The 103,730-nt window shown below is 41.8% G+C and overlaps 7 protein-coding genes across 26 annotated transcripts in view; 4 read left to right on the plus strand and 3 right to left on the minus strand.

Annotated features, from left to right (window-relative positions):
* Positions 1-11,461, minus strand: part of LOC128806656 (glycerol-3-phosphate acyltransferase 3) — a 22,107-nt gene extending 10,646 nt beyond the window's left edge. Inside the window, exons 1-2 of one of the 4 annotated variants that reach the window (XR_008436898.1) lie at positions 11,242-11,461; positions 2,082-2,154 (exon numbers count right to left, since the gene is read on the minus strand). Coding sequence is in view for 3 of the 4 variants with exons in the window: in XM_053976384.1 (XP_053832359.1) it covers positions 2,082-2,154; positions 11,242-11,382 (214 nt within the window). In the remaining variant the exon portion in view is untranslated. The remainder of the gene's footprint in view (positions 1-2,081; positions 2,155-11,241) is intronic. The other 3 variants (XM_053976384.1, XM_053976385.1, XM_053976386.1) reach the window with 3 other exon arrangements.
* A 9,895-nt stretch (positions 11,462-21,356) lies between these two features.
* On the minus strand, positions 21,357-42,672 carry LOC128806404 (glycerol-3-phosphate acyltransferase 3-like). Of its 7 annotated transcripts, none has more exons than XM_053975937.1 (13): positions 42,587-42,672; positions 41,043-41,217; positions 27,909-27,981; positions 26,125-26,395; positions 25,663-25,737; positions 25,270-25,359; positions 24,848-24,941; positions 24,445-24,560; positions 23,877-23,932; positions 23,447-23,532; positions 22,652-22,780; positions 22,176-22,255; positions 21,357-21,736 (listed from the first exon to the last, which is right to left on the minus strand). In XM_053975937.1, exons 3-13 carry the CDS (start codon positions 27,934-27,936, stop codon positions 21,622-21,624), a joined length of 1,140 nt encoding a protein of 379 aa, XP_053831912.1. In that variant the 5' UTR covers positions 27,937-27,981; positions 41,043-41,217; positions 42,587-42,672; the 3' UTR covers positions 21,357-21,621. The 7 variants fall into 7 exon arrangements, with proteins under 7 accessions (XP_053831912.1, XP_053831913.1, XP_053831911.1 ...); XM_053975938.1 differs by lacking the exon at positions 42,587-42,672 and adding an exon at positions 41,459-41,661 and having other exon boundaries at positions 25,663-25,716; XM_053975936.1 differs by lacking the exon at positions 42,587-42,672 and adding an exon at positions 41,459-41,661.
* On the plus strand, positions 41,655-48,213 carry ABRAXAS1 (abraxas 1, BRCA1 A complex subunit). Of its 4 annotated transcripts, XM_053975932.1 has the most exons (9): positions 41,655-41,808; positions 42,930-43,020; positions 43,887-43,923; positions 44,353-44,419; positions 45,063-45,256; positions 45,844-45,963; positions 46,277-46,361; positions 46,851-46,959; positions 47,113-48,213. In XM_053975932.1, exons 1-9 carry the CDS (start codon positions 41,722-41,724, stop codon positions 47,538-47,540), a joined length of 1,218 nt encoding a protein of 405 aa, XP_053831907.1. In that variant the 5' UTR covers positions 41,655-41,721; the 3' UTR covers positions 47,541-48,213. The 4 variants fall into 4 exon arrangements, with proteins under 4 accessions (XP_053831907.1, XP_053831909.1, XP_053831908.1 ...); XM_053975934.1 differs by lacking the exon at positions 42,930-43,020 and having other exon boundaries at positions 41,723-41,808; positions 44,353-44,411; XM_053975933.1 differs by lacking the exon at positions 42,930-43,020 and having other exon boundaries at positions 41,729-41,808.
* MRPS18C (mitochondrial ribosomal protein S18C) lies at positions 48,193-50,640 on the minus strand. The gene is made up of 6 exons (XM_053975944.1): positions 50,568-50,640; positions 50,379-50,452; positions 49,268-49,351; positions 48,766-48,823; positions 48,393-48,452; positions 48,193-48,312 (listed from the first exon to the last, which is right to left on the minus strand). The coding sequence occupies exons 1-6, from the start codon at positions 50,617-50,619 to the stop codon at positions 48,236-48,238; spliced, it is 405 nt and encodes a 134-aa protein (XP_053831919.1). The 5' UTR covers positions 50,620-50,640; the 3' UTR covers positions 48,193-48,235.
* Positions 50,418-65,047, plus strand: HELQ (helicase, POLQ like). 8 transcript variants are annotated; one of them, XR_008436803.1, is made up of 19 exons: positions 50,863-51,025; positions 51,385-52,120; positions 52,473-52,651; positions 52,860-53,060; positions 54,202-54,274; positions 54,773-54,870; positions 55,431-55,529; positions 56,216-56,361; positions 57,029-57,268; positions 57,946-58,087; positions 58,374-58,478; positions 58,968-59,187; positions 59,916-60,073; positions 60,441-60,539; positions 60,822-60,995; positions 61,505-61,618; positions 63,290-63,424; positions 63,846-63,951; positions 64,836-64,913. XR_008436803.1 is itself a non-coding variant. In XM_053975925.1 (18 exons), exons 1-18 carry the CDS (start codon positions 50,418-50,420, stop codon positions 64,920-64,922), a joined length of 3,063 nt encoding a protein of 1,020 aa, XP_053831900.1. In that variant the 3' UTR covers positions 64,923-65,047. The 8 variants fall into 8 exon arrangements, 6 of the variants coding, with proteins under 6 accessions (XP_053831900.1, XP_053831904.1, XP_053831902.1 ...); XR_008436802.1 differs by having other exon boundaries at positions 63,846-63,986; positions 64,836-64,912; XM_053975925.1 differs by lacking the exons at positions 50,863-51,025; positions 63,846-63,951 and adding an exon at positions 50,418-50,474 and having other exon boundaries at positions 64,836-65,047.
* Positions 65,048-71,766: 6,719 nt separating this feature from the next.
* On the plus strand, positions 71,767-84,087 carry HPSE (heparanase). Its single transcript, XM_053975943.1, has 12 exons — positions 71,767-71,969; positions 73,428-73,573; positions 74,584-74,709; positions 75,069-75,242; positions 75,695-75,866; positions 76,369-76,416; positions 77,808-77,901; positions 78,544-78,650; positions 79,157-79,271; positions 80,905-81,023; positions 81,157-81,303; positions 82,091-84,087. Exons 1-12 carry the CDS (start codon positions 71,782-71,784, stop codon positions 82,248-82,250), a joined length of 1,596 nt encoding a protein of 531 aa, XP_053831918.1. The 5' UTR covers positions 71,767-71,781; the 3' UTR covers positions 82,251-84,087.
* Positions 84,088-87,139: 3,052 nt separating this feature from the next.
* COQ2 (coenzyme Q2, polyprenyltransferase) lies at positions 87,140-95,669 on the plus strand. The gene is made up of 7 exons (XM_053976634.1): positions 87,140-87,398; positions 87,488-87,654; positions 90,071-90,192; positions 90,424-90,509; positions 91,374-91,507; positions 91,964-92,152; positions 95,140-95,669. The coding sequence occupies exons 1-7, from the start codon at positions 87,155-87,157 to the stop codon at positions 95,251-95,253; spliced, it is 1,056 nt and encodes a 351-aa protein (XP_053832609.1). The 5' UTR covers positions 87,140-87,154; the 3' UTR covers positions 95,254-95,669.
* Positions 95,670-103,730: the final 8,061 nt, after the last annotated feature.

Consider the following 103,730-nt stretch of genomic DNA (forward strand, 5'->3'; position numbering starts at 1 on the left):
ATCAGATGTGACAGGGTGACAGCTCCTACTGCGCAGCTAAAGCAGCACAGTAGGGTCTCTTGCCCTCTCACTGGCCCATGACTGCCCTCTCACCATGATCCACGGTGATGGGGCACCATCAGCCTTACAGGAAGAAAAAGGATATCTTCCTGCATCATTGACACCCTGGGAAGCAGACAACACGTCACTGACAATTAGCTGAAAGGACCGCTGACCTTGCCTTTCCCCCCAAAAAAACCCACAACTTTTAGGACACTGGTGAGTGTTCTCAGCCACTTGAAAGTCAGCAACTAAGCAAGACAAGTTTTAACCTGTTTTCCGAGGCGCTGTGCAGTACCTCCAGTTTATTATCACAGATGCTGACAGCTGCATCTGCTGCCATGGAAGCCAGTTCCATGCCTGGCCTGCAGACAGTGAGATCCCAGTTTCTGCAGTATTGATAAGGCTATCCCTTTGGAGCTGAAACACACATACCCAGCTCAGCAATTCAGTCCCCATTACTGGATCATGTTCACATGAGCTAATCCACAGGCTCAGGTAACAGATGACTTGTCTGCTAACTGGCAGGCTGGGCCTGTTTCTAGTTGTGCAGCCTAAGGAGGGAACACACAGAAAATGCTCACACTGCTGCCAAATGCTGTCAAAACAGAGCAATTGAATAACAAAACTGAAGCATTCAGGAACTGGGAGGAAACCAAGTTCTGACTGCAATGCTTTGTTCAGTCTTCTTCTGTTTCCTGGGCAAACTCAGACTTCTCTCATGGCTCCAAAGACATAAAGACAACTCTGACCTACTACAGTCTACCACAACTCACAGACAGTATGGGTTAAGATATAGTTAAAGAAATAATTTCAAAACTAGGCTAAAGGAAGAAAGATGAAGCAACTTTTCAGCTGTCTTTCTACAGACAGTGAGTGTAAGAAGTTTGGCAAACCCTGATACTAACTCCAGAGAGTAAAAGGTCAATAGCCACAGACTGAAAAAAAAAAAACAAGCCCACCACACACTTTCAACTTGCAGCCCTACCACAGGAAAAGCACTCAGCTTGGGAGAGAGAGGTGTTGTCCAACAAACACTTAAATCTCTTCAGGGAGTATTTAAGCGCACTCTAATGCTGTTAGGACTGAGATAGCTGGCCAGCAACCCTGCAATCATCAGTGTAAAGACAAATTTCGAGATGAAAATTAACCTCATATTTAAACACAAAAATTTCCATAAACTAAGAACAGTCTCCATCTTAAGCTCTACTTTGTTTTGTTAAATTTCATGTTGTTTCATACTCTTCATTTTCTCATCCCCTGATTTTTCAATGACTCAGTATAAGCCAGCAAATGCCGCATTTTATACTGCAGGAACTGTTTAGTAGCCAGTAGCATTGCATAACAATTAGATATATAAGTGTGCTGGTTTTCAGTGGGGTAGAGTGAATTTTATTCAGAGTAGCTGGTATGGGGCTGGATTATAGATTTGTGCTGAACACACAGTTGATAATATAGAGATGTTTTTGTTATTACTGAGCAGGATTTACAGAGCCAGGGGCTTTCCTGTTTTTCATACAACCAGGCTGGTGAGGAAGCTGGGGGTGCTTGGGAGTGTGGGAGGAGACACAGCTTGGACAGGTGACCCAAAGTGACCTTCCAGACCATATGGCATCTTGCTCAGGATATAAAGTGGGAGGAAGAAGGGGGAAAGCAGGACATTTGGAGTGATGGTGTTTGTCTTCCCAAGTCACTGTTACCCATGATGGGGCCCTGCCCTCGGGCCTGCCCATGGGAAAGCAGGGAATTCATTCCTTGTTTTGCTTTGCTTGTGTGTGTGACTTTTGCTTTCCCTGTTAAACTGTCTTTATCTCAACCCATGGGTTTTCAGGCTTTTACCCTTGCAATTCTCTCCCCATTCCCACTGGGGCAATGAGTGAGCAGCTGCCTGAGGATAAACCATAACTTTCAGTGGGCATCTAACACCCCACCTCTTTGCAGGTTCTCTCATGCACACATCTAACTGCTTCATTTGAGAAGGCCTCAGTACTCCAACATCACAATATTAGTCTCATCAATGTGACTTTACCCCAAGTTCTCACCATTGGCAGTAGGAGTCCGTGGCATCTGTGGCTGTGGCTTTTTGGCTCCTTTTTGTAACCGGATAGTGGCCCACTGTTGAACAGGAAGAAAACATTAATTTCACAAATGCAGCATTCACTTAAGGAAAAAAGTCACCAAAAAAACCCAACAGTTAGTCAAAGACACATTGTGATTTTCAAAGAATATCTTCATCAGGTAATCATCATTCATCCTCCTCAGATGTGTCCACAAACCCAAACCCATACACAGCTCTTATGAAGAAACTCAGAGTAATTAATAATTTAAAAAACCAAACCAAAACAACACCGAGTGCTAGTCAGTACTTCTCAACTCTGCTTTCTATCTTCAGAGAGCCAACTCAGTGCTCCACACCTGTTTCAGTTCCAGTTCAGGTACACAGCCACCAAGAGCCTGAAAGGCCTCTGTCAGCCTTGCTACTGCCACAGCAGCCACCGAGTCCAGGCCCCATGGAAAGCCCCAGGAGCTGAGCTAGACACAGGACACACACAGCACGTGTTCACATAGCTGACAGACATATTACAACCCAGACTGTCTCCCTTCAGAGTAGTTTCATCATATTGAAGAAAAAAAACCAACAACAACAACAAAAAAGTCCTAACTGGGTTAAGTGAAACTGAAGCCTGCATACAGCTGATTTCACTAAAAACCAAATCCAGCATTTGCAGTCATGAGACATTTCAATTAAATTCAGACTCAATCCAAAAAGGATAGCGCCCAAGAATTTTCCAAGCTGAACAAACCTGCCATTTCCCTTGACTCTGCAATTGCTTGTTTCTTGGCATCTTCACAGAATCGTAGAATGGTTTGAGTTGGAAGAGATCTTAGAGATCACCTAGTTCCAACCCCCTTCCATGGACAGGTACACCTACCAGATCAGGTTGCTCAGGGCCCCATCCAGCCAGGTCTTGAACATCTCCAGGGATGGAGAGTCTACAGCTTCTCCAGGCAATGTGTTACAGTTGCTTTCTCTTCTCCAGGCTGAACAACCCCAACTCTCTCAGCTCTCATTTTGAAACTCTGAGCAGCAGGAAAACAGGCCAATTCACCAGCTTTAGGGTGAGCTACAGAGAGCCCCTTCCTTCTCAGTTCTGCTGCTGCTAAGGCAATAGCTCTTCCAGGGATTAATTTTAACTGTAGGAATAACTCAGTTCTTTCTGTAGTACTCAAGTACTTTCAGTAACTTTCTGGCTACATTCTTAGCAGTACTGTGACCATAAAAGTTCTGGGAAATACCAAACCAAAATAATGTTCAAGGAATAACCTATTCAGAGCACTGTCATTTTACGTTTTGTCTATGGAATGGATTTGGGGGTACAGAAGGACCAGCAAATACATTCACGCGATCATTTCTGACCAGACTTGAACTACTGCATTCAACAAATGAATATCTCCACAAACAGCTAAGTCACTTATCACACAGAAGAACAAGAGCATATTTGGCTAATGGTCTCAGCCATACACACCAACAGAAAAAAAAAAAAAAAAATTCAACTTTCAAATCCTATCCAAGGGATAATCAAAACCTGGAAGAACATTTTGTTCGGTGCTCAGAAAGAGAATGCAACATTCTCTTCAAAAAGCTCTTTCTACAGAAATCCTGCAGTTATAGGTTCATTCTAGACTGTGTCAAAGCCTGAGCCTCAGCACAAATCATGAGGATACAGGTTATTAAGACAGGCCTTTGTAATGTCCAAAAGCTTGCAACACCCCTCTATACTGCAGTATCTTGACGTTTTGCTATGCAAAGGAGGCAGTGCAATCTTCCCAAAGCAGAGAAACTGCAGGGTCATGTAACCCAAGTCAGTTTCTACTGCTCAGATACATTTATAAACCTTATTCAGAAAAGCACATTCCTTCTTCCTGAGTGGTCTGACCTTTGCTCCTCAGGTCCATCTAACTCCAGAAAGGTGCAGCAGCCCACCTGGGGGATGGGGGAACAGTGCAAAGAGAAAGTCTGGAGAGGACAGTTCCCTTTGCACTCTACCTGTGCCTTCCCAGGAGATGGGAGCACTGCCATGAGCCTGACAAGAGCATGGCATCACGTACAAGGGTTGCACAGTGCACTCCAGGGGACAACTGACTTGTGCTCCACAAGTCAGTGGCTGAGGCAGTTTTACATTCCATGCCAGGTCTCTTAGGGGATTTAAGCACACTTAATAAAATAGGCCATGATGAGACCAGCTCTCCCTCTTGGTCAGGAGCATTTGGGCATTCCTAAGGACTCACATCTACCAGATGACATCAAACAACTTTTAAGTTCTCTGTCAGCTTTCTTCTTACCTTAATCCATCATATTTCCAAAAACTATGTATGTTCCGGTAACCAAGGAGTAAGAAATGAGAAATTTTTACTTAACATCTAATTCTTTCACATATTCTCAGGCACCTGAATTAAAGGCACTACCATCAAAGCCAGAATCTCAACTTTGATCAAGTGAAAAGCTTGTTTATATCCAGGCTGGGAAACGAAAGAGACACCACCCGCAGTAATGTGAGTTATTCCCCTTCCTTCCTGCTAGTCAGGAATATGTGCCATCCATTGCTGCTTCAGCTGGTTCCTATGCTGAAGGACAACAAGGTTATGCTATAAAGAGCTATCACAATCCCACAGAGCTGATCCATCCCACAGAGGGGAAAACAACGTGTCTGTGTATTAGAGATCATAGCATTAAACAATTACAAGCCATAGCCTCCCTTCTACTGAGGAAATGAGCAAAAAGCAGACTGGCAAGTCTTCTGGATTTCTCAATAACACTAGCAAAAATCTATGTGGCTTCTTTCAGCTGATGCTGAGCTGGCAGTCCCAAGGACCTTGGTGCAGACCTGTGTTTTTAGTAGGGATTCTTGAAGCAGCTTTGGGGAATAAGTATAAAACACCAGGCTCCTGAACAGATTAAAAATAGTTCTACAGTGGGGCTACCCACTGGACTGAAAATGTAAAGTTAGAAAACAGAATGATCCCAGAACTACAAGCATCACCACAAGCCTTATTTTGAAACTTTGCTGACAAGAAAGTAGCTTGGATGCTTTAATTATGCAATGCAAAATCTGAAGATACCACACGTCACTAGGCAAGGAAAACATCAACTTTCCCCTCAAAGTTCTCCCTCCTTATCCTCCTAGAAAAGTCCTCTAATTTATCAACAACTTAAAAAAAAAAAAAAAATCTAAAGTGCCCAAAAGATTAAATTCACTTACACATCACTAAGCAACTGCCACACAGAGGACCTATGAAGTACTTGAGAAAGATAGTTGTCTATTTAGCAACTGTCTTATCTGGAGTTAGGAAGGGCTTTTCGTATCTCTTTTAAATGTGTGATTTTTGCCTCTGAGGTCTGACTATTTCCAAAGCCAAGCCTGATAGGTCATTTAATGAAAGCACATCTAGACAGTCTTTGCTGGGATCAAAAGACAAATCATTAGGAACACCTCGGAGTATTGCCCTGTTCCCCTAAGAAATGGGGCTCAGCCTTTCACCTCATTTACCACCTTAACACCACCTCTGACTGAACAATGTTCGATGATTTTTTGGAAGGGAGAGATGACTGAAATCTGCAATCACATGAAGACAGACCACTGGTGTTCCTCTTTTAAAAGCACTGCTGGATCAGAGCCAAAAGTTTATGCGCCAGTTTAGGTGAGCACTCCTCCTTGGAATCTCTCCAAACCTGAGTAACAGCAGAAAGATTGCAGAGCACATCCCACACAATGCCACCTTGTTTAACACAGCAAAATCTGCATGACAGTTACTGGGTTGTTTTGTGTGAGGCAAGAACACCAACACCACCAAGAGGAGCAATCACTTCCGAGTCAGGGCAAAACGTCCTCTCTCATCTCCTATTCACTTCTTATTCGCATGGGATACCCCTGGCACCGCCTCCAAGGAGTTTCCCAAATTCTTCCACACACAGGAGTTGCATAGCAAGTCCTTCCTGGTGGACAGGTATCCAATGAGCAATTAAGAGTCTAGCTTTACAGGATAACATGAATGGCATCAGCAAAAGGAATGTCAAGCAGCTTCTTTAACAGCAGCTTCACAAACTCTTACTTCAAGGCAAGCTCTGAATACAACTGCTGTTATTTTTTTAACAGCATTTGATTATTAACAGTGTTCACATGCTGTAAAATTGAGAGCAGTTTCAGACAAGAGCTGTTGATCTGGAATATGGTACATTAATTACTGATGCAATTACAGCAGAGGGCAGCCCCCAGCTCTCTCAAACTTACTGATGTACAAGGACTCCTGATTTTTAAATCTGTGGTAAACATACATAAAAGACTTCAAAGGACTGGGGTCTACATTAACACAGGCTGGAGATTTACGTCAAGATTCTGCACAAAATTTGCTAAAATACTATTCCAAAAGTCAGTGTAAGCCCTGTAAACAAGGGTGCATCATTCACACCAGGCATGTCTCCAAGACATGCTTCTCACTACCATCTGAGCTGGCAGCTTTCAGAGCTCTCTCAGATTCTCCTCTGCCCACCAGTCCTTGAAGGATACCAATTACACAGAGGCCTTCACTGACTCTGTGCAATGACATTAGTCAGCAAAGCTTGCTGCCGAGGCCAGTGAGTTACACAAGCAGTCAAAGCCCACAATGATTCATCTATTTATCAGCTTACATCCTCTCCTTCTCCATTCCCCACCCTCATGCCCAGCACCACACACAGTCCTGACAGTGACTCGGGAAGAAGCTGCAGCCTGGCATACCTAGGACAAGAGCATCAGTCCATCCCACTGGCCCTGCACAGCCACAATCTCCAGTTTGATCAGAGGCACTGAGAGGTCATTTTTTCCTCATATCTAGGTCCATTCCTATTGCCAAGGTCATTTGCAACACAAGGAAATTAGGCTTAACCTCCAGCTACAGAATAATATACACTGTTGCCCAGCAAAAATACCTTCCCTACAGGCAGCATAATAAGGTATCAGAAATTGCTTCTGTTACAAGGGGCTGCTGTTAAACCCCCGATGGATCAGTTACAGGACATGAACAACACCTCCTACAAGTGCACCATCTGCTGTGCATTACAGCCAGCAAAACCAGCCACACAAGAAGCACTCTCTCTGCTCACTGCAAGCCCCCACAAAAAGCCTCCAGAGACTAGGAAGGGGAGTGCACTAGAAGTGCTTGCACTCATCAACAAACCATTAGTCCAGAAATAGACAATAATGTGATGTTGGTTAATAGCCAGGTTATTTGTTTCCTGACTCAAACGTGACCTAAACACCTCACTTCCCTCAGGCTTTCTTGTTTCTTAATATTTCACAAGTATTATGCACTACACAGTTTAAAAAACACATGAAAATTTCCCATTAGAAAGGACGAGCAGGGCAGTCTGTACAAAGTGCTGCTGACAACTCTGTCTCAGGCAGCAAGGCACACCCCAAAAAAAAACCCCAGCAGACTGGAAAAAAAATCCCTGAAGTATTTAACAAGGTGAGCTGCAATCCATAGAGCAGAGATCATCACTTGGCGGGTGCATTGCTACTGCCAAATATATAGACACACAGTCCAAACCAGTCCTCCAGATTTTCTACAATCTGACGGAAATAGAGAAACTGATCCTATGTGACAGTGACTGCTCTATGGGCCTCAGTGAAAGACAAAGGACTTGCTGAAAGGCTGGATTCTCCAGTGCTTGGCAAGACAGCTCCAATGGCATGTTTGCAGGGGCCTCAAGAGCCCCAAATCATAGTAAGAGTTCACAAGAGGCAATGGATTAAGACAGAGCAAAAATGAGACTAAGGGGCAAAGATGCACTAAATTTAAAATTGGAAGCTATCTGTTGATGTCGAGAAAGAAACAGGGAGCAATGCAGCATGCTGTGATGACTGCAAGAGACAGTCCCCAGCATTCCAGCAGTAGGGAATATTTCTGTGGCAAGAGACTTGACAAGCATCAGGACAGCAGGTGCCTAGTCCAGACTAGCTCCTCATAGGGGCAAACAGCTGCTAGAGATGTTTCTGCAGCAGTACTCCCACATTTTAAAAAAACATACTAACATGGTGCCAGAAATCTTTCTATTAACATTGGAAGGAAAGCCACTGGCAAAAATGAGCAATCTCTTAAAAGTTTGCTGAGTTTGGTAAGGTAATTCAGAAGCAAGTTCATGCACTTTCAGGAATACCCACAGGATGGGGGAAGCAGGCTTTCAAATATCAAGTGCTGCCTGTGGTACTTCTTTAGGACAATTTTCTACACATTTTCCCTTATCACATGGAAAAAAATACAATCACACAGGAAAAAAAAAATATCCATTTAAAGCTGGTAATCTCTAGTGCAGTACTTAAGGGTCAAATGCAACCCAACAGCAGCACATCCTCATCTGTACATGCTGCGTTTTCTTAGCAGCATGTGCTTGCTGAGGCAGCTGAGCAGAGAGAAAAACCTATTGTGCACCGACATCCCTTGTCAGAAATGCCAGATGGTGAAAGTACAAAAACACTTTGTTCCTAAAAGGAGCTTCCCTCTCCCTTTTCTCAGATCATGCTTGCAGTACCAAGAACAAGCTTCTGCCCTCCTGAAACAAGAAAAAGTTGTTGTTTTTTTTATAATTGGCAAGAAAAAATTCAAACACAAGCCCCCCATCATCTTAATTTGCTCCATCCCACAGCCTAAACAACAAGTGAACACCACAGACTCATTCTTGGATGTCTTGTTTTGCCTGACATGACCTGAAGAGGTATCACAGCAAACTGTAGAACTATCCCTGAACTACGGACAGACTTGGACCCTCAAAATAGATGGACTCGAATAAAGCAGACGTTGTAACCTGACAACACAGGCCATGTAGGAAACAAACCACGGTCACTGTGTCCTTCCACTACACCAAGACACGGGATATAAACAGGCAAAGGCAGGGTATCACCCGGGATGCACAAACAGCCACCACTTTGCAGACAGTTCCTGTAATCTGGCCCATTAAAGAGGCAATAAAAGCAGCAACATCCTGACTGAACATGCTACAGGTGCAAGAGCCCACCCTCCCTCCTGGAAAGGAGGGGAAAAGGCCTGGGGAGATCCAGGGCTGGGAGCGGAAGGGGAAGCTTAAGGAAGCTATTAAGTTAACACTGCTGAAAAAGGCCTCAGCCATCAGAGTCTTCAGCATCCTGTAACCTCACAGAGCCAAAAAGCTCTTCTCAGGAGAAAACGTGCACACTCAATTCAACATCCCAGAGAGTCTCAGTAGTCCAGCTAGCAGCACATTTCACTGTTAACACAATAGTTATTAATAACTATCCCTTATAAAAAGAAATACACCCTCCCAAATTATTTAAATAACCTACTTCTTGAAAGTTTGATATGCAAGGATACAGTACTTTTCCCAATATTACTCTGATTAATGTCCACAGTTTAGATATTACACATCAGGTGCTCTTGCAGGTGCTGCTTGCACCGAGCTGCAGACAATCATCCTCTGCTGGGCTTCTAACCAAGACAGACCTGTGAGGAAATGAAGAGGAGACATCCCACAACAAACCACTTCCTTTCAGGGATTATCCCCATGCAAGTATTCTGAGGACAAAGAATTCACAGGCAAAGCAAGGCCAAGTTGAGATAAGCAGAATACCTGGGTGGATTGAGCTTCTTCACATTCCCATAGCAAGTCAAATTTAGCTGACTCTTCTCAGAATACTTCCCAATTTTTCATTGCCTTTTCTTTATATATACATTATTTTATATCATATCTATGTCAAATATAATTATATGTTAATTTAATTTTTAATATATTGAGCAGCATGCAACTCCAGAGAGTATTTAATGCAAAAATAATGATAACTCACAAAGTGAACTTTATTTCCTCCCTTAAGGCAATAGGAGAGCTCCCACAATTAACCATCATCAATATGCCGCCAGATATTTCTCCACAATTTTGCGCAAAACATTTTGATTCACCTCTTTTTGCAACATTTAATGACACTAAAAAATAATGATTAATCATCTAGGAATAAAGAATGTAAATTGTGGTTATTCACAGGTGAAGGCAAGTCATCCAAACAAGACTATCTCACTAGGCCATCTGGATTGCTCCCTCAGGCCAGAGTGATCTTTACCTCCTCAGCTCCTGCTATTCAAATCCTTTTTTCCACTAACAACTGCATCTTCTCTCCTCAACAGTTATCCTGATACCATTCACAGTCCCAGAAATTACTTAGAGAAGATTCATTCTCACCCAAAAGCCTAAAAACATTTTTCCTTAAGATGCATTTAACAAATGCTGATTTAATAGGTGGGATTTTCTTAGCCAGGCACTGAAGTACAAGGCTTGCCTGAAAACCTCGAAGAACAAGATGAAATTAAACAAAATCTACTTTCCATAGTCACATAGTGATGTATATTGCATGGCCACTGACTGCTGTGAGTCATTTCACTTTTCCTCCTTACAGCTGTTTCCTTGGTTTGGGTGCCCCTCCTCCCTGGAAAAAGCGTAGTAAAGAATTAAATCTGATCATGTCCAGCAACAATTTAAAAACGCTATTGCTCACCACTACCATGAGCTTCAGAGGGAGAGTTTTCACACACATATTAAATATGCCCCATGCAGAAAGCAGTTCCTCTGCGAGAAACTGGGTATCCCTGAGAATTTAGAGGCAGATGGCAACTGAGGTGCAGTACACGCTCAGCTTGGATGGGAGTCGCCGTCTCTGAGCATCAGCACTCCTGACAGCAGACCTTTACACCCTCCGAGGGCATGACCCGGTATCATTTTCCCCAAGTGGAGCACAGCTGCCACCGAGAAGCGACAGCCTCGCCCAGGCCATGGTACAGCCTTAGGTAACAAGATTTATTCCGCTCTCCTGCGGGTTCAGGGGCAGCATTCCAGAGCCCACACAACCACAAAATTAACACAGATCTCCAGTTTTATTCGAGGGCTTTAAGCCCGAAGCTACAGCCTTGCAGCGCTTATGCCAGGCAGGACGTGACCCACCCGCTCTCCTCTACAGGAGGACGCGATGGGACCGGAGCGCACAGACGCTCCTCCGGGATATCCACCCCCGCACACGCCCCGGCCGGAGCGAGCCGTGCCCGGCCCGCCGCCCCCCCTCGGCCCGGGGGAAGCGGGCGAGGCGCAGCCCCGCGGGGAGCGCAGCGCCGGGAACACCCCCCTTCCCCTCCAGAGCGCCCGCCTACCTCCAGCGTCTTCACCAGCACCCACATATAGGCTTCAGAGATGCCCAGCGAGATGCCCAGCGCCGAGGGCAGCATGATGAGCCCCAGCACCACCGCCACCCACACGGCGCCCACCTGCCCCACGGCCCACACGACCTCCATGGCGCGCAGGGCCGCACAACGCCAGCGCCGGCAGCGGGGACCAAACAGCGCCGCCTCCCGCCGGCCCTAAAGGCCCGCGGCCGCAGCGGCCCGTCCCCGGCCCGCCCCGCTCCGCCCCGCCCCGCCCCGCGGCCGCGGGGGACGCTGTGCCCGGCGGCCGCTCGAGAACGGCTGGGCCGGTGCAGGTTTGGAAGCTGATGTGCCTCGGGAGAGGACGCCCGCGGGGCGGGAAGCAGCTAAACCCGGGTTTAGCGGACGGCACGGAAGGCTCCTGGTGTAGGAAAAACGGCTCCAACGGGTGAGGGCGGGAGCGCGGCGGCACTGCCGCGGCCAGCCGAGTGCCTCGAGGCAGCAGCGTGGGCTGGAAAGCCGTAGGAAGCCCGAAACGAGCAGCTCAGGGAGCAAAAGTGAAAAGGAAAACTGGGGAAAGCTCCTGGGTCTGTGAATATCAAAGTGGACAAAGATAGCTAAAGAAAGGAAAAGGGGCAAGGTCTGCACTGGTCCACCTGTGTTTTTCTCCTGATTTGAGCAGGGAAGAGGGGTTCACTGAGGGTCCAGCTCCCACCCCGGCATTAGGCCCTCTCCGAGACATGGGAAACTTTATGGCAACTGGCTGGAGGAAGGTCTGCCTGCCCCACCCTGTGCACAGCCAGTCCTACAGCACTTGACACAATCCATACCGAGAAAGCAGTGTTAGCAGAAAAAGGCTGAAGAGGGATGACAGCCTTGACAAAGCATCCCAGGGAAAGGGAACAACATCATCTTCCGAGAAAAAGCCAGTCAGCATATTTTCTATGGGCATCCTTCATTACTGTTTCTTAGAAATGGGATGTTTGGTGTGCCTCTCCACATTTGAGCAATCAGAAATATATCTGAGAGCCAAGTGCTTAGGATTCAATGAAAAACCTGAATTGGAGTCCAAGGCCTAAAGAACTATTTCCAGGAGAGTCATGTGGACAAAGGCATTGCTTTCTGGCTCCTATTTTTAGCTCTGGTGTCCCTCCTCCTACTCTTGGCCTCATCTTGTTAAATAATTTCTCTGAGGCAGAAGCAGAATGATCCCTGATGAAGCCTCTAGACACAACAACACAATTGTCCAGCTAGATCTGATATTGCCAAACAGCACTTCAGTGTCTTTATTCTTCTAAGTGTTTAGTTATGATCATGCCCATAAGGCCCAGTTAGGATCAAGGCCATAACCTGTTAGTGCCATACACAGGGTAATAAAGAGTTCTTACTGTCTGCACTACAAGTGGTTTTGAAATATTACAAAGATGTGTGGACCCAAGTCAATTAAAAGTGCCCAAAGCCCAGAACAGAAACAAATCAAAAGAATATTACTTTCCAGACTGGCTGATATTTATAACACAGATATGGCTAAGATATTTTAATTTTGTATTTTGTCTGTTGCTTCCCAAGCAGAAAGTGATACAGGTTTTTTAGTACTTGCTTGTGAATTTTCATCTAGGGTGTAAATGGCAGAGGCCTTGGTTATTTTGTTTTCATCTGGCGTTAAGGAACAAAATGCTTCATCCAAAGGACAGATGTAGCCCAAGCAGCAACAGTAGATGCTGTCTAGGTCCTGAGGAAAACAGTACAGTGTTCACAGTAATGGGTCATACAGTTTTGTATCTCCCTGACATTTCAGTACCTTCATTTAAACAGCAACTAATGGCATTTAATATTGCCATCTGGAGCAGGAATTGCAATACAGATAATCCTGTACAAGGCAAAGTGTTGCCTTGTGGGTTTGTTGAGAAAACAAATTTTGAAAACTGAAAATAATTTGACTTAGTCCAAGTGCTTGTTAACCTCTGCTTTAGTGAAATGGCACACTGTATGTCAAATTTGATGGCATGTGGCAAATTCCTGAGTTTCAGGAGGCTGGAATCCATCAGTGTACCTGGAGAAACAAAAGAAGATTCTGGAGACCTCTCATTGTAATATTCATCACATGGAATTAAGGCATTGCTTTTTTTTGCTGCAATAGCCTGGCTATTAGACCTGCTGGCACTGTCCTCAGAGTAGGAAGGGAACAGTCTCTACCAACATTTGTGTTTTAAGAGCAGGGGAAGGTGGTTGGGTTGACCCCTGCTCTCACTATGCTACAGTGGGGAAAACACTGTGAAAATGTGTCATGACAGGAGGCAGTTTAGGCACAGGCAGCTATCCTGTGTGAGCTAAACAGACCAGGACAGAGGCAAGATTCGCACGTAAACATATACTTTTATTTATTGCATCCAGGCTTCCCCTCCATGCTTGCATGAATAATTCACAAAGCTATTAATGTTAAACGGGAAGAAAAAAAAAATCAATTCTGTTACTGAGCTGCCTGAAAAACCACCTTCTCCGCCTGGGACAGCAGGAAGGAAACATGCCTGCTCATCCAACAGCCTCCTGGTGACAGAGCTGCTACCAAAGACCTGTCATAACTGTGCTGAAGTTCGGCCTTTGCACAGATCTTGCACTCCCATTGAAGAATAGCTGGCTGTTAACTGCAAAAACTGTTGACTTATTTAAAAAAACCAACAAACCTACTTGTTCTCTTTACCGAGTGACCTTTGTCTTTTAAAGATAAAGCTGTTATAAACTGCTGATCACCTATCTACTGACAATTTAGTTTCAAATTGATTACATCATTAGATTTTATTTGTTTGCGCTGTAATCTGTGAGGATATAAAATTTCTCTGCCTCGCTTTTACCAGTGAGTCTGTTTTCCTAAGAGAGGAGGATATTTTTTTTTGTTCAAGCACTAAGACCATACTTTCAGTTACGGTAAGACAATATGATATACATTCAAGATACAGAAAAAGTGCCAGTTTTAAAATTTTTCAATGCTTTAATTTTTTCAAAGCCTATTTAATGTAGAAAGGCTACAGTTAGTCATGTTTCTAGCAGAGTATTTTTCAAAAAGAAAAATCCCATGAGAATATACCAGTGTTGCTATATGTGGAAGAAAACATTTTCATATATCCTTATTTTTCAATTTATTTCACAAAGTACAGTGCATACCAAAAAAGTTGTGGTTGAAGTGATATGCTTCAAGTTTACCTAAATCACGTCCTCCAAATGGATGCAAAAATTTTTGGGTTTTTTTTCTTTAACTTTGTGAGAAGTTTCTGAGATTCTTAATTTTTGTCCTATTAATACTAGAAATAATGTATTTTTATGTCTGTGGCAAGAATATGTTTATTGTCCAAATAAACATGACTCTGTGATGTAACCCCATTCTTTTAATGGGGGTTGGATTGAATCAAAGACAGAGGAAAAGGATCAGTCTTACCACAATGTTTTTCTAAATTTTTTTGTTTGTTTGTTTGGCCACATTTATTTTATCCCCCCTAATTATCAGCACCTCTCAAGTTTTGGTGGTATGGAACATGGCTGCAGACTTGGTTTCCAGGATGGGGAAAATCTTGTTAACCAACCCATGAAGAGAGCCTGTACCTCATGAGACAGTCCCAGTCTCCCTTTGCTAAGTTATTGCATGTGTTACTGGCTTCTGGTAGGTCAGATCTAATAAAAAGTAGCATTTCATTTGTCTCCTGTCCCTGGAGCTGGGCAGCTTCAGAATATCAAACAGTTTCATCTCATGTAAATATCAGTGTTTTATTGCAAGTAAATAGGGTCAGGGTGGTTATCCCAGCGCTCATTTTTATCTTGTGCTGTTGAGGAATGGCAGGTAGCCAGCAAACCATTCGGGGGAATTCTGCACTTGTCATCTGTCTTCTGGCTGCAGGCAGGGCATGATTTTTCTCTACCACTGTATTTGCTATAACTCACTGTAAAAATTGATACGTTTTATACAAGGAGTCAGATGTTTTCAGCTTCACTTTGAATCCTAAGTGGAATTTTACTGTCTGCTGTCATGGACATCCAATTCTTATTACGCTGAAAATAAATAGATGTAGTTTGGCTTCCACACAGCCTTTGAGCCTGGCAATGTGCACTGACGGAGCTGCAGCCTTGTGTGTTGTCTCCAGCAGCAGCAAGGGCTTATAAGCACTGTGCGCTTCATGAACACAGCATCCAGGCGTGCCCCACTTCAAACAATTTTATTTCCAGAGTTTAGAAATTTAGGTTTCTAGGAATTAATCAATCCAGCTCAATTAAAACCAACCGACCCAGGAGACGTGCTAGAATTTGTGACACCAATACAAGGAGCAGACCACAAGGATGGCACATCCTTTGGCTGTTGACCATGATCCGGCAGCCTGAATTTCTGCTGCACTGCGCGAGAGGAAACAGTGAAGGAAAAAACATGGAAGTATTATTCCAGAACTCCATGATCTCCTTAATGACCGAAACTTCCAAGGCAATAAAATTAACCACTTAAAAAGAAACTTTTTTCCATTCACAGCAGGATTTTAAGGAAGGATAAAACATGTTGATAGCCACTAAATCAATTTATCTTTACATCTTGGTTTGTTTGTTTTCTTGTTTTTGGTTATTTTTTTCTTGAGTGATATTAAAGCTTGCACTTCCTAAAGGAGCATTAATAAAGTTGTAGTCCTCATGGCAGCTCAGACACACACACAGGGGTGCCACTTCCTGGTGCTGCTGCACAGTATAATCCTTGAGCTCAATGCACCCACCGGATCCTCATGTCACATGGACACTGCAACATGCAAAGAATAACTTAAAAGCCCAAATGTCTTAAGACAGCATCTGGATAAAATTCAGCCTCAGCTCAAATCTAACAAGAATGTAATTTTTATATCAATCTCTCTCCTTCTAATCCCTTGTAGGTGGATTTCAGAAAATTATATTAATAAAACACTGGACAGAGTGGTTATTTGAAATGTAACAAACTTCAATTATTATTTCATTGAATGCATGTACATACATCTTATTAAAAGTCATAAATTATATGAGAAAAGGAGGCTGTCCATAGCCACATATGATGAGCATTTTAGGAAAAAAAAAAACGTATAATTGTTAAATGCAGTATTTAATGTATGAACTAATGAATGCTTACAAAAAAGGCTGTTTAACAGATGTCTGTATAAACTTAAAAGACAGTTATTAATAAACTTCCCTTATAAAAAGAAATGTGCCTTTTCAAATTATTTAATAACCTACTTTTTAAAAGTTTGATATGCAAGTACTTTTCCCAATATTATTCTGATTAATAGCCACCGTTTAGATATTACACATCTTTCACCACACGTATCTTTTATACTGTCAAATAGAAATACTAGGGGACATCAACTGATATAAATAATCCACAACTGCACACAAATCATGACTACTGATTAGTAAAGCAATTATCATATTAAAAGAGTTCAACAGGGCTCAACATACTGTAAAATTAGAAATCAGTCAATACTGCAGCCATTATATAGAATACATTGATTGGATGTACTAAACGTGAGCCTTGATGACAATTGATCACAATGAACTCTGCTCACAGAGGAGTCTGGTACACTAATTGAGGAGCCATCCTTAAATAGAATAATAAATAGAGGAGGAGGGGAGAGGAGAAACAGCTATAGAGCTAAGGTGCTGCCTGTCTGTGCAGCGAAACAATAAAATACCAAAGAACCAGGAAGGCCTCTCTATGCTGCATGTCCACTAACTTCCAAGCCTCCTTTTCAAACACCAAATGAACCTGTCAGCTCCTCACAGGTCATCTCCACAATCTGTGCCACAACTGGGAAACCTGCTCCAAAGAGTCTGAACAACACCTCAGAAGAAACATTTCCAAACGCAAATCCCACAAAGAGGCCAGAAACCCCAGAAGTCTCATCTGTCACACATGTGACCAATCTCCATTGGTCTGCTTGAAATCAGGACTCAGACTGCATGTGTAACCAAAATTTGTTCCTTAGAGTGAGGAGCTGCCCAGGCTGCTTTTCTTGGTTTTGTTCATGGCAAGCTGCACATGGAAGAGTTTGAGTGAAACACTGTGGTATTAAATTTGGCACTAACAGTTTGTAGTTCTCACTACAGCTCAAGGAAATGCATGCTGGTAGAAAACAAGTTCCAAACATCTTCATTATCCTGAAAACTTATTCTGAAAGTATCCCCAGCCCCAGATGAAGATCAAACAGCATCAAGGTACTGAAGAAACTCATCCCAGCAAATGCAAATGATTTTGGTTTGTGACAGGGAAGAGATGGCCTGGAGAAACCCCACATAGCAAAGGCTGCTGAAACTTCAAGCAAGCACAAGTTTTGCAGGTAGTAAACCACAATCAGTGTTAGAAAATGCAGTGTTCGGAGTATGCAACGTCATTTCTACATTTTCATGGTTTCCTAGAAATGGGAGGGGAGGCTTTGCAATGTTGCAGCCGCCCTCTGGCCACAGAGAATGACAAGCACAGCTTTCCCAGGCATTGTCCTGGGGAAGGCTATGAGAAGATCAGAGAAAAGAATGATAAACAACTCTTATCTTCACTTGCTGCACCTGTTGTTGTGAACATGTGGAATGTGTTATGGAGATTTGTTTACTAAAGGGTGATTTCTTAATTGGCCAATTGTGATGGTGTTCGGAATCAAGGACCAATGAGGCACAACTGTATCGGACTGTCGGGAAGGGCGATGGGTTTATTAATAAGTATAATATAGTATAATAAAGCGATTGATCAGCCTTCTGGAATCATGAACTCAATGCTAATTATATCCCCGTGGGGACCCACGCTACGACAGTGCGAGGCAGTTTGCTGCCAATGACTGGACGCCACCAGATGGCCCCCGTTGCATATCTCTTCTAACGCTCAGCCATGCACCTTGAACAGCCAGCCAGGAAAACTCTGAGATGAGCATTTCAACGTTCCCAAATGTAAGAGAGCAGTAGAAAAAGACATTTGAAGCCAAAGGAATAAAGGACTTGAGCTACACCAGTCAGTTTTGTTACAGGGAAAGATCATTATAAAAATGAGCACACTGCCCAATTTTTGTTATGGACTTAAAGGAGAACTTTTTAAAATATATCTGGTTTTCCATTCATACAGCTGTTAAAACAGTGATATCTTCAAGAATTAGAAGCAGCAGCTATTTTCATTCTCTGCCCCACCCACATAGCAGGAGGGAGTTATTTTATTCACTCATTCCAACCTACATTTATTTTCAACTTGTGGCTCATTTCCTTAGGCAGCTCAAGTTTGGGATGAATGCACCCTAGACCCCTGTGGTATGTTTCAGTTTCCTGATGCATTAGTGCCACAGCAACAGTTGGCATTCCTCATGTGTTTCATATATAGGTACCAGCTAGCAGCACCAAATTAAAAAGCAAGGCTACCTAGAATGTAGGTCTTCCCTGCACTTATTAGCTGTATCATATTTAATTTGGAGACTAGGTCATCCAGTCAAAGATGAAAGAACAAGGCTCCTTGATTAAGGGGAAATAATGGTAAACAATAGAGGAAATTTGTGCTCTGGAGGAAGACAGCATTCACAGGCTTGTCCAAGATGATGACATGACACATCTTGTCTATATTGTTTGCACAGCTATCAGATAATAAATACATTAAAAAATATAACAAGCAAAAACATTACTTACACTGACAGGGTTTGTTTTTTTTTTTTTTCCTTGATTGGTTTTGATTTGGGCATTAATTGCCTGGTCCATCCAAATACTCCACTTGCTTCCATTTTAGCCTATCATTTGTCACAATGAGCACGAGCCCATGCTGCATTTAATCCTGCAAAGGTACATGGTAAAAAAGAGGAACTCTAATAGTTTAGAAACCTGGTTCCTGCAAGGCCAGTGAAAGATAAGTAAAGAGGAGCAACACGAGTACAAGATCCTTGATTGTGAAAAATAAGCTGTTTGTCAGCTTCCCACTCATGTTGTTGTCATAAGAACATGTTCTCTTTTACTGTTACCATACCCTTCTGGTGGAGGAAGAAAACACACTTATCTGTGGAGACCTTTTGGATAATAATCAATTCCTCTATAACCTTGGCAGTCTAAGGGCAATATACAATTTCAGGTAAAAGCAATTGCCAAGGCCTCTGCTGATATATTCTGTATTTCATTTGCATTTCAAGAGAAAAGAAAGGAGGAGGTGGAAGGTAAGTAGAGAAAATAACACCGAAAATCAGAAACACTTCTTTAAAGCAGGGCAAGACAAAGTAGTCTCTATTTCAAGTCAGATTGGCATTTTTACTAACTGCTAACAAAATAAACTCCACTTGTAATTGACAAGTTCATGGGTTCATCGCTTGCTTTATATTACCCCATTCTATATGTAAGTACCCACTTCACAGAGTTTTCAGCTTGCTTTGCTAAGACAGCTAAAAATGGCTGAGAAAATACTCACAAGCCCACCATCCTCTCACAAATGACATGTAATACTCATACATTCAGAGGTCTGAGCTTTACTTTTACACAACTTGGAGTCATAACCAAAATGAGGATCACACATTCCAAGGCTCCTCTTGATGAGCTGGAGAAGTGTTGCAGGACAGGAAAAAAAGGCACATAAATCTCCTAATTTCTTACAGAAGCAGAAAATTTCTCTTCCGGCAGTTGTTCTTTATCTCCCCACATTTTCCTGTGTCTGGCCCCTCTTTTTCCCTATTCAGTCTCCCATTTCACCTCTGAGAATGAAGAAAGTACACAGTAGTGCAGAAGAATACTCTCAAAACTTCTCTTACTGCAGTTTCTGTTAGCAACTCTCAGAAATCAGCCACAAAGAAAGACAATCTCCCAGTTTTAAACTCTGGCACACCAAAAACATTTGAGAGTTATCAGGATTTTCAATCACATTTCTTCACATTTTTATACCTAGAAAATAAATCAACAGCTTAAACAGCCATGGAAGCACATCTTACTATAGCTGGGAGTAAGTAGACTGGTTCCAAATCAGGAGAGCCTGAGGCAATTTTCTTTACTGCTTGGTGGCTTTCCTTTTAGCCTGGGTGGCTAAAAACTGCGCAAAAGGGCAGATTCTCCTACTGCTTACCCATGACACCAACACTTAGGCTGACTGATCCACCAAAGAAATTCACATACCGGTTGCAATGCCAGGCCTGGCCACAGAAGAGGAGAGCTCAGTTCTGTGCCATGTAGCCCCAGGGCAATTATCACTTCTATTAGCCACTCCACTGGACATTGTTTTTCTAGACTCTCCAGGGCTGGGCAGAGTTGTATCTGTGCATCTGTCCCTCTGTAGGATGTATTTGTGCTCACCAAGACTGAGCCTCTGTCTTTTCTGAGACTTCAGCCAATGGGCTGCTGTCATGTAAACGTTATTAACTGTTCTTACCAAGGTCTGTCTTACGAGCACCTTGGCCAAAACAGCAGCTATTTGTGTGTTTCATTAGAGACATTCAGATTGTTAAAGAAGTCTGATCCTTTGATATGAAAGCTACTTACCAGGAGAGCAAATATTTTATATCAATAAATGCTATAGGAGATGGAAATATTCCCACTGCATATTCCTTAAGTGCACTTGCTCTGTTCCTGGAGGATGGGCTGGTCAGAGGCCAAATCCGCAGCCTTCACATCCAGTGGTAACAGAAGCAAGCAGCTATCCAGAAATAACAGCAGCAGAGGACAGTGGATATCACATCATAGGTTTTCCTTAATTTGTGTAATGCATACAAACAAACTCAAAAAGGGATCAAATAAAACCACAAGATATGATTTAAAAACACAGGATATTTTCTGTGACACTGTGCTTGGCTGTGATTAATTTACCTCAGCTTCACACACCCAGACATAAGGGACATGATGCCCTGGGCACTGTTCTGCTCTTTGTCACAGAAGAAAACTTTCTACAATGCCATTCCTGGTCTTGTGACATGGAGGAGAAAGTCAGCATCTGCTTTTTCCCTCTGACATGCAATTCAGAAAACATATTTTGGTGAAATGCTTCATGTCTTCTGACACCAGGAGATCTATCTCTAGAGCAACATGGTTACTGTGGTTCACAGGAGTATTGCTAGTCTAAGTCACTGAGAGAGTCTAGCAGTACAGAGGTGATTTATTATAAGTAACCATTCAAGTCCTCAAGGTATTGCAAATATTTTAAAGTCATATTTTAATGAACATAATTAATTTTACTGTAGATTCTTCTCAGCATCAGGAGAATTTTATTATCATATTTTATGTTTTCCTATTTATAAAATTATAGTACTTTGCTTTAAATAAGGATATCTCTTCACTGTTTCCCTGTTGTGTCACATGCAAAATATCTTACAGGGACAGAAGAAAAACATGTTGGGTTTAATATAAAGCCAGTCTATTTTATGGTAGAGATAAGTCATGGAGAAATAAAATAAATAGCATTTAATAAACATTTCCATTTCCTACAGATCCATTTTCTATTACTATCTGGCAATATTTTTTCTGTTGCTCTTCCTTGAAAGACTCTTTGACCTTTTTCCTTTTCAGTCCCCCATCCCTGAAAGATACAGAAAAGAAACAGCCTTAAACTCACTTCAGGGTCAAGGCAGGAAAACATTACTATATTTAGACGATGTAGTCAGAGCAGTTTCCACTCTTAATGTTGACATCTGTAAGATAATGCTAAGTGATTTATACTGCCAAGTCTTACAACACCACAATGCCCTTCTTTTAACCCAGCATCTAACAGGCAAGTAATTAATCACCTAATATTGCCTGCTGTCTAGATCCACCTGTCAGCCCTGTTTCTCTCTATCTACTATATTATTCTAATTATTCTAATGTAATTGTTCAAGTAATAAAATAACATTTTCTGAATCAGGGTCAGTAAGGGTGGTGGACTACAGTGCAAACAAAGCAGGTTTTAAAGGATTCCATGCTAATATTTCAGAATACAGAGCACCTTTAAAAACAATTCCAGAGGTGTTGCTTCTTACCAAGGAAGCACAGACATTCCTGCCTGAGCAGCGATGACAGCCTTGACTCTGTCAGCAAAGTGAACAGCATCTTCTTCTTCCTAAAAAAAATATATGAATTAATTGCTTTACAACATAGATATTTTCTCTGTGCCTCATTTAAAAATATAGGTTTTGTCAGACAGCAGGCAGTAGGGTTTATGCCAGACCCATAAGCCAAATGTGAGCAGTTCCAGCTGATCCTGGTTTGCCACCAAAAAGAACTACATGGGAGGCTCTCTGGTTTCTGGGACAACCTCAAACAACACACAGCCTGAAGTCCCAGGTCTGGCCAGAGCAGGGGATGCATCCTACATAGATCCAAGACTGTAGTGGTGCTTCCTGGGCTTTGTCCATTAAGTTATCAATAAGGATTCAGAACACCTTCTGTAATAATGCAGACCTCCTTCCAGACAACATTTTACAAGCACTTTCAAAACATACAAACATGTAAGGACCTCTTTGACCATTGGTGGCAGGTACCACACATTGCAGACAATAGCCCAGCTGGTTAACACATTAAAAGCATAGGTCATCATGGAATGCTTTGTGCTGTTCCAGAAGGCATCTCCAAAGCGGGGGTCATACTGGAAGACAAGAAGAATAAGCTGTAAGCTGCCTTGGTTTAAATCATACAAAATGCTTTTTTTTTCTTTTTTTTTTTTTTTTTGGCCACGAAGTCACAATTCAACTTATTAAATAAGGGGCAAATCTAATTACACCTCCTGAAAGCATCAGTAAATTCAGAGTAAAGTCCCAACATTACAAGTTTCTAACAGTTAATCTTTACAAGCAATGCATGACCTCAAACTGTGACAGCCCTGTTGCAACACAACTATAGTAAAAGATTTATTCAAAACATAAAAACTTGTCATCTACATATATGCTGACTACAAAGGTTTCCTTGACAATGCTCACACCGGTTTTAACAACTTCCATTAAGATCAGACAACATTATAGCGCCAGAAAAAGTAACTAATATTTCCAGATCTAGAGTGACCTGGCTAAAGCTACTCAGAAAGACTTGAAAGTGCCAAGAAAACTGTCCTTATCCTCAGAGTATGTAAGAGCCAGGACAGAAATGACATGTTTCTCATACTGCTTAAAAGCACAAGTTTCTGTCTCTCAGGGCTTATTCAGTACTTTATGCACACCAAACATATCCCTTTTCAAGGCTTACATGAACAGCTTCTCTGATGTGAGAAGCATTTGCAACCAATCCTTCCATGTTTGGAAAACTGCAGTTACAGTACCTTGATTGCTACTGGATGGATGGTTCCTCCTACCTCAAAGCTTCCCTTCTTAAACATCATTACCGATGTGTTGTTAATGCAGGTGCCTGGTCAGAAGTAAAATAGATGAAGGGCTTAATCCACTCTGAGAAAAGTATCAGGAAATTAATCCTAAACTATCTTAAGGATACTTAGTGTTAAAGGAGAAAGTAAGCTTTAGTTCTGGAACATAATCCCAGAGTCATGTATGTCTTCATTCTGTTATATGCTAAAGCAAATAAACTGTCATAAAACTGTTGTAAAATACTAGAGCCTGGCTTTTAATATCTCACAAGAGCTAATTAATTCTACAAACTAAAAAGAAACACCTCACTTTTAAAGACTGGATATAATAAACTGCACTCAATGGCAAGAAGTGAGAAAAGCAAAAAAATCAATACATGCTTCTTACCTTCTGGGAAAATTAAAATGGGTAACTTGGCCTTATCGGCAATGTGTTCTCTAATTCTGTGGAGAGAAAATAAAATTTCAGTGTATACTTCATATTTATTTTGTCCAAGAATCTAAACATTCATTACCTCTCACATAGAACAAGAAAAGCCCTTGTGCAATTGCCTTTTGCGCAGTCAGTTGCCTCAGCTGGAATACGTTCTGGTTTCAGGCCTTTATCTCAGTATCTCTTGCTAATTAAAAAAGTAGATTTTCTACAAAGCTGTATGAAGTTCAATTTTAACCAGAGAATGGTGGTACTTGAAGCATATGAAAATAAATTCCCAGATTCCAGCTATGAATGCAGTCAAACTTTACTTTAGACTGAAATATATTCCAAATTTCTAGTTTTCATGCTTTCTAGGTTCACAACATCAGTTTTACATGTATCTAATGATTCTCCACATTTAGTTAAGTGACAGGTCACCATCTTACTACATTTGCTGCACCACTTAAAACCACAAGTATCACCACTGATGACAAATTACCACACCTGACCAGACAATAAAGCAATCACCTCACTACCTTACTTTTTCCTCACCAGGTGACGGTCTTTTATTTCTGAGCGTTCAAACAAGACATGCTGAGAGGTTTGCATGCAGGATTTTTGAATAAGTCCCATAAGCCCTCCATGTACCTGGCCAACCTGCAAGCCCAAAAGAAACTTGTTACAAAGCAAACACACACACACACACTTAAATGATTAAATTCTAAACACAGATGCAACAATTTCTAAGCTTACTGACAAATTATACCAATCCCCTTGGTCATAAATATGCACATGCCTGCCTACATCTGGTTTTTACAGTTCAGAATGTGAGTTTGAATGCTGTCAAATCTCAACTGTTCTATGAGGAAGTTTATCCTCTTACCCAATACTACATCTATGGGCATCTCAACATTACTGGTATTTACCAACTGTCTCGTTCATACCAAGGAATAGCATCCATCACTGGCCAGGATTAGGACATCCAATGGAGATGTGTGGTTGGCTACACAGATGCCTCCTTCCTGTGGTTTGTTTTCCCTGCAATGACAACCATAAAAGTAATTAGTTAATGTTTATTCTCCAGACTATAAGCCCAATCAGGTGGCAAGCACTGAAAAATATCTAAGTGTCTGAAGACAGTACTACATGATCTACACACACCCTGCCAATACACAGCAGGAAACACAGGAGGGCATGTGAACATCCTGACAGGGTCTGGAGGATCCAAACAGCTTTATGGATCAAGTTGTACCATCACCAAGTATCCAGGCAGTAATGGAATAAGAATTCTGCTCCAAAACTTGAGATGTTAAATACTACAAGAAACAAATTCTAGACTAATAAAGGGCAAGGTGGCAGCACTCACCTGTTGTGGAAATGAACAAGGCCACTCAGACATCGGACACCTAAGGTGGCACATATCATCTGGACCTGGTTGCTCAGCCAGCCTTTAACTCTAAAAGAAATGAAGCCATAGATACATTTCTAGTTCTGTGGAGTCACACATGCAATGTAAAGTCTCTGAGTTACCCCAAATTGCTGCTACTACAAAGATCATACTAAGGCTCATACTGCATGTCTGCTTTCAGATGCCATTGCCATAACTCTCTCTCACAACACTCTATAATTTTACAGGAGAGAAAAAGTCACCCCGTGATAGTCCACATCAATCCTCTGGACTTCAGCAGTGTTCCAACTACTAGTTCAAATCCTTAAAGAAATACGAAAGAAATTGAAAGAGCCCTCAGCAAACACATACCTGCCATTTGGAAACTGTCCTACTACAGTAGTGGCCAACATCAGCAACAGGATGCTGAAAACAGACAAGCAGATGCTACAAAGTAAAATAATCTTAATTAAATGGCAAGAAGCAAAACTGGAGGAGTAAGCAAGAAGGTATTCTTATTTGGCTCTTTGATCCACTTCACAATGCTTCCTTCCAGCATGAATAGCATCTAACTAGCAACAAACTACTAGCTAATCAGCACACAAACCCCTTAATCCAGCTTTGCTGGATTTTAAAGACAAATTAATTACTAATAAAACATATGGAATGTGAGAAATTTACTTTTTTTTTTTAAGGGATATTTGAGTTTAGATGACTTCTTGGAAAGGTCATGCCAGGTTCTCTTTCCTCTGCTAGCCAATAGTATATTATTTCACTACTTCTGTAAAAAGTACCATGAAATACCATGATCCCAGCAAACCCTGTCTGGCTCACCGTAAAGGCAGCAGGAGGCAATACCGAATTAGGATGCCAGTGACCCACACAGCAGCCAGTTTCCAGCTGACATGGTGCAGGTTGGCATTGGTTCTGCTGAGGAGATTCCAGGACAGCAGCTCCTCAGAGGAGAACCGTTGAGTGACTTCGTCTTCCACAACTGCCTCACAGCCCTTCTTGGAGAAGTACATGACATCAGCAAGGCTGAAACATCCTCGGCACTGGCCAACAACCTCCTTTTCCATGGGAGTCTCATCTCTCTGGATGATCCCTGCAAGAGGAAATAAGCCTTCCTTCCACATGGTGAAATGAACAACATGGATTCCAAAGAGAATATCGAGAAATACATATGCTTTTTAGAAACAGCTCTTCTCCTACTCAAGCATGATAACGGTATTGCTATGCCTCATTTATGTACTGACAGTTCATTCCACAAGTTACTTCTCTAATCCTATGCCATATAACGTCCCTAAATTGCTGAGGAAGGAGAAAAGGATTCCAGTCAAGCTGCAAATAAAACCTTGAGCACAACACCTACTTCATTATTGTTTATCAAATAACATAGCCACTCACAGCTAGAAATGTCACATATATACTGCCAAGATAGCAGATCCCTCCTGGTGCCTTGACTCAAATTCAGGCAGAGTTTGTATGATTGTTCTTGCTGCTGTTGATTAGCTTTATTGTTTCCCATCTGTAAAAAACACCTTCCTCTGCATTTTTTTTTTCTTGGAACCTTCTATCTTCCCCCATACCTTCTCAGTTAAGAGTCATTTCCCTACCAAGAAACTTGAAAGTGCCTGGATTTCTCCCCCCAGACATACAAATCATTACACAGACACATTGTGCAGGAAGAATAACAACACGTTCTTGCTCTGATATTTGTAAAACCACACCTCATAGGACAGCCAAGCAGCAAGTCTCAGATATCTGCTGAGATCACTCTGAGACCAGATTTTTATCTGGCTGATTACAGTGACTAAAATTCTCTCGGTTCATACCAGCTAACACTTGGCTTTTTTGTTTGGCCCCCACACTTTTTTTTTTTTTGATGGGGTGTATTGGATGACACTAAGTATGCATTATAAAAATACACTTAATTTATCTTGATCAACCTACCTCCCCCTGATCAGAATCACAAAACTTTCCTCTATCTGCACTTCAGTAAAACCTTCAACTCCCAGGAAATCATCAGACCAGAAAATTATTAGCTGACAAACCAAGCAGCGTACATGACTAATCACAAAAAATGGTACTACAAGTAAAAGGATAACTATAAGAACTTAACCCACTCCTCTTTGGTCAAAGAAGGAAGGAAAAATAGTTGGGAAAAATATTTGGATTTTATCCTCATGTCTAGAAAAGAGTGCAATTTGTATCTGTGATCCATGGGATGCTGTAACTCTTTTATTTGAGAGCCTGGATTTTTTGCATGTTAGGAGTTACAAGAAGTAAAAGAACTATGCAGAGCCATGTCAAGCACAAAGAACACTAGTTCCTCCCCATCCTGTAAAGAGAGAGCTGATGGAGCAAGAAAGCAAAAAACACTTACGAAAACAGGCATGCTTCCCAAATGCTTACCAGCAATGTCTTTGTATACCCACACTAGTCTCTAATTACTTTTATTCACAAAACTCAGAGATCATATTTTTTTATAACATGCTTATGTAGGTTTATAACTTCAATGGATATTTGCTCATCAAACTCATTCTAAGTAAGATTGTTAAATAGCTGCCTTTTTATATGATAAATAGTGCTGTGTCCCCTTCATCCAGAGATCTTACCAGTGGAGATTAAATTTTCAAGTGCCATCGCCTTCTGCTTTTTTACTCCCTCCTCAATCTGCAGGGTGGCCCACTGTTCCCAAAACAAGAAAAGTAGATGTTGATGGTTTTCATTTCATCATTTCCAGATATTCTGCAATTACCTCAGGTGAATTGTCTGAGCCTCTTTTACCCCTGCCAGGTCTAGGATTTTCATTTTTCAAATTCAGCCTGAAGGGTGCCCCGCATGCCTGCTGTTTCATTTGTTACATAGACAACCTTTTGCTATTTCCAGGAAAAATTGCTTGGCTCAAACTTCTTTTCAGGACACAGTTTTTTTATCCTGGGGGTCCAGCAAATTACTGAGCTACCTATGAGACTCTATAAGATCCAATGTGTCCAAAACTCTCTCTTCTACAGTTAGCTTCAGGCAATAGGATTATACAAAATAATATCACTGACATTAGAGACATGCCAGAAAAATAGAACTAAAAAATTTATTTTAAAGAATAAAAGATATTAACTCATTTTGAGGTCATTCAAGTGGCTCTCTGTTGACAGAAAACTGAGCTGGCAACATTTTGTATCAATAGTATTTCAGAAGGTAGCAGCTTTGGTAACGAGTTTGCACGCTTCCCTGTCTTCGTTTTTTTGAGCTAAACCATTTCTTCTCCTTGTATAGAACATCATAAAACTCTCCATTAGCAAAATCAAATATAAAAATATGCCTGATTTTTGAAGTTTTCCTAGTTTTGAATGCTTTCAACATACATACATAGACATATAAATGGTAGCTCTCGTGAGTACTAAAATCTGGCTGTATTTATGTCAAGGTACCTGCCCTAACAAAGGGCATAGTATGCTTGAGTAGGCTCTGCTCATTATTAAAGGCTCAGTGACCCACTCAGTTTATTCCTTCACCTGCTATTAAGGGTTCCCATCTACAATAGATAAGGATAATCCATCTGCTTCATATAAACTCATGCTAAACACTGTTTCCCTCTAGCTGACATGTGCAGCCAAACAAGTCACCACAAAGCTGCTCTCAAATAGTCTTCGCTACATTACAACACGTCTCATGCGCAAACATCAACCAGCTTTTTGCCACCCTAAAGTTTTGCATACTCTTTCTGTAGCTATCAAAGTTAAGTCAGTAACAAAATGGACACTTTGCCTGACATAGCTAGGATATTTTAGTTACCCTTAACTGACTTTTTTTTTAACCAGCCACCATAAAAGAAAAAAAAGTGAAGGCAGAATAGGATTTGATGTGGTATTTTAAACTCCATACAAACCATCTTTAATAACAACACAAAGCAAACAACCCCCCCAAAAAAGAAATTTAAAAACCTGCACCACAGAGCATCATTTTGTCTATACTTCCCAATTAATCTCCTGAAAAGGTCAACAGGTACATCATCTCTCAATCTTTTGCAACACATGGAGAGTCATTCAGAATGATGGAGCCAGGGGATGTCATGAAAACAGCAGCCCACACACTGAGAAATGAAAGAACATACAGAACAGGTACAGGAACATTGCAAAAGAGAGTAAAGGCAGACGTGGCAAATTTAACCTCTTTAGAAAATACTGCTGGTCCTCATCCCTTCCCCAACATCCTTTAGGATAGTTGCATGGCACAAGGAGGAAAAGTATAAAACATAAAATATTTGAGACTGATAAATAAAGCCTTCTGCCTTAGTCTTTGCTTTCCTGTCTCCCACCCTTATCTTGCCTACCATTGTTCTCCTACATAAAAAAGCACCTGTCAGCTGGCCAGGACTGCCAGAAATGAGCTTGCTAATACTGTCCTGAAGAATCTGGAATACCTCCAGGAGGCTGGCTTTTGATTCCCAGATAGAAAAAGGGTGACAGTCACTAACCAAGCTGACTCCAAAATTACACATTAACTAATCTAGATGAGCAAGACAACACAAAACCCCCCAAAATTATAAAGCTTACTAGTAAATTATAAAATCTTGCCTCCTAGCACAGAGAAAGAGTGAGGCAAAAGTGACTGACAAACTAAATAGTCAAAGCTACAAAGGCAGTTTCCAAGGAAGATGAAGAAGAGCTTTCAAAGGCTGAACAGTTACACAGGGCTTGTAACTGGAAAAGAGCTGGCTTAGATGGGTTAAGACAAAGTCTAGTCTTTGTTATCTACAAAGTCTGGACTGGCACAGAGGAGGTGCTTAAGGAACAGCTATTCATTTTCTCTTCTACTACAAGAACTGAGGTTTACCATGGGAAAGCTTTGGGCAGAATGTGTGAACAAGAAAAAAGGCAATACATTTCCACAAACCATCATGGGACATGAAATTCTCCTAACTCATCGCTTGGCATGGGAGGCTGAAGAACAAACAGTGAGGAGGAAATACAGCTGTAGAGTCACCCAGGTCTTAGGCTTTCGGTCCAGCCATTGCATTGACACCTGTCAAAGCCATCTGTCTGGGTCCAGCTCTGGACTAACTAACTCTGCAGCGGCTACTGTATTGTTCTGCCTTTGGTAGCATCCGTATGTATAATTTGTTTTCCAAAATGAAATAAGGCTTTGTGATCGCCTTTGTATTGCACAGTATTGAGACAGAGCTGTCATGCTGGTCTTTGTTGCAAAACAGTAATGAAAGGATGTTTTAAATACCTTACAAAAAAACTCACAGATGTTGCAACTAACACAGAATTTAAGTATTAAATGTAGCAACTTCATTCCTACATCTGCTGACTGAATGAGAACTCAGATGTTGCGTTTTCCCTCACTCCCATTTCTGAAGTGATGAGGGCACAGGAAGTCCAAACACCCAATGGTTGATCTCACCTGGAATACTGAATACTTGACAGCTTAATTCCAACAGTCCAACAGACATCTGTTTGAGCTTCCTGTAATTACATTCTAAACAAAATGAGGGTGCCCAATACTTCTTTATGTTAATTACTGTCTTCACAGGACATGACATGAAATACAATATGGAATGTTAATTTCCTGACGTCTCATTTCTTACAGGATTTTTCCTCCCTTTTCTCTTTCAAGTACACCTCAATACTCCATCTTTCCATGCTAAGTAATAATTCAGTTTTGCCTCTCTTCCCATATTTTACTACCTCTTCTCCCATATTCTCACAAAACGTTTTTCTAATCACTCATTACATGAACTTTTCTCAATCTTTTCCGCATGTGTGACAAAGGCTTTGGGGCAATTCCTCCATGTAAAGTCTTCCACTACAGTGGCAAAGAGAAGGCTGGTATGTTTTCAGCATGAACTAAAATTACCATCTCGGGTCAAGCACTTGTGACCTCCTCACCCAACAGTGGTTCTGCCTGGCACTATTTCCCCTCGCCCATCACAAACATGAACCTAGATCAAATGGTATAAATGTTGCACTCAGTCTGAGAAGATGTGACTGTCCACCCTCAGGCTGTGAAAAGGACTCACAAATCTCCTGGCTGCTCCATGAGGACTGATGAAATGGGTTGAGAAGGGTTTGTTTGGGATAAAAGCACAGGTATCATTTGTTTGGGTTTTGATGGAGAGGCCAGCTAAGGATAACCATGTATTTAAAAGCACAGCAATGCAATTTTTCACCAGCTGAAGTGCTTGCAACATCTGCCATACTCCAGTAAGAGTTCACAGCATACGTATACTTCCATATACTTGTAATGCGAAATACAAAAACTACTCGCAATTTTTAGCTGACTGATTTCTTTTTCTCTAGAAGCAACAATGCTCCAATTTCATACAGAAGTTCAGATCTTGTAGAACTCCAGAACATTTCTTAGCAAATACAGCTGCAGCCATTTAATGTGTTCTTTGACTCTTCACAGGGCTCTGAGAACATGGCATTGATTTCATCCTAGCAAATGCATCTTCTTTTGCAATCACTGGAGTAACATTCCTGGAACAGCTTTGCTACTATCCTCAGATCCAACAAACCCCAGGATGGACAAAGCTCAGAGAAAATACATTATTTACAAATAAAAGTTTGCAAGCATATGTGAAAGAATAACCCTAACAAAACCCAAACCACATTCATCTTTATAACCTCCAGAAATATTTGAAGGATAAATTAAGTGTATCTTTAGATCTCACTTAATTTGTTGGGAGCAAGAAAGGTGTTTCAGAATAAAACTCAAGTTTTCAGACCCATCACTAAGCAATGAGTAATGGTGGCATATGATGAGATAAGTCACTTTGATTTCTTGACTTCACTGAAGTGTTATAGCACTGTGAATGGTGATTGGAATAAATGGAAAAGATGCAATGCATGGAAATAAGTTTTACCTTCTGCTGCTTTTCTGTCAAGGAATCTAGATACTTGTTATTTTAGAAAGAAAATAAATCATACACTTTCTTTGAAAACAAAACTATAAAAAATATTTCTTTTTACTTTGAAGTCCTTGATTTCAGGCTCCACTCTAATATTCTTCTCAAGCTGCCAAACATGGAAGAAAATAAAACATGCTTTTCCTCTGTTCAGCTGTAAGAAACAGATAGAAAGAAACTCCTAAGGTGAGAAGTTTTCTATTAATTTTGCTGGTCTACATAACAGACTAAGTCAAATGCAACACAATGGAGAGACCAGCTATAATGCTAAAGGTTGGATTTTTGCTGAAGCATCACACAGTTGTTTGGCACTTCCTCGAGCAGTGATATTCCTTCAATATAGTCAGTAGTGTGCTAATACGTGACTAAGCATCTTCAGCATTTCCAGCTCGGCTCTCCGGGAAGGCATCCTGTTTCACCATTCCATAGGACAAGAGGAACCACAGACAGTCTCTGTGCATTATGCCATTAGCAATATCACAGGAACACAACACCACAGCTAGAAACCAGCCAACACCTCTAGAGGGTTTCAATGTCAGGTTGCTCATATCTCAAACAAGCCTGCTTTAAAGCTGACTTATCCCAAGATGCAATTTTGGCTGTATTCTGGTGAAAAAGCCCCAGGACTCCAAGAATGGGCCCAGCAATTCCATGCACAAGCTTTAACCCAGAGTTTTCCAGTCCTACCATTTCTTCCAAAGAGCCTAGTGGGCCACATTACAAGCAAAACCTAACACCCCCTCCATCCTTTCTCCCCCCCATTTTCCACCAAAATAGCTCTTAACTACTTTTGTGGCACAAGGAGAATCATTTGACAATACTTCAAAGAAAACCATTGGAATTAATTGTAAGATGAAAACAGAGGAAATTCCTTTTTTTGCCCACAGGACAATTAGGGAACAACTTTGAACAAAAGAACAAAATGAGCCAGCCTAAATAGCAGTGCATGGAGTTGTTCCTGTTATTAGCTGCTGTGACAACAAAAGGCTATAGCTGATCACATAACAATTAACTTATTTACTTTTCAGTATGTTGATCCTCCACATTGCGAGCACGGAATCATCACACTCATAACCTGTTACAAAAATTGTGGAGAGAAAAATACTTCATGTGCTTTACCAAAGAGAAGTGCCTTCCTACATAAAACACACACTGAGTGGGTCAAATGTCTCTTGAAGTTGGGAAATGCACAGGGAAAAAAAACTCAGAAATTATTTTGATGCCCACCAACTGAAGCAGTGAAGCTGTCCAAAGACAGGTTTGGAGAGTAGCTCTTAATTAGGGTATGAATAAGAATTTAATTAGCATACCACTGTCTGATTAAAAAATATTTCACATATAAAGGCTAATATTACATACATCCACAGCAGGCAGTCACTGCCCGCTGACATCAGTATCTGAAAAAAATAACCCCAAAATTTTGCAGTCATCTGCACTATGCTAAATGATGTTCATACAGCTGAAGACAGATACTGCCCAAGAGCTCCTAATCAGTATTAAAACAAATCAACAAAAAACTCCCCCCCGCAAACAACAACAAACAAAAGAGAACATAAGAAGGATAAAAGACAGAATTGGCAAAGTAAGATGGTTATGACATTAATAGTATCACACTGTTACAGACATGTTCTACTGCAAAACAGATTACTCCAAGGGCTTAATAATAAGAGCAACAATAATAGTAACATGTTTTCTGCCACAAGTAGAAAGTATATTCACAGAAAGTAGGTTTATGCCAGAAGCACAAAGTCAATCTACTGGAAAATGGAAATGCTTTACTGCTCAATATGATGAATTCACAGCACCTACTTCTGGCTAATAATGGATATCAAAAGTCAATCTTGAAAAACTAAATGGGATTCTGGCTTATAAAAAGCCCCAGAAACCTTTTATTGATAAAAGCAGGATCAGAATCTTAACCATGATCCGTTTATCTCTAGAAAAATTGCACTTTTAGAAGGTTGCACACAGATTCCTTTAAGTCTGTACAGCAGAACTTTTAACTGCTGGATCCCCCAGATTTAACTGGGTGAAGCAAACACACAGAATCAGTGTTCTTACCTGGAATATTAATTCCATGCAATTAAAACAATCCAAATAAAACCACTGAAACTTATATACATCTAAAATACACGTTTTTATTACTTACCAACTCCCACAAACTAATAGATCTTTTTCTTTATACTTGTCAAGAGTATTCTACTTGCATGAAACATTCTAACAAGCATGAACTAGAAGAAAATACCATGGAATCTCTACTTTAACCCCAAAAAACCTTAAATCAGTAGCAGATTATAAGCCAGCACATAACTAGATATCATTAAAGACACTCCTTGAAAAATGATTGTATAAAATAAAGCTGCAAATAACACATGCAAGTTAATGGAATTTTTTTCTGCTGACTTTTATGGCATTTCTATCAAATGTACAGATTTTTATTTTTTATTAAACATGACCTCTAACAAACACATACCTTTGAACTCACTTCTCAACTTACCTCTAACATTTTAATTACAATTTTCACATAGAAATGAGAAATCCCCAGTGACACTCGAAATATCGAAGGCAACAAAACTAATGCCACAAACAAAACCATCCAGATAGACAAAATCTTGCCTTCTGCAAGGCCATGACCTTCTCTACTTTCTTCCATGTTTGCCCCTCCAAAATGCCAACCAGTTGCCTTTCTGAGAATATATGGTCATCTGTAGTGGAGAATCTAGCAAGCTTCAAGAGACAGAGGCAAAGAAAAATTACACATTCTAAGAGCCAAAGCTGTCTCTAGGAGAAGGCTGTTGCTCACTGAAGACTGACACTACTGATACTCTCAATGATAAAGTAATTTCTACTCTTTGTCCCACCCTAACTCCACCCACTTCCTTGTAATTGATAAGCATTTGCTCACCAGGGGAGAAGAAAGGAAAAAACATGGTAAGTAATAATATATGTTAGATAATTAGATGCTGCCAATAAGGAACCTTGTCAATGTGACAACTCGTTTTCACAAGGTATCCTGCCAATAAATTACAATACAGAAATAGGTGGGTGTATTTTTCAGACTGCCTAAAATCTTCTCTTATTAATACACATGAAGCATTTCTCCAACTGATGTTTGCACAAATCTGTGACTTATTAATTCAGATTTTCTATTTCATAGTGAGATAATTGCCTTGTTTTGGTATTTGAACAAATGAATGAAACAGAAGCTTGAGGTGCAAGTAAGGTTTTTTCTATTTTATTTTTTAATAACACATATGAAATAAAGATGCAAGTTTCAACAGGCAAGGACTGACAAGACAATAAATCTGCTCCCTCCACTCTACCACAAATTCACCAAAAAAGCCTGTATTACAGGGTTACAAAATACATTGTGGTGAAGTAACAAGCCATCTATCTTCACACATATTCAACTACAGAATTGAAATGCAATAGATAATCCTGTTTCTCCTTCTAGCCTATCAATTTTCAATAATTTAATTCAGTATTTTTTAGAAAATACCCAGCTCAACCCCTTATAGCCACCCTTCTGCCTTTTTGCATGCATCACAGATGATACGAAGGTGAATAACTCTAGAACCTCAGAGGAGCCCACCAGCTACTCGTTTACAACCTTCCCACAGAACAAATTAACCAGCCTTGGTAGAAGGAGGATTTAGGGCACAACGTCCAAGACAGTGACATGCTGGTCCACAGCACACTTCCCTTTGCCAATATACTGGTGTGTTTGTCTGCAGCCAGGGCTGTCCTTTTACAATATTCCCATCCTCAAGTACTATTGCTTGGTTTGCATTGTGAAGCAATTAGATTCCTTATAAATGGAAGAAGCTGCAAAGATCCTGTGTAAAATGTGCATCCAACACCGTCCAGGCAGTAAGAGAAGCACAGATGTCAGAGGGGGCTGCACCACCTCTAATTAACACCACACACCCAGGCACCAGCACACAGACTCCTGATGCTCACAAGCCCATGTGAATCCATGGCACGCTTCTTGTGCCACATAGTGAGTTGAGTAGCTTCTGTACCTTCAGATTTGCTGCTGCCTGACATCCCTCAGGTCTTTCAAATTACATTACAATCTTATCCAGCAATATAACTTCTCTTTTGCATCTTTTCATTACTTAGCTTCCTCACCTTTCTCTCCCCTTTCTGGCTGCCTTCTGAGCCTTCTGTATCCTCTACAAAACCTCACTGGTTTGGTTTTTAAGTGTTTCTGCCTTCCCAACGCTCATTCTCTCAGTGACAACCTTATAAGCCTCTCACTCTCACCCTGCTGCTGCCAGGTACACCATTAACCACTATTTCTCACCTACCTTGCCAAAAAACTTCTCTAAGAAAAATGTTCCATTGTAAAACAGCTTTGCTCACCCATTTCTCTTTAGCTACTATTCCTTATTCTCCATTCTGGTCTCTTCCTCAAGCTAACACACATTCCCTAGAGAGGCTTGCACAGCTAACACACATTTCCTAGCAGGGCCTGCAGTGGAGAGCTGGAGGAAAGGGTGTTGATCCACCTGGCAGCACCTGTGAATAGCTGCCATCAGCCTCGGCACAGGGGATCGGTATGTACAGAGTCTAAGTGCTAAAAACCCCGTGGGCGGGAGGGTGGAGGTAATTTCTGGGACCTGATTTGAGGCAGGAAAGGTGGGCAAAATGAAGAATTGCAAGGAACAGGAAGATGTGGAGACTCACTTGGTAGGATGCCTCAGCAGCAAGTGTAGGCACAAACAAGACAGATAATTTCTTAAAAGCACAGAGGGAAAGACAGACTTGCCTAGCCTGGGTGGGAGGAAGAAGTTTCCTCTCCTGGATAAAGGAGAGTTGTTTTTTATCCTGTGAAACCATATAAAGAAAGAACTGAAGAGTTTCTAGTAGCCTCTCTACTGAGGTGGTCAAACCATCCAGCCCAAAGGTACTACAAGATCCATATGGCCAAGGCTCTTCTTACAATTATTCTTTGCTTTATCCACTTTGTACCTCCCGAAATAATGAAAACCATTTCGATGTTATTACTACTGTGTTACCATTGATGTCACATGATTTGGAGGGAAAAAGAAGCAAACACACAAACAAAAAGCCCACACCTCAACCATCCAAACTGGGAATGACACCAAAATCAAGGAGATTCTGTACATCTACCTATTAACAGTATGGAATAAAAATTGTAATTTGATGGAAAATTGTCCCAAAATCCACTAAGGAGTAAACCTGAGTACTGGAACTTGTCCAATTATGACCAATGAGTTTAATCTTGTTAAATTTCTGCCAAAAATGTCTGCTGAAGCTTCTAAAGCATCCTTCTGCTCTTGAGACCATAAGCATAAAAACAACTGAGACATAGTGGTCTAAGCACTGTTTGTCTTAATGTCAAAGCACTTGAGACTGCTATAGAAGTGAATATGGATTTGAATTTTATCTCTGCCCTAAATGAGGGTAATGAACTTCCTCATAATGTGAAGAAGAAAGGAAATTATTTCTTTAGGCAATTCCTAATATAGCTTCCTATTTTTGGTCAGAAATCTGGCATAGCTTTTTACACCCCATCACAAAAACTGATGATCTTATTATTTCAGAAGAGCCATGAAATGTCATTTTTGTCAAATTCCAATGTGAATAGATATGCATCCACCACTAAGCTGAATAACTACAGTTGGTAATGTGACTACATAAATTTCCTCAGCAAAAATTTCTTTCAGAATTAGTTCTACCATCCACTGACTCAATAGAGATTCTGCATGTCATTCTTCTGCCCTTTTTGTCCCTCTTACCAAGAGCCAACCTGCTGCAATCACATCTGTTTAGAAGCTGTGAGAGAGGCTTTATCCAGAAGAGGAAAAGTATTACAAATAATGCAAATAAACATGCAGCAACAAAATATAGCACTCTTTTTTTTTTTTTTTTTTTTTTGTAAGGTCCAGTAAATAACAGGTGATGAATTTATACCAAATAACCACAAGCACGTTTTTATGATGAAGTACCCCATATGTTAGGAAAAGCCACCAGAAAATGTGCAAAACTCTCTGTCCATTTGGAAGAATGGAACCCAACTTAGAAGAAAGCCATGTGGGTGACACAGTAGGAATCCAAGAGCAAAGTTCCCTTTAATTTAATGAATCTCAAATTGACACCCACAAGCATAATAAATTCACTTGAAACAATTCCTAGTCTCCTAGGGAAATGACAAGGAGATGGAATGGTCATCAACTGCCTACTCTAGGTTCTAGATCCCTTGAGGTCATTCTACTAATTTCATATTGCAAAACATTGTCTATTGCCTAACTGTCAAATGTCAGAGGGAACTGGAATTACGACCCATTTATTTTTCCAGTGCAAGAAGAAGCAAACACAGCACTGACCTGTGTCTATTTGCAGTGCCTCACATGGAAGGGTTAAATCAGGTATAAACAGCCCTTTCCTGCACAGCAGTCAACTTTTAAGCAGGTTCAAATACACTGTGAACAGATAACTGCAGTGGGAGGTGATAGCTTTCAAGGAGTGCTACTAAGGGTTTGCCTTCCCTCTGATACATAAGGGGAACACAGCCTGGAAATAACACTTGCCAAGGTCTTCAAAAAGAAGGAATCACACAGTCACAGAAATTTTGGCAACCACTCTTTCCAGTATGCTTCCTTCCTGTCCAACACTAACCATTTCCAGTGACTCTAAAGGGATGTCAGGGGAGAGTTTGCAGCCTGCCTTTCTTGTAATGCCTTTATTATCAGACCACCCAAACATCTCTTGTCCCCAGCTGATACTGCTCCAAAGCAGCACTGGCACATTAGCTTCAGCCAGGTGGTGCTTCAGATGCTGAAGTAACACACTCCCTAAGGATTAACAAAGGGGTATTTCTACCTGAGGCAAATGACAGTGATCATGACTATCAAAGAAGGTCAACCTTCTATCACTTGATCCTTTTTTTTAGGAAATATACAGGGTATAATTTTTACCTGTTTGGAGTAGCAACATTGTCCAAAGCTGCTTGCAGCCAGTGTACAGAAGTACATTCTGACATTGTCATTAGGCATGGGAAGATGTAATTATTGCTAAAATTATTCTTCTGACACCAGTCATAGGGCTCCCTGGTATTTCTCTGTGAGTTTTGCCATGCTACAAAGGCTACAAAGCAGACTGATCTATTTAGAAAAGCCTTGTAAAATGATGACACAGAGTCAGACAGGGCTGATTTACCAGCATCACTTAATGTCCAAGGATACCAGGATCATGTTTTTCAGGACAAGAAAGTGTTCAAACAGGACTGATCAGAACAGTCTACACCCCAGTAATTCTGCTGAGTGTACTCAGAATGAAAACTACTAAGAACATCTCTTTTTTCAACTAAACTCGAACCAGCTACAACAACAACAGAAAGCCTTTTTTAGTTTTGCTTCTCAAAGTTTTAACCCCATATTTATCAAACTCCTTACCTGATTGCTACTCAAGGGTGAAATAATCTCTGGTAGTTTTGTTTTGATATTTATCAAGACTGAGGTTCATGCTATACATGTGGAAAATTCTCCAAAAGGCCAGAATAACCTTGGAGGTCACGTATTACATAGTAAGCAGTGTCAGGTGCAATATTTATGGAAAACACACTGTCTTCATGCACTGAAGTGCAAATATGTGCTCTTCTGCATTCCCACTCTGACTTATGTCTGCTACTCTTTAGGTCTCTATAGATTCTGTCTATACCAGCAAACAGGGTCATGTTTATATCTGACCACAGTAAGATTGTGCTAGTTATGCTTTATCTTTGGCCATCAACAGACGAATTATGAAAACACGGCAGAAGTATCTTTAGCTACTGTATCACTCATTAGGATGACTGTAACACATTTAGCTCTGACTACAGAAGCATTATTGTTGCCACACAAGATAAATTAAACAATCACAGAAAGTTATTTATTGTATCCTGTGGTTTACAACAGGCTTGAGTCTTTGTATCTCAAAGCAGAGAAATCCACTACTGTTCTGATTACATTTGTTTGCCTCAGCAATGTATAAATACCCACAGATGCGTAGGCATTGCATAGCTGTGAATACCTATCTCATATATTATCTGTATAAATCTTGTTTCTGTATCATTGACACTGAATGCAATAAATTAATTTGTCAATGCCTAACACTTATTGAATTGATTAAATGCATACAATTTTCTCCCAGCTCTGGCTTAGGAATGACTGCAAGCACAACACAGGGTCCTTTGGGAGAATTCCTGAACTGAGGGAGCATTTTGTGTCCACTTTCAACATGTTCTCCCCAAACAGCTATAGAAGCTTGTCATATCATCTGTTCTTGTTGTCTCTACCACAGCAACATGGTCCATAATGGAATCATTTGTTGTAATATATCCCTTTGGATGTGTTGCACTTGCCACCCCTTTGTTTAATATCAGTGCATTGCGAGAAATGCATGGTAACTCTTTCCCATCAGCCTTGTCCATCATTCTGTACTATCCAGAGACTTATCATCCCCTTATTCAGAGATCTAGATAATTTATGAGTGTGTTGAGAATTGAAAGTCTTACCTGGTCCCTCTCTCTACTGTAACAATAGTTAAGAATCACAACAGTTTTCCCTTATAAATACTAGCATCATTCACATATATTTCAAATAATACTTAAAAGAATTTTATTTAAATATAAATATGCCAGAACTCCTTCTAAATCTTGCAAAAAAATTAAGGGAAAAGAAACTGCACTGAAAAAATTAATTTTATATGCAACCTAAAAAAATATGTGTGAGACCTAAAAAGCATGGAAATACCTCTTGAAAGACCACAGGTCCATATATCCTATTTCAAGAGTCAGGAAATTAATGTCTAAGGCTAAGATTGTGCTTACCTATAGTCCTGATGAGTGACAAAATCAAACACTTGCTCTCCTGAAGTAAAGCAGTAAAACCCCTGTGGCCTTTAGACCAAATCTCCGATCACATTTCAAAGAATGCCGTCACTTGTAACTCTCTCTTCCTGAAATTGTTTTTTAGGACTTCTGGCTGATACATCAGGAACACCTGCTATAATGGGGAAAAAATGTTAGTACAAGGATTAAAAATAAGTAAAATGTGACAACTCAAAAAATACAAAACATGCACTCTGCAAACAGTCTACATCTGAGGGAGAAGTGGTACAATTTACTGCTGTCAGATCATTATTTAGCATTATCATTTTATTACCTCCTTATCACATTTTATTAGGCCATTAACTCAGAAGATTCTCCCCACATTCTCACAGAGCGAAGTGCATAGACATACTCACAGCCGTATGTCCTGTTTCGAAAGGCACAGCCTTGGTATTAAATCTCCCTTCTTGCTGACTAGGCTTGAAAGCAGACAAAGATCAAACATCAGAGAACGTCTTCTCGTGAGAACATTTTCCACACTCGGCATTTTGCAGCTGGCGAGAGATGCCGGCCCCGCCGCGGGCCCGCGCTCCCTGCGGGCCGGGCCCGGGCGCGGCGCTGCCGTCGGCGGCCGCTGGGGGGCTCCCGCCCGCCCGCGGCCCGTCCCGCCATTGCTGGCATGGAGGGCGAGAGCACCTCGGCCCTGCTCTCGGGCTTCGTGTTCGGCGCCCTCACCTTCCAGCACCTCAGCACCGACTCGGACACGGTGGGTGCCGGGGGAGGGCCGGTCCGGGTCGGTGGGAGAGGAGGGAGGGGCGGGCCGCCCCCGCCACGGCCGCGCTGCCGCCGGGCCTCCCCCGCCCGGCCCTGCCGGGAGAGCGCCCGGGCACGGGGCTGTCCCCACCCCACCGTGCCCGGGAGTCTCTTTGTCTGCGAGCGGCAGAAAAACGTGGGTATTCCGTGTAGGAACGACTGAGTGACGGCTGCAGCGCCGTGTCTGCCCCGGGCAGAGCACAGCGCTGGCCGGGCCGCCCGGCTCCAGCCTCGGCGGCGGCACCGCACGGCCGCGGACTGCTCGGGCTCAGTGAACACGGGAGCCACCGCAAACCCACCAAGACACAGCACTGCCTCGCTGAGGATTTTTTCCTAACTGCGGGCTAGTATTAAAAAATGAGTGAGAATCTCTCTGTTAAAAAAAAAAAAAAAAAAAAAAAAAAAGAAAATGTTCGTTTTGACAGCATTTTTCCTCTGCTGAAGACAGCACTCACACTTTCACACTTGCTATTAGAGAAAATGATGATAGAATATGCTGAGTTGGAAGGGACCCACAAGGATCATGTAGTCCAACTTTTGGCCCCCGCACGGGACACTCCAAGAATCCCACCACGTGCCTGTGAGAGTGCTGTCCAAACGCTTCTTGAACTCTGCCAGCCTTTGGTGCTGTGACCACTTCCCTGAGGAGCCTGTTCCACTGCTCAAACACCTTCTGGGGGAAAGCCTTTTTCTGGTATCCAGCCTAAACCTCCCCCAACTCGGCTTCATACCGTTCCCTCCAGTCCTGTCACTGTCGGCGGAGGGAAGAGATCAGTGTCTGTCGCTCCACTTCTCCTCTTGAGGCAGCTGTAGAATGCAATGAGGTCTCCCCCTTACTCTCCTCTAGGCAGAACAGAGCACGTGGCCTCAGCCACTCCTGCTGTGGCTTCCCCTCTGGACCCTCCACTATGTTTGCAGCCCTCCTTTGGACACTTTCTAATAGCTTTGTATTTTTCTTACATTATGGCACCCAAAACTGCACACAGGACAGGCCACACCAGCACCGAGGAGAGCAAGAGTGTCTGTTCAATGCTACTGTTAATGTGATTATTTTTTTCCTCTTCCCCTCTAAAGGAAGGTTTTCTCCTTGGAGATGTGAAAGGTGAAGCCAAGAACAGCATTACAGACTCACAAATGGATGATGTTGAAGTTGTTTATACAATCGGTTAGTGTGTCCACATTTTTCATAGCCTGCTTGGTTTCCGGCAGTAAATGGCAGCTTTCAGTTTTGAGGGACAGCAGTCTACGCAAATTCAGAACTCCAAGATCCTACACGCTTTGCCGATGTAAAAAAAAAACCAACCCAAACAACCAAGAACACACGGAAGGGTTATTTTGTAACATTTTAACTGCTCAAAAGATTACCATTTTACTGCAGAAAATAAAAGAAATAATAGTTCCTAGTTCCTTGGATGGCTACTCTTTGCCAAATATCTTGTTACACTAAATGTAACTTAGGGTTTAGACCCTTGTATTCGCTACATCACAAACTCTTCTGGACTACAGTTGCCATAGAAAATCTTTGTCTATCAGTGATGTGACCTGTAATGTATTAGCATCTATTACCTCATTTGGAACTTATAAAATTGTGTGTGTGAAGGCAAGCTCTTTACTAATTTTACTAAGCAGATGCCAGATGTATTTTTTGTTATAATCTTGATGTGATTGGAGTGGATGTGCACTGAATAACTCAAGTGAAATCCTTCATACTACATATTTCTCCTTCACCTAGCAGAAAGGAGAGAAATATTAAGTACCCAGCTTGATTTTTCAGTTGACATAGTAGAAAAGTATACAAAAAATACAGTTTATATAAGTGGTTCCCTTTACATTTGACAAAATTAATTAGAACATATTTTAAAATTATTTCCTTTCTTCACCTTATTTAATTTTATGTTAATGCATTCAATTTTAAGAAATTATATAAAATTATTTATTGGTCCTTCTATCAGTTTCATGCTGATCATAGCATGCAGAAGAATATACATCTTGAGCTGATGAACCCAGAGTAATGTTACCTTCTCTTTCCAGACATACAGAAGCATATTCCATGCTACCAGTTGTTCAGGTAAGCATCTTATGGAAACAGATATTGAAAAGTTAAAATTAACCCTAACCTGAACTCTTCAAGTGTTAAACTTACATTGCCTAAGAAAATCACCCAGCTGTAACTATAGTAGCTCTATCAACCTCTTGGAATTACAGATGCAAAATGCCTTATGCTATTCCTATTTTGGTTCTTTATGTCTTTTTTTTTTTTTTTTAATGTTTGTCTATGCATATAGAAATAGAGATAAGGCATACTGCACCTTCTGGTGACCTATGATACCATATAAACTACAGAATAATGTCAACACACTGAAAATAAAGTATTCCACACATTCTAACCCCCTCAGCTTTAATAATATTAATTTTTTAAAGTGAGATGATTCTCAACATACTAGAGTTATTTTTCCAGTCTAATTTCTTCCCCTCTAATTGTCCTAATTTTCTCTAGCTTTTATAATTCTGCAGGAGAACTGAATGAACTTGCCCTGAAGAAAATACTATCAGGCTGTAAGAAGGTATTTTATTCTTAAATCTAAACCATACTGAGGAGCTCAAATTTTGGAGGCTGTTCTGGATATCTCTTGCATCAAGGTTTTTTCTTTTCTCATTTTATACCTTTTATAGTCTGTCATGCTGCTGGTCAAGGCAGCTACATCCTTTTCCTCCATAAAAAACAGTTTAACTTATCTTTGACTAGGATTTGCCTACATATGTGTCAAAACTATTTTGAATTATTAATTTCTTAAGAGAAGACTTCAAGGATTCCAAAGGAATTGCACCAATTTCCACCTTAAGATCATTTAAGGTCAGCTCACAAATGGTTAGGACCACTTCATCAAAAAAAATTAAACTTTTTTCCACAGAGCAAAGTTTTATAAGGAGAAGGTAGAAGCTGAAAAGAAACAACAAAACAGAAAAAAGCTTGCAGTTTCAACTTGAACACAGGCTAAGAAACAGACCAATTCAACACATGGTTTTGAAGGAAAGAAGATGGGAATTAGGCTTAGAAGTTCTAAAGGTTTCAAGTTAACTAACTGCTTGACTATGCACCTACTAGCAAACAATTCAGACATGACTTTGCACTGAATGAAACTTGCTTCAGTGACACACAGAGATACCATGATTCAACACTAACTGTGAATTTCCTTCTGCCTGCAGAGTGTAATAGGATGGTACAAATTCAGACGTAACACAGACCAGACCATGACATTCCGGGAAAGAGTTCTTCATAAAAACCTGCAGTCACACCTATCAAATCAGGGACTTGTATTCCTCCTTTTAACCTCTAGTGTGATGACAGAAAGTTGTTCTACTTACAGATTGGAGCATAGTCTACATCGGCCTCAGGAAGGGTAATGTCTACAGCATGTGCTAGAACTTGAAAGTTTCTCTACTTTGTTGCAATTGAATCAGTAAGACTGTTTATTTTACCTTTGAAACTTAAACTTTAAATAAGATTATTCCTTATGTTGCCACAGCCCAGTTGAAGGTTTACTCTGGAATTCTATTCTTGGATTGCCCTTTTTATCTGTAGCACCAGCATCACCAAGCAGACACTGTCAGTTTATTTACACACATAAGCTACTCCTGACCAAATTGTTTTGTGTACAGGACTTCAACCATACATGGTGTTCATCGAAATATTTAAATTGGTGTTAACTTTATCTTCAGAGATATTCTGCTTGCAGGCTAGGCTTAGCAAGCAAATGTTGCATTAGTGTGCTGTAGTCAGAAAGAGGGGAAATTATGGGCATTGCTCAGCTTCTGGATGCTCTTGGAGTTTGCCCTTAGCCTCATCTGTATGTGATGTAATACATTTAGCAAGGATAAACTACACTGTAATCCTCCCCTCAGATTCTGAATGGCCAAAACCATTTAACTTTCAATGAAACATCTTTGGATATTAATAGATCATGTTTTCATACTTATGCATTTTAAGTCTTTTCCAGAAAGTCCCTTTGGTTGTTACCAACTTGGGCATGGCAGAACAGCAAGGTTACAGAACAGTGTCCGGTTCCTGTGTATCCTCTGGTTTTGTGAGAGCTGTGAGACAACACAGGTACAATGTGTGTTGTATTTACTGACAGCTATAGCTTCCCACTACCCTAACTACACTTATCTTTCTATGAAACCATACAAGTGCTTTTGCAAATGTTACAGCCATACTTTGTTTCACTTGTTGACCTGTTTTCGACAATTACTTACCATTCCAGCATACCAGGCAATTCAGTCTTATATTTTGCCAGGAGCTGTCTGTCTCAACACAGGCATCTGGCATTGAAGCTCAAAATGCTTCTTTACTCACTAAACTACTACTAAGTAAGCACTGGGATCTCTAGCTTGCAATTATGCCGTTCTACTCCTGGTTGCAGGTCAGAATTCTTCCATGAAGATGGGTCCCTACAAGAGGTTCATAAGATAAATGAGATGTATGCCACCTTGCAGGAGGAACTGAAGGTAAGTCAGGCAGGCCTGCCTACCTTCATCAGTTCTACAAAACCAAGGCAGCCAAAGGCTACAACATTTTGCACTGCACGAGAAAACAAAGCCATGTCCAAAACATAAGACAAACTGAAAGGTCAGCAAGTTCTATTTACTGTGCTCCACACTACATTCTCAAAGCTCAGGATTTAAGTTCCAATTTGATTAAAGTACAATGTTTAATCTTCAAGTCCATGAATAAATTCTCACAAGAGGATTATTTTGAAGGAGTACTATCTGTAGTTTGTTAGATCTCCTTTGCCTAGATGGGATCAAATAAAACATCTTGCACCTTGTTCAACACAAGGTTTAAGTTATCTGACAAATCCACCTTCCAAATCATTACTTAAGCTTTTTACTACTGTGTCCAACTTAACCATGAGTACCTTCAAGGATTTTGCAACAATTTTAAAGTCAGCTACTGTGAATACTTTTAGTCTGATCAACATGGTCTTTGTCTTGCAGAAAATATGCATTACAGTAGAAGTCAGTGAACGATCTGTAGAGAAACTCTTAGCAGAGGTGAGGCAATTAAAAGAAGAAATAAAGAGGAAAAAGCAACAAAATTGTTCGGGTAAGTTAACCAAATGTGATGCAAGCCTTGCCCTTCCAAAATTGACTCAAGTGGCAGAAGCAGAAAACACTTCTGAACCTGAGGTAGCCAAAACAGCAGTGGTGCAAGAGGTTCTGCAACTCTGATTTTGTTTTTTTTTTTTTTTTCCCTCAGGAGAAGAAAAAAACCACCCAGCAGAGCCAAAGGAGAATATTCTCCTTTGCCAGGCACTACAAACATTTTTCCCCAATTCCAGACTTCAGACATGCATTGTTTCCTTCAAAGGCCAACAACTATCCAAGAACTGCTGTAACACAGACCATCATATTAACGTCATGGACAAACTGACTCTCATGGTAGAGGAAAGAGACTTCACTGAAGCTGAAGCAAGGCATCTAAACAAGCGTAAGGTCAGGGGGACCACATCAGTTTCAAAGTCATCCAAGAAGTCCAGATCATTGCAGCTTCACCAAGAGCCACTTCAAGACCAAGAGGACAGTGACCAGGAAAGGAAGCTTACACTGAGTAGCACTGAAACAGATGAGGATGTGTTTGAAAAAAACAGAGATGCAAAGGAATACCCACACTCTCCTACTTTCTAATCTGTCAGATGACTTCACACCAAAAGCTACTGCTGGTATATTCCAGTGATATATCAATCTCTGGCACTGCACGGATGTATGTAACAGGGCATTTTTGCAGGTTGTTTTTTTTCTCCCTAGTGCACAAATCCTGTTCAGCATAAAGGTAAATCCAAGATGACATTCCCTCACTTTGCCTTTCAGAGTTCCACCTGTCTTCTCTCTCTCAAGGTTCAAAGCCTATGCCATAGGATGCTATCAGTCAGATAAGCATGCCACATACTGCCTCACAGCGATACAACTTCAAGCTGCTGGTGAAGGAACAGTGCTACCCCTCCTGATCCAGGGAGCATCAAATGAACACATTACAGAATTAGCTGTCTACATGAATTGCCACAGTTTGAATACATTAATTATCCTCAGGAAACCAGTGCTTGTTTACTTCTCCACACCTTACAACCCAGCAAGGGGACAACCAGCCACCTGAGCTTTAGGAAGACCAGTGAGCAGAGGAAGGGGTCCATATAGCTGCCAGTTTCTATTATCGCTTTAATCTTCCTTCAGAAGATAACTTTCAGAGACTTCATGAAGAAAAATAAAAGAATAACTGACATCCACTCCTCAGTCAACCACACATTATGCTAACAAACCACATTTCCAGCAAACAAGTATATAAACATGAAAAACAGCTTTATTGTTTATTTTTGTACAGTATATCACTCTGGATACTTGATGTTACATAGCTTGGGGTCTGTGAGAAATTGTGGATTCTTAAACATAACTGGCATAAATCCTGTTAAAAAAACAGATGGAGGTGTTCTTAGTAGAAAAGTAGCCTTGAGTTAGAAAACTCAAAAGCAAAATCATACTTACCAAATACATGAGCTCTTTTAATGGCTTTTGTAATTTCCTTCTGCTTCTTGTTGCACAAGCCTAAAGAGATGAATTATTTTCAACACTAAGCAAGTCATTAGAGTGTGAAAGGTATGTTACTGACAATTCCCTCTAGCCTGGATTAAGTCTTTCTAGAAAAATGCATGTGTACTTTTACTGTTAAATACAAAATGCATACAGTTAAGGAATATTTTAATTCCTTGATGCAGGCAATTAAGTCAGGGGAATACTATTACAAAATGTATAGAGTTGGGACTGGTTACTTTCAGAAAGACTGCAGATGCACAGTTACTTAGACTCACAAAAATATTATGATTAACCCGTATAAGATTTAATTTAATGCTTCACATACCTGTTATATGTCTGCCATAAATGGAGCCAGTATATGGAGAAACAAACTGGGAAAGAAGCTACTTAAAATTAAGATAAATCAAAGTCAGTTTAAGAACTTTTTTTTTTGGAGGTTTATGTTACTACTTGTACTCTATTTTTCATTTTTTAATCTGTTTTTTCAAAACTCAGTTCTACCTGAAGAAAAAAGTACAGCTTGGAGCTAGACAGTATTTTCTATGCTTTTCTATGCTTCCATGCTTTGTGGCAGCTGAATTGTAACCAAGGACTGTATTTGTTAAACACCAAAGTTGTCACACGTAGTTAGTAGATTAAGCATCTTAGCATAACTACATTATTTGGCCCTTGACTTACACACATTCTTACTCATAAGTTTTAAACCCCTACACATATGAATGGATTTTTAATTGTTTTTTTTTTTAATAATTTTGGATTTACTACACACACATTTAAAAACAGTAAAGCAGTTCCCTTCATCCAAGAACAGCAATTTTAAAACTCACCTGCACATTCTTATAGTCCACATTTACTCCACATAAGACACATCTCTTTGGAGGGTCTTTGTAGGGGTTCTCCATTTGTATGGGCTGAAATCAGAGAATGATTAACACCTGTAAGCTTCACAAGAAAATACAGAACATTTGTTACTTTTAATCCTTTGATCAATATTTGTCTTGAAACCAGAAGAGATATTTAGTGTGCCACTGAAGTTTTTCAATAACTTTATTAACTCACTTCTTGGTACCTTGCAACTTTAAAGACTTATCACAAGTAAACAGCCTTTTATATTTCAGTAACAATGACACTAGCAACTCTATTAAATCATTCAGTAAGATAGCGCTTACACCTTCTACTTGAAGTCAAAATCGGCAGAAGCTGGTAAAAATGTAGTTCTGTCTGACAAGTCACAAGAATCTTTTTAAAAAAATAATTTCAAAGCAAATGGCCTGAGGAAGCTTCCGTGTGCTAACACACATTTTAAAGAGAGAGATTCAGAAATACCTCCTAAGGAGCCTCCTTGGGAGGTATTTCTGAATAGCTTGCTCAAGCACCAGAATACACCAAATTCTTACACGATATGAAAGGTGATTTTTTGCTTTTCAGAGTCACAGAACAGGGCTGGAAGGGACCTGTGGAGATCATCCAGTCCAACCCCCTGCCAAGGCAGGGTCACCTGGAGCAGGTGACAAAGGAACACGTCCAGGTGGGGTTGGAATGTCTCCAAAGAGGGTGAGTCCATGACCTCTGCAGGCAACTTGTTCCAGAGCTCTGCCACCCTCAGTGTAAAGAAGTTTTTCCTTATGCTGAGGTGAAACTTCTTATGCTTTTAGTTTATGGCCACTGGTCCTTGTCCTGTCGCTGGCTCCACGTCTGAGCTACTGAGACATCAGGTTTAACAGGCTCTAGTTAAGATATTGGAGCACAGATCCGTGGGGCCTTAACTTCCAGTGCCTGATGACCTCCCCCCTCCGCGCTGCGCTCCCCACAATGGATTGAGGGTCTGATGAGCCCGAGCTACACAGCGACCAGAGCAAAGCGTCTCCAGCCACCGCTGGTGTCTTGCGGAGGGGGAGCAGCGGGACAGCAGGGCGGGACAGCTCGGGGAAGCCTCACCTGATCCGAGCGCTCAGGCTGCCCCTCAGGCCGTCCTTCATGCTGCAGGCGCCGCGGCCGCACCCACAGCTTCGCTGCAAGGCAGAGCGCGACAAGGTTAGCGACGGTACAGCACGGTGCGGTGCGGCAGTCCGCACACACGAACACCTCGCAGCCACTCGAGACAGAGGGGGAGCGAGAGGGACGCACCGAGAACCAGGCGCGGCCAGCCCCTCCGCACCGCCACGGCCCGCGCCGCCATGACACCAGCGCCGTCACTTCCGCCCGCGCGTCACTGCCGCCGGCCGCCCGCGGGCCAATCGCAGTGCGGTCCTCCCGATTCGGGACAGACGATTGGCAGCAGCCCGGTCACGTGCTTCCCCCGGCGGGTTGTTGCCAGAAGTGCCCGCTCCCGCCATGGCGGCCGCGCCTCCCCGGGGCGGCCCCGCGGTCTCTGCCCGGGTCCCGCCGCCGCCGCCGTGACGGTCCCACGCAGCCCCCGCGCAGCCCCGGCCATGGCAGAGCCCAAGCTCGCCGTGTGCAGGAAGAACCGCTCCAGCTCGGAGCGCAAGCGGAGACGCGCCCTAGTGCAGCCCGTCGCCGCCAGCTCGCCGATGGCTCGCAAGAGACCGAGTTCTGATGGCGAGGGGCCCCCGGCGGAGGCCCCGGTAGGGGATGGCGGGATCCTGGGGCTGGTGGCGAGGCGGGGGAGCTCCGCCTGGGGAGATGGCGTGTGTCGGGAAGGGCCGTGCTCTGTATGCTGCCGTTTGGCTTTAACTTTAAAAAACCCATCTCTGTCGTCTCTGCGCACGTATCCTCCTACTTGTAGGTTCTCTGTTTCTCTTAGTTAAGGCATTCCTTCAGAACCTAAGCTGGGTTTTCCTCGCAGACGACACCACACAAAATGCTTTTGTGTTAAGTTGGGGCAGACTTAGGTGACTTGGCTCTGATGTTTGCGCTCTGCTAGTTGTTCTGCCTTCTGTGGTGTTGCCTCAGGGTGTCAATAACTCCTGTTTTGGTTTTGCAGTTCAGTAACGACAGCGAGGAGGATATGTTTGGTGACTATGACAGCTTTTATGGAAACGATTCATTGATAGCTCAAGTGGCTGATATTGAACACAAATACCTGCAGGATAAAAATATAGATGTGAAAGCAGCTGGAGAGATTGTACTTGGGAACCTTCAGTCAGGAGTTCACCAGAAAGAGCAAGATAACTTCTCTGCTTCACAAAATGTGGTTGTCCTTAAAAGTGATAAAGAGGGTGCCTGCCAAATGTGTGACAGTGACCCAGCTGATGGCAATCAAGAATTAGCAGAGTCTGTTTTAGATGACTTGCCATCGTCGCAACTTCTGTGTTTTGAAAAAATGGATGAACTTCCTTCTGCTTCTAGAACATCTCCAATCTCAGAAGGGAGGAATGAATGTGTGAATTCTTTCTCAGACAAAATCAGAGACCCATTGTCTTATGCTGGTGCTGAACACAGGGACAGACCTACTGACTCTTCCTCACGCTCCAAGTGTGTTCTATTTAAATCTGAGAGTCTCAAAGATCACCTGAAAAGTGCTATGACTGGAAATGCCAGAGCCCAGACTCTGCAGGTCTCCAAGACTAAGCAGCTCAAAGAAGCTGTTTTATCTGAAGAGATTTTTGTGGCTAGGAAAGCTATTGAATCTTCTTCTCTTGATATAGGCCCTTTTTATGGATTACCTAGCAAGGTTAAAGAGTTATTCAGACAACTTCGAGGGATTGAAACACTTTATGGTAGTGTAATCAATGATCTGTTGGAAAAAAAAAAAGAACTGCTAGTGGAGTATTGTCTGTTTCACCCATTATACTGTAAAAATATTTAAGGTAATGCTTAATGTAAACCACATTGGAAAGTAGTTGTCCTGTTTTAGGAAGTGGCTGTTTTGGTGTTTTAGATGGATGGATGGTATCTATTCATCTGGATTACAGAATACTTTGGAAGTTGCCATCACTGAAAGCTTTAAGTGCTTTTTTGAGGAAAAGCTCTCAAAGGCTGACTTCAAGAGTGTTCTGAATGAAGCACAGGCATTTTCGTATCAACTAACATGCCCCTGGGGTTGCTGATAGTTCCATTTTCATTTTGCAGAGTGGCAGCATGATTGCTTAATGTTAGAGTCCCTACAGCAAAGGAAGAACTTGATATACTCATTGCCAACCAGTGGTGGAAAAACTCTTGTAGCTGAAATAATAATTCTCCAAGAATTACTCTGCAGGCAGAAGGATGTTCTGATGATCCTGCCATATGTTGCCATTGTCCAAGAAAAGGTCTGGATCCAGTATTTCTGGTACTGCTTCCTATGATATAAATAATATGTGTAGACACTTTGATTTTGTAGCTGGAATAGATATTCTTAGCTAATATGTTTCACTAATTCAAGCAGCTGATTGTGGTGTGGGTTGGTTTTTCTGTTGAGGCAGCTCTGAAATCTACAGTGAGCATGCATTTGTTCTCTAATTGATTTTTCTTTTATAGGTTAGGGGTTTATCGAGTTTTGGGATAGAATTGGGTTTCCTGGTTGAAGAATATGCAGGAAGTAAAGGAAGATTTCCACCAATCAAAAGGAGAATAAAAAAATCTCTTTATATTGCTACTATAGAAAAAGGACATGCTCTGGTGAACTCCTTAATTGAAACAGAAAGAATCAATGACCTCGGCCTGGTTGTGGTAGATGAGGTAGGCCACAAGATATACTCTGATTTATCAGATGCAAGTTCTTTTAGGGTTCTAATAAGCAATTATTTAGGAAGGAGCAGTTCTTTGCCTGCTTGGTTTTGCTTAGAGTATTCATCACGAAAATTACTTTTATTTTATGTGTTTTGAATTGGCACATAATTCTATAATTTTGAAAGTTTTTTTTTTTTTTTCTTTTTAATGAAGCATTTATTGCCATTTCAGAGTAATAGATTTATATTGAGAGATCTACTGTGGCAGTGGTTGATGGTGAATTCCTGCATAACTACTTGTCATTTAGAAGTCTCTAACGGGTTGCAAAAAAAGCATAAATAATTTTAATTGTATGGAATGTACTTTTTGAAGCCTGCGCCTTAAGTCGTAGATGTGAAGCCATGCAACTTTGTGTCTAGTATTAATGACCTGTGAAACGCTGACTAAAAAAGAAAAATACCAAGTAACCTTTGGCTGTGAGAATTGCCTGTTGCAGTGGTGGGGCTGAGTTGTGCTACCAACACAGTGTGGGGTTGAGTAATGTCTGATGGGGATTTTAATTCCTGGAATTCTTCAGGCTGACTGACCATGCTTTAGCACTGTAGCTTCTAAACAAAGGGCAGCTGAAGCACTAACTTCTGTTTTTTTTCTAGAAGCTGGCTGCTAGAAATTATTTTACTTTAAGTCTTGTTTAAACCAAGGTTTTTTTTAAATTGCCTCAGGCTGGTGAATACAAAGATCTCCACGCTGACTGTTTACTGTCAGGAGTTAACTGTTTGTGTCAGTTGCGGTCTAGTTAAATGAATGGAAGGAAAATCTTGTTGTCTACATTTGCCCATGAGCCTGTTTTTCTGTGATTCTTAAGTGCTTTTTAAGCGAGGTAATACATCTGAACTTAACAATCCAAATTTACACAAGGGATATCTTTAGGAAGTCCAACAAAAACAGTTCTGTAGTATTTCTTTAGGTCTATATATTTTGGAGGCTTTTTTTAGAAATACTCTCAACTCATTAGCATTCTTGCCTTTTCTTTTTCTATTCTTGCCTTTTCTTTTTCTTTTCTTGCCTTTTCTTTTTCTTTTCTTGCCTTTTCTTTTTCTTTTCTTGCCTTTTCTTTTTCTTTTCTTGCATTTTGCTTTTCTGTCCACAGCTGCATATGCTCGGGGCAGGAAGTCGTGGAGCAGTACTGGAAATTACTCTGGCGAAAATTCTTTACACCAGTAGTAAGTCATGGCTACAGTTCATATCATTGACATTTTGTAGTTGTGGCCTCTCTAAGAGAAGTCACACTCTCACTTTCTGGATTTGTGCTGTTTTGGCTGCTTTTGAAAAACATGGCATGACTCCGTGTATTAACAGCATTTACTCATTGAAGTGTTAATTGACCCTCTAATGATGTTAGGGTATTTTTGAAACTCTTTTGATATTTCTCTGTGAAATCCTGAGTATTGTTAAATGTCTTCCATTTCTTTGTAGGAGCCCTTTAGGCATCCAATTAAATGCTTCTTTTTTACATTTAAGTCTCAGTTAGTATTTTGAGACTCAGTATTATTTCTTAGTTAGTTAGTATTTCTTTAGTAGGGGCCTCTCCCTTCAAACCTGCTACTTTGGCATTTCGAAAAGAGTGATGGTGAAGAAGGAGTCTCATGACTTAAATACTGAACAGAAGTGTTAAAAATTGGTAATGTGACAATCAGTTCATCTCAACTTCTGTTTTACAGAAAAGACACAGATCGTCGGCATGAGTGCAACATTAAATAATGTTGGAGACCTGCAGAAGTTCCTGCAAGCAGAGTACTACACTAATAATTTTAGACCGGTCTGTATACAAGATACCAGGAACTACTGAAGAAGATATTTGCCTTTAAATCATAGTAAATCTGTTTAGAATTGTATCACAGCTTTTGTGCCTAATTGCACAGTATAATATAAGGCCTGCTATTGCTCTATAATTGCTAACAATGCAGTAAATAGCACCATGCACTTCTAAATACACAAATGCAATAACCTTTATACTGCTGTGCTAAGGCATTTGTTTCATTTTAACTTAAGCAATTCCTAAATTACAGCTACTGTGATAAATCACTATATTCCATTAGGTGTAACTAGAATCTGTACTGCTGGTTCTTGTATGCTGTGAGGACAGCATGGTTTTAGTTCATGGGATATAATTTTGGCATTCTTCATTATGATTCCATGCTTTATCAAGGCAAATGATTAAAACAATTAAGTTCACTTAAAAATTCTACAGCGTGTGCTTTTGTGCAAGTATGTATATGATATGTGATGCTTAGAGAAAAGCTGTAGCTGTACATCATCAGTAGCTTTAGAGAAAACTGAGTAATTTAAAGTTTCTCTTTGTGGTTTCTATCTTTCTAGGTAGAATTAAAGGAATACATAAAGATACGAGACACCATTTATGCAGTTGACAGCAAAACACAAAATGGCTTTGCTTTTTCACGTCTCCTTAATTTCAAGGTAAAAACAAAGTGCTTATAGTTTCTTAGAACTGTTGTGAAATGCATTATTTTACACTGATTCGCTTACAGACCTTTTACTAGAGAAATTACTTTAACATGATAATTCATTTGTAGTACCCATGAGAAGGAAGTGGTAGGCTTTGGGAATGAAAAAAACAGCCTTAAAATACTGAATGCTTAACTTAATTTGCACTTCTTTTTGACTCCTCAAGGTAGAGGTTTCTTCAGTATTTTGACATGTGAAAAGTAATGTGTTTGAGTATTCCAGATACTCAATATTTTATGTTTGGGGGTAGATTTTCTCAACAGTTGATCACTCTCAGACAAAACTGAAAGATACCTTTTGGGGATTTTGCCAGCTTACTACTGCCTTGTAGGGATTCATTTCAACCTTTACAAAGGAAAGTGTGTCTAATGGTAGACTGACAGTATCTCAAGTGTTGCTAAAAGAAAATGAAGTATTAAGGGAAAAAGCAAAGAATTTGATTTGTATATCCATATATCCCTCAAGTTAGATGTCTTTCAAGTGAGGATTGGGAGAAAAGCTTATACTACAACTTCTTGGAATTATGTCACATTAAATCCAATGGGAGTATTCAAGCAATGCTTAAGAACAAGTGTTGAATATTCAGGTTATGACTTAATTCCTAGGTTTAAATATTTGTCAATCTGTGCTTATTACAGTATTCTAGTAATCTAGAGAAAGCAGATCCTGACCACATCATTGCACTGGTTACTGAAGTTATTCCTAAATATTCCTGCCTAATCTTTTGTCCCACTAAAAAGAATAGTGAAAATGTGGCTTCAATGGTGTCCAAGTACCTCAAAAAGTAAGTTTCTATCTTTTTCTTTTAATTATATGTGAAATAATTGCTTACAACTTAGGGTTTATTGTAATCTAGTTTGCAAGTGTTTTTCCCTGGTGATTAAAGTAAATGCTTTGAACATGGAGTCATATAAAGTTGCTAACTGCATAAGTGATAGCAAATTGCAAAAGGCTTAATAAATAAAAGGTTTCTTTAAAGTTCTTACTTTTATACCAAAACAATTGAAAAAGATGATTGTCAGAGGAAAAACACTAAAGAAAAGAAGGAGAAACATACTAAATTAATCTTTGTGTCCCTTTGGCACTGGTTTCTGGAAGCTTAGAAAACAAATGTTTTTCTCTATACCCTGGTATTTGGTTATGTACTTTGGTAGTCAGTTGACTATCTCTGTTCCCATACCCACTTGGGATAACTGATTTGTAAAATCTAAAGCAGCCAGTATTTTACCTCCTCTATTCCTGTGTTTCCTAACAAGAAAGGTTCTATTGCAACTAAATCAGCCTCCTGCATATTGCTGTTTCAAAGTTAAGGAAATATCTATTTCTCCAACTTAAATGTTAGAGAAATGAATGATGAACAGAAGTAGACAGTAAAGCTTGTCTCTTGGTTTTTATTTTCTTTTTATTTAACGATTGGTCAAAGTCTAAAGAAATGCTTTTCCTTCTCTAAGAGAATTTAGAGCTCACAAGGAGAAAGAAAAACAAGATCTCATCAAGAACCTAAAGAGCATTGGAAATGGAACTGTCTGTCCTGTTTTGAAGCAAACAATCCCTTTCGGTATTGCCTATCACCATAGTGGCCTTACAAATGATGAAAGAAAAAGCATAGAGGAAGCTTATTCTGCAGGTGTCCTGTGTCTGCTTGCTTGCACAGCCACTCTAGCTGCTGGAGTGAACCTACCAGCTAGAAGGTTAGGAGCCAAAGCATTTAATTTTTGCATTGATTTTTGCTTTGTAAAAAAAAAAATTCTTTAATAAGTTGGAAATTTCAGTGGTATTTAAATTGTATTTGTGCTTTTTCCAGCAAATTGGAAATATAATGGATGTTGTGTTCAATTTGGGACACAAGACTGCAGTATTCATGTAGGAAATGTGAATCAGTAGGAAGTACCTCAGAGTATATCATTGAAGAGCACTTATGTAAATGAATTAAGGAAGTTTTAATAAATTGAAAAATGTTTTAATGTTTTTAGTAGTGTTATTCAAAAGAACAGTGGTTTCTTTAGATACACTCCTAAGAATAGTGTTTAAATGGTAAAATAAACCTTTTCTAAGGAGTTGCAGTTGGAATATGTTTTAAAACAAAAATGTGCTATCTTTTCATATGCAAGTTCTGATGATAGGGCTGCTGTACTCTGTGTGACCAAAGATTGTTTGCCAAGAATCTACTTCTGTGTGCACATTTAATACACCTTAAATAGTTTAATGCTTTACAATTGATTTACATATCTATCCAAAGAGGTGCATTCGATTTTTATTAGTTACGAGGTAAGGGGCACATATAAAGAATGAATTTGAATTTGTAACATTTTATTGCTGCTTTAGTAATTTGAATATAAAGCATAACTTATTCAAGACATCTTTGCAGGGTGATTCTCAGAGCTCCTTATGTTGGCAATGACTTCCTGAAGAAGAGCCAATATAAGCAAATGACAGGCAGAGCTGGTCGAGCTGGTATTGACAGTGCTGGAGAAAGTATTCTCATAGTGCAAGAAAAAGACAAACACTTGGTAATTTTTACAAAGCTGTTGGTAACTTAAATTGCTGGCTTAAGATGGAATAAACAGGAGGAGCTAAGCTGCCTAGCTTAATTTTAAAGTTGTAAATATTTGATTTATGTAATAATACCTTTAAACTGCCTTTATGTGGCTTGTTTTCAGATGGGAACTGTAAACTTCTGAAGTTTACCCTTATTTTCTTTATAAGATGAATCATGCATATCAGTTTGATTTTTTGAAAGTATAAAATTAATGCATGAATATTCCTCTGTACTAATATATTCCTTGCCCCTTTTAGGTTCAGGATTTAGTTCACAGTCCTTTGGAGAATTGCTACAGCAATCTTCTGCTGGAGTTGACCAAGGGAATGCAGAGCCTGTTGTTATCTTTGGTTGGACTGAAGGTATCAGTGAACTCTTCTCTGTGAGTGACTTAAGTGCTTGGAAATGCCAAGAAAATGTCACCTGTTGATTCTGTAGAAAAAGACAAACTGCTTAAACACTCAGGCTTGCAAGTTCAGAAAAGCTTTAATCAAATTTTTGTCCTTATCTGATTAGATCTTCTCATTTAACCCAATAAGTAGTCATACAACAGAACAATCACCTTATGTGCAAAAGCAAAATTATATCTATCTTATTATACAATAGAATACTAATATTGCTATTTCTGATACTTGATTCAAAATACAAATAGAAACAGTGGAAACAAGTTAACATGATGCAGTAGCTAGAATAATAGAACAGATGGAGAGCAGAATCTATCATTCTATTTGTTGGGATGTATTTCTGTAGAAACACAAGCTCTTTCTTTATTCAGTAATTTTTTCCTATGTCTTATTAAACGTGTGAAATTATAACTTTAAATATGCTAATCATTTCCCAAACTGGTGCAGATAGCAGTTACCCATGAAGAAGTGGACAATTTTATGTGCTGTACATTGCTGGGTGTTCAGCAGCAGCTGCTGTCTAAAGAGAAGAGCTTCTCAGAGATAATTAAAGATGGGCTGGAAAATCTAATAGAAAAAGGACTCCTAAAAGGAGGAATATCTGAGAAGGACCACAATTCCAAATCTACACTGACAATCACACCCTTGGGTAAAGCTACATATAAGGGTAAGGCTTTTTTTATTCTTATTATTAAACTGCAATGAAAAATAAGTTGTCGAGAAAGAGTTTTACTACACGGTGTAAACTGAAAATGGGAGTGAAGTAGCACGTGACTGAATGTGATGTGAATGAAGTGTGATATTATTGATCCCACTGGGAACCAAACCAGAACTGTACCCTTTAAAAAATCACTTAAATATTTGATTTAGTGGTTGTAATCAAAGTGTCTCAGGACCTTGTTTTACAATTAATTGTTATGAACAGATTATTGTAAACAGAAGGATTTCTTGGAAAGCTTAAGAGGGAAAGGAAGCATATGACATGTAGACCAATTGTAATAAAAAAAAATATATCTGGAGGTTCTGTTTTCCTGTTGTATCATAAAGATTTTGGGGTATGGAATGTAGTTGAAATAGGATGGGTCTGAAGGGTTCCTTCAATCTACAAAATTATTGTAGGATTTCAGTAAAGCCAAGACATTTCACAAGCACTCCAAAACCACACAGAATGAACATACATGGAAATAGGTGATTGCCTTTCCTCAGCTTTGCTTCACTACTCATGTTAGGTTAGAACAGTAATTCAGGTCACAGATATTTCTCTCCAATTCAGATGGCATAACAGGCTTTTGTGGAAGGTAAGGACAATACTGATTCTATGTTAAAATGTACTTAATTTAACTCTGTGTGCCTGTTTATAATTGTGCATATTCTTACCCTGTGTGCCTATTCTAGGCTCAATAGACTTGGCATACTGCAATATTCTGTATAGAGAATTGAAAAAGGGTTTGGAGGGGCTGGTTCTCGAGAGCAATCTTCATCTCCTATATCTGTCAACTCCCTATGATATGACTTCTACCTGTAGCCCAGATTGGATGATATACTTGAGACAGGTGAGAAATTGCTAGCAAACATGCATTGGGATATTCAGTAATCCTCTGTATTAAATTTGCAGTGGGACATGAAGTGGGATAACAATCTGATGGCAAATATGCTATTTTTTTTTTATTTTTAGTTGGAGAGCACTAAAATCTGTTTAATTATATTAAAATGAGGCATTCAGAGATGGACAGTTACAGATAATTCAGACAAGTAGGCAAAGAAGCTTCAGAGCTGCCTGTGACTGGTGACTGTAGTACTACTCTACTGATTCTATAGAGATATTGAATAACATTGTTGCACTGTGAAAAATATACTTGTGTTTTCTATAATATTGAAAGAACTAAATATCTGGAAATTCCTTATAAAATTTTGTTTTAGTTCAACCAGCTAAGTGCAGCAGAGCAAAAAGTAGCAGATATTGTGGGAGTACCTGAAAGCTTTATTACAAAAATGGCTTCTGGTCAAGCCATCAGAAAGGTAGGTTGGCAATTTCTCATACCTAAGATAACAGTTGAGTGATTTCATTTGATTATTTGCAGATTATTTTTCTGCTAGTGTTGTTTATTGCTGTTCTGATTATTAAAGTTCTTTTAATCTCATTGATTGGTTTTCTTAATGTTTCTAATGTCTTTGTGTGTAATATAGAAATGTTTTCAAGTTGTGAAGGGAGTAGAGATGAAAAGATTTGCCTTGTAGTAGTACTAACAGAACATCTGCAGTGTGATACTGGCTCTGAATTCTAGCTTGTCTTATTCCTAGAATGTGGACAATGCTGTGGTGAACAGGTTCTACCTGACATTTGTGCTTTATACACTACTGAAAGAGACCAATATATGGAGTGTTTCAGAGAAATTTAACTTGTCTCGGGGATATGTGCAGAATCTCCTCAATTCTGCTGCCTCCTTTGCATCCTGCCTTCTACATTTCTGTGAGGTACTGTGTTAAAGGAATGTAATAATTTTTTTGTGGCTTGGTTTTGCAAAATCTGGAGTTTTGTAATCTTACTTCAGAACTGAATACAGGTGTGGTATTTCATCTTTTCTGTGCAAAAATGTTTCTTCACCTTTCCCGTTCTATGCTATTTTTTCTGTTGAGCAAAGCCGTGTTCATACAATCACATTTCTGATAGAAAAAGCAAGCTTTATGCACTGAGAATGTGAAAATATACAAATTGTACAGGGCATTGATCACTGCCAGTACTGTTGGCGAAGTAACTGAAATAATGATTGCTTATCCTTCAGAATTGCCCCAGCTTTGGGATGTTCAGCTGAAGAATTCTGAATACACCTCTGCAGCTCTCTGAAAGGATGACTTAGAGAAATATTAGTGCTTCCTCCATCTAAAAGAGAAATAGATACTTATTGCCTTAGTAGAGTTTTGTCAGTCATATTTCCCAAATACAGAACTTTGGAGCTGATTTTTAGCTATCTTTGTCTCTGCAGGAATTGGAAGAATTCTGGGTTTATAAAGCCTTGCTGATGGAGCTTACCAAGCAGTTGACATACTGTGTTAAGACAGAACTCATCCCTCTGATGGAGGTAGCAGGGGTTCTAGAGGTCAGTAAACCTGGCTCAGCGAAACTTTTCCATGTTAACTTGTGTGCTAAATGTTACTGTGCCTTTCAACTGTATCTGGAAAACCAAATAATTTCTTACTGGGAATTCAGCATAATGCAGATATTCCACAACAGTCTGGAGGTTGGGGGAAAAGCGATCTGTTTAGGAAATGGGAGCTTGGAGCCAATGGTTTTCTTCTGGCTTCTGCCACAGCAACTATGATAATACTGTATTTGGACAATAATTTAGCTGTATACTCAGTTGGAAGTTGGAGTTCTGCATTTTGGCCACAATAACCCCCTGCAACGTTATAGGCTGGGGACAGTGTGGCTGGACAGTGCCCAGAAAGGGACCTGGGGGGTACTGGTTGACAGCCATCTGAACATGAGCCAGCAATGTACTGAAGGCCAATGGCATCCTGGCTTGTATCAGGAATAGTTTGGCCAGCAGGAGCAGGGAGGTCATCCTTCCCCTGCACTCAGCACTGGTGAGGCCACACCTTGAGTGCTGTGTCCAGTTCTGGGGCCCTCAGCTTGGGAAGGACGATTGAGATGCTTGAGCATGTCCAGAGGAGGCAGCAAGGCTGGGGAGGGGCTTGGAACACAAACCCTGTGAGGAACAACTGAGGGAGCTGGGGTTGTTTAGCCTGGAGAAAAGGAGACTCAAAAGTGACCTTATTGCTCTCTACAACTTCCTGAAGGGTGGTTGTAGTCAGGTGGGGGTTGGTCTCTTTCACCAGGCAACAATTGACAGAACCAGAGGACACAGTCTCGAGCTGCATCAAAGGAAATATAGATTGAATATTAGGAAGAAGTTTTTTACAGAAAGGGTGATAAAGTTCTGGAATGGCCTGCCTGGGGAGATGGTAGAGTCACCATCCCTGGATGTGTTTAAAGAAAGACTGGATGTGGCACTTGGTGCCATGGTTTAGTTGAGGTGTTAGGGCATGGGTTGGACTCGATGATCTTTAAGGTCTCTTCCAACTTAGTCATTCTGTGAATTCTGTGGAAAACAGAGTCCAGGTTTCTTTTCTGGTAAGGATTTTTCAGTTAATGGGAGTAAGGCGGAATAAGAATTTACATATTTACAAGATCCTTACAGAAATATGCAAAGTCATGTTGGGACTGCATGTATTTTAAATAAGAAACTTAGATAGTCTCTGAATCAAAGACCCCTGTTAAAATAAAAGCTCTTTTGGGACTTCAGTCCAAGGTTCTACTCTTTGCAAAATGATTTAACTTGCCTGTCCAGCATATTGTAGAATCAGTTTGTCAGAAAACCATTGAATTTTGTGGCAGTGAGCTTTTAATCTGAGAAGCTAAACAAGACAAACGCCTCCAAAAAATGTGGGATTGTCATTCCTGTCAGTGACAGTGAATGTAGAAAACATGGCAACAGGAGAAGACAGCAGCATTGGTATCATCTAGGCTCAGAGAAAATAAAGGCAAATGGATTCATAAGAGCTGGATAAGATCGCTAGGGTGGTAAATCTTAGTGCCAAAGCTGTGCTTTTGGGCTATAAAGATTCTCAGTGAGGATTCCTGTTAGAAAAAGAGAATTGGATTGATATGCAGAATGAAATCTTTGAGATTGGTGCAGAGATTGGCACCAGTAATTACCAGTAATTCTTATTTCCTGTTCTGATAATCTAACACAATTTTATACTTTCAGGCACGAGCAAAACAGCTTTACAATGCAGGGTACAAAACTTTAGCACACTTGGCTAATGCAAATCCAGAAACTTTGGTGAGGATGATTGAGCACTTGTCACGACGTCAAGCCAAACAAATAATTTCATCTGCAAAGGTGAGTTAGAAACAAAGCTATAAAAACCTGACTTAGAACTCCAGTATGTCAAAAGTGGATGTTTGAACGACATTAAAAGGGAAGGATTCAGTTTACTAGTAAAGGCATTAGAGGACATTTGTGATCCAAATGCTGGTCTGTACTAAGAACAATCTGTTGTGTACAGCCAAGTGGTGCTGCTTTTCAGAGGGGAAGCAAAGGGCAGAAATGCTTGACAGCTCATCTGATACTTGAAATGCTCAGTTCTGCCAATATCTCAGGACTTGCCTTACAGAAGTTCTAGTGGTAATTGTGACAAAAGAATAGGATTTGTAGGGTTGTAGAAATGGAAACCAACAAGGTACAGGGTTAACTTCACCTATTTAGGTTGCTTTTGTCATGCCCTTTTATTCTTTCCTGTCTTTCCATTTTGAATATGCAGGTTCTGTAACAAACACTGAGTTGTGTCTAAACAAAAAATGCAGGAAGTGCTTTATCAAGGGATGGTATTCTCTCTCTATCTCCATTCATGATCTGCTGTTGCAATGGTATTGGCTTCACATTTGATTCTACTAAGAGAGAAGTAAGGGAATGTCTAGAATCAAAGGGTGGGTGGTTGTTTTAAAAATAAGGCAGTCAATTAGAAAGTTTTGGTTTGCACATTCTCATGAAGTAAGCATACCAACTTTGGGGGTTGTGTACTTTAAAAGGTGATGTTCAGATAATGTTGTAGGCTTCTTGCTGCTTTTTTAGTTTGCTGCTGTGTGAGCCAAAAGAAAGGGATATATGCAGATTGCTTATCTACATCAAGGACAAATCTAGCAGTCTACCCCTACTCTCATGCTCAGATACTAAATTCATGGAGTTTTCTCTAACTGGGAAGTTAGAAGAGTGCTTGCGTGGGGTCCTGTTCTTCTCCATGCCAGCAACAAACAGTTCAGGGCAGTGGATTAAACAACTGCTGATGTCAGGAGTCCTGTATGTCTGGTGTAAAATGCTGTAGTAAGAAATTTCAAATAAAGGAAGAAGTTGTCAGCTTGGCAGGCACAACTTAAAAATGTTTATTCTAACATGGAAAATGAATGTCTAAGATTAAAAATGTTCCTTAACAGTTCCAGACAAAACTGTTCATATTCTGTAAATTTGGTGTATTATGTGATGGCAGAATCCAGAAAACCATCTGTGTGCTGTATGAATTTTTGTGTGACTGCTTTCTATATGGGTGTAAACTTAATCAGCAAAAAAATGCTGGCTCTTTGAGGCAAAGCTGCTGCAGTCCTGGGAGCAGCAGCAGCAGTCGTTTACAGACCCAAGTGCAAGTTTGGAAAGAAACATTGGTGTTTTAATCTAAGAGTTATAGCTAATGCTTGAGTTATAGCTAATGCTTGTATTTGTTTTCTAATTTTTGTTCCTTTGTTTCTTCTTGTTGTAGATGCTGCTGAGTGAAAAAGCTGAGGCTTTACAGGAAGAAGTCGAAGAACTCTTAAAAGTGCCAACGGATATCCCAGGGATCCACTGATTGTCATGAAAAGAAGTCATGAATCCAAAATTCAGATATTTTAAAGTTTTTAACTCTCCTGTTTAAAGCTGCTGTAATTTAATTTTTAATGTAATTTAATATTTAATGTCTTTTGTGTACCACAATTTTGAATGAGTTCTGAATTCAGAAGCTGACTTCATTTGAAGGTTTGGATTATGGACTTCTTGAGCAATAGGACAGAAACATCTTCATTCTTGGTTTTAGACATAGCCCTAGGAGTGCTTTGGGAATTGGACTGACTGCTTTGTGTGTATTTCTGCCGGGAGCTTATGTTCATAACTGACTTAAATAATATCTTTGGATATTCCCTTTAGGACACCTGCACTTGAGTGAGCTACCCAGAAATGCCTGCTTGCAGGAGTCTCTGTACTCTAAGTGTATGGAAGGAGCTGCAATTCATAACAAAGACGTTGTCCCAGAATTGTGCAAGAGATCATAAATGATGCCTAGTTTAAGCCTTTTTATAAAATGCAGATATCAAATTCATATTCAGCCTCTGGCAATTCCCTGAGATAATTCTTTCAGGATGCCTTTAAAGCAGTCTTCCAAACTGAAGGTTTCCTTTTTTAAAAAAGTTTTTTAATTTCTTGCTTAAATGTGAAGACTAAATAAAGATGAAGTCTTAAAGAACTGGCATTTGAGAAGCCCTGTTGAATTCTGAGAGTCCATGGGCATGTGTCAGTCACCCTAGTCAGGATTTTTAAAGGCATCTGAATACAATTTGCTCTAGCAAAAAGTTAGGCTTCATTAAAGTAGTTTTGAACCTACTTTAGAACTTACAGTAGCCTGACCCTTCCTGAGTTGTGACACAGTAAACTTCTAAGCTGGTGTGTAGTACTTGACAATGGCCTGCACATTAAGACAGACTTGAAAGCTGGGGAAGCCTGATGTGTTAAATTACAGAATCATAGACTGATTTGGGTTGAAAGAAACCTTAAAGATCATCTCATTCCAAACCCTCTGCCATGGGCAGGGATACTTCCACTAGGCCAGGTTGTTGAAAGCCTCACCCAGCCTGGCCTTGAACACAAGGCATGGGGCATCCACAGCTTCCTTGGGCACCCAGGGCCAGTGCTTCATCACCCTCACAGTAAGGAGTTTCTTCCTGATATCCAATCTAAATACCTCTTCTTCTAGTTTAAAGCCATTCTGTCTTGTCCCATCACTATCTGCCCCACTGAAAAGTCCCCCTCCCTCATTTGTTGTAACACCTGGAGCCTTCTCCATGCTGAACAACCCCAGCTCTCTCAGCCTGTGTTCATAGGAGAGGTGCTCCACCCCTCTGAGCATCTCCATGGCCACTTCTGAACCTGCTCCAATAGTGTCCATGGCTTTCTTGTGCTGGATCTGGATGCAGTGTTCCAGGTGGGGTCACATGAGGGCATGAAAGTAGTTTTGAATTATGGTAGCCAGTGTAGTGGCACACCTAAACATGGCATTTCTGTGTAAAATTTGGTCTCTTCTCAGTAAAGGAAAAGTAAGATAAGTCTTAGTTAAGCTGGGGGCTTGATAAATTATGTTGCAGTTCTGGGAATAAACAGAAAGGTTTTTAAATCCAAAAAAGATTGAGAGAAAGTGGTTATGGTGAAAAACTGATGAAAATGCTAATATTCTACTGCTCATTCTGTTGTTGCATTAGGGAAATCATAGGTAGCAATTGAATAAATTCTTTATAAGCCTTTATTTGGCATAAACATGCCTCTAAACCCATACTTGTGATATTTCATAGTGGCTTACATGGTTTAGATAAAAGCAATATTTGACTGCATTCAGTATTAAACCAGGTCAGGAATTTAAAGCCAGCACCTTTTAGAGGCAGTGTGATTCATTTCCACTGGTACATTGAGTGCCCACAGGGGAATCCTGTTACTGATATTTAACTGCCTAAGGCACAATTGGATTTGGAAACATGAAAAAATGTGAAGTTGGTCCTCAAAGGTAGAAGCAATATTTGCCATGATTTGAGGTTATATGTAAGTCTGTCTCTTAATGCCTTGCCCTTTTAATTAAGATCTCTTTTTGACCAAATGATAGATAACATTAAATTCTCTATTGGTTTGTGTTACATTCAAAAGGCAGATGATGCTCACTCCAGCATAACAGTGAATACATATCTAAGCAGGAGATGTAGTACCCACATAAGAAAGCATAGCTACCTTAGAGGTTTATTGATACTTGATGGTGCTTTTCCTAAGTTTGGTACAGTTTTGTGTGGATTTGGCGGGGGAAAGAACCCCAGGAAGTTACTATAAAATTATTCACTCATGAGTACTGAGTTACTGCAATAACAGATGTTATGGAAATAATCCATTAATTGCTACATTTATTACAGAATAGTTAATGAGCCAGTAACATCTGTCACAATTCTTTGTATGATATTTGTACTTGCGTGCTAATTAAAGTGTACATTTTATGTATTTATGTAGCAGAGGGGAACAGCAGAAAAATACTATTCCTGTCACTTGCTAAATGCACCCTCACACTATACATGACTGTAACACCCAGCACTGCTGCAAGATCAGGTTTTGATGAGATACATATTTAGGAAAAAAGTCAAGTATTCCCTACAAATGCCAGAGCTCCTGTGAAAATGGTAGGGAAAGCTGGTTTGAAACAAGAGAGTGGTTTTAAATCTGCATAAAGCTGATCTGGAAAAAAAAAAAGAGATTGGCAATTGTTGTCTGTGCTGTTCTCTTCACACAGACTGTGCTCTGCCTTGATGGATGAGTGCAATTCCCTTAAGGCTTTCTCTGTGACCTTAGAGAGGCTCAGAAATTAAATGAAGCTGCACTAATTTGCACTGAAACTTTGCTACATGTAGCTTGTCTTATTTTCCTGAAATCAAACTTATCAGGCAAAGCAGTAAATGTATTTCATACTGCTTGTATTAATGTGTGATTAAATGCTTTTCATATAAAGCTTTCCTCCCTGGGCTTGTCCCCTGGGTGGAGATGGGAGAGAAAAAAAAAGGGAATACAACAGATGCTGCTCATGTGATGAGCAGATGATGCTCAGTGCTTCAGTGGGCTGATATATATATATAAAACATGCAGATGTTGTAATGGGTATGCATTAGTTTGGTAAATGTCTGTTATGGGTGAATGTGCTATGGGAAAACTTATACTGAGGATGGATTCAAGATATTTTGGAAACCAAACATTTCTCACTTGCTTCAATGGGATTTTGTATCCTAAGGCCTGTGTTAAAGGAAAAGAAGCAACATTGATGAACTTATCTTATTTCCATGTGATATAATGGTAGATGATTCAAAGCTAAGTAGGTCATAAAAATATGCTCTGTTGGATGTTCCTGCCAATGTCTTCATAACCCACAGTAAATTGGATGAGAGCTACTGTGTGTGAGAGTCTGTTCAGGTGCAGAGAAATGTTCTGACTTAAAACCTCAGGGCATATTTCTTAGTCTTTATTTCTATTCACTCCACTTTCCAGCTTGCCCACATAGACCAGTTCTTGTGTTTGTGTGATTCCCTTTCTTCCTCTGAGTCATGATTCCGTGAACCTCTGTACATAACTTATTGAAAACTGTTTCCCTGGAAGGACTAGTAAGAGAGTCAGGCTTAGGATAATGTTTAGCTATTAATTTTCATTGTGTGAATGAGACCTATTGCGTTCCTATGTTCTGGAAAGCTGTTTTCATATGAGTTAATCCCTTCTAGCTCTCACTTTGTCCTTCCTTTTAAAGCTTCATTTCATCTCTGTGTGCATATCAAAGAGAACTGCTAAAATCTAGACCCAAGGTGTCATCCATCTCTGAATAAACAGGGTGTGCCATCTCAGACTCCCATAACCATCTGGGTTCAGAAATAAAACCAGCAGGGAGTACTGAGAGCTGTGTCAGGACAAGGTCTGGCTGCAGGCTTGGAGCAGGGAGGAAGGATAGCTCACAAAACCACTCTGATAGGCATTTCTGTTTTTACAATTTCCATGCTTTCTTGGCATCAGCTTAGCCTTAGTTTCATCTTCCTGAGGCTTTTTATGTAGAAACAGAGCAGTATTCTGACACAAACATCTGTGTCATAAGAATTATTTGCCTTTTGCAAAGGCAGCTCTTCCCTTCTGAATTCCCTTAATATACGCAAGATAAAGCACTGACATATAAATAGATACAGGTATAAATGTATCAGTTATTGGTGCTTGCCCAGGAACAGCAGAGGTGCCCCTGCTAGCAATAGCATGTTGCTGCTGCTGCTAGACAGTTGAAATTCCTGGCAGGTTTTATTTTTAGTTCTTTCGAGTTATAAAAACCTAGTCATCACAGGGTGTCTAATGGCATTACTGGGAGAATCAGAACGGTCTGATAGAAGCTGCAAGACCAAAGCATTTGAATGTCACAAGGCAGGGGCTAGGTTTTGTGTGAAGTGAGGAAGAGGGATGGGACACTTGTTTGGAGCTGGCTTCAAGTAACACTTAAGTGGGCTTAAGCCTAGTCCTAGTTCTTAAGTGCTCCCCTTGTAGCTCACAGGGCATCACTCAAATTCTGCCCTAATTTCCGTAAGTCCAAATACATCTATACTGAGCTCCCTTACTCTGCAATATTTAAAAATACGTATAAAACCATATGAAAAATGCCCAGGAAAAACCTGCTACTTCTCGTTTAGTACCTTAAGCTAATGCTGGAAGGCATTGTTTCCCAGCTACAAGGTTTCACAGGCTGCTAAACACAACACATGCCAGACTTCACATACATGCATCTGTACACAGCAACTGATCCCAAAACATAGCCTTGACCATTTGAAATACACACCTTGTGCCTTTGCTGTGAGAAATACCACACAGTAGCAAGTTACCCAAATTGTGTCCTCTCAAAGACTAACATGGAGGAAATAAAGGCAGAAATAGGAAATTTCAACAGAAATTGTGCGCAGGCTGCATCTTGCCTGACAGCTCCAGACCTTTCCTCCTGCATCTGTGGTGTGCAACTTGTGCAACCTTAGCTAGATTTGCAGCAATGATTTTTCACACACTGAACTACATTCTTATATCCTTAGTTTACTCATGGGGCTAAGAGGTTTGTTTGGTGCTCCAGTCATCAGCTGATAGATGAGTTATTCCTCTGGCAGATAGTCACCCCAGCCCTTCCCGGGGCGTAGGCATATAATTAGTGCTGCACCCCCAAAATGGGAAGCATTACCCTGACTAAGATACTGAGACAGTCAGAAGTGTCACTGATGTTTCCTTTTCGGCAGGGCCATGGATGTGCTTATCAAAACCAGAGTTAATTTGGTCAAGTTCTTCTAGTTCCGGTGGAGAGTTACTTAATAGTACAAAAATGTAGAGCAAGCAGGAACAGGAAAGGCCAGGCAGCCGAGCACTTGAGCCATAGATTAATGCCCCAACTTCGGTGTGTGTGGGAAGCACTGCACCCGAATAAAGTAACAGATTCACAGCCTATTCCAGCAGACAGCCATTTTCAAAACAAACTTCCTAAGAAACATGGATGCTTCAGGATGAATTGGTGCAGGTGGGAAATGTAATGGCGGTGTTAAATGTAGTTGTTTAAAAACTCTGTAAATGTTTCAGTAGTGTGCATAGAAACTTAGAAACATTCTTGCAGCCCAGGAAGCAAACTGTATTCTGGGCTGCGTCAAAGGGAGAGTGGGCAGTAGGCTGGGGGAGGGGACTGTTCCCCTCTACTCCAGACTCCATCTCTGGTACTGCATCCAGCCCTGGGCCCCCCAAAACAAGAAGAATGTGGACCTGTTAGGAGGCCACAAAGGTGATCAGAGAGCTGGAACAACTCTCATTTGAAGAGAAGCGGAGAGAGCTGGGGTTGTTCAGCCTGAAGAGAAGGTGGCTCCAGGGTGACCTTAGAGCACTTTCCAGTACCTGAAGGGATGACAAGAGAGCCGGAGAAGGACTTTTTACAAGGGCATGGAGTGGTAGGACAAGAGAGGAATGGCCTTAAGCTGAAGGAGGGTCAGTTTAGACTCGATGTTAGGAAGAAATTCTTTACTGTGAGGGTGGTGAGGCACTGGCAAAGGTTGCCCAGAGAAGCTGTGGATACCTCATTCCTGGAAGCGTTCAAGGCCAGGCTGGATGGGGCTTTGAGCAACCTGGTCTAGTGGGAGGCATTCCTGCCCATGGTGTAGGGTTTGGAACAACCCAAGCCATTCCATGACACTAAGCCATACCTGCTCTGTGGCTGCAGCTGGCTCTTCCCTGACAGGCCTCCCCAGCAAGGCCAGCTGCTGCCAAAGAAGGAGTTTCAGTACAGATTGGACACTGCAGGGAGCACTTGGGGACAGACCCAGAGCCTGCCTGAAACTATTTTGTAACAGTAATTCCAAGTTTCATACCTCTGCAATTAGGACAAACGCTTGTTCCAACAGTATGGACTGTTGCAACAGTCAGGATTCAGCCTGACAGGGCTGTGTGCTGCTCCCAACAGGGAGCTGGTTTCCCGCAGTGGAGGCCGCAGACGGGCTGCCAGGCGGACATCCCAGCCCTGGAGAGGCAGCGTTCAGTCCTATAGCCATTTTCCAGCCGGCTGGTTGTACACGGAAATGCCCAGGGCCGCTCGGGCAGGGCGGGATGTTGGAGGAGGCGGCTGCAAGGCTGCGAAGGTGTGAGCAGGAAAGGAACCAGCTGTAAACACAGGTTCATTTTGCAGTGGTTAAGGCTTCGGGTAACGCCGGGTGTCGGGTGTCCTGCCGCTGATTTGAGGCTCGAAGATGCTGTTGGAGCTCTTCAGAGGGTGAGGAAGGTTCTGCTCACGCCAGCGCGATTCTTCCCGGCGGTGAGCGGAGCGCGGTAGCCCGGGGTCCGCCTTCCTCGGGGGTGGGGCCGGCGGCGGCGGCGCGGCGGGCCGGGAGCGGAGGATGCTGCTGCCGCTGCTGCCGCTGCTGCCTCTCCTGCTGCTGCTGCCGGCGCTGGCCGAGGGGCACCGGGCGGCAGTGCTGCGGCTGGGGCTCCGGGGCAGCCCCCGACGGGAGGTGAGCCCGGCTTTCCTCTCCCTCACCCTGGATGCCAGCCTCGCCCGGGACCCGCGCTATGTCGTCTTGCTCAGGTGAGCCGCCTCTCGCCCCACTGGGCAAAGGAGAAAGGGTCTTCGGGGGGAGAGGCGGGCCATCCCAGCAAACGCGCTGTGGAGCGAGCTGGGGGGAACGGGGAGTCGCCCACCCTAGAAATGGGGTCGGGGAGAGGCTGCTGGATCCCAGCTGCTTCGGGGTTCACTGATTCCGTCCTCCCAGGGCAGAAGGCGGTACCTTCCCCAGATGCGAGCCGCGCCGGTCCCTTCGTGCTCGGGGAAGGAGCAGCTGGCCTGTGGGGATGCAGGGAAAGCTCAGTTCGGAAATAAGCCTGGCCGAGGAGCTGCTTTGCCAGCAGAAAAAAAAAGGAGAAGGAAACGGAGGGAATTGTGGTTGATTGCCCTCGAGTAATGGAGGCTTCAGGGTGTCCTTATCGCCCTCTGCAAGTACCGGAAAGGAGATTGTAGTGAGGTGTGGGTCAGTCTCTTCCAGCTGACAAGTGGCTGGATGAGAGGAAACGGCCTCAAGTTGTACCAGGGGGGCTTTAGATTGTATAGTAAGAAAAATTTATTCACTGAGAGGGTAATCATGCATTGGAACAGGCTGCACAGGGAAGCAGATGGTGGGATCACCATCCATGAAAAGTGTTCAATAAACGTGTGGATCCCCCAGTCCTGCTTTCCCACTACTTGCACGTTTTCGTCCTCACTGAGCTGGTGAGAAAGGTGTCACCAGCTTTACTGGAAAGTGCTCAAGTCTCCAACATCCAGCCCCACCTTCACACCTTGGGGTTCAGCTTGAAGCCAGCCCTGCCACCATGAGGAGTAGGAAGTACTTGGTGGCCTCTAATCTAAAGTTTGTCACCACAGAGTGCCTAGCATGCCCAGTGCCCTCCAATGCCTTGCAGTTTCCCCCAGAGAAGGCTGGCTGTCAGTGCTGCACATCCTGCATGGAATGTGAGCAAGTCACAGTTACATTCTTTTGTATGCCTGCTTTGAGAGAGTTAACACCTGTCCCAGCAGGGACTCTCAGTCTCCCTTGGGTACAAAGGCAATTGCTTTGGCAGTTGTGATAGAAGTTGGGGCAGATGATTTAAAGTCAGTTTTGCGCCCAAATTCTCACATGACATTTATGTTGGTGTTGCACAAACAAAACCAAAACAATCTAGGGGAGGAGGATATTTAGGATGAAAAAAAAAAAAAAAAATCAAGATAGTTTTAAAGTTTTGCCTTACTTTGCCCCCAGGATTTGGCTCACTGATGGTATTCCCTCAGGTATGTTTTCCCCTTGTTGCCCATTAGACCCTCTCCTGGCTCACTTGTACAGTGCAGAGGGCTGGGATGCAGATCCCAGCAAGCCATCAGGAATTCCTTGAGGCTACTGGGTAGCCTCAGGTCACCTACTGCAGCATGTTCCTCAAAGTGCTTGCCATGTTTACCCTCTACACAGTCTGCATAAATATAGTGGTTTTCTGTTTCTCGGCATTCCCTCCTCAGCAATTCCAAGCTGCGTACCCTGGCAATGGCCCTGTCCCCAGGTTTCCTGAGGTTTGGTGGCACTGAGACAGACTTTCTTATCTTTGATCCCAACAAGGATTCAACTTCAGAAGAAAAAGTCCTCTGGGAATTTCAGGCTCAGCAAGGTAAAGTGGGCATCAACTTGTTAGACTTGAAACTATCCTAGGTTTTGGAGGGTTTTTGACACAGGCTGAGGATGCTGTAATGGTACAGCAGCACCACTGGGGGCCCTCCACAGGGTCAGTATTGCTATCATCCACGGAGAGGAGATCTGTGGACTTTCAGCATGGTTTGTGAGAAGAGCTGTGCCAGCTGAGAGATGCTGAGAAAGGATGTAGGGGATCTTGTATTCTCCCTGGCATCTGCTGAGACTCTCCCTTTGTGCCCTCTGCTCCCTGCAGCAATCTTGGGAGCTCCCTCACTGTCTGGGAGGTGGTCAGGTTCAGCTCAGAAGCTGTGGCTTCATTATGAAAATTAAGGAACAGATGGAAGAAATAACCTGAGGAGAACAGAGTGTTCAATCTATCTTCCAAAGCCAGAGAGCTTTGCTGTGGGAGCAGCCTTGCCCTCCTGCTACTTTGACAGGGCAAGTGCAAACCTAATGGACCCCTGTCAACTGCTTGAGCTTGGTATTTTCTCTTTGAACTTAGCAAAAGTGTCAAGAGGTGTTTCAGATTAAAAAAAAATTCCTGCATATTCCTGTGGCACATAGCACGATTGTGCAATCCTACATTACTGTAGGACCAGTGAGATGCTCAGTTTTGAAGTCAAGTGGTACTTTTCCCCTCATAGCACTTTGCTAAGTAGCTACTTCCTGTGACTTTGGCTGGTGCCTTCCTCTCTGGTTATGGCTTGTTCCTGGTTTGCATGCCAAGAAAAAACATACGCTTTGGAGGAAATGTGTCTTATGGCTTCTGCCAGTGAGCCATGCGGGGAAGTCAGCACTTTCCCCTGCATGAGATGGCCAGTGCAGAAAGCATTGCCCTGTTCCTGCCTGCAGCAAGGTGGGTCATGATTCCTGCCACACCACTGTATGCCAGGTTGCTCACTGGAACAAGGGTTTGCTGGCTGTAGAGGTGAGGAGTTAATTCCCATCAACCTTCTTGACTCTTATCAACCTTCTTCTGCCCTACAGAGGCTTGTGGCTCGAGGCCTGCATTTGCTGCTGTTGAGAAGGTACTGCTGGCCCAATGGCCTAGACAAGAGAAGCTGATTCTTGCCGAACAGAACTGGAAAAAGCACAAAAACACCACCATTACAAGTAAGATTTAAACAGGGGGATGCAATTCTCTGCCCCACAATAAAAGGGCCGTAGGCTATTAGGAGCTGAAACCACTGAAAAAGAAATATTTCACCCACTTTGAAAATTGTTCAGAAAACTCTTTTTCTACTGTTTGCCATCCCACATTTAATAGTCTTCTGCTGCAGGGGTTGGGAGGTGCTCAAAGTTTGCAAGATGTTGTGTAGTGAGGCCTGACCTCTTCTGTCTGGCTAAGAAAGTTTGGCACATCTGCAACATCAGGCTAAATAAGTACAGGCAGTAAAGATTGTTGCTTGGCCAGAGCTCAACTAGCACGCTCTAACCTTGAGATAAACACCCTTCCTTTCTCCTCTGTGCAGAAAATACACTGGATATTCTCTACAGCTTTGCAAACTGCTCAGGGTTTCACCTGATCTTTGGACTCAATGCCTTGCTGCGGAAAGGTGGCTTGCAGTGGGACAGCTCGAATGCCCAGGCACTGCTGGACTACTGTGCTTCCCAGAGGTACAACATCTCCTGGGAGCTTGGGAATGGTAAGTGCTTGTTGGCCAGACCAGCCATCACCTAGAAAAGTACCACCAGAGGGTGTGGGCTAGTAACTTTGGATATTTTGGATGATGGCACATAAAAGCAAGATGATGCTTTATTTAGAGACATTAAGGTCTTAATTTGCAGAGGTATTTTAGAAGAAGACAAAATGAAAGAACAAATTGAGATGATTTTGCTGCTCCTAACAGGGCTTTGAGATGAGGTGAATGATGCCCCACAAGGTGCAAGATGTCACCCATGGCTGGGACAGAGTCCTGGAGAGCAGCACACTGTATCCCCCGACCTTTTGTTTTCATGCTCACCTTCAACTATCTCATCCACACCATGTCAGATCAGATGAAGCCTTAGGGAACTGGTGCTTCCCATGTGGATGGAACTGCCCTATTTTGTGCCCCAGAAACAGAGTGGGTTGTTGATGTGCATGTGTCTTCCCCAGAGCCCAACAGCTTCAGGAAGAAATCTGGCATCCACATTGATGGCTTCCAGCTGGGGCAAGATTTTATTCAGTTACGCCAACTGCTGAATAACTATGCCCTCTACCAGCATGCCAAGCTGTATGGCCCTGATGTTGGGCAGCCCCGAAAGCACACGCAGAGACTGCTGAGAAGGTAGGGGTGTGAGGTTCCAGCAGCACTCCCTGGGGTGAGGCAGGTGTGGAGAATTGTGGCTTGTCTGCCCCTATATGCAGGAGGTATGAAGAGGCTTTAAGGCAAGGGTTGAACAATTTTTTTTACCTTGACAGACGACAACAGTAATCTTACCTGCATGCTTGAGTTCAAGGCTTGAATACTCAGCCAGGTAAAACTCAGCTGCTGGAAGTACATCAATGGTCCACACATTTTCCCATTGAGTACTGGTTCTAGGGTTGTGCTAACAAGGACTTTTATGCTGAGAAACACCCACATGTTATACAAAGGTCAATTCATCCTCCCAGCAACCTGGGAACCTGCCTAAAAGCCATGGCAAGCCTGGCCCCCAAGAATTCACTATCAAAACTGCCAGCCATGGGGAGAGGGGAGGGCTGTGCATGGCGTTGCACTACTGGGAGGGCCATGACCCATCACTGGTACTACTTAACTCCCCACTCTCCACCATCCCCTCTGGTTGCAGCTTCCTGAAATCGGGAGGGAAGGTGATCGACTCTGTCACATGGCATCAGTAAGTACCACTTGGATATCACTGGCACACTGATTACTGCCTCATTTTCTTAAAAATTTGTCAATTTGAACAGAATTATCAATCTCAACAGAAAAGAGGGGGTGAAATGCCCCTTTCAACCGTTTTTCGGGGGCCTCTTCACAAATTGCTGTGTTCTAATAAGAGATGAATTGAGGGAGCACATTATAGAAATGCTGGAGCCTCCAAAGGGTAGACTTGGCGCAGAGACCCAAAGGAGCGGTAGGGGTTTGTCACGGGGAATGCAACATGTGCAAGATGATAATTTTGTTTGCTCTATTTATGTCTAGTTGATATAAAGAAAAAGCCCTGTAGGTCTGGCTGACACCTTTGTCCATGGAGAATTGCCAGCAGCTCCTCCTGCTCCCTTGAGTTTGTTCTCTGAGTCATTTCAAGCTCTGTGTGGGTAACTCACCCTCAGATCCCAAACGCAGTGCAAACAGCACTGGCACCTGGCCCTTTGCTCCTGTGCAGTGACATGGATTTGTAGGTTTAAAGTGCTCACGGGGACAGTGGGGTAAACTGGCTCCAGGGCCATGAACTGCACGTGTTTGAAATTGATTTCCATGTGAAGGCAGTTTTCTTTCCAGTGTCAAAAGCAGGACATGACATGCAGCAGTCAGACAACAGTGAGAAAAGATGCACATACTTATTTTTTATATATATGTATACATACATCAATTATTTATGTATTTTGAGCTGCTGGAAAGGCATGAAACATGTCCTTTCCCCTTCCTGGTCTGTTCTTTACTCATTTAGGATTATCAGGTTTTAACTTCCTCTTGTGGCTGGAAGGCTTCAGCTGTTTTTGCTAGGACTGAGTGATAGCAGGATGAAATGCAAAAACCACCATTCCAATTTATTTGGACAAACCAGACTTAAAAGCTCTTCTGCTCATGGTGGAGGGCAACCTTCACACCATAGGGATGCCCACATTTCAGTTCCCTCCAAGTGGCCAAAATATTCCAGCAGATGGACAGATGCTGCGAGCCGATATTTTTAATATATGACTTGATAGAGTAAAGCAAGTAATCACATAGGAGTGTCGGACTCCTCACCAGGAGAAGACTTACAGAAGCTGGATCTTGGTTATGTTTTCCTTATTCTAAATAAATAGATGCAAATAAACCTATTACTTCTGCTGGTGAAAATTTCTGTGATATCCTGACTCCATTGATGTAATTATATCTTAAAGTCCCTTAAATACAAGTGACAGACCTACACATTTGGAAAACAAAAAATTAAAAAGCACTGGACAGAAAAATGATGCTGTTGATAAATGTACCAATCAACTGAATACTTTCAGTGGTGTTTTGTACCACTGGTGGAATTTTTCCCTAATATTGTCTATGTTTTTTTTTCCCCATTTTCAGTTACTATGTGAATGGACAGAGTGCAACAAGGGAGGATTTCTTGAGCCCTGAAGTGCTGGATACCTTTGCCACAGCCATATATGAAGTCCTGGAGGTGCCTTGACCTGTTCAATCATTCCTATGTTCAGTTTCCAGGGGGTTAACAGAGAGTCCAAAATAAAGCATTACTTCTTACTAGCAATAAACAGGGGTACTCAAAAGCTTGAGTTCTGCTGACATTGTATATTAAAAAAAATAAAATTAAAATTAATGATACTAACAATAAATGAGCTCCAACAGTTTGCTATGCAGCAAACATGGTGCCAGGTGCATCACACACCTACAACATTCTCATTTATTGATATAGTAATTACTCAGGGAGATCATTTATGGTTATCCCATCCCCCCCAGTGCTTCTTTTTTTTTATTTTTTTTTTTTTTTTTTTTTGTATTTTGAGATCCTGAGAGCCTTATAACTTAGAATATAGCACTACTCAGCACAGAAAGAATTATGGGACCTGGATTTTAGTGATGTTTGCCCTGTTTTACATGGGTAGCAAGTTTGGTTTTTTTATAGGGGGGGGATGTAAATCTACTTCTAGTCCTTTTGATCCAAATTTCTGTGACATCCCATCTCAGAATGTTATCCCTTAAATGTAAACATCCTAAGTAAGCCTTCGGCTAAAACACTAAATTTTATTTATTTCAGTAGCCAAAAAATTAACCATCGTCTCTTTCTCTTCTTCCCACTGGCCAGATTGTTGGTCAGACTGTGCCGGACAAGAAGGTGTGGCTGGGAGAGACGAGCTCTGCCTATGGAGGAGGAGCTCCCAGATTGTCTAACACTTATGTTGCTGGCTTTATGTGAGTACTGTGTCCCAGGTGTGGGGAAATTATGTATTTTGACAGCTGAACGGGGCTGCCTCACAGGAGGAATGTGGCTTCCTCAGGCTTCCTGGGGAGTGCGGGCAGGTTTTTTCCATCCTGTAAGACACAATGACTTTTTATCAGGTGGGCCAGCAAGTCAAAGTCTGATAATGACAGGCAACCTTGTTGTTGGTGTGATGATTTCTCTCAGCCTTCATACCCTTGGCCAGTTCAGGAGAATCTGCTTCCACTCCTTGTTTCCACCACCTACAAACAGGGGAATGGAGCAACTGTTCCCACCAACTTGGACTTCAAGAGGTGGCCTGAAATTATTTTTTAATGTAATCAATGCAAGACTTGAAATTAGTTGTGTGCTTTTAAGGAAGTCAGCATCACTCACTAAGTTTTGCTTTCCTGCTTCCTGAGCTGGCTGGAGAGGGGCAACAGAGTACTGTTGAGGTCAGCACTTTCATCTGTGTGATATTTGCCTCATTTTTTGGCAGGTGGTTGGACAAACTCGGGCTTTCAGCCAGGCAGGGGATTGATGTGGTAATGAGACAGGTTTTCTTCGGGGCAGGGACCTATCACCTGGTGGATGCCAACTTTGAGCCTTTGCCGGTATGTAAATAACACCCCTGAATGCACCTCTGCACAGGCAATGCTGGATGTGGAGGGACAAGTCAGCTATTTTAACAACATCTTTTTTTGCTTGGATGGTCACAGGTACCCTTGCACCTAAAGTTATCTCCTGTTCCACTACAGGTTAATGTACTATTACATATATATGTATGCACACATGATATTTACTCCAACTGCAGGGGTGCAGCCAGTCTTCAGCACAGCAGAAACTGATTCTGGTTTGTACATAGAAGCTCCTGTATCTCACAAGGTTTTTCTGGATGGCCTGTTTTGGTTTGACTACTCCTCAGCTGAGTGACGAGTAGTTTATAAACAGAAGTGAAAAGAGATATTGAAATCAATTATATTCCATGTGAAAACCAGGCCACCATGAAGTCAACACTCAAGTATTATAGGTCATGAGCATATTCATCCTAAAGTGGTGGCTGAAGGATAATTAAATTGAAATATACATTTAGTATAGTTTGATTTTTTAGGAAATAACACTTTGCTGTGATGAAACTTCATTATATGAACTATACATTGTTCTTGCACATACGGCACATTTCTTTGTACTACTAGTACTTAGATTGGGGTGAGAGTACAACATCTTCCTTTTTAGCTTTCCTCTCATTTTTCTGCTTCCAAATTGTGATTTTCACTGGTGGTCATAGAGCCAGCCTGAAAGAAAACCCAGCATACAGGGATTTTCCATCCTACTTGATCAGCTGCTTCCTATGCCAGAGGCTGCATCATCAGATTTGTGACTTTGCGCTTTTCATTCCCTCATTTAAAACAGATTTAATTTGGACTGAAACTGTGTGCCTTTTCCTCACCTGCAGGCAGTACAGATGCCAACCAAGCCAATAATACTTCAGAGACAGGGAAATCCAAACCCAGGTGCATCAGCTTAGTTAGCACAGAAATGAGGAAGCACATCAGTGTCAGAAGGCCACATTTCCTTGCAGAGGGATTCAGCGTGAAGGCTAATAGCAAAAGTAATTTCCTAGGCTTGTGGTGAGTCAGAGGAGAAACACAACAGTTTTCCTCTTAAGAAAACCTCAAAGACCAACAGATGAGCTGGGAGAAGCTCTCTGAAAGTCTTGGAAAAAATGAGTCTGCACTGGGCATCGCCCTGCTCTGAGGCATCATCCTGAAGTGTCTGAGGATACACTTGTGACTTGAGTTTAGAAATCCTGATACCTGTTCAAAAGTACAACGTTAATGAAAGGGGTTAAAGTTTAGGAGCTTTTTCCTGGTGTTGCACCTGTGCCTTAGGTACAGGTTTTCCTGCAGGAAGGGCAGCTCACATCCCTGCATTCAGTCCCGAGGTTCTCTGTACCCTGCAGAAGGGTGTTTCCAAAGCACAATCTCTCCGTGACAGAGCTCTGAGAGTTGCGTATGAAGGGGAAAATATGTCTATAGTACCTTCTAAACACAGCTGCTCACAGGCAGGGCTTCCCTTTTTGCTATGGTGTTTGTGTGATGAATGTGTTTGATGTGAAAAGCTTGGTAAAGCAAAAAGCTATGGAGAAAACCCTTGAAATGAGCTTCAAAATGAAGGTTAGATTAAGCACTGTGTGGAGCACCTGGCACATACACAAATGTTTCCATGTGTTTTTGTGCCTCCCAGGACTACTGGCTCTCACTGCTCTACAAGAAGCTGGTGGGTACCAAGGTGCTGCAGGTCAGCCTGGCAGGAGCCAACAAGAGGAAGCTCCGTGTCTACCTCCACTGCACAAACAGCCTCAAGTAAGCCTCCAGAAAGAGTGAAATAGCCTGGAAACAGAGCCCATGGCCACCCCTTGGTCAACAAATGCCATTTGTGACAGTGCAAAGTTACACATTATTCTGATCCCCACCATCACCTTCTCTCGCCTTGCAGCCCAAAGTACAGAGAAGGGGATGTGACACTGTTTGCCTTAAACCTCTACAACATCACCCAACATTTGCAGCTACCAGATTACCTATCGAGCAAGCATGTGGATCAGTACCTCTTACTGCCTCATGGCAAAGAGAATATTCTTTCCAGGTAAGTTGCAATTCCTCCAGGCCCTGTGGAAAAGACTGTCAGTAGGCTTAGATGGTCTTTAAAACCTCACCTTATTCAATTTGCAAGGGAAAAGAAGAGGTTACCATTCATTCATCTGGGTTTTTTTCAGTAAGATCTGACTTCTGTTAAATCAGGTCTCCTAAACTAAGGCTGCTGAAAGCTTGCTAAGTTATAAGGACATTTATTTGATGTTAATTTGCAAGTTTATCCTAGCAGGTGTCAGTGTTCTGGACCAGCTGCTAAAGTCCTATTTTTTGGTTTGGTTGTTTTTTTTTTTTTTTTTTTTGGTTTTTTTTTTTTTTGGTTTTTTTTTTTTGGTTTTTTTTTGTGTTTTTTTTTTGTTTTTTTTTGTTTTTTTTTTTTTGTTTTTTTTTTTACAAGCACAGGTATATTGCTTTCCCAAGTACTAGCTCCTGATTTACAGCAACATGTTCAGACTTTGTATGTGGGTTGGGTCTTTTTGTTGTCATTGTTAATGCATCCACAGGGAAAAGATCTGCTCTGTGGGCAAAAAAGAATATTAATATTTTCAGGAGGAAAAGCAATTTAAAGAACTGTACTTTTAAATGTGCTTGTGCTACCACTCTGAAGAAGTCCTTGTAGTGGGAGTGCTACAGATGTCTGCGTACATTTGTGTACACACACATTCAAGGGAAGTTTTGTTTGGCTTTGGGCTGAATTAATGTTTACACTCAGGCCCAGAGCAGTTTGTACTCGATGGCAAACAGAGCACAGCTGCCCAAACACTCTCTCTGTCCCTCTCCAGGTCTATTGAGCTGAACGGCCGTGAGCTACGGATGCTGGATGATGAAACACTGCCAGAGCTTATGGAAAAGCCCCTTGGTCCCGGCAGACTGCTTGGCCTTCCAGCCTTCTCCTACGGCTTCTATGTTATCAAAAACGCCAAAGCTATTGCTTGCATTTAAGTGGTCAACACATGCACTCAGGATAAATGTAAAGCATTTGGCTAGTAGGAAATTCTAATCCTAGAAATTCACATTTCTACAGGATTTAATTCTGATAAGGGATGCAAATGTTGCAGCACTAGTACAACTGTTAGCTGGGGAAGACATGAGGTCCCACTGGGTAACTGGTACAAGGAAGATTCCAGAATTATCCAGGTAGAACAAGACCAGGCAGAGGCTGGTTTTGCTCTTGATCCAGCCTGTCGCTGTACTTGAGCATGGAACCCGTCTCCACACTGTGCAGAGCGCTTCTCACACTACTTGGGACTCTGCCAGCCCAGGCACTGCAACCTCCTCTCTCCCTCTCATTTCTGCAAGCGCAGCTCCTAAAGCAGTTTCTTCAAAAGCTTGCCATCAGAAAGGATGAGCAGAGTTTTTATTTGAGCTGTACAGCTGTGACTTCACACTATGTGGGGAGGTCTTTGAGGGGGTTGTGGTTGTTGAGGGTATCTTGGGGTGGAAAGTGTGGACACGCAAAGCAAGCAAAGGTCAGGGTGCTTGCAGGGGCAAAAGCCTTGCAGAGAAACCAGATCCTCTATTAGATTTGGGGAAACAACACACATTTTTCTCAAGCTAGGATTGCTCAGTCACAAGATGGAGCTGTGGCTCTGTGCTTTCCAAAGGCGAGTTGTTGATGCAGGCTGTTCCTGTAGGGTGGTCAACCTCTGCCATCACACACTTCTTCCCTGCAAGGAAAGGAGAGGAGCCCACCAGGCCCTGGCAATAACCCTCTGTTCTCAGAGGGCTGCACAGTGAGTGCTCATGACTCTTCAACCTGCACCACCTGCAGGCAGTTCAGCTGGAAAAGACTTTCCTGAACCTATGCACAGGTAAAGCTCTCAAGCTCTCTCTACTTTATACTCCCTAATGCACTCAGGTCTCTTCTATCTTGGGGAAATAGGATAGAAAAGAGGCTGAGGAAACTCACCCCTCAACCACCAGAGGGACATCAGTTGCTATAGAGCATCCTGGGGACAGAAGTGCCCAGTCAGGCTGACATCCTACAGTGATTTTGGATGGAAATCCGTGTTGGTGGTGGCTTTTCTCCCCAGCTGTGCCTTCCTCATGCAAACCCTGTTGCAGTTGCATGAGGGTGTGTATGAGGAAGGTTGCTGGCTGTGCCAGCAATAGCTCCCTGTGGCACACAGGCTGCTGGTCCCCAGGAAACAAAAAGCCTTGGACAGTAGCTGTGGCCCTCTGTATATATTTATTTGCCTCTACCTTTCTTGAAGGTATGTAATGCACACCACTCTCAATGCCTTATATTTATGAGCACAGCAGGGAAGAAAAACCCCACACTTCTGCACCTCCCTTTTTAAGCTTTAAAAAGATGCTACCAGCTACATGGGGTTTAATGCAGGGCAGGGAACCTTTTTTAATGAGACAACTTTCAAAACTGATGTGCTTATGTAGCTGTGATGAAAACCTGCACACTAAAAAAGTTATATTTGAGTTCAATGTGTCAAAGGAGTGTGTGCGTCTGCGGAGCAGATGCATTCTGTGAAGGGTTATGTATCAGGTGATAACATAGATCAGAAACGAAGGCTGAGTTTGTTTACATTGTTTAAGTTCCATAACAGAAGAGAGATGGAAAGTCGTACATATAGTCAACATAAAGTTAATAATATATTATTATTATTATTATAAAAATGTAAGTTGCAACTAAAACATCAAATTATTATTTGCCTGGTAGCTTCTTTTTAGAACTTTTCTAAGAATTTTGTTTATTTCAATGCTTGTGAGTTTTGTATTTGAAGATTTTAATTTGAAGATTTTAATTAAAATTTATACCAACTTATATACCAATTATATACTTACCAACTTTATACCAATTTATACCAGATTTTGGCAATCTTCATTATTTTTTAAGACTCCTTTTTGACATGCTTATACCAGGACACTCCCTACTTTTCTTTCGGTCATAACTACCCATGCTTCTTTTTATTATCAATAAGAGTACCCAAGTACACAAAAATGAAAGAAACCCTACAAAGGTTGGTGTGTTTCAATTGTGTTTGCCTACCAGTTCAGAAGCCCTCCACCCAATGTGACTCAGATGTGATATATGTGCTGGTGACTGGCACACAGGAACTGCCAGGAGGGGCCCCGGGGATGTTTATGCATGCAAATGACAGCTGCTGCCAACCACGTCTCCTCTTGAGCCCTGTTCTTGATGGTGGGGTGGGGAGGTTTGATTTACAGCTCAGTAACTACCTTTCTCTTTACAAAGTGTTGCACATCAAGCTAATAGCTGCTGTTAGACAGTAGCAAGAGGGAGCTACACAAACAGAGCAAGAGGGACATAAGTGCAGGGAATGGGAAAGATGCTGGATCCTAGCACTACAAGGAAGCTATGGTCTGAAACAGAGATGAACATCACCCTCACAGGACCTTACAATGCTTGCCCCACCCTTATCTCTGGGGCTTTTATTCCTCTGTGAATGTCGTAAACCTTGGGGGATTTAATATATGGGTGTACAGTTATTTAAGAACAGGGAGGATCATATTTCAAACTCATTCTAATTCTCTGTAGCCCTTTTGACTCTGGAGGTCAGATTACTCACATTGAATTTACTGTAAATCAGTTCCTGGAAGGCGAAGTAAATTGCATCACACTTTGGTACAGGGGATCATTTGGTGTATGTGAAAATAAGGAAACCAATGGCCTCCTTAGAGTCAGAGACATTTTGACCATTAACTCAGATTTCAGCTAAACAAGACAGCCGAGCTTTATTAGTCTGAAATGAGAAATTCCCTAGATTATATTTCAGTGAAGGGCCAGGCTACTTTATTATGAATGTAAATACAGTGGCAGTAACTGTAAAAGTTTACTTTTAAAAGTTTACTTTACTGCTCTACTTCCATGAGCTCCTTTAAAAATTTTCTGCAGACAGTCCAGGGTTTCCTCACCACTTCACACATATAAAAACATGAAAGCAGTGTCTATAGAGGACATCTACCTGGTGACAATCAGAGCATCCTACGTCCATGGCAGGCAAAGAGGCTGTGGGGATTCGTTGCCAGGACTCACTATTCAACCCCACCTCAGGTCCTTGTCTGTATCTGAATAAAGCCCATGATGACTTTATCAATGTGATATGGAACCTAGATTATTAGCTACTCTTCATCAGAGTTGAGCAACTGTTATGGTCCTGTGAAAATCATTTTACTGCTGTGGAGTACTGCTCATTAAAACAGTAAAACAATGGCAAAACATTTAAATCACTTGTCCATCACATTCATATTTCACTTCCTCCTGCTAGTCAGCATCTTGGGAAATTAAAGTTCAAAATGGTTTTCATTGTTTTTTACCAGTGTGTGAGTCATTCAAGCTGAAGGAAGTGTGTAATGCAAAAAAAAATTTATACTCTACAGGGACAATGAACTCCCCAAGGAATCATCTAGTAGCAGATCGGAGGACATTTAGACACTGAAACTATGCCATGAAAAGCAAAGGTTTTATGGCTCTGTTCTCTGCTCTCTGGTTTGTGCAATAACTCATATGTTGGTGTTATGACCCTGAAGGTGAGGTAACTGAGGTTCTTGTTAATGGGTCCCTTGGGGTGGATAAGAGTGAAATGACACATGAATGACTGGTGTTTATAATACACAAGGTTTAGTTTAGAACAATGGAAAGGAGGTATGCAGCTGTTTTGGTTGTTTTTGGTTATATCTATAGAAATATAACCATAGATAGTATAAGGATAGAATTTAAGAAACTATATAAGGAAAAGAAAGAGAAAGGACAAGATGGTGGGAAGATATGGAAAGAATGAGGAGAATGTGTCTTTACAAACAAACTGTGAGTCTGCCTGTAGGAAAAGCTAGATGGTGATAGGTGAAAGAAGCAACGGGAGTAACCATAAATTTCAGAGGAATGTTACTAATTGACAGAGACTTGCTCATCTAAGGCCGTATAAAAATCCCGGATTTAGAGATCCAAAGAAAAGGTGTGGGGGAGAGCGGTGTAGTGAATGTTAGAAGGGGATACATATTAGGTGATTCAGGCAGCCTGTACCTCTCAAGTACCTCAGTCAAGGGGGAAAGGAAGAGGGTCATGCGGAAATAGGATTAAAAGAAAGGTACGTCCTCCAAAAACTTGAGAGACTCCAGAGGAATGCCCATGGCCCCTCCCTTTTTTTTTTTTTGAGTAAAGTCAGAGCACTTCTCTGTCTCCTTTTTGGACGTAAACCTCTGGCGCTGTGAATGTTTCTGCACAGATAATACCACCTGTGGACCCAGCAACAAGACTTAATTGATGCCTTGAATTTTCATGTGTGATGATCGCAGTCTTGATCCATCAGGGGTGGGGGAAGCCCCTGAAACATGAAGTTCAATGGATTAATACACAATCTGGTTCAGGTGGGAATGCCCCAATACCTCCCCTGTTGCTAAGCGAAGGTGGGTTTGTTCTGGCCGCTCGGGCTGTTCCTGTGCAGGTCTGAGGTTTCCCAACACACCCCAAGCCCTCTCCTCCTCCCCTCCGGCTCGGGGAGTGCAAAGCCGGCCTCAGCCAAGCGCGTGCTGTTTTTGGGACTCGCTGGCTGTTGGAGCCATTGAGCCCCAGCATTTCAGTCCCTCACACAGATGGCGGGAGAACTGAGTGAGCGAGGGGAAGAGATACAAAGGCCACATGGAAAATCTGATTTTTTTAATTTTTTTTTTTTATTTATTACCTACAGTGAGGAAAGGTCTTGGAGATGACACGAATGTTAAGGACGATCACGGTAAGTTTAGAGGATTTCACTGAGAACGCACTGGCCCCACATTCCGCCCCGCCTCAGCCCCGGCGCGGGGCGCCTGAGGCCGCCGCGCATGCGCAGCGCCGTGAGCCTGCGTCCCGCCGGCAGCGGGGCGGCGCTAAGATGGCGGCGGCGCTGCTGGCGCGCTTGTGCTGGGGCACCCCCGGGCTCCGGGGCGCACTCGGGCTCCGCGCCACCCGCCCGCCCCTCGCTGCCGCCGCCGCCGCCGCCGCCGCCCCGCCGCTGCTGCTCCGCCGCCCCGCCGCGCCCCTGGGGCCGCGCAACTTCTCGGCGGCCGAGCTGGTGCGCGCCGCGCCGGCCGTGCTGCAGCCTTACCTGCGGCTCATGCGCCTGCACCAGCCCGCCGGTGAGCGCGGCGGGGAGGGTCGGGGCCGCCTGCCCCCCGTGGCCTCCCGGTCCCCGCTGAGCGCGCCCGCGGGTTTTGTCTCCCCGCAGGGACATGGCTGCTGTACCTGCCGTGTACCTGGAGCATCGGGCTGGCGGCCGCGCCCGGCTGCCTCCCGGACTGGCGCATGCTGTCCCTGTTCGGCGTGGGAGCCGTGCTCATGCGAGGGGCCGGCTGCACCATCAATGACATGTGGGACCGCGACTATGACAGACAGGTAGTGAACGATGGGGCAAGGCTGCTTACACGAGCGTGCAGTGACAGGACAAGGGGGCATGGCTTCAGATTGAAAGAGTAGGTTTAGATTAGATATTAGGAATAAATTCTTCCTAATGGTGAAGCACTGGATGAGGCATTGAGGATGGTGAGGCACTGGAACAGGTTGCTCAGAGAAGTTTTAGGTGGCCCATTGTTGGACGTGTTCAAGGCCAAGTTGTATGGGGCTGCGAGTAACCTGGTCTAGTGAAAAGTGTCCCTGCCCACAATACGAGGGTTGTAACGAGGTGATCTTTAAGGTCGCCTTCCAACCCAAGCCCTTCTGTGATTCAGTGAACCAAGCACATGCCCATTCTTCTCCATCGTCACAGAATCAACAGAATTTTTAGGGTTAGAAGGGACCTCGGGAGATGATCTAGTTCAACCCCCTTGCCAAGGCCAACTCACCTAGAGCAGGTTACACAGGAATGCATCCAAGTGGGTTTTGAATGTCTCCAGGGAGGGGACTCCACTTAACAGATGCTGTTTTTTCTCAGCCAAGCACCAAGGATTCTGAAGGCACTGAAGTACATGAACATTGCCAGTGATTCCTTGCTGAGTGCAGGCTCCAGGTTCAGGAGGTCCTACGTGTTTCTGTCTGAGATGCACGCAATTAATTTGTCTACATTTCCTCCAAAAATAGTAGAAAGTATTTTAGTTCATATAACATTTCTCTGTCCAGGAGTGTAGTAAGTCTTCTAGAATACTCACCTCTGTGTAAGATAAATTACATGCTGTTGTTGGCTGTAGGCAATACTTGAACAAATTTATTTCTCAGCCTTGCTTTGCACCACAGAACAAACCAAGTAACACATTTTTGCTACACTTGCTAGTGACAATCTATCCAAGAACAACTTTTTTCCCCCCCCTTAATTTTAGAAGCAGTGTTTCTTTTTATTGTTGTATTGTTAATTTTGGCTTAAATATGCCCAACCCTGGGCTAATCCCCTTCTATTATGTTGTATGTTTACATTTATCATCTCTCATTTGTTCAGAAGAGGGAAATAAGCAAAAGGCAGTGCCCAGTGTGAGAGTTTGAAACGTGCACAGGTGCAGGCTTGGAGGGGAGCATCCTGGTGATGCGTCACTGTTTGCTCCTCCTGTTTTTTGTTCCTGTATTTCTCCTGTGGTTTTGGAGTTTGGGTTTCAGCCCTGCAAGACACAGAATAATGAGCCAATCCAGTATCTGAAGTTCTTAGTATGGCACATGTATTTGTGCTGTTGGGAAGGTAGGGAATCAGAATGTGGTTTATGGCAGCTTTGGATGGTTTAGGGTTTGGAAGGTGTTAACAACTATGTATGGTAAATAGATTTGATGTGGGGATATGATAAGAGGGAACTTCAGTATAATGATTTAATTTATGCATTATGTGATGTAGTCAGATGGAAAGTTTTAAAAATTGCCTTCACAGCTTTTTCTGAGGTACCTTAAAAGGCTGCTTTCAACACAGGTGCCATAGAGACCAGGCCAACAACAGGTGTAGGTGATGGTCGTTTGGGGTTTAGATTTTGTGTTACTGATTATTTGGGACATGTTTTCTTTAAGTGAAACATCCTATGTTTGGTTGCACTGGAATTTGATGCAGTGGAATTGTCACAGGTATGTTAAGTGCATGTTTACAGCTCCAAAAGCAGTATTTGATGCTAGCATAACCTGATGGCAGGGGGGAGAACAAGCTAAAAGGGTTTATTTAAATTCACATTATTCAAGCATAGGCAAGATACTTCTTATGTACAGAATATTCTGTAAAAATTGGCTTTTGAACCTCATTGAATAGACTTGACACCATTTTCATCAACATGCACAATTTCATGGAATTGTTAGAGTTGAAAGGCACCTCTGGAGATCATCCAGTCCAACCCCTGCCAAGACAGCATCACCTGGAGCTGATGACACTGGAACACGTCCAGCTGGGGTTTGGAATGTCTCCAGAGAGGGAGACTCCACAACTTCCCTGGGCAGCCTCTTCCAGTGCTCTGCCACCCTCAATCTAGATAAGTTCTTCCTCATGTTGAGGTGAAATTCAGTCATTTGGAATTTTTTTTGGCATTGGTCACCTTTGGCAAGTAACTCACCATTCATTTATTTTAACTTTTTTTCTGATACTTGTTTCTTTCTTCAGTTTACCTTGTATGATTTCTTGTTCCAGACAGCGTTTCTAAACTCCACTGTGTCCCAGTTGGGATTAAATGTCTTTTCACAGCTGTTAATTCCATATCAATGAGACTGGATTCTGAAAGAATCCAGTTAGAGAGAAACAAAAGCAAACAACAGAATTAGGGCCTTTTCATTTCTCTTCAGAAAATAGGAAACAAACATTGTAAATTGCCCATCAGTTACAGATGTACCTGGTAGTAATATTATTTCCCTTTTTTAGGTTGCAAGGACAGCAAGCAGACCCCTGGCAGCTGGAGATATCTCCACTTTCCAGTCCTTGGTTTTTCTTGGGGGACAGCTCAGCCTGGCGCTCTGTGTGCTTCTGTGTCTGAATTACTACAGGTGATGTATGAGTTATCTTTTGGTTTTTAAAGTCTCGTTCTGGGTCCTGAGTTAAGCACAGAGATTTTGAGTAGAAAAGGTGTTGGGGTCAGTGGGAGGAGTTTATTAGTCATGGACTTGTAATTGAAAGGAAAAGAATTAGGTCAGTACCGTGTACAGCTCCTGCAATGCCGCACTGTGTCTACTGATCTTTAGCCTGGCAAACAATAATCCTCTTGGTACTTTTTGCAGTATCATTCTGGGAGCAGCCTCTTTATTCCTTGTGATCACCTACCCTCTGATGAAGAGAATAACATACTGGCCACAGCTAGTTTTGGGTGAGATGGAAAGATTTTTTCTCTTTTTTTAATTTCAGATGTAGTTTTTGGGGTGTTTTACAAATTACTACTTTATATCAAAATAGAAATACCTTACAGACAAAGCTCTGTTTTGCCACAAGCTTCTTAATTTATGACAGACGTTGGAGTTGATGTGTGGCTTTGTGGTTGGTTTTCTTTTCTTATTAGAAATCAGTTCCTTTTTTTGATGCAGTGATAGGAAGTAGAAGAGTAGGGTAGAAATAAACATTTTTCATTTGAGAATGAGCTGTAGTTTTGAGGTTTTTTTCAAAACCCTTCTTAAATACAGATTTGTCTGTACAGCATTTCAGTCTTCAGCTTCTAAAATAACTCCTGAACAGATACTGATGGTGCTTGTATTTTAAGTTGAGCTGCTAAAACATACCTGTGTATATTGGCTCTCATATTCCATCTGTCTTCAGGGGTTTTTAAACCAAAATTGTCATTTTCAGGCTAGAAACACCATAGTTGGCTGCTGTGTACTGTTTTGCAGCCAGTTATGCTGACATGTTTTGTTACACTGACACATGAGCGTTTTACCTGACACATGAGCGTTTAGAATATTCTGGAATAGTTCTGTGCAAATGTTTCCCTACACTAATGAAGTCAAATTCAAATTACATGTGGGGAAAAATGTGTGGCCTATGTATTTTTTTCTTGCATGTCCGGAGTATTTAATGTCAAATTATTTATATTTATTAGCTGCCTGAAAATAAGTGGTAGAAAAATAGAGATGTTGGTATTATACAAAAGGCTGCTGATACACTCTCAAATAAATCATATTTAATTGCTGCTGGCATTCTTGTAACTTCTATTTTTTTTTTATTCTCTTAATGTTTTTAGGATTTACATTTAATTGGGGAGCCCTTCTTGGCTGGTCTGCCATCAAAGGGTCATGTGAGTGGTCTGTGTGTTTGCCCCTGTACTTCGCTGGAGTCATGTGGACACTGGTGTACGACACCATTTATGCACATCAGGTAGGGTAACAGTGAAATCTTCCAGATACCTATGTTTAAAGGCCACACAAGTTTGTGTGTTTTGTTTAGAAATTTGTCGTCAAACAGCAGAATTAACCTCTTGCAGTTTTTCACCCTTAGCTGAGCTGAAGCAGCACCAAAGAAGTCCCAGCCCTTTGATATTTTATTGTTGTTTGCCAAGGTTTTACAAGTCGCGTGGAAAGATGGAAAGTACCCTTTGTGCTCTTATGCTTTTGCATTGTGGAAATAACTTCAACATTGGTATTAATTCCTGGCTAAACAGCTGCTAAACAGCTCTAAGACCAACCTTCCAGTTTAAATTTTAATGTAGGACCTACAATTGCCCTGAAATTGTGTTCCTAGTAAGAAGCATTGAAAATTTAAGCAAATCCCCCATTTTTTGTATGAAGTAGCATTGGATTATGGATTTTGTGGTAATTCATCTTTTCATTCCAGGATAAGAGGGACGACATCATGATTGGTGTGAAGTCAACTGCATTGCAGTTCAAGGAGGACACGAAGCAGTGGCTCAGTGGCTTCAGCCTGGCCATGCTCCTGAGTTTGTGCGTGGCAGGGATGAATTGCAACCAAACCTTCCCATATTATTCGGCTGTGGCTGCCGTAGGGGCTCACCTGGCACACCAGGTTTGATGGATTTATTCATACTTTTTCCATGAGGAAGTTCTTACTAAGAAGTCAGAGGGCTTTTCAACCCCCATAAATTCATGAGCTACCCATGAAAAGCAGTTCCTGTAAAGAGAACTAAAGTCTTCTGACAATAAACTGTGTCTTCTGAAGTACCTTTTGCAGACCTTTTGGTTGAGGAGACCTTCAGTCCTGACCAAAAACAGTGGAGCACTGAGTTTCAGTCTGTTCGTAACTAATGGAAGTGCCACACATTAAGTTGTGATCTCAAGGAAAGGGTTTTCTCCGCACTGCGAGCAGCAGCTGCTGCTACATAGACCTACCTCAGTGTGCTGCAAAATACTGTGATGTTGACTGTTCTGATTCAGCTCTTGCAGTGTCTGGCACACATAATAGCAGATGTTAACCTTATAATTTTATTATAATTGACAGTTCTAAAGAGTTCTCTTAAAAGCAGAGAACAATCCAGTCCAGTCTTGTAGTTGCATTTGTTTAGAAATTTTTATGAATAATAGAAAGAAAGAAATTAACTTTGTTGGTAAAGGATGCAGATAGGATTTTGTTATCTTGTTCTTTCTGAATCCTAACAACTGTGTTATACAGTGTTGTAGTAAGTGACAAGTCAGTCTATTCAAAAATTAATTGCTGGTCTTGATAGGTAAGTGATGGCAGACTATTATGTACTGCAAGTAATAAAACCATTGCTAGTCTGAGCAGTTAAATCTGTGGTAATGTGGAGCTTTTTATAAAGCACGTTGATTGTAATGTTGCATTTTAATGGGTGGAGCTCATGCAGGTAATGGATATTAAACATATCACTGAGTAAGAGAATCCATGTGGTGATGTAGTCTGGCACTCAGCCACTGTTTTCGTAGTGACTGTGCTTGGAAATGTATGAGGGAAAGAATACTACATCCGCTGCATGATCATTTACAGTTTGAATTGTCAGAAAGCCTTTGTGCTATAGTTTTGTCATTAATGGGCACCACTTTTAAGGGTCTTTATAAGTGAGGATGCAGACTAATGAGTATAAATGATGGAGAATTCACAATTGTGTGGACTGCCAAAGTCACAAGAGCAGAACTGTTCTGTGTACCACAGAGTAGCTTTTTGAGGAATTATTTTAATATTAGTCCTGCTTAAACATTTTTGTGCTTATCTTCTTGTTGAAGATTTCTGATTGTGTCCTTAACTGAGTTTAGAAAGCTGAGTAAGGTGCTTGAGGACCAGGATTTCCAGGATTTCCTTGATTCACTGAATTTTTGCCTGAGGCAGAGGAATTTGTGTCATGATGATGTCAAATTATATCCCTCTCAAGAAGTGTGCCAATAGAAAAATAACATCTACTTGCGCCTGGCTTTCGGCGGCCACGGGATGGAGGCTCGCTGGCTCGCTGTCCCGCCTGTGGCCGCAGGGCAGACACGCGAGCGGCCGCCCCCGAGTCTCTGCCGAGACTGCTGCGGGTGGTGGTGATTGCTGCAGAGGCACAGGGCACGAGGAAACCGAGGAATAAGGGAAGGACACTTGTCTGAGTCTCCAAAGATTTAATCTTGAAGTGGGGCAGAGCAAGTGACAAATCTGAACATGAAGGGACTACTTTTAAAGGGTAGAGGGAACACAGGGAGGACACAACCTTTGACCAATAGGAGGGCATTAGGGGAGGGGTGCAGGGTAAGAGCTCCCCAGTAGAAGCCAACACGGGGAGGGAGCAAACTGTACAATCCAGTTCTGCTTTGAGAAAGGGATGAAAGACAGGGAACACTTCAGAACCAAAGGAGTCTGCCATCTTTGACAGACAGGGGTGAGACAAGGGAACGAGGGAGGTATACAGGTGGATTGACATGTGGATTGACATACATTTTGGTGGGAAAAACTGTGGTAAACAACTCAGGACTGAACCATTGGGGAAGTCAAATGGGGTACAGAGACTGAACCACTACAAACTTATAATAAGGAATATTAAAACATACTACAGAAGAACAAACTGGAAAATATCAGACTACCACATGAAACACTTTCCTTGTGTTTCTGAAAAAATAGTTTAACTGCTGTTTAGTTTAATTTGCCACTTCAGTGTTTCAAGTTCCTAGTGTCTGAGTAGCTGACAGGTTTAAGGGTGTGGATCACATCATATTTTAGAAGCTTGTGAAGAGTGTTTTTGATTTTTTGACCAGGACCCAGCTCTGATTTCTCTCTACAACCAGCAAATGAAGCAGACTTCCTGGGGAAGGTTTCATTTCTTTCAAATAATTTCTATTTTAACTTTTTCAAAGGCTGAAGTGCAAAGTTTGAAGTTTTAGGGGCTCCTTCTCAGTTTTTTTTTTTCCCCCCACTTTTAGTTGTGACACACAGCAGAGAGCTGCCATGTGGGTAAGCCAGCCCTTGCTTCTGGCTGCTATTGCAGGTGTCCACGTCCTTGTTTGGAAGGGAATTGCATGGACTTGGCTAAGAGCAACTGGACTGAAACCAGCCCTGTGTGGCAAGGCAGGGCCTGGCACTTGCTCTGGTTCACTGCTGGCTCTCCAGTGCCATGTCTCTACTGAAACATGGAACAACACCTTGCAGCAGAGATGGAAAAGTGCCTTAATTTTTATGTAAGTTACATTGAAGAGTTAGGTGGCAGCCTACTGAGGAAAATCCCAAAGAGACTTATTTACATGCCCAGATATTTTTGCACTTTTAAGTATCAAACCAGACACACCAGTAACTGAGCTGTTTATATAGTCTTCCATTGAGATGGTCTGGGAATCATGTTCATATGAGATCCTTGACTTTTCTGCTGTATGTTGAAAAAAATCTGTCAAACACAGATGCCAATTAAGCAAAAAAAAAAAAATTAAACACAGTATTCCTGTTTCCTGTGGAGTTAAGGGTAGACTTTAGACATTAAGAATAATTTTTTGAAATTGCAGATAATTTTGTGATGTGTCAGATATTTATGAACCTGTAGAATAATAATCCTCTAATGTTATACTGTGCTTTTGCAGATTTACACTTTGGACATAGACAAGCCTGAAGACTGTTGGAAAAAATTTGCTTCAAATCGTACTGTAGGAATTCTGCTCTTCATAGGGATTGTGCTTGGAAATCTGTGGAAATGAAAAGACTTAAATGTAGAAGAGCCTTCAGAGAACAGATAGTTGAAATCACTATACTGATATTTTAATCTGACTGAAGTGTAAGTATTGTAAGACGGAAAACACTTTTAATATAAATATAGCTGCTTTATATTGTTTATTTATAAAAGCTGGTGGAAACATTCTTGTTTCTGAAATCATGCAATTGAGATAATTCTACAATGGAAGTTTTGGTTACGTGGGAATAACTTCAATCTGCATAGAAGCTCCAAAAAGTGAGCTCCAAAAAGCTCTGCTGGTCCTGTGTAGTAGCAGCAAACTTCTGTCAAGCTCTGGAGACTCTGAACCCAAGATTTTATATGAAGCAGGTGTCTCTTAGTGATAGCACAGGTAAAAATACAAAATAATTTCTGGTTGTAAATAAAATCTGGCTGTACATGCTTGGTGGTCTGATTTATTACAAAGATAATTTTCAGTTTGAGTTGGAACTTCCTTCATGGAAGAGTTGCAATAACTGTTTTTCTTCTGGGATGTCTAGGAACAGTCAGGACTCTGAGTGTGTGAGGTCCACAATAAGGAGTCAGTCGAGAAGTATTTAAGATTTACTGCTCTTGCTGTGATTGCTGCAGCAGGTGCTTTCCATGTGAAAAGGACAGGCTTCTGCAAAGTTGCCTGCACAGAGTGAGCTGAGCTAGTTTGTCAAGAGTCATTTTAACACAAACTAAGGACTGAAAACAAAACCAGAGAAGTCCAGAATTGTTGCCAAGAGTGTGTGTGATGTGGTTGACCCTGGGCTACAAATTCATCACACAAACTGTTGACATTTTTTTTTTAATTCCGCTTGTTTTGACTTACGCCTATCAGTCTTATTTGTTGTTTTACAGGAAAAACTTGTTTCTAGGGGAATGTCTAGAAACAGTAAAAATAGCAGGTGCAGGCTAACTAAATGGCCCTTACACAGAAGTTGTTCTTAAATATGGTTTGTATTTCTGGGGTGGAGAAAGTATTAAGTTGAAGAAAAGCAGTTTAATAATGAAAAATCATAAGCTTTTGATGAGTTTTGTGGCATAGCTGCATTTTGTAGAGGGAGACTTTGATGCATCCAACTTGAAGTTGAACTTTATTAGCCTGCTTATTAGCCATTTACTAGTAATTAAAAAGTGTTGTAAAGTAACTAATATGGATCAGTTTCAGTAGTGTTACTTTAGTGAGGTGGTGGAAAAAGTTATTAATCTGTTTTTAACATATGAAAGTGTCTTTAAGTAGCTCAGATTTGGGAAAAACTCAACATTTTGTCTACGTTTGAACCTTCTGGTGCCCTTTGTCTGATGACTGCGTGTCACAAATGTTTGTCTTAAAATGAGAGGAGGAAAAAGGTCTCGCTAAATACAATGTAAATTAAAGTTTCAAAACAGTCCTCATGTCGGGAACTTGAAAATCATTTCATGTTTTCTGTGGGAGTTGTCCAAATTCATCTTAATTTCATTTTACACAGATAAGACATAGCTGTGTTTTAGGTTCATTGCCTGAAAAACAGAAAGATTTAGGTTCCAGGCTGTAATACTGAGGATATTAAATTCGTGAAAATTTTATGATTAACACAAGGAAATAAATAATTTTGAAAGTGCAGAAGAGATAAAGGCTACCAAGGATGTTAGTTGCACGAGCATTTTATGATTAATACACAGAAATTAATGATTTTTAAAGCACAAAAGAGATAAAGGCTGAGCTGTTTCCTGGCTAAAACCTTCCTGTTTGGATCTGTTGGCATATATATGTACATGTCGTCCCTTCATTCCCAAGGTGTTCTATTCCAAATCTTCATTAAGATGCTCTCTGCTGTAATTTTCTTAAAAAGTTTCTTCAAAAGTTTTCAAATATTCCTGTCTCTAAGCATCAGCTTTTTATCAGTGTGCTTTTGCAGAACTAAACATCATCCTCCGGAAGTTTCTTCTTCACTATCATTGCCTTTCTCCCGCACCTCCTTTTCCAAGTATTCCTCCACAGGATGTTGAGATAACAAATGCTTTTTTCCAGCAGTGGAAAGGTCAAATGTCCCTAACACTAGCAAACTAAATCACTGCCAGTTGCTCAGTGAAACAGAAACCCTTGCCTTTGTGTTACACTTTGTAGAAGGGTGTATCGAAGCAACACCGGCTCTTTGTCCAGGATTAACCCTATAGAGGTAAGGGTGCTACTCCTGCAGGGACAAAGGGAGAGGTTGTCAAGGCTTTGGAGACCTGCAGGGTGGCTGGATCTTTGCCTTAGAAGCCTGTTTCGTACAGTGGCACACAGGAGTTCTCATGCTCTCCTTTCCCAGGGAGAAGACTCATCAGAGGAGGTTCAGCCAAGGCAAACTCTGCCTGGGTTCTGCTATTAGTATTTCTTGGTAAATATAATGCTGTTAATGGGAGGGGTCAGGGTTTTCCCTCCCTCTATCTCCGAGTATGTGCTGCAGGAGCTGTGCTGTGCAAACAGCCGGAGTGTCTGTGCCAGCGGGCCTGGCTGCCAGGGAGGCTGGCAACACCATGGCAGTAGGTTGGGCATCTTGCCAGCCATTGGTGACATGACCTGGAAAAAAAAGGCATTCCTTTTCTATTTCCACTTTGGCAAAAGCTTGGAGAGGGCCATTGATTTCTAAACATTTCACAGTGCAAATACCAGGAGAGAGGGTCTGTTTGAGCTTCAAAAGAAAGCTGCCAAGAAAAAATGTGCATCTTAGCCGGCCATGGATAATGAGAAGTTTAGGTACTAGCTGAAGGCTCCTGGTATACTGAAGAAGTGATTTTGCTTTTCCTGCAACACCTCTCTGCATTTTGTGATGGAGGCAAAAGGCTAGAGGAAATTTTAATGCAGTGTGCTAGATGCAATACCAGAATTACAAAGGAAATAGAAAAAAACTTCATTGGTTTTACAGCATTTTTCTTTGCCTGGATGGTGGTGTTTAAAAAAAACATCAATAAATACCTCTTCCAGGCAGCTGTACAGAAGTGATTTTGTCTGAATAAAGCAGAAAGCAGCCTAATACACTTAAAAGAAACAGAAACAAAACCAACAACAAAAGAACAGTGTTCATGCCAAGTTCAATGCTGCTAACAATACAGATGTAATTTCTGGGGTGGAAATTCCCATCCTAATGCAAAACAAAATCCAAAGCCACCCCTGACTTCTTATGCCTGCAAAACAGTTCCTCCAAATTGCAGAGCTTCTTGTCTGTGACAGGTACAGTTACAAGGAAATATACCTAATACAAAATTAAATAAATAAATAAAATATACCTAATATAAAATAAGTTGTATCAACTGCATAAAGAACAGAATCAAGCCTGTAACAGGTTGTAAGGGCAGTAGGGGAAAGTGCCCTCCCATTCCACAGGACCTTATTTTTTTCCTGCACTGATGTGAAAGCTTTCAGAGAGTTCAGCTCTGAATGTAAAGTATCTCACTTTCTACAACTCCCTGAAATGACCTTGTGACCAGGTGGGAGTTGGTCTCGTCTCCCAGGTAACAGGTGACAGGAGGAGGGAAAACAGCCTCAAGTTACACCAGGGGAGGTTTAGACTGGATATAAATTCCTTCTTTGAAATGGTGGTTACACATGGGAACAGGTTGCCCAGGCAAGCGGTAGAATCACCATCCCTGGAAGTGTTCAAAAGGTGTGAGGTTGTGGCACTTGGGGACATGGTGGTGAACATCACAGTGCTGCATTAATGGTTGGACTCAATGATCTTAGAGGTATTTTCCAACATAAATGTTTTTCTGTGATTTGATGTTGAAGGGGAATAATTTTCTCTTCAGGTTATCAGTGTTCAACGCTCAACCTTGCAAGCAGCAGCACATATATAACACCAGGGGACTGCTTTGGGGAGAAACTTCAACACTGGTGAAACCACTGTTCAGTGTTCACTTCAACATTGGGAAACCACACCACTTAGGTGGCTGCTTAGTAGAAAAACCTGTGTGCATTTTTTTTTGCCTCATGCTGCAGCACAGGCAAATATTTGTCAAACAGATTTTCAGCTTCATCAGAGCTTATTTCCTCCAAATTCTGTCATGCTATTAATCACTTTTTCAGGGAATATATATAAATGAAAATAAAAGTATTTGAGAGGAAAAGACAGACTTCATGTACACCATAACATGCATTATTGTTGTGCTTTTAAGCATTTACTGGAAGGCACCTTGAATTTATTTGCTTAGAGTTGGCATTTGCTTAGAGTTTTTCCCCTGCACTTCCGCATACATGCCACTGCACAGTGGGTGCAGCAAGGCAGTAAAAGAAGGATTTGGCAGACCATAGTTAAGCATCACTTTGACTGTATCTGTTAGATGAGAGGTAGGAGTTTCCTGCCTCCCTCCTCCTTGGGAGGAAAACCCAGGGCAGAAAGCCAAGGCCGTGTATGCACAGATGTCCTTGGAACTGGTGGGGCTGAGGTTGCTCTTGGCTAGGTAAAGGGCAGGCTGAAGGTCTGGTGTGCAGTGCATGCCTCCTCTCCCAGGTGACAGGTGATAAACTTTTGGTTGCTCAACCCCAAGCAGGACTCTGGCACGTACAGTTTCTTCCCTTATTGTGTCTTTATCTGATGAATGTACTCTCCACAGCAGGACCACTGCCAGCAGCACCTGGGACCACTACTGATGGGTTTTTTCTCATGTGCTGGGTAGGATAGGGGAAGTGTTCTGTCACTCCTTCCTGTGTCTCAGCCCAGCCAAGAGATGCTGTGCTGCCAGGGGTCCTCTGAGATCTTGGGACATGCACACAGGGAAGCCATCCACATGAGGCAGGTGCAAAGGCAGTGAGTGCTGTATCTGCTGTCTTCGGGCTTTGCTTGAGAGATCAGTGGCAGGAGGGGAAGTGAGAGGCAAAAAATTACCTTCAAGAATTCAAGCTGCTCAGTGCTAATTTATTTATGCCATGTTAAGTCAGAAAAATGGAGGTTAAACAGCTGGGGAGCTTCCATCAGAGGTTATAACCTACCCTTTGATCAGGGTGAGCAATGTTGGGTCATGAGACTGCCATGGAGAAGCAAAGCTCTCCTCTGAAGAGGACTTGGGGTCATGAACATGCAGCAGGTATGGAGCCATACAGCTTCCCCATCTTGCACATCATCTCTCCTGGTTCAACTCTCTCAATACTTTCTCCCATTTGTCTTAAAAAACATCATTATTATTAAGTAGTAAAGGCCCTTTTTAGTCCACAGTACAACTTACTCTGCTAAATAACATCAATACATAAAAAAATACTTTTCACCCATCAAATACCGTTGCAAAGTGTGTTGGATGTCCTTCTGTCAATACCTTGGTTAATGCTGGATTAACTTAATGACACATCCTGTGTGGCTGTTCACTCAGCTCCTGTTCAGGTATTAAAGCAAGGACACCACGTGTAGCAGACACAGGGGACAGCAGAAGGGAAGGTCTGTCATCCCCTGCATTGCTCTGCAGGAAGCCGTCAGCTTGGGTTAAAACTGCCATAGAAAAGGCACAGAGCATTTGTTCAAGCTGGAAATTAGCCATGGGTCAGCTTACTCCAGAAAACCTCTGGAGCTGACCCAAGAGCAGTTGAACTGCTGAGGTTCTCCTGCTTCCCACCATTCTCTGGCGATGGGGATGGGTACAGGAGGATCTGCATTTGAGCCCTCTAGTAGTTCTGCTTATGTGTAGGTGCAACTCAGTGAATTTTTGAGTTAGGCAGTTAATGAAGCAGCAGACCACAAAATGAATTAGTTGGACTGGTCTGTTTATAACAAGGGCGTTGATTTGTTGATTTTTACTTTACTTGTTTTTTACCTTGTGAGCTCCTGAGGTAAAGCTTGATTCCCACAGGGCATTATCCTGCAAGTCTTAGTGACCTAGAGAAAGAGTGGCACCACTGAAAGCATGAAAGATAGCAAGCCACAGGAAGCAGAAGCTCACCCAGATGTGCAATGTCTTTCTTACACAAGATGTGTGAAACATCTTGTGAGAAACCATTGCTAGTGCTAGCATGCGATTGTAGAGGGATTTGAAACCACTTTTAGGTCTGACCAGCTGTGGCTAAGAGCTGCTGCAAAGCTAGTGGTACCGTTTGGCCCTGGCTGTGAGCTCTTCACAGTATGCTGGACTTATGTTTGGGTGCCTGTGGCACAGGGGTTCAGGCCCCTTGCCCAGACAACACCGCACACTCCCAGCCATAGCATCATTTCCTGTCTGATCAGCCACCCAAGCAGACCCTCTCCACTGTGTGCAGTGTCCCTGGCAGGGGAGAGATGAGAGATGTGCAGACATGGGAGCAGCTTTCTGCTTGTGCCAACTGCAGTGGCTTCAGTGTTGGTGAGATGTGCATCTGACCCTCAGCTATATTTCTAAGGGCTGTGAAAATTTTCCCTTGCACTTACTCAGCTCCATTCTCCTGCAGCTTTTACTGTTGCAGGAATTTCCCTTTTGCCTGAGCTATTTCAAGCTGTGGGAAGGAAGCAAGGTTTGTGGGTAACATGTTCTTCCATTGAAGCTGTGGAGATATCTAGAAAAAAGGTGAAGTTTTTGATGCAGAAGACCTTTTCCATGTCTGAAATGAACCCTGAGACTGTTACTCTGTCTTTGGAAAGGACTGGTGGGACCAGAGCTTTGGAGAGAGGCCCCCAGGCACCCTCCTGTGCCAGGCAGCAACCCTGACCTGCACACCAATGGGATTCATGGACCTTCTGTGAATGAACACACTTCTCACCACTGAAGACACCTTAGTTTGTGTAAATAGCATGAGGCAGCATGCTGGGGAAAGTGGCTTTGCTCATTTGTGGCCATGTTTGAAGTTGCAGGTTGGACTTGTTTTAAGTGGTACAGAGAACAGTCACAAACATTTATGTGTGAGTGACCCAAACCAGAATAAATGAGTTTCTGGTTGTAGCTGCTCCATAAAATATAGCAGTAGACTGTGTAATCCATACTTTGTTCTTTGCAGAGAAAACAAAAAGGTGTTATCAGTATTGCATTTACTGTAGTACATGTTAAATTGGTGAGTATTTATTTCAGTGGAATTTTTCCATTATCTTCTTAAAAATAAAAATGGAATGGCTTGGTTTGGAAGGGACTTTAAAGATCATCTAGTTTCAAACCCCATGCTATGGACAGGGATACTTTCCACTAGAGCACGTTACTCAAAGCCCAATCCAACCTGGCCTTGAGCACTTCCAGGGATAGGGCATCCACAGCTTCGCTAGGCAACCTATTCCAGTGCCTCACTGTTATAGGTAAAAATTAATCGGGCCAAATTTAATATTTAATAAAAATCGATTTTTATTGCGCAACCGAAATTCGGTCCAAGATAGCCACAATCCAGTCAAAAAGGTTAGTGCTGAGCCCGGGTATCAGCGCTGGGTGAGACACAGGTCTGACCGCTACAGCATAGGGTCCCCAGTGTTCACACCGACCGTCCCGTCTAAGCGGTTTTTATACAGTTTATTCTGCCGGAAGCAGAGTCCCTTTACTTCCTTTCAGACTCCCACATATTCATGTGGCTTCCTTTCTCCTCGACGAACTGAACAAAACCACGTCCCGGCAGTGATGTGCGTCCATGATCTCGTTCCCGGAATCCAGTATTGAGATGTATCTCCCCGATGGCTCCGGCTACCTCAATCTTACATATTTATCATGTATTCATCGTCCCGGTTCCTTGGATCACCTTGGAGAACCACCCATCTCCGGGCTGGCTACGTTTATTCGTTTGCAAATGAGGTTCTTGTCCGTTTTGACACACTGTGATGCAATCCCCGACACTGACTTGTGTGCTTAAAAATGTTTTATAAGAATATTTCTCACCAGCATAATATATAAAAAAAATATATATCATTTTATACGCATGAATTTTCCCAGATACACATAACACTCACCATCCTAACAATGAAGAATTTCTTTGTAATATAGACTAAACCTATCCTCCTCCAGTTCAAAGTAATTCCCGCTTGCTCTGTCACTACATGCCCTTGTGAAATGTCCCTCTCCAGCTCTCTTGTAACTCCCTTTAGTTACTGTGAGATGCTCTGAGGTCTCTCTGGAGCCTTTCCTTCTTACCACCTAAAAAAACCTGACTGCATTTCAGCTTCCTGTTTCCCTACTCCCCAGCAGACACCTAGGCCATGAACCTCATCCAGCTAGCCGGTGGGATGTCAGGCATCTCCTCCTCTAGGGAGAATCTGCTGATCTACAATTTTTTGCAAACCTCAGTTTTCATAGCCTATTGCAATGTTATTACAAAGAACACCAACAGTGTATGATCCAGCCAGGGAGTGGCCCCATTGTAAAGCAGGGACAGACACAATCAAACTTTGGAGCTGCTGGAAGCCAAGGGAAGCATTTCAAGACACAGCTCCCTGTTTTCTCAGCAGCACTACTGGTAAAAGCCTTCACTTAAAGCACCCTAAATCCCAGCCTGTTGACAAAGCTGCCATATTGAAGTTTAGCCCAAACTTCTTTCCCCATTCTTCATGAGGGCGAGAGAGAAGGGAGTCTCACCATCAGCACTTC

This window comes from Vidua macroura, chromosome 4 (genome assembly GCF_024509145.1).
Source record: "Vidua macroura isolate BioBank_ID:100142 chromosome 4, ASM2450914v1, whole genome shotgun sequence".
NCBI lineage: Eukaryota > Metazoa > Chordata > Aves > Passeriformes > Viduidae > Vidua > Vidua macroura.

What these genes read in the sequence shown, in the direction of transcription:
- HELQ (XM_053975929.1), top strand. Translation starts at nt 50,873, where the DNA reads ATGGCAGAGCCCAAGCTCGCCGTGTGCAGGAAGAACCGCTCCAGCTCG. An exon ending in ACACTAATAATTTTAGACCG is followed by an intron (nt 54,871 to 55,430) that starts GTCTGTATACAA and finishes CTATCTTTCTAG; the next exon opens with GTAGAATTAAAGGAATACAT. An exon ending in AGGTAGCAGGGGTTCTAGAG is followed by an intron (nt 61,619 to 63,289) that starts GTCAGTAAACCT and finishes TTATACTTTCAG; the next exon opens with GCACGAGCAAAACAGCTTTA.
- MRPS18C (XM_053975944.1), bottom strand. Translation starts at nt 50,619, where the DNA reads ATGGCGGCGCGGGCCGTGGCGGTGCGGAGGGGCTGGCCGCGCCTGGTT. An exon ending in TTATGGCAGACATATAACAG is followed by an intron (nt 48,453 to 48,765) that starts GTATGTGAAGCA and finishes TCATCTCTTTAG; the next exon opens with GCTTGTGCAACAAGAAGCAG. An exon ending in TAAAAGAGCTCATGTATTTG is followed by an intron (nt 48,313 to 48,392) that starts GTAAGTATGATT and finishes TTTTTTTAACAG; the next exon opens with GATTTATGCCAGTTATGTTT.
- LOC128806404 (XM_053975942.1), bottom strand. Translation starts at nt 34,859, where the DNA reads ATGGAAGAAAGTAGAGAAGGTCATGGCCTTGCAGAAGGCAAGATTTTG. An exon ending in TGCCTCCTGCTGCCTTTACG is followed by an intron (nt 25,738 to 26,124) that starts GTGAGCCAGACA and finishes TTTACTTTGTAG; the next exon opens with CATCTGCTTGTCTGTTTTCA. An exon ending in TCCATCCAGTAGCAATCAAG is followed by an intron (nt 22,781 to 23,446) that starts GTACTGTAACTG and finishes CTTGTCTTCCAG; the next exon opens with TATGACCCCCGCTTTGGAGA.
- COQ2 (XM_053976634.1), top strand. Translation starts at nt 87,155, where the DNA reads ATGGCGGCGGCGCTGCTGGCGCGCTTGTGCTGGGGCACCCCCGGGCTC. An exon ending in CTGTGTCTGAATTACTACAG is followed by an intron (nt 90,193 to 90,423) that starts GTGATGTATGAG and finishes TACTTTTTGCAG; the next exon opens with TATCATTCTGGGAGCAGCCT. An exon ending in CTGGCCACAGCTAGTTTTGG is followed by an intron (nt 90,510 to 91,373) that starts GTGAGATGGAAA and finishes TAATGTTTTTAG; the next exon opens with GATTTACATTTAATTGGGGA.
- HPSE (XM_053975943.1), top strand. Translation starts at nt 71,782, where the DNA reads ATGCTGCTGCCGCTGCTGCCGCTGCTGCCTCTCCTGCTGCTGCTGCCG. An exon ending in ACGCAGAGACTGCTGAGAAG is followed by an intron (nt 75,867 to 76,368) that starts GTAGGGGTGTGA and finishes CTCTGGTTGCAG; the next exon opens with CTTCCTGAAATCGGGAGGGA. An exon ending in AAAGAGAATATTCTTTCCAG is followed by an intron (nt 81,304 to 82,090) that starts GTAAGTTGCAAT and finishes GTCCCTCTCCAG; the next exon opens with GTCTATTGAGCTGAACGGCC.
- ABRAXAS1 (XM_053975932.1), top strand. Translation starts at nt 41,722, where the DNA reads ATGGAGGGCGAGAGCACCTCGGCCCTGCTCTCGGGCTTCGTGTTCGGC. An exon ending in CTACATCGGCCTCAGGAAGG is followed by an intron (nt 45,257 to 45,843) that starts GTAATGTCTACA and finishes ATGCATTTTAAG; the next exon opens with TCTTTTCCAGAAAGTCCCTT. An exon ending in AAAGCAACAAAATTGTTCGG is followed by an intron (nt 46,960 to 47,112) that starts GTAAGTTAACCA and finishes TTTTTCCCTCAG; the next exon opens with GAGAAGAAAAAAACCACCCA.